This window comes from Syngnathus typhle, unplaced genomic scaffold (assembly GCF_033458585.1).
Source record: "Syngnathus typhle isolate RoL2023-S1 ecotype Sweden unplaced genomic scaffold, RoL_Styp_1.0 HiC_scaffold_34, whole genome shotgun sequence".
In the NCBI taxonomy this organism is placed as follows: Eukaryota; Metazoa; Chordata; class Actinopteri; order Syngnathiformes; family Syngnathidae; genus Syngnathus; species Syngnathus typhle.
In genome coordinates this window covers 808,745-952,923 of record NW_026871940.1, presented here as the reverse complement: position 1 = coordinate 952,923, position 144,179 = coordinate 808,745, and the positions used below count along the sequence as shown (strand labels likewise).

The following is a 144,179-nucleotide window of genomic DNA, read 5'->3' as shown; positions in this document are numbered from 1 at the left end:
AATAACTGCTGCTCTTGCTGAGATGGCAGAGGATTCTTTGGAGAGCGTCATGCCCCTCCTTCACGTGATGCCGTCGGTAGATCGGGCAAATCACCTGGTTGTCGTCCATCATAACACCGAAGGGCTGTCTTGTCACGTGCAAGATATCGTGTCTCATCACGAACTGCTTTTCGCTGATGTTTTGTGCTTCACAGAGACACACCTCCAAGGATCAGTGGCCGATGGACGTGCTTGCTTGGAAGGCTACACGATGTTTTGCAGGAACCGAAGTGATTCTTACACAAACTGTCCTGACTTGGCTACAAAACGTGGTGGCGGCGTAGGTATTTGTGTCAAAAGTCACATCGCGGCCCAGGAAAAGAAATACGTTCAGGGTGTGACCGACATTGAATTTGTTGTGGTGATGTTGGGATCACCGGTGTTTGAGTCATGTTCCAGTTATTTATTTTCTTTCTGTGTGTTCGCAATTGTCATGGTGATTGTTCTGGTGTTTTTTTAACTCGGCTGTATGTATTTGTTTGTTCACGTTGATTTCTCCGACTGCCCGAAATTTTCCATATTCTCAGTTTATGTGTATATCTGTCATCTCAGGGACACGAAGAAAGAATCCGATCTGGCGAAAGCCCGTGCGGCTCTGGACTCAGAGGCCACAGAGCGTGAACGTCTGCAGGTGAAGTTGTCCAAGCTGAAGATTGATTTTGACGAGCTGGAAGCAAGGTGAGGCCCGCCCGGCCATTTTATCAAAAATATGCCAACAACAAAATGGATAGTGGATATTAGTGCTGACACAATTGCTTTGCTGCTGGGGCCACACCCCAAGGAAAATCCTCCTCGTGACTAATTGCAGCTCAATTGGACTTTCAGTTAACCATCCCATATGTGGGACTCACGATGGGATCACCGGTGTTTGAGTGATGTTCCAGTTATTTATTTTCTTTCTGTGTGTTCGCAATTGTCATGGTGATAATACTAGCCAACTTACATTGGCTCCCGGTCCATTTAAGATGTGACTTCAAGGTTCTTCTACTAACCTATAAATCGCTGCATGGCTTAGCGCCTTCATATCTCGTCGACCTAGTTGTTCCTTATGTTCCGTCTCGTAACCTTCGTTCGCAAAACGCTACCCTTTTAGCGACACCGAGGGCCAAGAAAATGTCTGCAGGCTCTAGAGCATTTTCTATTCGGGCTCCAGAGCTTTGGAATGCCCTACCAATGGATATTAGGACTGCTACCTCAGTAGAAACATTTAAGACACGTTTAAAGACACATTTCTATGACATGGCCTTTAACTAACCTGTAGTGGCCGATTCGGCTGGAGTTTGTTTTCTCTCCCTCTCCAGCCCCTCCCTCCCCCCTCCCCGGCCGGGGAGGTGGTTAGGTGGCACCCATGTTGACAGCGGCTTTCTGGATTCTCGTGGGCCAATTCAGGATGGGGGAACTGCAGCTCAACCTCCTCGAACACACTGCCAGGACAATTGAGGGCTCCTTCGGCAGCCCTCTGCTATGACATGGACATCCACTTTTTATTTAATTGATTTTCATGTTGTATCATTTGTGCCCTCTCTGCATCCATTTCAACCTGGTGATCCTGAAAGGGGGATCCTTCCATCTGTGGTCCCTTCTCAAGGTTTCTCATTTTCCCCTGGTAGGGGTTTTTAAGTTTTTCCTTGCCCTTTTGGGAGCTTAAGATCAGGGGATGCTTTGAGAATAATTGTCAATTTCTGTCTATGTGAAGCCCTTTGAGACTGCTTGTGATTTAGGGCTATACAAATAAACTTGACTTGACTTGATTGTTCTGGTGTTTTTTTAACTCGGCTGTATGTATTTGTTTGTTCACGCTGATTTCTCCGACTGCCCGAAATTTTCCATATTCTCAGTTTATGTGTATATCTGTCATCACAGGGACACGAAGAAAGAATCCAATCTGGCGAAAGCCCGTGCGGCTCTGGACTCAGAGGCCACAGAGCGTGAACGTCTGCAGGTGAAGTTGTCCAAGCTGAAGATTGATTTTGACGAGCTGGAAGCAAGGTGAGGCCCGCCCGGCCATTTTATCAAAAATATGCCAACAACAAAATGGATAGTGGATATTAGTGCTGACATAATTGCTTTGCTGCTGGGGCCACACCCCAAGGAAAATCCTCCTCGTGACTAATTGCAGCTCAATTGGACTTTCAGTTAACCATCCCATAGTCGCACATCAATATAAATAGCGCATTTGACTGCGTCGAGGGTTTAATACTGTTTTTGCTCAGGAAGTCGCATCACATTCAAATCCTTAAAGATGAGCTGGAGTTTGAAAATAAGCTGCATTCCGCGGTCGGTAATTACCATCACTATCGCTTATTTAATTAATGAAAATAAAGCTGAGTCATTCTCACGTCTCACGTAGGACTTGCGCATGGTCCAAAGCCAGCACGAGTCTCGCATGGTGGAGTTGGAAGCCGGCCAAAAAGTGAAAGATCTGGAGGAGGCTCTGTCTACAGAGAGGGAGCGGACCCAGAACAAGGAGGAGAGGTCTTTTTACAGCTTTAGAACATACCACAACGTTTGCTCTCATAGCAATTAATGTCTCCACGTTTGTCCCCAGGGTACGCCAAACCATGACGGCCAGCAAAAAGAGGAAACGTCCGAAGGACAGCGAGGGTTTGAGCTCGGGCGGATGCAATGTGCCTCGTCCTAAAATCGCCCAGCAGGTCACTGTGGATGAGCAGCAGGTCACTGTGGATGAGCAGCAGGTCACTCTGGATGAGGTGGACTCGTACGGCAAATATGTCAGACTCCGCAATACAGTTGATGAGGTCAGTGGATGTGTCACAGGGGAACATCTTACGAAATTTGCACATTTTCCAGTAACGACTAACCTGTTGAGATCAATTTCAACTATTAGGATCAGAATTTGGGGAACTGGCAGGTGAAGCTCCAGATTGGATCTTCTGCTCCCATCGTATTCAAGTTTGCCGCAGAATTCATCCTGAAGGCCCACGAGAGTGTCACGGTAATCAATCTTATCTGGAAGATCTCAGATACAAGGTGCTCAATATTTCAATGACCTTTACATGCATCAGATCTGGGCGGCTGACGCTGGCCGAAACCACAATCCTCCCTCTGATCTAGTCTGGGAGACACAGTCCAACTGGGGACCCGTAGGCCAGGTCCACTTTACCTTGATCAACGCCAACGGAGAGGTGACACATCTTTCAAGCGACAAGAAGCAATATTTCTCTTTTGACGTCCGTTTTTCTTCCAGGAAATAAGGATGAGCAAAGCCACTGGCGCACGTTTGGAAGATGATGATGGAAAGTCCACTTCCACCGTGGGATAGAGGAAATGGAATTTCGGTTTCTTGTGTGTCTTGACATATGAAGGGATTGACAATAAAGCAGACTTTGACTTTTGACATGGTCACATTATAAAAATATTGTATAACAATACAATTAAATGGGCTTTTTTTAAATAAAATCTGCTCCGACCTGTTGTGAAATTTAATTGAAATAATTGAAATAAAGTTGTTGTTCTTTAAAAATGATTGAATTCGTCTTTTTTCATTCTGTGTAATTACATTCTGCTGTATGCACCAAAAAAAAAAGAGTGTAATATCGGTTTCATCAGTATATAATTGAAACCGGAAGGTATTCGGAAATCCCTGCGGTCAGTAGAATATATAACGGCTGTGCAATGAGAAGTCAAGACATGTTCCACGAGAGCAGGCGGTCAAGGCAAGAGTAATCTCGACGCAACATGCCCAACATGTGTAAGTCAGTGATGAATGTTTCCTGAATTTTCTTCCTCTTTTGCCATTCATTCATGATTTTCTTCTGCTTGCGCATTAGACACGCAAATTCTCGCGGTGGGCTTGGTGGCTTTTCTAGTACTGCGAGCCAATGGCGCTCCGTTGACAGAAGCGACCACCGTCTTGCCATCAAGCGACACCTCAAGTGAGGAGGAAACGGCGCCCTCTGACCTGCTGACCTCTGCTCATGTTTGGGACTCGGTTCTGGGTACCGCTAAAGAACACCAGAAAGCTGTAAGTGGAAATTCAGAAAGCACCTTCATTGTCTTCTCCTGGCTGTAAAACATATCTGACTTGTGACTAATTTCAATATCAGTTTGATGATGAATTCCAAAACAATGTCAACTTTCATTTACTGGAGCACTACAAAGCACCTCAGTTTCCAGCAAACTGCCCCAGCTCCAACTTTAGCAAGGTAAGAACCAGAAATGGAAAACCACCAGAGGTGGGAGAAAATACAGACACTGACACTTTCCATAATTGTTTGCTAGCATCGGCTTGACTTTTATGCGTAGGTTGAATAGATATTTGTTTTTTAACTGACCTAAATATTCTTTTTTCCAGGAGGCTTGCCTGCACAGGCTGGCCCAAGGTCTGTCCAATACATAATTCTTCTCAAGCACGTGGAGAAGGAATATCCCGGCAGTAAAATTCTGTCTGAGGCCAAACACTACTCTGAACTCCTGCTCTACAATATCAAACAAAAGGTTGGCCAGCGTGACAATTTAGGGATAGGAAATGAATTTTGCTGTTACTATAATACCTATTTTGACATTGTGTTGCTTAATCTTGTCCGGCAGATGAAAAAACCAGAAGAGGTCACAGGCCTGAGTAGCAATGAGGAAGAGAGCCTATTGAGGTCACTGTACCACCCCGATGCTTTCCACAGAAAGATGACGGCGCACAACATCCTGCGGAAGCTCTACATCTTCATTGTTGACGGCGAGAGGGCGCTGAGGCGCAAAGAACTGCGAAGGGGAAAACATGCCAAGGTCTTCGCCATGTTTAGTTTATTGCGGTAGTCACGTCCGCCACTGAAGCCCGTCGGAAATGTTGGGCAAAACATGAAGTGAATTAAGTTGTTGGATCTGCACTGACGTGTCGTAACCCACTGACGGATTGATGATGTATTTGTTTTTGCATGACGCACTGAGTTTTTTAAATTTTTTATTCTGTAGATAACCTATTTATTGCTCATTCAAAAAAGCCATTGTGAATCTAAGACCTTATTTATTGCAAACAGTAGTATTAATTATTTAAAGAAGATATTTATTACATATTATTGTTTTTATACTTGAAGGCATGATAATTATATTTATTTTTTAAACGGAATGTATTTTTAAAACATGAATAAAACTATTTGTTTACTTGTGAATTGAACTGCTTGATTTATAACACTTTGGCAGGTGTCTTTTGAGAATTTCACTTATTAGATTGAACTACAGAAATCTCTTTTTCTGAGATTCAAAGACATCGTATATATATATATATATATATATATTTGCAAAACTGAAATATCGTAAGGCCACTTATGGGCTTTACTGTCAGACATTTATTGACAAAAACATGGAACAGACTTCAAGACAATGTCGTAACAATAACAAATAAATATCTCAGACCAAATTGACTTTCAGGTGGCCAACTCGTCGTGGTCTTCGGGTGGAGGTTGTTGATGCAGGTGCACGTCATCCTTCTTCAACCCCAAAGTAAACTGAAACGAAGCAAAAACAGCCAACGATACATATGTCATTGTTGTTTTTGACTTAATCTGCCATTTTTTTTAAGGTTCTCTTTCTACATATTTACCAAACACAAGCGATACATTAACTTCAATACAAAAAAAGGGCACTACCTCAAATACAACTTAGAAAACAGTTTGACTGAAATGGTAGTCATTCAATAAATAAATATACGCACATTTTCTTTTTCAAATTGCAGCCTTTGCGGTTTTGAAAATTGCAGTTGATCACATTGCAACGTCGACTTGAATTCTATTCATCTCTCAGTTTTAATGCACAGACAGACACACGAGAGAAAACGCTGACACAGAAGCAGTGGATGACGCAAATCCGTGTTGCCGCAAGCAGACCTGTTGCTGAGATTGTCTCATGTGTTGAGACGAGCGACACTAGACGGTGTTCAGGTGAACGTCACCACCAAGAATTTACCGATAACGACAGTGGAGTGGTTTTCACTACAGGTAAACAGCTGGCAAATGTGACAAAAATTCCAAAATCTCGTAGAGAAAAGTTCCTACGACAAATAAAAGCACAAGAAAAGTTAAAAGAAAAATTGGAAGTGAGACGTAAAAAACAGGAACTAAAGAGAATGATGAAAAACTCTAAAGAGAGGGAACAGTACAGTCAAATTGCAGAGGTAAGACAAAGGAAATTGGGTTATATTAGAACCCGTTATCAACAGGACAAGCGTTTTTGTGCCAAACAAAAGTCCTATTTTACACAACGTTGTCAGACGGATCATGAGTTTAAGAAGAAAAACCTTTCCCGTTTCTCACGTCGTTATAGGACAGATGAGTGTTTTACGATGAGACGACGCGCTTACATCACAGAACGTTACCGTGACGATGTTGGGTTTCGAAACAGGCAGCGCTCTTACATGACACGCCGTTATTTAAACAACCCTGAATTCCGATTAAAACATCAGGAAATCATGAGGCGCATAATGGCAAAAAAATCTGATTCACTGAAGACCAAAACAATGCGCAGAGTAAGTACGCTTTTGAAAAAATACTAAGTCATAAACCGACTATGTAGGGAGCGAAATGACTGTGTGCTCATGAAAGCTGTTGAGGTATTCAAAGCCCAAATTAAGAATGGCCCCACATTTGTCTGCACTGTTTGCCACAGAGCATTGTTTCCGAACCAAGTACGCGCTTGTCAACGTAGATTTTATAAGAAAAACAGACATGTTGTTGCAAGTTGTCTCACGGGACAATTTGTCCATATCTGTGATGATGAATGTCAGGCCTCGTGCAGCGTACCAGCTGAAAGAAAACTGGAGTGGATATGTCACACTTGCTATAGTCACCTCAAAGATGGTAAAATGCCTGCACTTGCTGTTGCGAACAATCTCACACTCTCTGATATTCCAAAGGAACTGTGTGGATTGAACATACTGGAGAGACACCTCATTTCCAAATGCATATCATTTGCCAAAATTGTACCTCTTCCCAAAGGTCAACAACGAGCCATTCGTGGAAATGTGGTGTGCGTGCCATCGGAAGTACAAGAGACGGTCAATGTCTTGCCCAGACTAAGAAGTAAGTCACAGATGTTGAGAGTGAAACTGAAGAGACGGCTTTGCTACAAAGGCCATCAGTTTTTTCAAACTGTCACTTGGTCTAAGCTAATGAGCGCTCTGATGAAACTGAAACAAGTCCATCCACAGTACAGAGACATAACCATTCGCGACGATGCGGACCTTTGCGACCCAACCCTCACTGACGATGAGAGCAGCTCCGATGAAGCGCAAATGAGCGACAGTGAGTACAATGAGGAAGCTCTGGAGGAGATGTACAGATTTGAAAGTGATGCTCTGTGTGGGATGAACAGTGACTCTCAACATGACAACAGTGGTAACAAACAGCAACAAGGAAATTCGGAAGACGGTGATCAACCAAATGGTGGAGTGATACTTGAATCATGTCTCCAACCCAATGATGTGGCAGAGGAAATTATGAGTTTTACAGAGGGCATTTATTGTGTTGCTCCTGCAGAAAGAAACAACCCAGTAAGTTTTTTCAAGACTCCCAAGCTTGAGGCCATGGCTTTTCCGGTGCAGTTTCCCACTGGTCAGAACACCCTCGATGAAGAGAGAGCAATAAAACTCACACCAAGCAAATATTTCAAAACCCGTCTGTGTTGCGTGGATGAACGCTTTGCTCGAGATACCAACTACTTGTTCTTTGCCCAGTTTGTGACTGAAATTTACCAGGCAACGTCGAGCATGACAATACAGCTGCGCAAAGGTAAGCCTTTTACCAGGGATGGTCGAAGGATAAACAATGCCATGCTTCAGGACAAACGTGAAGTTGAGAAACTGGTGCGCAGCAAAGATGCTGTCCGATTCATGACACCGCTGAGAGGTACGCCGGCCTATTGGGAGAAAACCACCAAAGATCTTTTTGCTATGATCCGGCAGCTGGGCACACCCACGTTCTTTTGCACATTTTCTGCTGCCGAAATGCGTTGGGAAGAGGTCATCACCGCCATCAAAGCGCAACAAGGTGAAGTAGTGAATTTCGCCCAACTTGACTGGGCTACCAAGTGTGAGATCCTACGCAGCAATCCTGTGACGACGATGCGCATGTTTGACAAGCGTGTGGAAGCTCTGTTCAGAGATTTGATCCTCTCTCCGGCGCAACCGATTGGTGAGGTCGTCGACTACTTTTACCGACTGGAGTTTCAACACAGAGGAAGTCCTCACATTCATTGCCTCATATGGGTTCGAGGTGCCCCTGTATTTGAGGAAGCCACGGATGGAGCCATCTGTCATTTTGTGTCTCGCTACATCTCGGCCGAGCTGCCGGACCCGCAGAAGGAACCGGAATTGTACAAAAAGGTCACAGAGGTTCAGATGCACAGCAAAAGTCACTCCAAATCGTGCGTCAAACACCAAGGTGCAAATTGCCGCTTTGGATTCCCCAAACAACCGTGCGATGAAACAATGATCGTCAGACCTGCGCCCGTCGACGACGACAATCGAGATCAACGCAATGACGATCGGTTGGCGTCGAATGCCAAGCTTGTTCCCGTGCTAAATCTGCTGAATGAGCCTGAAACGGCATCCCTGACTTTGCCTCAGCTACTGGCTAAATGTAAGCTCACCGGTGACGAGTACATGAACTGTTTGCGCATGACGGCCTCGTCGAGTTCTGTCGTGCTTAAGCGAGAACCGAAAGACTGCTGGGTCAACAACTACAACCGCCATTTGCTTCTTGCCTGGGATGGAAACCTGGACATCCAATACATCCTGAATGCCTACTCTTGCATCGCATACATCTGCAGCTACATCAGCAAGGCTGAACACGGTCTGAGCCAATACCTGAAATCGGTCATTGAAAACTCCCGCTGCGCGAATGTCAACGAGAGCGATGAAATGAAGCAAATTATGCAAGCGTACTCCAAGAAAAGAGAAGTGAGTGCTCAGGAATGCGTCGCACGTGCGTGCGGCTTGCATATGAAACAGTCCTCCCGCATGGTGGTATTTGTACAAACGAGTGACAATGCGCTGAAAATGAGTTATCCTCTCTCGCTCCTTGAGGGCAAAACGCAGGAATCTCATGAAGTGTGGATGACTGGCCTGCCGGAAAAATACAAATCCAGACCTCAAACAGAGGAATTTGAAGTCATGTGCTTGGCTGATTTTGCATCAATGTGCAGAATTGTTTATGGCAAACAAGCCAAAGGTAAGAATGTTTTGCCTCTGCTGAACGACATGGGCTTTGTCCAGAAAAGAACAGAAAAACATGCGGTCATCAAATACTGCAAATACTCTGAACAAAAGAATCCGGAGGAATATTACTGCTCCTTGCTCAAGCTGTACCTGCCTCATCGTGCTGATTGCCAATTAAAATCTGAACGCTGTCCTTCCTATCAGTTGTTTCATGATAACGCCTGTGTACAGTTACCGTATAACGACTCTGTGGAGCGCGTGTGCCAAATTGTCAGAAGGAACAGAGAAAGGTATGAGAAATACAGTCGAGACATTGACAACGCCATCCAAGAGGTGGAGGAGAGTGGGCTCGTCATAAACGAATGGTGCCACCTGGCTCCCGAGAGTGAGTTGCAAAGACTCGAATGCGTTGAGGAAATGAACGCGAGAGATGAACCGAACGACAACGTGGAGGAAAATGTCCCGGACTATAACGTCAGGTCCAAAACAACGCAAATGTCCATCGTGACAGAGGCTGCAGCCATCGATCCCGCAGTGTTACGCGACATGTATCGTAACCTGAACCAAAAGCAAGCGTCCGTCTTCTACAAGGTCAGAGATTGGTGCATAAAACGTGCGTGTAGCTCAAAGCCCATTGAGCAGTTCTTCTACCACATCAACGGTGGCGCCGGGACCGGCAAATCGCATCTGATCAAGTGTATCCACGCAGAGGCTACCAAAATACTGCAGAGACTACCACGACTGGCTGAGGAGGCCGACATTTCCAAGCAAACGGTTGTTCTCGCAGCTTTCACTGGCACGGCGGCGTTCAACATTTCCGGGGCAACGTTGCATTGTCTACTCAAACTGCCGAGAAGTCTCAAACCCCCGTACCACGGGCTGGGCAATAAACTGGACGAAGTCAGAGCCGAGCTGTCCATCGCCGAAATACTCATCATCAATGAGATTTCCATGGTGTCGAAAGACCTCTTTGCCTACGTGAATGCCAGGTTGAAACAAATCAAAGGAATTAATTTACCTTTCGGTGGCATGTCTGTTCTTGCTGTTGGAGATTTCTTTCAGCTCCCTCCCGTGAGACAGTCCAAACCTCTGTGCGTGTACGATCCTACGCGGCTGGACCACTGGCGTGACGACTTCAAAAAGATCACGCTCACCGCCATCATGAGGCAGAAAGACGATGTCGCCTTTGCCGAACTGCTGAACCGACTCCGCGTCAAAGAAAAGTCAGATGAACTGTGGGAAATGGACAGAGCTCTCCTTGCCACGAGGTACACTTCCCCAGAAATGTGTCCAAAGCATATCCTGCATGTTTTTGCCACCAATAAACAGGTGGATGGCCATAACTCTGCGATGCTGGAACTGTTTCATAAGGACATTGTGCAGATTGACGCGGATGACTACAAGAAAGACAAAGGAACTGGCAGAATGGCAAGGCAAGCTTCCCCTGTGCAAGGCGCTAAGAACGAGCTCCCGGACTCAATCAAAGTTGCCTTGGGTGCTCGTGTTATGATCACACGGAACGTTGATGTTCAATCAGGTCTGTGCAACGGGATGTTTGCAAAAGTTGTCAAATTGGTGAACTATCCAAATGAAGCCCGTGTCCAGAAACTTGGGTTGGAACTCGATCATGTGAGTAACACAGCGCGTGCTGCTAACCCCGTGTACATTGACAGACTGGAGGAGAAGCTGAACAAGGCTGGAGTGATGCGCCGACAGTTTCCCATCAAGCTTGCTTTTGCCTGCACGATCCACAAGGTACAAGGCATGACAACGTCACAGGCTGCAGTTTCGCTGAGAGGTGTTTTCGAACACGGCATGGGGTACGTAGCTCTGAGTAGAGTGACTTCGCTCAGTGGTCTGCATATTCTGCATATGGATGAGAGAAGGCTTCATGCAAATCCACAAATCACTGCTGCTCTTGCTGAGATGGCAGAGGATTCTTTGGAGAGCGTCATGCCCCTCCTTCACGTGATGCCGTCGGTAGATCGGGCAAATCACCTGGTTGTCGTCCATCATAACACCGAAGGGCTGTCTTGTCACGTGCAAGATATCGTGTCTCATCACGAACTGCTTTTCGCTGATGTTTTGTGCTTCACAGAGACACACCTCCAAGGATCAGTGGCCGATGGACGTGCTTGCTTGGAAGGCTACACGATGTTTTGCAGGAACCGAAGTGAGTCTTTCACAAACTGTCCTGACTTGGCTACAAAACGTGGTGGCGGCGTAGGTATTTGTGTCAAAAGTCACATCGCGGCCCAGGAAAAGAAATACGTTCAGGGTGTGACCGACATTGAATTTGTTGTGGTGATGTTGGGATCACCGGTGTTTGAGTGATGTTCCAGTTATTTATTTTCTTTCTGTGTGTTCGCAATTGTCATGGTGATTGTTCTGGTGTTTTTTAACTCGGCTGTATGTATTTGTTTGTTCACGCTGATTTCTCCGACTGCCCGAAATTTTCCATATTCTCAGTTTATGTGTATATCTGTCATCTCAGGGACACGAAGAAAGAATCCGATCTGGCGAAAGCCCGTGCGGCTCTGGACTCAGAGGCCACAGAGCGTGAACGTCTGCAGGTGAAGTTGTCCAAGCTGAAGATTGATTTTGACGAGCTGGAAGCAAGGTGAGGCCCGCCCGGCCATTTTATCAAAAATATGCCAACAACAAAATGGATAGTGGATATTAGTGCTGACACAATTGCTTTGCTGCTGGGGCCACACCCCAAGGAAAATCCTCCTCGTGACTAATTGCAGCTCAATTGGACTTTCAGTTAACCATCCCATATGTGGGACTCACGATGGGATCACCGGTGTTTGAGTGATGTTCCAGTTATTTATTTTCTTTCTGTGTGTTCGCATTTGTCATGGTGATAATACTAACCAACTTACATTGGCTCCCGGTCCATTTAAGATGTGACTTCAAGGTTCTTCTACTAACCTATAAATCGCTGCATGGCTTAGCGCCTTCATATCTCGTCGACCTAGTTGTTCCTTATGTTCCGTCTCGTAACCTTCGTTCGCAAAACGCTACCCTTTTAGCGACACCGAGGGCCAAGAAAATGTCTGCAGGCTCTAGAGCATTTTCTATTCGGGCTCCAGAGCTTTGGAATGCCCTACCAATGGATATTAGGACTGCTACCTCAGTAGAAACATTTAAGACACGTTTAAAGACACATTTCTATGACATGGCCTTTAACTAACCTGTAGTGGCCGATTCGGCTGGAGTTTGTTTTCTCTCCCTCTCCACCCCCTCCCTCCCCCCTCCCCGGGCGGGGAGGTGGTTAGGTGGCACCCATGCTGACAGCGGCTATCTGGATTCTCGTGGGCCAATTCAGGGTGGGGGAACTGCAGCTCAACCTCCTCGAAGACACTGCCAGGACAATTGAGGGCTCCTTCGGCAGCCCTCTGCTATGACATGGACATCCACTTTTTATTTAATTGATTTTCATGTTGTACCATTTGTGCCCTCTCTGCATCCATTTCAACCTGGTGATCCTGAAAGGGGGATCCTTCCATCTGTGGTCCCTTCTCAAGGTTTCTCATTTTCCCCTGGTAGGGGTTTTTAAGTTTTTCCTTGCCCTTTTGGGAGCTTAAGATCAGGGGATGCTTTGAGAATAATTGTCAATTTCTATGTGAAGCCCTTTGAGACTGCTTGTGATTTAGGGCTATACAAATAAACTTGACTTGACTTGATTGTTCTGGTGTTTTTTTAACTCGGCTGTATGTATTTGTTTGTTCACGCTGATTTCTCCGACTGCCCGAAATTTTCCATATTCTCAGTTTATGTGTATATCTGTCATCACAGGGACACGAAGAAAGAATCCAATCTGGCGAAAGCCCGTGCGGCTCTGGACTCAGAGGCCACAGAGCGTGAACGTCTGCAGGTGAAGTTGTCCAAGCTGAAGATTGATTTTGACGAGCTGGAAGCAAGGTGAGGCCCGCCCGGCCATTTTATCAAAAATATGCCAACAACAAAATGGATAGTGGATATTAGTGCTAACATAATTGCTTTGCTGCTGGGGCCACACCCCAAGGAAAATCCTCCTCGTGACTAATTGCAGCTCAATTGGACTTTCAGTTAACCATCCCATAGTCGCACATCAATATAAATAGCGCATTTGACTGCGTCGAGGGTTTAATACTGTTTTTGCTCAGGAAGTCGCATCACATTCAAATCCTTAAAGATGAGCTGGAGTTTGAAAAGAAGCTGCATTCCGCGGTCGGTAATTACCATCACTATCGCTTATTTAATTAATGAAAATAAAGCTGAGTCATTCTCACGTCTCACGTAGGACTTGCGCATGGTCCAAAGCAGTGCTTCTCAATTATTTTCTGTTACGCCCCCCCCCTAGCAAGAAGAAAACTATTCGCGCCCCCCCTCCCCACCGTGACTATCCTAACTTGTCTTGTAAGTCGTAAAATGTTGCACTGTCGCAAACGTGACAGAAGTAACAATGAGAGCGCCACTGCCCCCTGCTGTAGTAAACGCGCAATTACACTTTATTCTAGTACTGCCAAAAAAAAAGCCTGTTCCCCAGGGTCACACGCGCCCCCCCAGGAATAGCACCGCGCCCCCCTTGGGGGGCGCGCCCCACTATTTGAGAAGCACTGGTCCAAAGCCAGCACGAGTCTCGCATGGTGGAGTTGGAAGCCGGCCAAAAAGTGAAATATCTGGAGGAGGCTCTGTCTACAGAGAGGGAGCGGACCCAGAACAAGGAGGAGAGGTCTTTTTACAGCTTTAGAACATACCACAACGTTTGCTCTCATAGCAATTAATGTCTCCACGTTTGTCCCCAGGGTACGCCAAACCATGTCGGCCAGCAAAAAGAGGAAACGTCCGAAGGACAGCGAGGGTTTGAGCTCGGGCGGATGCAATGTGCCTCGTCCTAAAATCGCCCAGCAGGTCACTGTGGATGAGCAGCAGGTCACTGTGGATGAGCAGCAGGTCACTCTGGATGAGGTGGACTCGTACGGCAAATATGTCAGACTCCGCAATACAGTTGATGAGGTCAGTGGATGTGTCACAGGGGAACATCTTACGAAATTTGCACATTTTCCAGTAACGACTAACCTGTTGAGATCAATTTCAACTATTAGGATCAGAATTTGGGGAACTGGCAGGTGAAGCTCCAGATTGGATCTTCTGCTCCCATCGTATTCAAGTTTGCCGCAGAATTCATCCTGAAGGCCCACGAGAGTGTCACGGTAATCAATCTTATCTGGAAGATCTCAGATACAAGGTGCTCAATATTTCAATGACCTTTACATGCATCAGATCTGGGCGGCTGACGCTGGCCGAAACCACAATCCTCCCTCTGATCTAGTCTGGGAGACACAGTCCAACTGGGGACCCGTAGGCCAGGTCCACTTTACCTTGATCAACGCCAACGGAGAGGTGACACATCTTTCAAGCGACAAGAAGCAATATTTCTCTTTTGACGTCCGTTTTTCTTCTGGGAAATAAGGATGAGCAAAGCCACTGGCGCACGTTTGGAAGATGATGATGGAAATTCCACTTCCACCGTGGGATAGAGGAAATGGAATTTCGGTTTCTTGTGTGTCTTGACATACGAAGGGATTGACAATAAAGCAGACTTTGACTTTTGACATGGTCACATTATAAAAATATTGTACAACAATACAATTAAATGGGCTTTTTTTTAATAAAATCTGCTCCGACCTGTTGTGAAATTTAATTGAAATAATTGAAATAAAATTGTTGTTCTTCAAAAATGATTGAATTTGTCTTTTTTCATTCTGTGTAATTACAGTCTGCTGTATGCACCAAAAAAGAAAAGAGTGTAATATCGGTTTCATCAGTATATAATTGAAACCGGAAGGTATTCGGAAATCCCTGCGGTCAGTAGAATATATAACGGCTGTGCAATGAGAAGTCAAGACATGTTCCACGAGAGCAGGCGGTCAAGGCAAGAGTAATCTCGACGCAACATGCCCAACATGTGTAAGTCAGTGATGAATGTTTCCTGAATTTTCTTCCTCTTTTGCCATTCATTCATGATTTTCTTCTGCTTCCGCATTAGACACGCAAATTCTCGCGGTGGGCTTGGTGGCTTTTCTAGTACTGCGAGCCAATGGCGCTCCGTTGACAGAAGCGACCACCGTCTTGCCATCAAGCGACACCTCAAGTGAGGAGGAAACGGCGCCCTCTGACCTGCTGACCTCTGCTCATGTTTGGGACTCGGTTCTGGGTACCGCTAAAGAACACCAGAAAGCTGTAAGTGGAAATTCAGAAAGCACCTTCATTGTCTTCTCCTGGCTGTAAAACATATCTGACTTGTGACTAATTTCAATATCAGTTTGATGATGAATTCCAAAACAATGTCAACTTTCATTTACTGGAGCACTACAAAGCACCTCAGTTTCCAGCAAACTGCCCCAGCTCCAACTTTAGCAAGGTAGGAACCAGAAATGGAAAACCACCAGAGGTGGGAGAAAATACAGACACTGACACTTTCCATAATTGTTTGCTAGCATCGGCTTGACTTTTATGCGTAGGTTGAATAGATATTTGTTTTTTAACTGACCTAAATATTCTTTTTTCCAGGAGGCTTGCCTGCACAGGCTGGCCCAAGGTCTGTCCACTTACATAATTCTTCTCAAGCACGTGGAGAAGGAATATCCCGGCAGTAAAATTCTGTCTGAGGCCAAACACTACTCTGAACTCCTGCTCTACAATATCAAACAAAAGGTTGGCCAGTGTGACAATTTAGGGATAGGAAATGAATTTTGCTGTTACTATAATACCTATTTTGACATTGTGTTGCTTACTCTTGTCCGGCAGATGAAAAAACCAGAAGAGGTCACAGGCCTGAGTAGCAATGAGGAAGAGAGCCTATTGAGGTCACTGTACCACCCCGATGCTTTCCACAGAAAGATGACGGCGCACAACATCCTGCGGAAGCTCTACATCTTCATTGTTGACGGCGAGAGGGCGCTGAGGCGCAAAGAACGGCGAAGGGGAAAACATGCCAAGGTCTTCGCCATGTTTAGTTTATTGCGGTAGTCACGTCCGCCACTGAAGCCCGTCGGAAATGTTGGGCAAAACATGAAGTGAATTAAGTTGTTGGCTCTGCACTGACGTGTCGTAACCCACTGACGGATTGATGATGTATTTGTTTTTGCATGACGCACTGAGTTTTTTAAATTTTTTATTCTGTAGATAATCTATTTATTGCTCATTCAAAAAAGCCATTGTGAATCTAAGACCTTATTTATTGCAAACAGTCGTATGAATTATTTAAAGAAGATATTTATTACATATTGTTTTTATACTTGAAGGCATGATAATTATATTTATTTTTTAAACGGAATGTATTTTTAAAACATGAATAAAACTATTTGCTTACTTGTGAATTGAACTGCTTGATTTATAACACTTTGGCAGGTGTCTTTTGAGAATTTCACTTATTAGATTGAACTACAGAAATCTCTTTTTCTGAGATTCAAAGACATCGTATATATATATATATATATATATATATATATATATATATATATTTGCAAAACTGAAATATCGTAAGGCCACTTATGGGCTTTACTGTCAGACATTTATTGACAAAAACATGGAACAGACTTCAAGACAATGTCGTAACAATAACAAATAAATATCTCAGACCAAATTGACTTTCAGGTGGCCAACTCGTCGTGGTCTTCGGGTGGAGGTTGTTGATGCAGGTGCACGTCATCCTTCTTCAACCCCAAAGTAAACTGAAACGAAGCAAAAACAGCCAACGATACATATGTCATTGTTGTTTTTGACTTAATCTGCCATTTTTTTTAAGGTTCTCTTTCTACATATTTACCAAACACAAGCGATACATTAACTTCAATACAAAAAAAGGGCACTACCTCAAATACAACTTAGAAAACAGTTTGACTGAAATGGTAGTCATTCAATAAATAAATATACGCACATTTTCTTTTTCAAATTGCAGCCTTTGCGGTTTTGAAAATTGCAGTTGATCACATTGCAACGTCGACTTGAATTCTATTCATCTCTCAGTTTTAATGCACAGACAGACACACGAGAGAAAACGCTGACACAGAAGCAGTGGATGACGCAAATCAGTGTTGCCGCAAGCAGACCTGTTGCTGAGATTGTCTCATGTGTTGAGACGAGCGACACTAGACGGTGTTCAGGTGAACGTCACCACCAAGAATTTACCGATAACGACAGTGGAGTGGTTTTCACTACAGGTAAACAGCTGGCAAATGTGACAAAAATTCCAAAATCTCGTAGAGAAAAGTTCCTACGACAAATAAAAGCACAAGAAAAGTTAAAAGAAAAATTGGAAGTGAGACGTAAAAAACAGGAACTAAAGAGAATGATGAAAAACTCTAAAGAGAGGGAACAGTACAGTCAAATTGCAGAGGTAAGACAAAGGAAATTGGGTTATATTAGAACCCGTTATCAACAGGACAAGCGTTTTTGTGCCAAACAAAAGTCCTATTTTACACAACGTTGTCAGACGGATCATGAGTTTAAGAAGAAAAACCTTTCCCGTTTCTCACGTCGTTATAGGACAGATGAGTGTTTTACGATGAGACGACGCGCTTACATCACAGAACGTTACCGTGACGATGTTGGGTTTCGAAACAGGCAGCGCTCTTACATGACACGCCGTTATTTAAACAACCCTGAATTCCGATTAAAACATCAGGAAATCATGAGGCGCATAATGGCAAAAAAATGTGATTCACTGAAGACCAAAACAAGTAGTACGCTTTTGAAAAAATACTAAGTCATAAACCGACTATGTAGGGAGCGAAATGACTGTGTGCTCATGAAAGCTGTTGAGGTATTCAAAGCCCAAATTAAGAATGGCCCCACATTTGTCTGCACTGTTTGCCACAGAGCATTGTTTCCGAACCAAGTACGCGCTTGTCAACGTAGATTTTATAAGAAAAACAGACATGTTGTTGCAAGTTGTCTCACGGGACAATTTGTCCATATCTGTGATGATGAATGTCAGGCCTCGTGCAGCGTACCAGCTGAAAGAAAACTGGAGTGGATATGTCACACTTGCTTTAGTCACCTCAAAGATGGTAAAATGCCTGCACTTGCTGTTGCGAACAATCTCACACTCTCTGATATTCCAAAGGAACTGTGTGGATTGAACATACTGGAGAGACACCTCATTTCCAAATGCATATCATTTGCCAAAATTGTACCTCTTCCCAAAGGTCAACAACGAGCCATTCGTGGAAATGTGGTGTGCGTGCCATCGGAAGTACAAGAGACGGTCAATGTCTTGCCCAGACTAAGAAGTAAGTCACAGATGTTGAGAGTGAAACTGAAGAGACGGCTTTGCTACAAAGGCCATCAGTTTTTTCAAACTGTCACTTGGTCTAAGCTAATGAGCGCTCTGATGAAACTGAAACAAGTCCATCCACAGTACAGAGACATAACCATTCGCGACGATGCGGACCTTTGCGACCCAACCCTCACTGACGATGAGAGCAGCTCCGATGAAGCGCAAATGAGCGACAGTGAGTACAATGAGGAAGCTCTGGAGGAGATGTACAGATTTGAAAGTGATGCTCTGTGTGGGATGAACAGTGACTCTCAACATGACAACAGTGGTAACAAACAGCAACAAGAAAATTCGGAAGACGGTGATCAACCAAATGGTGGAGTGATACTTGAATCATGTCTCCAACCCAATGATGTGGCAGAGGAAATTATGAGTTTTACAGAGGGCATTTATTGTGTTGCTCCTGCAGAAAGAAACAACCCAGTAAGTTTTTTCAAGACTCCCAAGCTTGAGGCCATGGCTTTTCCGGTGCAGTTTCCCACTGGTCAGAACACCCTCGATGAAGAGAGAGCAATAAAACTCACACCAAGCAAATATTTCCAAACCCGTCTGTGTTGCGTGGATGAACGCTTTGCTCGAGATACCAACTACTTGTTCTTTGCCCAGTTTGTGACTGAAATTTACCAGGCAACGTCGAGCATGACAATACAGCTGCGCAAAGGTAAGACTTTTACCAGGGATGGTCGAAGGATAAACAATGCCATGCTTCAGGACAAACGTGAAGTTGAGAAACTGGTGCGCAGCAAAGATGCTGTCCGATCCATGACACCGCTGAGAGGTACGCCGGCCTATTGGGAGAAAACCACCAAAGATCTTTTTGCTATGATCCGGCAGCTGGGCACACCCACGTTCTTTTGCACATTTTCTGCTGCCGAAATGCGTTGGGAAGAGGTCATCACCGCCATCAAAGCGCAACAAGGTGAAGTAGTGAATTTCGCCCAACTTGACTGGGCTACCAAGTGTGAGATCCTACGCAGCAATCCTGTGACGACGATGCGCATGTTTGACAAGCGTGTGGAAGCTCTGTTCAGAGATTTGATCCTCTCTCCGGCGCAACCGATTGGTGAGGTCGTCGACTACTTTTACCGACTGGAGTTTCAACACAGAGGAAGTCCTCACATTCATTGCCTCATATGGGTTCGAGGTGCCCCTGTATTTGAGGAAGCCACGGATGGAGCCATCTGTCATTTTGTGTCTCGCTACATCTCGGCCGAGCTGCCGGACCCGCAGAAGGAACCGGAATTGTACAAAAAGGTCACAGAGGTTCAGATGCACAGCAAAAGTCACTCCAAATCGTGTGTCAAACACCAAGGTGCAAATTGCCGCTTTGGATTCCCCAAACAACCGTGCGATGAAACAATGATCGTCAGACCTGCGCCCGTCGACGACGACAATCGAGATCAACGCAATGACGATCGGTTGGCGTCGAATGCCAAGCTTGTTCCCGTGCTAAATCTGCTGAATGAGCCTGAAACGGCATCCCTGACTTTGCCTCAGCTACTGGCTAAATGTAAGCTCACCGGTGACGAGTACATGAACTGTTTGCGCATGACGGCCTCGTCGAGTTCTGTCGTGCTTAAGCGAGAACCGAAAGACTGCTGGGTCAACAACTACAACCGCCATTTGCTTCTTGCCTGGGATGGAAACCTGGACATCCAATACATCCTGAATGCCTACTCTTGCATCGCATACATCTGCAGCTACATCAGCAAGGCTGAACACGGTCTGAGCCAATACCTGAAATCGGTCATTGAAAACTCCCGCTGCGCAAATGTCAACGAGAGCGATGAAATGAAGCAAATTATGCAAGCGTACTCCAAGAAAAGAGAAGTGAGTGCTCAGGAATGCGTCGCACGTGCGTGCGGCTTGCATATGAAACAGTCCTCCCGCATGGTGGTGGTATTTGTACAAACGAGTGACAATGCGCTGAAAATGAGTTATCCTCTCTCGCTCCTTGAGGGCAAAACGCAGGAATCTCATGAAGTGTGGATGACTGGCCTGCCGGAAAAATACAAATCCAGACCTCAAACAGAGGAATTTGAAGTCATGTGCTTGGCTGATTTTGCATCAATGTGCAGAATTGTTTATGGCAAACAAGCCAAAGGTAAGAATGTTTTGCCTCTGCTGAACGACATGGGCTTTGTCCAGAAAAGAACAGAAAAACATGCGGTCATCAAATACTGCAAATACTCTGAACAAAAGAATCCGGAGGAATATTACTGCTCCTTGCTCAAGCTGTACCTGCCTCATCGTGCTGATTGCCAATTAAAATCTGAACGCTGTCCTTCCTATCAGTTGTTTCATGATAACGCCTGTGTACAGTTACCGTATAACGACTCTGTGGAGCGCGTGTGCCAAATTGTCAGAAGGAACAGAGAAAGGTATGAGAAATACAGTCGAGACATTGACAACGCCATCCAAGAGGTGGAGGAGAGTGGGCTCGTCATAAACGAATGGTGCCACCTGGCTCCCGAGAGTGAGTTGCAAAGACTCGAATGCGTTGAGGAAATGAACGCGAGAGATGAACCGAACGACAACGTGGAGGAAAATGTCCCGGACTATAACGTCAGGTCCAAAACAACGCAAATGTCCATCGTGACAGAGGCTGCAGCCATCGATCCCGCAGTGTTACGCGACATGTATCGTAACCTGAACCAAAAGCAAGCGTCCGTCTTCTACAAGGTCAGAGATTGGTGCATAAAACGTGCGTGTAGCTCAAAGCCCATTGAGCAGTTCTTCTACCACATCAACGGTGGCGCCGGGACCGGCAAATCGCATCTAATCAAGTGTATCCACGCAGAGGCTACCAAAATACTGCAGAGACTACCACGACTGGCTGAGGAGGCCGACATTTCCAAGCAAACGGTTGTTCTCGCAGCTTTCACTGGCACGGCGGCGTTCAACATTTCCGGGGCAACGTTGCATTGTCTACTCAAACTGCCGAGAAGTCTCAAACCCCCGTACCACGGGCTGGGCAATAAACTGGACGAAGTCAGAGCCGAGCTGTCCATCGCCGAAATACTCATCATCGATGAGATTTCCATGGTGTCGAAAGACCTCTTTGCCTACGTGAATGCCAGGTTGAAACAAATCAAAGGAATTAATTTACCTTTCGGTGGCATGTCTGTTCTTGCTGTTGGAGATTTCTTTCAGCTCCCTCCCGTGAGACAGTCCAAACCTCTGTGCGTGTACGATCCTACGCGGCTGGACCACTGGCGTGACGACTTCAAAAAGATCACGCTCACCGCCATCATGAGGCAGAAAGACGATGTCGCCTTTGCCGAACTGCTGAACCGACTCCGCGTCAAAGAAAAGTCAGATGAACTGTCGGAAATGGACAGAGCTCTCCTTGCCACGAGGTACACTTCCCCAGAAATGTGTCCAAAGCATATTCTGCATGTTTTTGCCACCAATAAACAGGTGGATGGCCATAACTCTGCGATGCTGGAACTGTTTCATAAGGACATTGTGCAGATTGACGCGGATGACTACAAGAAAGACAAAGGAACTGGCAGAATGGCAAGGCAAGCTTCCCCTGTGCAAGGCGCTAAGAATGAGCTCCCGGACTCAATCAAAGTTGCCTTGGGTGCTCGTGTTATGATCACACGGAACGTTGATGTTCAATCAGGTCTGTGCAACGGGATGTTTGCAAAAGTTGTCAAATTGGTGAACTATCCAAATGAAGCCCGTGTCCAGAAACTTGGGTTGGAACTCGATCATGTGAGTAACACAGCGCGTGCTGCTAACCCCGTGTACATTGACAGACTGGAGGAGAAGCTGAACAAGGCTGGAGTGACGCGCCGACAGTTTCCCATCAAGCTTGCTTTTGCCTGCACGATCCACAAGGTACAAGGCATGACAACGTCACAGGCTGCAGTTTCGCTGAAAGGTGTTTTCGAACACGGCATGGGGTACGTAGCTCTGAGTAGAGTGACTTCGCTCAGTGGTCTGCATATTCTGCATATGGATGAGAGAAGGCTTCATGCAAATCCACAAATCACTGCTGCTCTTGCTGAGATGGCAGAGGATTCTTTGACGAGCGTCATGCCCCTCCTTCACGTGATGCCGTCGGTAGATCGGGCAAATCACCTGGTTGTCGTCCATCATAACACCGAAGGGCTGTCTTGTCACATGCAAGATATCGTGTCTCATCACGAACTGCTTTTCGCTGATGTTTTGTGCTTCACAGAGACACACCTCCAAGGATCAGTGGCCGATGGACGTGCTTGCTTGGAAGGCTACACGATGTTTTGCAGGAACCGAAGTGATTCTTACACAAACTGTCCTGACTTGGCTACAAAACGTGGTGGCGGTGTAGGTATTTGTGTCAAAAGTCACATCGCGGCCCAGGAAAAGAAATACGTTCAGGGTGTGACCGACATTGAATTTGTTGTGGTGATGTTGGGATCACCGGTGTTTGAGTGATGTTCCAGTTATTTATTTTCTTTCTGTGTGTTCGCAATTGTCATGGTGATTGTTCTGGTGTTTTTTTAACTCGGCTGTATGTATTTGTTTGTTCACGCTGATTTCTCCGACTGCCAGAAATTTTCCATATTCTCAGTTTATGTGTATATCTGTCATCTCAGGGACACGAAGAAAGAATCCGATCTGGCGAAAGCCCGTGCGGCTCTGGACTCAGAGGCCACAGAGCGTGAACGTCTGCAGGTGAAGTTGTCCAAGCTGAAGATTGATTTTGACGAGCTGGAAGCAAGGTGAGGCCCGCCCGGCCATTTTATCAAAAATATGCCAACAACAAAATGGATAGTGGATATTAGTGCTGACACAATTGCTTTGCTGCTGGGGCCACACCCCAAGGAAAATCCTCCTCGTGACTAATTGCAGCTCAATTGGACTTTCAGTTAACCATCCCATATGTGGGACTCACGATGGGATCACCGGTGTTTGAGTGATGTTCCAGTTATTTATTTTCTTTCTGTGTGTTCGCAATTGTCATGGTGATAATACTAGCCAACTTACATTGGCTCCCGGTCCATTTAAGATGTGACTTCAAGGTTCTTCTACTAACCTATAAATCGCTGCATGGCTTAGCGCCTTCATATCTCGTCGACCTAGTTGTTCCTTATGTTCCGTCTCGTAACCTTCGTTCGCAAAACGCTACCCTTTTAGCGACACCGAGGGCCAAGAAAATGTCTGCAGGCTCTAGAGCATTTTCTATTCGGGCTCCAGAGCTTTGGAATGCCCTACCAATGGATATTAGGACTGCTACCTCAGTAGAAACATTTAAGACACGTTTAAAGACACATTTCTATGACATGGCCTTTAACTAACCTGTAGTGGCCGATTCGGCTGGAGTTTGTTTTCTCTCCCTCTCCACCCCCTCCCTCCCCCCTCCCCGGCCGGGGAGGTGGTTAGGTGGCACCCATGCTGACAGCGGCTATCTGGATTCTCGTGGGCCAATTCAGGATGGGGGAACTGCAGCTCAACCTCCTCGAAGACACTGCCAGGACAATTGAGGGCTCCTTCGGCAGCCCTCTGCTATGACATGGACATCCACTTTTTATTTAATTGATTTTCATGTTGTACCATTTGTGCCCTCTCTGCATCCATTTCAACCTGGTGATCCTGAAAGGGGGATCCTTCCATCTGTGGTCCCTTCTCAAGGTTTCTCATTTTCCCCTGGTAGGGGTTTTTAAGTTTTTCCTTGCCCTTTTGGGAGCTTAAGATCAGGGGATGCTTTGAGAATAATTGTCAATTCCTGTCTATGTGAAGCCCTTTGAGACTGCTTGTGATTTAGGGCTATACAAATAAACTTGACTTGACTTGATTGTTCTGGTGTTTTTTTAACTCGGCTGTATGTATTTGTTTGTTCACGCTGATTTCTCCGACTGCCCGAAATTTTCCATATTCTCAGTTTATGTGTATATCTGTCATCACAGGGACACGAAGAAAGAAACCAATCTGGTGAAAGCCCGTGCGGCTCTGGACTCAGAGGCCACAGAGCGTGAACGTCTGCAGGTGAAGTTGTCCAAGCTGAAGATTGATTTTGACGAGCTGGAAGCAAGGTGAGGCCCGCCCGGCCATTTTATCAAAAATATGCCAACAACAAAATGGATAGTGGATATTAGTGCTGACATAATTGCTTTGCTGCTGGGGCCACACCCCAAGGAAAATCCTCCTCGTGACTAATTGCAGCTCAATTGGACTTTCAGTTAACCATCCCATAGTCGCACATCAATATAAATAGCGCATTTGACTGCGTCGAGGGTTTAATACTGTTTTTGCTCAGGAAGTCGCATCACATTCAAATCCTTAAAGATGAGCTGGAGTTTGAAAAGAAGCTGCATTCCGCGGTCGGTAATTACCATCACTATCGCTTATTTAATTAATGAAAATAAAGCTGAGTCATTCTCACGTCTCACGTAGGACTTGCGCATGGTCCAAAGCCAGCACGAGTCTCGCATGGTGGAGTTGGGAGCCGGCCAAAAAGTGAAAGATCTGGAGGAGGCTCTGTCTACAGAGAGGGAGCGGACCCAGAACAAGGAGGAGAGGTCTTTTTACAGCTTTAGAACATACCACAACGTTTGCTCTCATAGCAATTAATGTCTCCACGTTTGTCCCCAGGGTACGCCAAACCATGTCGGCCAGCAAAAAGAGGAAACGTCCGAAGGACAGCGAGGGTTTGAGCTCGGGCGGATGCAATGTGCCTCGTCCTAAAATCGCCCAGCAGGTCACTGTGGATGAGCAGCAGGTCACTGTGGATGAGCAGCAGGTCACTCTGGATGAGGTGGACTCGTACGGCAAATATGTCAGACTCCGCAATACAGTTGATGAGGTCAGTGGATGTGTCACAGGGGAACATCTTACGAAATTTGCACATTTTCCAGTAACGACTAACCTGTTGAGATCAATTTCAACTATTAGGATCAGAATTTGGGGAACTGGCAGGTGAAGCTCCAGATTGGATCTTCTGCTCCCATCGTATTCAAGTTTGCTGCAGAATTCATCCGTTTGCTTACATAATCTTCCTGGGGGGCGTTTTCCAACTCCATTTGCTCCTGATACTCATCCAGCTGCTGGTGCATCCGCTCCCACATGTCGGCCATTTCTCGGTCTTTCTCCCTGAGGAGGCTACGCATGGTGTCCCCTCTTTGGAGACAGAGCCTCGTCCAGATCTTTCACTTTTGCATCACGGGCTGCAAGCTAGTGTCAACACAGACTTTTTAAACTTTTGCAGCTGAGACAGATTCTAAGGTCCAAATGATAAATGGTTACCTCTTTTTGAAGGTAGAGTTTAATTTGAAGTTCATGCTGGCTTTGCATCTTCATCAAGGCTTCGGGCAGTTTACTTTCATAATCTTCCTGGGGGGCGTTTTCAAACTCCACCATGCGAGACTCGTGCCGGCGTTTGACCTTGCGCAACTCCTACGTGAGACGTGAGAATGACTCAGCTTTATTCTCATGAATTAAAAATAAGCGATAGTGATGATAATCGTGTAATAAACTGGGAATATGGAAAATGGATGGACGCAGTCAAATGTGCTATTTATGTTGATATGCGACTATGGCAGACATGGGCAAACTACGGCCCGCGGGCCACATCCGGCCCACGGGGCCGTTTAATCCGGCCCGCCAAACCTGAATAAAGTGTATTATAAATGTTTGGGGGGGTCATTTTCCCTACAATTACTATGTTTCCCCAGTAGATGGGAAAGCGCCCGCCCGCCCGCGCATTTACTCCCGGGAGCCGTCAGAAAGCTCGGTGCACACTCACAAGTACATGTGCGTACTCAGTAGTACGTAGTCATTTCATCTATCAGTGCCGAATTTTGAGTGTAGGCTGTGACGTCAATATTCTCGTAATTCGCGTGCTGAGTTTTCAGATACAGTTTTACGCTAAAGCCACCCACAAACCTTCCCCTGGAATCCTTCTATTAAAATGAGTCGCCCAAGAAAAAGCAAGGTGGACACAGTGCCGAGTGTTTAAAAGAGAGTGGCCAATTTGGCTCGACGTACGCGACGTGACGTTCAGCCACATGAACGTCAACAAAGCCAGTCACAGATCTAGGTTAATGGACCGACACCTCGGCTCTATCCTAAGAATTACCACAACAAATTTTACTCCAGACTATGATGCAACCCAATTCGGCCCGCAAGTCAAAAAGTTTGCCCGCCCCTGGACTATGGGATGGTTAACTGGAAGTCCAATGTTGAGCTGCAATTAGTCACGAGGAGGATTTTCCTTGGGGCGTGGCCCCAGCAGCAAAGCAATTATGTCAGCACTAATATCCAGCATCCATTTTGTTGTTGGCGTATTTTTGATAAAATGGCCGGGCCTCACCTTGCTTTCAGCTCCTTGATTTCCTCCCTCAGCTTGCTCACCTCCAGCTCCAGACGTGCACGCTCTTTGGCCTCAGAGTCCAGAGTCGCACGGGCATCCGCCAGCTCCGTCTCGAAAACGGCCTTCAGGCCCGTCAGCTGCCGGGACACCTCTGTTTTGGATTCAGTGATGCGCAAAAGCAAGCCGGCGTTCCCCACTTCCCGGGAACGGGCGTTGTCGACGTAAATGCCCAGAAGGTCGTTGAGCTTGCGGAGATCTTCCACCTCCTGGGAGAGGGCGTTGTTTGCACCTTGAGGAATGTTTTCTGGGGTCGCCGTCTCGAGCTTGCTTCTGCTGATCCAGGAAAGACTCAGTGTCATGCATTACACCAATGCCTGATTGCACTTATCAAAGAAACTGCATAGAGGTTTCTTCAAAGTCAAACAAAGGTTCCTTTGTAAATACACATAAAAAAAAAACAACTCACTCTTTGCAATGGTTCAAAGAAACTATGCAACGGATGGATCCTAAGGGCGGCTCGGTGGGGCACTGGGTAGCACGTCCGCCTCACAGTTAGGTGGGTGCTGGTTCGATTCCACCTCTGGCCCTACCTGTGTGGAGTTTCCTCCCTCAGCTTGCTCACCTCCAGCTGCAGACGGTCGTTTAGTAGGGGTGTAACGATACATCGATACACATCGATTAATCCATATAATGCTCTACGATTTATTGGCATCGATGCTAAAGGTAAACATCGATTTATATCGCCGTGTTTGACCTCGGACATTAGACGCGACTTTATTTTGAAATCCAGTTCATTGTTGCTTGCTTCCTCTTTCCGGGAGCAGAGAGCACAGGGCTCGAAGCTTATTTTTTGCCCAAGTTGCCCTCGGGCAAGTTGGAGAAAATTTTACTTGCCCGAAACAAAATTTTACTTGCCCGAATTTTTTTGGAGTGGATTTTTACTTGCCCGACACATTTTTGCAATAAAAAAGACAACACTATAAGTTTTGCCTTCATATGCCTTCGTATCCGCCAACCGGAAACAAGCTCTGCTGGTGCGCAGGCGCAGAAGAGCCAGGGACGGGTGAGAGAGCATGCATTTAATTACGAAGCGCTTTGCCGTTATCAATGTATTGCAGACTTACACGAGAAACTAACCGCTCCCTAGAAAACAAAATGTCGGACCAGAAGCGGCAGAAGTTGCGAGAAATTATGCACAAAATCGTCTTTTTACAGCTTGAAAACATGGTATTATGGCAGGGCAAGTTCGGGCAAGTGAGGAAAAAATTCTACTTGCCCGTCTGCCATCGCTACTTGCCCCGGGCAATCGGGCAATCGTTAGTTTCGAGCCCTGGAGCAGTGCGCGGCGTTGCTGCACGTGAAAGGGGAGTCGACAACTAGTACGCGGCTCCTGGGCTGGTGCTATGGCTAGTGTCCAAAAAGACGAGGAAATTGGCTCCCCTTTAGGCTTCAAGTCATTCGTTTGGAAGCACTTTGGATTCCAAAGAAAAGATGGCTCAACGAACAAGACACGTGCAGTTTGTAAATCCTGCCATGCGGTGATCAAATATTCAGGGAGCACAAATCTCGCCGCACATTTAAAGAAAAAACACGACATCAAAGTTCAGTGTTAAAGTAAGCAATTTGTATACTACAATACTCTTGAAATTTCCTAAATAAAGAGTTTGCAGTACCTTGTTGATTTTGCGTATGAATTGTTATAAATCAGGATATTGTTCTATAGTTTTTATTAAAAAAAAATGTATACATCGATCGTAGAGGACTATATCGCGATATATCGTGAATGAATCGCAGCAGGCTTTAAGATATCGGCAAATATCGTATCGTAGTTCTTTATATCGATATTATATCGTATCGTGACAAAACCTGCGATTTACACCCCTATCGTCGAGGTTGCTGAGATCTTTCTTCTCCACCAATTTGTGCTTTTCAGCAATAACAACCTGCTTTGGCGATCTCCTCTGCCACGATAAAATTCGCTTTCACAGCAGCTTCACTTTGTGATTTTGAACGGGTGAAAAACGTCTGCTGGAATATCAGCTTCTTCTTTACCTTTTCTTTAACTCTTCTACCTTCTGTCATTCTGCTCTGCATTCAGGTCTTTCAGGTTATCCAGATGTTTTGTTTCATAGTGCCGTCTTAGATTAAAATCTTTCAATACAGCCACATTAGCGCCACACATGAGACAAACGGGCTTACCGGCAATGTCAGTAAACATATACTCAACCTTTTTAAAGGCTTTGTTTTCAGAATCAACTTTTCTCTTCGGCATCATGAGGGGCTAGCTTCGCAATAACTTGCAGCAACAAGCACTTGTCCTGATTGCCGCGGAAAAACGCTCAGCAAGGCAGCGAAAGCACTGCATTATGGGATCTGTAGTTTATTGTGTTATCATCGCTTCATATCGTCGGGCCATTAGTAACAATAATATAAAATGATCTCGCGGGCCTTGAGTTTGACACACATATGGTTTAGACTCTTTGCAAACGCTTTTCTTTATATCTTTAAGCTGTTTGACACTTTTACTTGCTTTCTATCAGAGTTGTTTTACTCCTGCTTCGGCAATGTTTCATTTCTACACCCAAGCGATCATTGAATTCATTTTTGTCCTATTTTTCGAATTTAGCAACTGTGTAACATTGCGGCTACTGCAAGACGTCAAAACGAAGGTATTAAGGTCATTTCAAGAAGACGTACCAGTTCGAACTTAAGACTCAAACTCAACGTTTGGGTTTAGTTAGCTTTTATCATGTGTTCAGGTTTTACATTTTAAGTTACATTTGTTTTATTTTACTTAATTTTATTGCACTATAGTGCAGTGCGGCACTGTACTTTATTTTTATCTTAACATGTAGTTTGCTTGTGTGACCACACGGCGGCGCCTCTCACCCGCGACAAGCTCTGATCAACTTTATTTGATGCTAGTTTCGAGCTTTACGTTATTCTTTGGAGAATAATTGAGCGGGTTAATGTCTGAAAGACAAAAACAGTTCATATTTTCTATTATTCTGTCTGCAGTTGGAACATTGCAGCACTTGACATGTTGGAGTTCAATGCCCCTCATCGGCGATTTAAATCCACTTGTGAAAAAATAAAAAATGTTGCCATTCTTTTTAATCTGCAAAAAAAAAAAAAAAAAAAAGAACAATTCCAATAATGTTATTGATCATATATTGCCTGATTTGAACCTTGTCTCCTGAATATTACCGTTTTTTTCCGTGTATAGTGCGCAAAATTTAACGAATTTATTGTCCTAAAATCTGGGGTGCGCATTATACATGGGTACAAAAACTTTTGATTTTTTTTTTTTTAATTTTTTTTTTTTTTTTTTTTTTTAGAAAACAAAACCAACAACAGGACTGACCGACAAAGTCGTGGAACAAAAAGACAGGGTGACATTACCAAAGACAGGAACAGAAAGCAAACAGACATCATGACAGTAACACATGCAATGATCCGACGGTGAGCGAGGGGCAGACAGGACTTAAATACAAAACACGTTACATCGATTGAGGTGACACAGGAAGAGAGGGGCGACGCGAACAGAAACTATGGCAACCTAGACACATAGCAAAACTGGGGACGAGACGTGACAAATGTCCCTCGAAATGAAACTTGAAATCACCAAGTTTTGGTTTCCAAGGGTGTTTTTATTCCTCTTCAACGTCTCTCCCATACAGAGCCGCCTTTTTCACGTCCGCACGCCTCTTTCCCGTGTGCGCACGGAGCGCGGTGGTGCGTTTATGGGCAGTCGGAGAAATCAACGCCAACAAAAAAGATTACATCCAGCCTAGTTAAGACCATACCAAAGACTATAAAAATGGGACCCATTGCCTCCCTGCGTGTGTGACGATCATTGGGACTTAAAAAAAAATAAATAAAATAAATAAATCAAAGAAAAATTCATAAAAATTGGGTGCATATTATACATGGGTACAGGCTTTTTTTCAGCATCAGCATGCCATTTTTAGGGTGCGTATTATACATGGGGGCGCACTATACACGGAAAAAAACGGTAATTCAGGAGGCAAGGTTGAAATCTTCTTTGCGAGTTGCATACTTTGGATCCGAATCTGACGTGGGGCCGTGGTACTAGTGGTGCGCGGGGCGTGGAATCACGAAAGGGCTGAACTGGAAGGCTTGGAACCGCCTCCCAAAGAAAAAGGATGCAACTTGCAACTATTTGAACCTTTTTTTTCCCCATTGAATCCTTTCAATGTGTTAGGCTACGGATTTTAGTTATTGATCTGACTCCAAATTGCGATCAACACTTAACACAAGAGTTGTTATGTCCAAATCCACACAATGTCGCACCTAACAATTTTGCGAGTTCGTTCGGTCAAAGAGAAGACCAGTAGATCAATTAGGCCGAATTGACCAATTGTGTAATCCTGACAAAGCAAGCTAATACAGGCGCCTGGGTCTCGGGTCCTTAACAGAAAAAACTTGTGTGCCTTCTGTGACCATCAAAAGACAACACATTCTTCTGGGTTGCCCAGTTTTAAAGAAACATAATATGAATATTCAAGCATGCAAAATATTGTGTGGTGATTGGTCGATGGTTGATGGCCAGCTCCTCCTCGTTTGGGTTTTCCCCTGCTCAGCACAGGTGTCTGGACCACGACGAGTTGTTATTCGCGTTCCCCGTCGGCCTTGAGATGTCCTCCCTGTCTGGACATCCTGTTCCACAATACTTTGAAGAAAACAAATTCATGTAGTCTGCACATCCCTTTCCACTTATTAATCGACCACACTACTACTAGAAATTATATTGATATGACTCTTTGTTTGATCATCTGCCCTCTGGGAAGAGGTACAGGAGCCTGCGCTCCCGCACCACCAGACTCACCAACAGCTAGATAATCTTTGGGAACAACCGGATGTTATTCTGCCGGTCAGTATCACTGCGCATGCGCTAGCAAACTCGATCGCAAAGAAATGTTTCGGATTTGTGTAGGGTACATTGTGACAGCAAACGAGCAGGTGATCGAGCAAGTGTCTGATACAACAGCATTGTGTTCGTATGGAGCGTGTTTGAAGTGAACACCAGAGAAGAAAGCGTATCTGTAATGGCGGCCTCCGGATCATATCCGGATTAAAAAAAATATATATATTTATTTGTACCCATGTATAATGCGCACCCCAGATTTTAGGACAATAAATTAGTTAGATTTTGCGCATTATACATGGAAAAAAAACGGTACTTGTATTTCTTCTGCAGACAAGAGGAAGCCCAGCGCATTGATGAGGAGCTCTTCAGTGAGTACGGCTTCAGTGTGGACCAGCTGATGGAGCTCGCAGGGCTCAGTTGTGGTACCACCATCACAAGAGTGAACCACACTGTCCTTCCAGAATGATCATAATGTGAATCTAAGCATCTTCTGCTATTCCTCCCCCGGTTGGGGAGCGTCGGAAGCGGTGTGCGAGGAGGCTGAAGCCAACTCAGCTCGCCCGGCCGTGCCTTCCATTCTTCTGGCGAATATTCGATCGCTGGACAACAACATGGTTGACATTCGCCTGCTGAGATCTACGAACCGGACAGTGCGTAACTGCTGTGTGCTCGTGTTCACTGGGACTTGGTTGACCGTCAACATTCCGGACTCTGCTGTACATCTGGAGCGGCTAGCGGGCGGACCGGGCCATTGTACGAGGGGGAACATCGCGAGAAGGTGGAATGCGCGTCTACATCCGTGACGAATGGTGCCGGGACTCTGTAGTGGGATGCAAGCACTGCTCGCCACTGGCGGAGTTTGTGATCTCCAGGCTGTTGGGGTCCTGAACTCCTTCCCCTTCTGAGTGGCGTCCTGTTAGAGTTAGGGTTAGGGTGCGAAAGGGACTCCAGTCGGATCCGGGTCTGCTGGAGCTCCTCGTGTGCCGTGCAGCTGAAATTGATCTCAACAGGTTAGTCGTTACTGGAAAATGTGTAAATTTTGTAAGATGTGCGATGTTCCACTGTGACACATCCACTGACCTCATCTCCTTTATTGCTGAGTCGGACATATTTGCCGTCCTGCCCCACCTCATCCACGGTGACCTGCCCGCTAGCAGAGGCCTGCTGGGTGATGGGAGTACGAGTCACAGCGCTTCCGGCGAAGCTCGAAGCCTCGCTGTCCGTGTCGTTGGGACGCTTCCTCTTCCCGCTGGGCGACGTGGTCGAGCGTACCGTGCGGACAAACGTGGAGACATTAATTGCTATGAGAGGAAAAGTTGTGGTATGTTTGTAAGCCACACACACCTCTCCTCCTCGCTGTCAAGCACCTACCTGTAGGCAATTATCTCCATATCCAGCGCTAGCTTGACATCCATTAGCTCCTGATACTCATCCAGCTCCTGTAGGCACTTATCTCCAGATCCAACGCTAGCTTGAAATCCATTAGCTCCTGATACTTATCCAGCTTCTGCTCTAACCGCTCCCTCATGTCGACCATTTCTCGGTCTTTCTCCCCGAAGAGGTCTATCTTTGGAGACAGAGCCTCCTCCAGATCTTTCACTTTTGCATCACGGGCTGCAAGCTGGTGTCAACACAGACTTTTTAAACTTTTGCAGCTGAGATAGAGTCTAAGGCAGGGGTGGGCAAACTTTTTGGCTCGCGGGCCACATTGGGTTCTAAAATTTGACTGGGGGGCCGGGCCAGGAGCATTTGGATGGAGTGTTTGGGCCGGATATACTAAAGCATTACATGTAGTGTATGCAAACCTCATAGCACAGTAAGAACACTACAACCCAATTTATTAACTATCTTTCAAATATTAAAATAGCCCTTATCAGTTAATAAGTTTGTCTCAAGCAATATGCAAGACATAGCGTTTACATACTATTTTGCATGATACTGGGAGGAGAAAATGTAAATAGATTAAAATAGCATACGCACTGTGATTTATCAAGATTGCATCTGTTTTTAATAAGTTTCAATCGAAGGTGCAAAGTTAAATAAATCAACATTTATTATCACTTTCAACATTCAAAACATATTATTACACAACGATATACTCAAGCTCAATAAAATCTACTTGTGTTAAACTCCGCAAAATCAAACTCTGCAAACTCGTTTTTCATAACACAGCAGAAAAACTCACCAATTTCAGTGGGAACAGTGCTGTTGGTCTCCATTTTTTGCCAGTGCATCAAAGTCTGGAGTTAGTTTTGTTGTGGCAATTCTCAGGACAGATCTGAGGTGTTGGTCTGTTAACTTGGATCTGTGATGAGCTTTGTTGATTTTCATGACGCTAAACGTCTGCTCACACACGTAGGTCGAGCCAAACAACACCAGCATCTTCTGTGCAGTCTTTCGAAGGTTTGGAAACATGGTCTCGTTAAGTGAAGCATAAAAGTCATCCAGTTTAAGAGACTTGAACTTCTCCTTTGAGACGGAGTCAGACCGAAGATCGATCAGTTCCAATTGCAGCTCCTGCGGTGCTGATTCGGGGTCTTGTGACAGGGGACAGGACACCAGTTGAAGTGACTTGTCAATTTTTTCAAAATCACAGAACCGACGGCAAAATTCTCTGTGCAGGTCGTCCAGTGATTTGCAGTATTTCTTCGCATTGCGGGCGGCCTCTTTCTGCACGGCTAGTGTGGGGAAATGTGCGAAAGATTTGTTTGACATTTGCCTGGAGAATAACCCCAGCTTGGATTTGAAGGCTCTCACATTTGTGTACATGTCGTGCACAAACTGATCTTTCCCCTGTAGCTTCACGTTCAGCTCATTCATGTGTGAAAATATGTCCACAGCAAATGCAAAGTCACAAAGCCAGTTTGTGTCGCTCAGCTCGGGGAATTCGTCGGGTTTTCCCATTAACAACAAAAATGAGTGAATCTCCTCTTTGAGCTCCCAGATTCGTTGAAACACTTTCCCCAAACTTAACCAGCGGACGCGAGAGTGGTAAAGTAGGTCCTGGTGATCCGCATCAGTTTCTTCCAGGAACGTAATGAACTGACGATGATTAAGTCCCCTTGCTCGTATAAAGTTAACAAGTTTTACAACTGGATCCACGACGTGATTAAGCTGCAATACAGACTTACACAGAGACTCCTGATGAATGATGCAGTGAAGAAAAATAACATCCTGGTCAGGGTTTTCTTCTTTCACTTTATCCTGGATTCTTTTCAGCAGCCCGACGTTTTTTCCAGTTAAATTTGGCGATCCATCCGTAGTGACATTAGCAAGTTTACTCCAAGGTAGCTTCATTCTCTCGATGACAGCTGACACCTGTTCATATAAGTCCTCTCCTCGCGTTTTCCCTTTCAGTGATTCCATGCTCAAAAGCTCCTCCGTTATCTCAAAACTGTCGTTAATCCCTCGTATAAAAATTAGGAGCTGAGCAGTGTCTTTTATGTCGTTACTATCATCCAGTGCTAGTGAATATAACTTAAAGGACTCTGCCTTTTTGTTTAACTCGCTCACTATATCTGCGTCAATCAGTTCCACGCGGCGAGTCACTGTCCTGCGTGCTAAACTGATTTTTTCAAACTTGGCTTTGCTTTCCGGACACAAGAGACCTGCTGTCTCTACCATGCACTCTTTCAAAAACTCGCCTTCGGAGAAAGGCTTGCTAGCCTTTGCTAATTTGAATGCCAGCAAATAACTAGCCTTGGTACTTGACTCTTGAATTGTAGTTTTCCTGTGAAAAAAGTTCTGTTGACTATGTAAATTAGCTGCCAACCTTTGAGCAGTAGCCGCCCGTTCTTGTGTTGACTGCTTGCTAGCATAGTTTGTATGCTTCGTGGCAAAGTGACGGCTGATATTGTACTCTTTGAAAACCGCAACAGCTTCTCGGCATATCAGACATACAGCCGTTGATCGGACTTCGGTGAAGAAGTATTTTGTTGTCCACTCCTTATTAAAAACTCGGCATTCACTGTCCACTTTCCTTCTCTTTGGTCCACTCATTTTCACAGAAGGGCTCAAATGGTGACATGAAACGAAGTGAAAATTAAAGTGAAATAAAGAGAAACACGCGACACTCCAACAACGGTCAATGTGTTTTAAGTGCGCCATCTTTTGGGGAACGTGGGTATTGCAGGGAAAGGGGAAAATTAAGGAGGTTTTTACTATAATTTGGACAAGTTCGGCGGGCCGGATTAAAAAGCCCAACGGGCCGTATGTGGCCCGCGGGCCGTAGTTTGCCCACCCCTGGTCTAAGGTCAAAATGATAAATGGTTACCTCTTTTTGAATGTAGAGTTTAATTTGAAGTTCATGCCGGCTTCCCATCTTCATCAAGGCGTCGGGCAGTTTGCTTTCATAATCTTCCTGGGGGGCGTTTTCCAACTCCATTAGCTCCTGATACTCATCCAGCTGCTGGTGCATCCGCTCCCGCATGTCGGCCATTTCTCGGTCTTTCTCCCCGAGGGGGCTACACATGGTGTCCCCTCTTTGGAGACAGAGCCTCCTCCAGATCCTTCAATTTTGCATCACGGGCTGCAAGCTAGTGTCAACACAGACTTTTTAAGCTTTTGCAGCTGAGACAGATTCTGAGGTCCAAATGATAAATGGTTCCCTCTTTTTGAATGTAGAGTTTAATTTGAAGTTCATGCTGGCTTCGCATCTTCATCAAGGCGTCGGGCAGTTTGCTTTCATAAACTTCCTGGGGGGCGTTTTCCAACTCAATTAGCTCCTGATACTCATCCAGCTGCTGGTGCATCCGCTCCCGCATGTCGGCCATTTCTCGGTCTTTCTCCCCGAGGAGGCTACGCATGGTGTTCCCTCTTTGGAGACAGACCCTCCTCCAGATCTTTCACTTTTGCATCACGGGCTGCAAGCTAGTGTCAACACAGACTTTTTAGACTTTTGCAGATGAGACAGATTCTAAGGTCCAAATGATAAATGGTTACCTCTTTTTGAATGTAGAGTTTAATTTGAAGTTCATGCTGGCTTTGCATCTTCATCAAGGCGTCGGGCAGTTTGCTTTCATAATCGTCCTGGGGGGCGTTTTCTAACTCCATGAGCTCCTGATACTCATCCAGCTGCTGGTGCATCCACTCCCGCATGTCGGCCATTTCTCGGTCTTTCTCCCCGAGGAGGCTACACATGGTGTCCCCTCTTTGGAGACAGAGCCTCCTCCAGATCTTTCACTTTTGCATCACGGGCTGCAACTTAGTGTCAACACAGACTTTTTAGACTTTTGCAGCTGAGACAGATTCTATGGTCCAAATGATAAATGGTTATCTCTTTTTGAAGGTAGAGTTTAATTTGAAGTTCATGCTGGCTTCGCATCTTCATCAAGGCGTCGGGCAGTTTGCTTTCATAATCTTCCTGGGGGGCGTTTTCCAACTCCATTAGGTCCTGATACTAATCCAGCTGCTGGTGCATCGGCTCCCGCATGTCGGCCATTTCTCGGTCTTTCTCCCCGAGGAGGCTACGCATGGTGTCCCCTCTTTGGAGACAGAGCCTCCTCCAGATCTTTCACTTTTGCATCACGGGCTGCAAGCTAGTGTCAACAGACTTTTTAAACTTTTGCAGCTGAGACAGATTCTAAGGTCCAAATGATAAATGGTTATCTCTTTTTGAAGGTAGAGTTTAATTTGAAGTTCATGCTGGCTTCTCATCTTCATCAAGGCGTCGGGCAGTTTGCTTTCATAATCTTCCTGGAGGGCGTTTTCCAACTCCATTAGCTCCTGATACTCATCCAGCTGCTGGTTCATCCGCTCCCGCATGTCGGCCATTTCTCGGTCTTTCTCCCCGAGGAGGCTACGCATGGTGTCCCCTCTTTGGAGACAGAGCCTCGTCCAGATCTTTCACTTTTGCATCACGGGCTGCAAGCTAGTGTCAACACAGACTTTTTAAACTTTTGCAGCTGAGACAGATTCTAAGGTCCAAATGATAAATGGTTACCTCTTTTTGAAGGTAGAGTTTAATTTGAAGTTCATGCTGGCTTTGCATCTTCATCAAGGCTTCGGGCAGTTTACTTTCATAATCTTCCTGGGGGGCGTTTTCAAACTCCACCATGCGAGACTCGTGCCGGCGTTTGACCTTGCGCAACTCCTACGTGAGACGTGAGAATGACTCAGCTTTATTCTCATGAATTAAAAATAAGCGATAGTGATGATAATCGTGTAATAAACTGGGAATATGGAAAATGGATGGACGCAGTCAAATGTGCTATTTATGTTGATATGCGACTATGGCAGACATGGGCAAACTACGGCCCGCGGGCCACATCCGGCCCACGGGGCCGTTTAATCCGGCCCGCCAAACCTGAATAAAGTGTATTATAAATGTTTGGGGGGGTCATTTTCCCTACAATTACTGTTTCCCCAGTAGATGGGAAAGCGCCCGCCCGCCCGCGCATTTACTCCCGGGAGCCGTCAGAAAGCTCGGTGCACACTCACAAGTGCATGTGCGTACTCAGTAGTACGTAGTCATTTCATCTATCAGTGCCGAATTTTGAGTGTAGGCTGTGACGTCAATATTCTCGTAATTCGCGTGCTGAGTTTTCAGATACAGTTTTACGCTAAAGCCACCCACAAACCTTCCCCTGGAATCCTTCTATTAAAATGAGTCGCCCAAGAAAAAGCAAGGTGGACACAGTGCCGAGTGTTTAAAAGAGAGTGGCCAATTTGGCTCGACGTACGCGACGTGACGTTCAGCCACATGAACGTCAACAAAGCCAGTCACAGATCTAGGTTAACGGACCGACACCTCGGCTCTATCCTAAGAATTACCACAACAAATTTTACTCCAGACTATGATGCACTGGCAAAAAAGGGAAACCAACAATACTATTGATTTCTTTATTTAGATGTATTCTTTCACTGATTCTTCAAGATGATGTATTTGGTCAGAATGTTTGCCGTTGGATGTGATGTTGCCTCATTAGATAAACATATTTCATAAATCTGACCTGCAGGCGCTGAAGTGATGGAAAATGTTATACATCATAACAATGTCGTATTTAATAAGAATCACTGATAGTAGTTTTTTGGTGAAATATTTTTTTAATGCTGTTAATAAATGCATTTGTTTTCAAAAAATCCATGCTAAAAGTAAAAAGCTTTTATGCAATGACCTTTACATGTCATTTACATGACCTTTACACACAAACACTACATCCATCTGCTCCTGGTTCGGCCCCCCGGTCAAAATTTAGAACCCAATTCGGCCCGCAAGTCAAAAAGTTTGCCCGCCCCTGGACTATGGGATGGTTAACTGGAAGTCCAATGTTGAGCTGCAATTAGTCACGAGGAGGATTTTCCTTGGGGCGTGGCCCCAGCAGCAAAGCAATTATGTCAGCACTAATATCCAGCATCCATTTTGTTGTTGGCGTATTTTTGATAAAATGGCCGGGCCTCACCTTGCTTTCAGCTCCTTGATTTCCTCCCTCAGCTTGCTCACCTCCAGCTCCAGACGTGCACGCTCTTTGGCCTCAGAGTCCAGAGTCGCACGGGCATCCGCCAGCTCCGTCTCGAAAACGGCCTTCAGGCCCGTCAGCTGCCGGGACACCTCTGTTTTGGATTCAGTGATGCGCAAAAGCAAGCCGGCGTTCCCCACTTCCCGGGAACGGGCGTTGTCGACGTAAATGCCCAGAAGGTCGTTGAGCTTGCGGAGATCTTCCACCTCCTGGGAGAGGGCGTTGTTTGCACCTTGAGGAATGTTTTCTGGGGTCGCCGTCTCGAGCTTGCTTCTGCTGATCCAGGAAAGACTCAGTGTCATGCATTACACCAATGCCTGATTGCACTTATCAAAGAAACTGCATAGAGGTTTCTTCAAAGTCAAACAAAGGTTCCTTTGTAAATACACATAAAAAAAAAACAACTCACTCTTTGCAATGGTTCAAAGAAACTATGCAACGGATGGATCCTAAGGGCGGCTCGGTGGGGCACTGGGTAGCACGTCCGCCTCACAGTTAGGTGGGTGCTGGTTCGATTCCACCTCTGGCCCTACCTGTGTGGAGTTTCCTCCCTCAGCTTGCTCACCTCCAGCTGCAGACGGTCGTTTAGTAGGGGTGTAACGATACATCGATACACATCGATTAATCCATATAATGCTCTACGATTTATTGGCATCGATGCTAAAGGTAAACATCGATTTATATCGCCGTGTTTGACCTCGGACATTAGACGCGACTTTATTTTGAAATCCAGTTCATTGTTGCTTGCTTCCTCTTTCCGGGAGCAGAGAGCACAGGGCTCGAAGCTTATTTTTTGCCCAAGTTGCCCTCGGGCAAGTTGGAGAAAATTTTACTTGCCCGAAACAAAATTTTACTTGCCCGAATTTTTTTGGAGTGGATTTTTACTTGCCCGACACATTTTTGCAATAAAAAAGACAACACTATAAGTTTTGCCTTCATATGCCTTCGTATCCGCCAACCGGAAACAAGCTCTGCTGGTGCGCAGGCGCAGAAGAGCCAGGGACGGGTGAGAGAGCATGCATTTAATTACGAAGCGCTTTGCCGTTATCAATGTATTGCAGACTTACACGAGAAACTAACCGCTCCCTAGAAAACAAAATGTCGGACCAGAAGCGGCAGAAGTTGCGAGAAATTATGCACAAAATCATCTTTTTACAGCTTGAAAACATGGTATTATGGCAGGGCAAGTTCGGGCAAGTGAGGAAAAAATTCTACTTGCCCGTCTGCCATCGCTACTTGCCCCGGGCAATCGGGCAATCGTTAGTTTCGAGCCCTGGAGCAGTGCGCGGCGTTGCTGCACGTGAAAGGGGAGTCGACAACTAGTACGCGGCTCCTGGGCTGGTGCTATGGCTAGTGTCCAAAAAGACGAGGAAATTGGCTCCCCTTTAGGCTTCAAGTCATTCGTTTGGAAGCACTTTGGATTCCAAAGAAAAGATGGCTCAACGAACAAGACACGTGCAGTTTGTAAATCCTGCCATGCGGTGATCAAATATTCAGGGAGCACAAATCTCGCCGCACATTTAAAGAAAAAACACGACATCAAAGTTCAGTGTTAAAGTAAGCAATTTGTATACTACAATACTCTTGTAATTTCCTAAATAAAGAGTTTGCAGTACCTTGTTGATTTTGCGTATGAATTGTTATAAATCAGGATATTGTTCTATAGTTTTTATTTAAAAAAATGTATACATCGATCGTAGAGGACTATATCGCGATATATCGTGAATGAATCGCAGCAGGCTTTAAGATATTGGCAAATATCGTATCGTAGTTCTTTATATCGATATTATATCGTATCGTGACAAAACCCGCGATTTACACCCCTATCGTCGAGGTTGCTGAGATCTTTCTTCTCCACCAATTTGTGCTTTTCAGCAATAACAACCTGCTTTGGCGATCTCCTCTGCCACGATAAAATTCGCTTTCACAGCAGCTTCACTTTGTGATTTTGAACGGGTGAAAAACGTCTGCTGGAATATCAGCTTCTTCTTTACCTTTTCTTTAACTCTTCTACCTTCTGTCATTCTGCTCTGCATTCAGGTCTTTCAGGTTATCCAGATGTTTTGTTTCATAGTGCCGTCTTAGATTAAAATCTTTCAATACAGCCACATTAGCGCCACACATGAGACAAACGGGCTTACCGGCAATGTCAGTAAACATATACTCAACCTTTTTAAAGGCTTTGTTTTCAGAATCAACTTTTCTCTTCGGCATCATGAGGGGCTAGCTCCGCAATAACTTGCAGCAACAAGCACTTGTCCTGATTGCCGCGGAAAAACGCTCAGCAAGGCAGCGAAAGCACTGCATTATGGGATCTGTAGTTTATTGTGTTATCATCGCTTCATATCGTCGGGCCATTAGTAACAATAATATAAAATGATCTCGCGGGCCTTGAGTTTGACACACATATGGTTTAGACTCTTTGCAAACGCTTTTCTTTATATCTTTAAGCTGTTTGACACTTTTACTTGCTTTCTATCAGAGTTGTTTTACTCCTGCTTCGGCAATGTTTCATTTCTACACCCAAGCGATCATTGAATTCATTTTTGTCCTATTTTTCGAATTTAGCAACTGTTTAACATTGCGGCTACAGCAAGACGTCAAAACAAAGGTATTAAGGTCATTTCAAGAAGACGTACCAGTTCGAACTTAAGACTCAATCTCAACGTTTGGGTTTAGTTAGCTTTTATCATGTGTTCAGGCTTTACATTTTAAGTTACATTTGTTTTATTTTACTTAATTTTATTGCACTATAGTGCAGTGCGGCACTGTACTTTATTTTTATCTTAACATGTAGTTTGCTTATGTGACCACACGGCGGCGCCTCTCACCCGCGACAAGCTCTGATCAACTTTATTTGATGCTAGTTTCGAGCTTTACGTTATTCTTTGGAGAATAATTGAGCGGGTTAATGTCTGAAAGACAAAAACAGTTCATATTTTCTATTATTCTGTCTGCAGTTGGAACATTGCAGCACTTGACATGTTGGAGTTCAATGCCCCTCATTGGCCATTTAAATCCACTTGTGAAAAAATAAAAAATGTTGCCATTCTTTTTAATCTGCAAAAAAAAAAAAAGAACAATTCCAATAATGTTATTGATCATATATTGCCTGATTTGAACCTTGTCTCCTGAATATTACCGTTTTTTTCCGTGTATAGTGCGCAAAATTTAACGAATTTATTGTCCTAAAATCTGGGGTGCGCATTATACATGGGTACAAAAAATTTTTGATTTTTTTTTTTTAATTTTTTTTTTTTTTTTTAGAAAACCAAACCAACAACAGGACTGACCGACAAAGTCGTGGAACAAAAAGACAGGGTGACATTACCAAAGACAGGAACAGAAAGCAAACAGACATCATGACAGTAACACATGCAATGATCCGACGGTGAGCGAGGGGCAGACAGGACTTAAATACAAAACACGTTACATCGATTGAGGTGACACAGGAAGAGAGGGGCGACGCGAACAGAAACTATGGCAACCTAGACACATAGCAAAACTGGGGACGAGACGTGACAAATGTCCCTCGAAATGAAACTTGAAATCACCAAGTTTTGGTTTCCAAGGGTGTTTTTATTCCTCTTCAACGTCTCTCCCATACAGAGCCGCCTTTTTCACGTCCGCACGCCTCTTTCCCGTGCGCGCACGGAGCGCGGTGGTGCGTTTATGGGCAGTCGGAGAAATCAACGCCAACAAAAAAGATTACATCCAGCCTAGTTAAGACCATACCAAAGACTATAAAAATGGGACCCATTGCCTCCCTGCGTGTGTGACGATCATTGGGACTTAAAAAAAAAAAGAAATCATAAAAAAAATTCATAAAAATTGGGTGCGTATTATACATGGGTACAGGCTTTTTTTCAGCATCAGCATGCCATTTTTAGGGTGCGTATTATACATGGGGGCGCACTATACACGGAAAAAAACGGTAATTCAGGAGGCAAGGTTGAAATCTTCTTTGCGAGTTGCATACTTTGGATCCGAATCTGACGTGGGGCCGTGGTACTAGTACTAATATTACTAATATTACTGCTCCTTGCTCAAGCTGTACCTGCCTCATCGTGCTGATTGCCAATTAAAATCTGAACGCTGTCCTTCCTATCAGTTGTTTCATGATAACGCCTGTGTACAGTTACCGTATAACGACTCTGTGGAGCGCGTGTGCCAAATTGTCAGAAGGAACAGAGAAAGGTATGAGAAATACAGTCGAGACATTGACAACGCCATCCAAGAGGTGGAGGAGAGTGGGCTCGTCATAAACGAATGGTGCCACCTGGCTCCCGAGAGTGAGTTGCAAAGACTCGAATGCGTTGAGGAAATGAACGCGAGAGATGAACCGAACGACAACGTGGAGGAAAATGTCCCGGACTATAACGTCAGGTCCAAAACAACGCAAATGTCCATCGTGACAGAGGCTGCAGCCATCGATCCCGCAGTGTTACGCGACATGTATCGTAACCTGAACCAAAAGCAAGCGTCCGTCTTCTACAAGGTCAGAGATTGGTGCATAAAACGTGTGTGTAGCTCAAAGCCCATTGAGCAGTTCTTCTACCACATCAACGGTGGCGCCGGGACCGGCAAATCGCATCTGATCAAGTGTATCCACGCAGAGGCTACCAAAATACTGCAGAGACTACCACGACTGGCTGAGGAGGCCGACATTTCCAAGCAAACGGTTGTTCTCGCAGCTTTCACTGGCACGGCGGTGTTCAACATTTCCGGGGCAACGTTGCATTGTCTACTCAAACTGCCGAGAAGTCTCAAACCCCCGTACCACGGGCTGGGCAATAAACTGGACGAAGTCAGAGCCGAGCTGTCCATCGCCGAAATACTCATCATCAATGAGATTTCCATGGTGTCGAAAGACCTCTTTGCCTACGTGAATGCCAGGTTGAAACAAATCAAAGGAATTAATTTACCTTTCGGTGGCATGTCTGTTCTTGCTATTGGAGATTTCTTTCAGCTCCCTCCCGTGAGACAGTCCAAACCTCTGTGCGTGTACGATCCTACGCGGCTGGACCACTGGCGTGACGACTTCAAAAAGATCACGCTCACCGCCATCATGAGGCAGAAAGACGATGTCGCCTTTGCCGAACTGCTGAACCGACTCCGCGTCAAAGAAAAGTCAGATGAACTGTCGGAAATGGACAGAGCTCTCCTTGCCACGAGGTACACTTCCCCAGAAATGTGTCCAAAGCATATTCTGCATGTTTTTGCCACCGATAAACAGGTGGATGGCCATAACTCTGCGATGCTGGAACTGTTTCATAAGGACATTGTGCAGATTGACGCGGATGACTACAAGAAAGACAAAGGAACTGGCAGAATGGCAAGGCAAGCTTCCCCTGTGCAAGGCGCTAAGAATGAGCTCCCGGACTCAATCAAAGTTGCCTTGGGTGCTCGTGTTATGATCACACGGAACGTTGATGTTCAATCAGGTCTGTGCAACGGGATGTTTGCAAAAGTTGTCAAATTGGTGAACTATCCAAATGAAGCCCGTGTCCAGAAACTTGGCTTGGAACTCGATCATGTGAGTAACACAGCGCGTGCTGCTAACCCCGTGTACATTGACAGACTGGAGGAGAAGCTGAACAAGGCTGGAGTGACGCGCCGACAGTTTCCCATCAAGCTTGCTTTTGCCTGCACGATCCACAAGGTACAAGGCATGACAACGTCACAGGCTGCAGTTTCGCTGAAAGGTGTTTTCGAACACGGCATGGGGTACGTAGCTCTGAGTAGAGTGACTTCGCTCAGTGGTCTGCATATTCTGCATATGGATGAGAGAAGGCTTCATGCAAATCCACAAATCACTGCTGCTCTTGCTGAGATGGCAGAGGATTCTTTGACGAGCGTCATGCCCCTCCTTCACGTGATGCCGTCGGTAGATCGGGCAAATCACCTGGTTGTCGTCCATCATAACACCGAAGGGCTGTCTTGTCACGTGCAAGATATCGTGTCTCATCACGAACTGCTTTTCGCTGATGTTTTGTGCTTCACAGAGACACACCTCCAAGGATCAGTGGCCGATGGACGTGCTTGCTTGGAAGGCTACACGATGTTTTGCAGGAACCGAAGTGATTCTTACACAAACTGTCCTGACTTGGCTACAAAACGTGGTGGCGGCGTAGGTATTTGTGTCAAAAGTCACATCGCGGCCCAGGAAAAGAAATACGTTCAGGGTGTGACCGACATTGAATTTGTTGTGGTGATGTTGGGATCACCGGTGTTTGAGTGATGTTCCAGTTATTTATTTTCTTTCTGTGTGTTCGCAATTGTCATGGTGATTGTTCTGGTGTTTTTTTAACTCGGCTGTATGTATTTGTTTGTTCACGCTGATTTCTCCGACTGCCCGAAATTTTCCATATTCTCAGTTTATGTGTATATCTGTCATCTCAGGGACACGAAGAAAGAATCCGATCTGGCGAAAGCCCGTGCGGCTCTGGACTCAGAGGCCACAGAGCGTGAACGTCTGCAGGTGAAGTTGTCCAAGCTGAAGATTGATTTTGACGAGCTATGCCAACAACAAAATGGATAGTGGATATTAGTGCTGACACAATTGCTTTGCTGCTGGGGCCACACCCCAAGGAAAATCCTCCTCGTGACTAATTGCAGCTCAATTGGACTTTCAGTTAACCATCCCATATGTGGGACTCACGATGGGATCACCGGTGTTTGAGTGATGTTCCAGTTATTTATTTTCTTTCTGTGTGTTCGCAATTGTCATGGTGATAATACTAGCCAACTTACATTGGCTCCCGGTCCATTTAAGATGTGACTTCAAGGTTCTTCTACTAACCTATAAATCGCTGCATGGCTTAGCGCCTTCATATCTCGTCGACCTAGTTGTTCCTTATGTTCCGTCTCGTAACCTTCGTTCGCAAAACGCTACCCTTTTAGCGACACCGAGGGCCAAGAAAATGTCTGCAGGCTCTAGAGCATTTTCTATTCGGGCTCCAGAGCTTTGGAATGCCCTACCAATGGATATTAGGACTGCTACCTCAGTAGAAACATTTAAGACACGTTTAAAGACACATTTCTATGACATGGCCTTTAACTAACCTGTAGTGGCCGATTCGGCTGGAGTTTGTTTTCTCTCCCTCTCCACCCCCTCCCTCCCCCCTCCCCGGCCGGGGAGGTGGTTAGGTGGCACCCATGCTGACAGCGGCTATCTGGATTCTCGTGGGCCAATTCAGGATGGGGGAACTGCAGCTCAACCTCCTCGAAGACACTGCCAGGACAATTGAGGGCTCCTTCGGCAGCCCTCTGCTATGACATGGACATCCACTTTTTATTTAATTGATTTTAAATTACATCGGTATGGCATCAGGGGGGAACCATTAGCTTGGATCAAGAGCTATTTAACAAAAAGGAAACAGTTTGTGAAGTTGGGTGACACTTGTTCAACGTGTTTGGACATTAGTTGTGGCGTCCCTCAGGGGTCAGTGTTGGGCCCTAAACTTTTTTTATTGTATATAAATGATATATGCAAGGTATCACATAATTTGAAGATGGTTTTGTTTGCAGATGATACAAATATTTTTTGTTCTGGTGGTGATTTACACACCTTAACAACACTAATAAATAATGAATTAAGCAAATTAAAGGTATGGTTGGACAGCAATAAATTATCCTTAAACCTAAGCAAAACAAGAGTAATACTTTTTGGTAATCACAGAACTAATTTGAAAATAGAGATAAAGCTGGATGGGGTTAATATTGAAAGAGTGAATGAGATTAAATTTTTAGGGGTGATGATAGATGATAAGATCAGTTGGAAATCTCAAGTTAAACATGTACAAACTAAAATCTCAAGGTGCATCGCAGTATTAAATAGAGCAAAACAGGTTCTGGATCATACAACACTTCGCATCCTTTATAATACATTAGTCCTTCCATATTTTATGTATTGTGTAGAAATCTGGGGTAATAATTATATAAACACAATATATCCACTTATTATTTTACAAAAAAAAGCAATACGGATCATTCATGGGGCAGGATACAGGGATCATACAAATTCATTATTCTTAGAGTCAAAACTCATCAAACTCAAAGATATAGTGGAATTCCGGACAGCACAAATACTTTTTAAAGCAAAAAATAATCTGTTGCCAACTAATATTCAGAATCTTTTCATTGGGAGGGAAGGGGGTTATAAATTAAGGGGGACATTTAATTACAGGATTAGGAAGGCACGTACAACAAAAAGAACATTCTGTATTTCAATATGTGGAGTTAAATTATGGAATACTTTGGAGGAAACGCTCAGGGAATGTTCAAACATCTATCAGTTTAAAAAAAGATATAAAGAAGAAATTATTTTTACAAGGTACAGGAATGAGGGTGTATGAGTACTAAGGGGTGCTTAGTAATTATTGATTTACGTTTCTTTGTTGGTTTTGTTTGTCTGTTTGTCTTGTTCAGGCTGTTTTTATTTTGTTTTTATTTGGTTTATTTCTACCATTCAGGTATTTTGTGTTGTATTTGAGGTATGTATGAATGTTAAGTGTCTGTGTGTGAAATATACGTACGTATTAATAGTGTGTTGGTACATGTTTAGTGTCTAGTGAGCAGCAGGTGGGGGATAATTTAGTAATTTAGTACTTTGTTGGGATAACTGAGGCAAAATGATTTATGGCTGGGTATTTAGGGATTATTAAATAGGGGGTGGGATTAAATAAGTTATACTTCTTCCCACTCCTTTTCAGACATGTGAATGTGACTTATGGTTCTTTTGCGGCTATATGTATATGTATGAATGTTGGTACGTCTGTATGTGGATATGCATGTATTTTGTCATGTCCTTTATTGTGTACAATAAGCTTATTCTTCTTTTTTCACATGTTTGAAATAAATAAACGAAACGAAAACGAAACGAAACGAAACGAATTTTCATGTTGTACCATTTGTGCCCTCTCTGCATCCATTTCAACCTGGTGATCCTGAAAGGGGGATCCTTCCATCTGTGGTCCCTTCTCAAGGTTTCTCATTTTCCCCTGGTAGGGGTTTTTAAGTTTTTCCTTGCCCTTTTGGGAGCTTAAGATCAGGGGATGCTTTGAGAATAATTGTCAATTCCTGTCTATGTGAAGCCCTTTGAGACTGCTTGTGATTTAGGGCTATACAAATAAACTTGACTTGACTTGATTGTTCTGGTGTTTTTTTAACTCGGCTGTATGTATTTGTTTGTTCACGCTGATTTCTCCGACTGCCCGAAATTTTCCATATTCTCAGTTTATGTGTATATCTGTCATCACAGGGACACGAAGAAAGAATCCAATCTGGCGAAAGCCCGTGCGGCTCTGGACTCAGAGGCCACAGAGCGTGAACGTCTGCAGGTGAAGTTGTCCAAGCTGAAGATTGATTTTGACGAGCTGGAAGCAAGGTGAGAACCGCCCGGCCATTTTATCAAAAATATGCCAACAACAAAATGGATAGTGGATATTAGTGCTGACATAATTGCTTTGCTGCTGGGGCCACACCCCAAGGAAAATCCTCCTCGTGACTAATTGCAGCTCAATTGGACTTTCAGTTAACCATCCCATAGTCGCACATCAATATAAATAGCGCATTTGACTGCGTCGAGGGTTTAATACTGTTTTTGCTCAGGAAGTCGCATCACATTCAAATCCTTAAAGATGAGCTGGAGTTTGAAAAGAAGCTGCATTCCGCGGTCGGTAATTACCATCACTATCGCTTATTTAATTAATGAAAATAAAGCTGAGTCATTCTCACGTCTCACGTAGGACTTGCGCATGGTCCAAAGCCAGCACGAGTCTCGCATGGTGGAGTTGGAAGCCGGCCAAAAAGTGAAAGATCTGGAGGAGGCTCTGTCTACAGAGAGGGAGCGGACCCAGAACAAGGAGGAGAGGTCTTTTTACAGCTTTAGAACATACCACAACGTTTGCTCTCATAGCAATTAATGTCTCCACGTTTGTCCCCAGGGTACGCCAAACCATGTCGGCCAGCAAAAAGAGGAAACGTCCGAAGGACAGCGAGGGTTTGAGCTCGGGCGGATGCAATGTGCCTCGTCCTAAAATCGCCCAGCAGGTCACTGTGGATGAGCAGCAGGTCACTGTGGATGAGCAGCAGGTCACTCTGGATGAGGTGGACTCGTACGGCAAATATGTCAGACTCCGCAATACAGTTGATGAAGTCAGTGGATGTGTCACAGGGGAACATCTTACGAAATTTGCACATTTTCCAGTAACGACTAACCTGTTGAGATCAATTTCAACTATTAGGATCAGAATTTGGGGAACGGGCAGGTGAAGCTCCAGATTGGATCTTCTGCTCCCATCGTATTCAAGTTTGCCGCAGAATTCATCCTGAAGGCCCACGAGAGTGTCACGGTAATCAATCTTATCTGGAAGATCTCAGATACAAGGTGCTCAATATTTCAATGACCTTTACATGCATCAGATCTGGGCGGCTGACGCTGGCCGAAACCACAATCCTCCCTCTGATCTAGTCTGGGAGACACAGTCCAACTGGGGACCCGTAGGCCAGGTCCACTTTACCTTGATCAACGCCAACGGAGAGGTGACACATCTTTCAAGCGACAAGAAGCAATATTTCTCTTTTGACGTCCGTTTTTCTTCCAGGAAATAAGGATGAGCAAAGCCACTGGCGCACGTTTGGAAGATGATGATGGAAATTCCACTTCCACCGTGGGATAGAGGAAATGGAATTTCGGTTTCTTGTGTGTCTTGACATATGAAGGGATTGACAATAAAGCAGACTTTGACTTTTGACATGGTCACATTATAAAAATATTGTATAACAATACAATTAAATGGGCTTTTTTTTAATAAAATCTGCTCCGACCTGTTGTGAAATTTAATTGAAATAATTGAAATAAAGTTGTTGTTCTTTAAAAATGATTAAATTCGTCTTTTTTCATTCTGTGTAATTGCATTCTGCTGTATGCACCAAAAAAAAAAGAGTGTAATATCGGTTTCATCAGTATATAATTGAAACCGGAAGGTATTCGGAAATCCCTGCGGTCAGTAGAATATATAACAGCTGTGCAATGAGAAGTCAAGACATGTTCCACGAGAGCAGGCGGTCAAGGCAAGAGTAATCTCGACGCAACATGCCCAACATGTGTAAGTCAGTGATGAATGTTTCCTGAATTTTCTTCCTCTTTTGCCATTCATTCATGATTTTCTTCTGCTTCCGCATTAGACACGCAAATTCTCGCGGTGGGCTTGGTGGCTTTTCTAGTACTGCGAGCCAATGGCGCTCCGTTGACAGAAGCGACCACCGTCTTGCCATCAAGCGACACCTCAAGTGAGGAGGAAACGGCGCCCTCTGACCTGCTGACCTCTGCTCATGTTTGGGACTCGGTTCTGGGTACCGCTAAAGAACACCAGAAAGCTGTAAGTGGAAATTCAGAAAGCACCTTCATTGTCTTCTCCTGGCTGTAAAACATATCTGACTTGTGACTAATTTCAATATCAGTTTGATGATGAATTCCAAAACAATGTCAACTTTCATTTACTGGAGCACTACAAAGCACCTCAGTTTCCAGCAAACTGCCCCAGCTCCAACTTTAGCAAGATAAGAACCAGAAATGGAAAACCACCAGAGGTGGGAGAAAATACAGACACTGACACTTTCCATAATTGTTTGCTAGCATCGGCTTGACTTTTATGCGTAGGTTGAATAGATATTTGTTTTTTAACTGACCTAAATATTCTTTTTTCCAGGAGGCTTGCCTGCACAGGCTGGCCCAAGGTCTGTCCACTTACATAATTCTTCTCAAGCACGTGGAGAAGGAATATCCCGGCAGTAAAATTCTGTCTGAGGCCAAACACTACTCTGAACTCCTGCTCTACAATATCAAACAAAAGGTTGGCCAGTGTGACAATTTAGGGATAGGAAATGAATTTTGCTGTTACTATAATACCTATTTTGACATTGTGTTGCTTACTCTTGTCCGGCAGATGAAAAAACCAGAAGAGGTCACAGGCCTGAGTAGCAATGAGGAAGAGAGCCTATTGAGGTCACTGTACCACCCCGATGTTTTCCACAGAAAGATGACGGCGCACAACATCCTGCGGAAGCTCTACATCTTCATTGTTGACGGCGAGAGGGCGCTGAGGCGCAAAGAACGGCGAAGGGGAAAACATGCCAAGGTCTTCGCCATGTTTAGTTTATTGCGGTAGTCACGTCCGCCACTGAAGCCCGTCGGAAAAGTTGGGCAAAACATGAAGTGAATTAAGTTGTTGGATCTGCACTGATGTGTCGTAACCCACTGATTGATGATGTATTTGTTTTTGCATGACGCACTGAGTTTTTTAATTTTTTTATTCTGTAGATAACCTATTTATTGCTCATTCAAAAAAGCCATTGTGAATCTAAGACCTTATTTATTGCAAACAGTCGTATGAATTATTTAAAGAAGATATTTATTACATATTATTGTTTTTATACTTGAAGGCATGATAATTATATTTATTTTTTAAACGGAATGTATTTTTAAAACATGAATAAAACTATTTGCTTACTTGTGAATTGAACTGCTTGATTTATAACACTTTGGCAGGTGTCTTTTGAGAATTTCACTTATTAGATTGAACTACAGAAATCTCTTTTTCTGAGATTCAAAGACATCGTATATATATATATATATATATATATTTGCAAAACTGAAATATCGTAAGGCCACTTATGGGCTTTACTGTCAGACATTTATTGACAAAAACATGGAACAGACTTCAAGACAATGTCGTAACAATAACAAATAAATATCTCAGACCAAATTGACTTTCAGGTGGCCAACTCGTCGTGGTCTTCGGGTGGAGGTTGTTGATGCAGGTGCACGTCATCCTTCTTCAACCCCAAAGTAAACTGAAACGAAGCAAAAACAGCCAACGATACATATGTCATTGTTGTTTTTGACTTAATCTGCCATTTTTTTTAAGGTTCTCTTTCTACATATTTACCAAACACAAGCGATACATTAACTTCAATACAAAAAAAGGGCACTACCTCAAATACAATTTAGGAAACAGTTTGACTGAAATGGTAGTCATTCAATAAATAAATATACGCACATTTTCTTTTTCAAATTGCAGCCTTTGCGGTTTTGAAAATTGCAGTTGATCACATTGCAACGTCGACTTGAATTCTATTCATCTCTCAGTTTTAATGCACAGACAGACACACGAGAGAAAACGCTGACACAGAAGCAGTGGATGACGCAAATCAGTGTTGCCGCAAGCAGACCTGTTGCTGAGATTGTCTCATGTGTTGAGACGAGCGACACTAGACGGTGTTCAGGTGAACGTCACCACCAAGAATTTACCAATAACGACAGTGGAGTGGTTTTCACTACAGGTAAACAGCTGGCAAATGTGACAAAAATTCCAAAATCTCATAGAGAAAAGTTCCTACGACAAATAAAAGCACAAGAAAAGTTAAAAGGAAAATTGGAAGTGAGACGTAAAAAACAGGAACTAAAGAGAATGATGAAAAACTCTAAAGAGAGGGAACAGTACAGTCAAATTGCAGAGGTAAGACAAAGGAAATTGGGTTATATTAGAACCCGTTATCAACAGGACAAGCGTTTTTGTGCCAAACAAAAGTCCTATTTTACACAACGTTGTCAGACGGATCATGAGTTTAAGAAGAAAAACCTTTCCCGTTTCTCACGTCGTTATAGGACAGATGAGTGTTTTACGATGAGACGACGCGCTTACATCACAGAACGTTACCGTGACGATGTTGGGTTTCGAAACAGGCAGCGCTCTTACATGACACGCCGTTATTTAAACAACCCTGAATTCCGATTAAAACATCAGGAAATCATGAGGCGCATAATGGCAAAAAAATGTGATTCACTGAAGACCAAAACAATGCGCAGAGTAAGTACGCTTTTGAAAAAATACTAAGTCATAAACCGACTATGTAGGGAGCGAAATGACTGTGTGCTCATGAAAGCTGTTGAGGTATTCAAAGCCCAAATTAAGAATGGCCCCACATTTGTCTGCACTGTTTGCCACAGAGCATTGTTTCCGAACCAAGTACGCGCTTGTCAACGTAGATTTTATAAGAAAAACAGACATGTTGTTGCAAGTTGTCTCACGGGACAATTTGTCCATATCTGTGATGATGAATGTCAGGCCTCGTGCAGCGTACCAGCTGAAAGAAAACTGGAGTGGATATGTCACACTTGCTATAGTCACCTCAAAGATGGTAAAATGCCTGCACTTGCTGTTGCGAACAATCTCACACTCTCTGATATTCCAAAGGAACTGTGTGGATTGAACATACTGGAGAGACACCTCATTTCCAAATGCATATCATTTGCCAAAATTGTACCTCTTCCCAAAGGTCAACAACGAGCCATTCGTGGAAATGTGGTGTGCGTGCCATCGGAAGTACAAGAGACGGTCAATGTCTTGCCCAGACTAAGAAGTAAGTCACAGATGTTGAGAGTGAAACTGAAGAGACGGCTTTGCTACAAAGGCCATCAGTTTTTTCAAACTGTCACTTGGTCTAAGCTAATGAGCGCTCTGATGAAACTGAAACAAGTCCATCCACAGTACAGAGACATAACCATTCGCGACGATGCGGACCTTTGCGACCCAACCCTCACTGACGATGAGAGCAGCTCCGATGAAGCGCAAATGAGCGACAGTGAGTACAATGAGGAAGCTCTGGAGGAGATGTACAGATTTGAAAGTGATGCTCTGTGTGGGATGAACAGTGACTCTCAACATGACAACAGTGGTAACAAACAGCAACAAGAAAATTCGGAAGACGGTGATCAACCAAATGGTGGAGTGATACTTGAATCATGTCTCCAACCCAATGATGTGGCAGAGGAAATTATGAGTTTTACAGAGGGCATTTATTGTGTTGCTCCTGCAGAAAGAAACAACCCAGTAAGTTTTTTCAAGACTCCCAAGCTTGAGGCCATGGCTTTTCCGGTGCAGTTTCCCACTGGTCAGAACACCCTCGATGAAGAGAGAGCAATAAAACTCACACCAAGCAAATATTTCCAAACCCGTCTGTGTTGCGTGGATGAACGCTTTGCTCGAGATACCAACTACTTGTTCTTTGCCCAGTTTGTGACTGAAATTTACCAGGCAACGTCGAGCATGACAATACAGCTGCGCAAAGGTAAGCCTTTTACCAGGGATGGTCGAAGGATAAACAATGCCATGCTTCAGGACAAACGTGAAGTTGAGAAACTGGTGCGCAGCAAAGATGCTGTCCGATCCATGACACCGCTGAGAGGTACGCCGGCCTATTGGGAGAAAACCACCAAAGATCTTTTTGCTATGATCCGGCAGCTGGGCACACCCACGTTCTTTTGCACATTTTCTGCTGCCGAAATGCGTTGGGAAGAGGTCATCACCGCCATCAAAGCGCAACAAGGTGAAGTAGTGAATTTCGCCCAACTTGACTGGGCTACCAAGTGTGAGATCCTACGCAGCAATCCTGTGACGACGATGCGCATGTTTGACAAGCGTGTGGAAGCTCTGTTCAGAGATTTGATCCTCTCTCCGGCGCAACCGATTGGTGAGGTCGTCGACTACTTTTACCGACTGGAGTTTCAACACAGAGGAAGTCCTCACATTCATTGCCTCATATGGGTTCGAGGTGCCCCTGTATTTGAGGAAGCCACGGATGGAGCCATCTGTCATTTTGTGTCTCGCTACATCTCGGCCGAGCTGCCGGACCCGCAGAAGGAGCCGGAATTGTACAAAAAGGTCACAGAGGTTCAGATGCACAGCAAAAGTCACTCCAAATCGTGCGTCAAACACCAAGGTGCAAATTGCCGCTTTGGATTCCCCAAACAACCGTGCGATGAAACAATGATCGTCAGACCTGCGCCCGTCGACGACGACAATCGAGATAAACGCAATGACGATCGGTTGGCGTCGAATGCCAAGCTTGTTCCCGTGCTAAATCTGCTGAATGAGCCTGAAACGGCATCCCTGACTTTGCCTCAGCTACTGGCTAAATGTAAGCTCACCGGTGACGAGTACATGAACTGTTTGCGCATGACGGCCTCGTCGAGTTCTGTCGTGCTTAAGCGAGAACCGAAAGACTGCTGGGTCAACAACTACAACCGCCATTTGCTTCTTGCCTGGGATGGAAACCTGGACATCCAATACATCCTGAATGCCTACTCTTGCATCGCATACATCTGCAGCTACATCAGCAAGGCTGAACACGGTCTGAGCCAATACCTGAAATCGGTCATTGAAAACTCCCGCTGCGCAAATGTCAACGAGAGCGATGAAATGAAGCAAATTATGCAAGCGTACTCCAAGAAAAGAGAAGTGAGTGCTCAGGAATGCGTCGCACGTGCGTGCGGCTTGCATATGAAACAGTCCTCCCGCATGGTGGTGGTATTTGTACAAACGAGTGACAATGCGCTGAAAATGAGTTATCCTCTCTCGCTCCTTGAGGGCAAAACGCAGGAATCTCATGAAGTGTGGATGACTGGCCTGCCGGAAAAATACAAATCCAGACCTCAAACAGAGGAATTTGAAGTCATGTGCTTGGCTGATTTTGCATCAATGTGCAGAATTGTTTATGGCAAACAAGCCAAAGGTAAGAATGTTTTGCCTCTGCTGAACGACATGGGCTTTGTCCAGAAAAGAACAGAAAAACATGCGGTCATCAAATACTGCAAATACTCTGAACAAAAGAATCCGGAGGAATATTACTGCTCCTTGCTCAAGCTGTACCTGCCTCATCGTGCTGATTGCCAATTAAAATCTGAACGCTGTCCTTCCTATCAGTTGTTTCATGATAACGCCTGTGTACAGTTACCGTATAACGACTCTGTGGAGCGCGTGTGCCAAATTGTCAGAAGGAACAGAGAAAGGTATGAGAAATACAGTCGAGACATTGACAACGCCATCCAAGAGGTGGAGGAGAGTGGGCTCGTCATAAACGAATGGTGCCACCTGGCTCCCGAGAGTGAGTTGCAAAGACTCGAATGCGTTGAGGAAATGAACGCGAGAGATGAACCGAACGACAACGTGGAGGAAAATGTCCCGGACTATAACGTCAGGTCCAAAACAACGCAAATGTCCATCGTGACAGAGGCTGCAGCCATCGATCCCGCAGTGTTACGCGACATGTATCGTAACCTGAACCAAAAGCAAGCGTCCGTCTTCTACAAGGTCAGAGATTGGTGCATAAAACGTGCGTGTAGCTCAAAGCCCATTGAGCAGTTCTTCTACCACATCAACGGTGGCGCCGGGACCGGCAAATCGCATCTAATCAAGTGTATCCACGCAGAGGCTACCAAAATACTGCAGAGACTACCACGACTGGCTGAGGAGGCCGACATTTCCAAGCAAACGGTTGTTCTCGCAGCTTTCACTGGCACGGCGGCGTTCAACATTTCCGGGGCAACGTTGCATTGTCTACTCAAACTGCCGAGAAGTCTCAAACCCCCGTACCACGGGCTGGGCAATAAACTGGACGAAGTCAGAGCCGAGCTGTCCATCGCCGAAATACTCATCATCGATGAGATTTCCATGGTGTCGAAAGACCTCTTTGCCTACGTGAATGCCAGGTTGAAACAAATCAAAGGAATTAATTTACCTTTCGGTGGCATGTCTGTTCTTGCTGTTGGAGATTTCTTTCAGCTCCCTCCCGTGAGACAGTCCAAACCTCTGTGCGTGTACGATCCTACGCGGCTGGACCACTGGCGTGACGACTTCAAAAAGATCACGCTCACCGCCATCATGAGGCAGAAAGACGATGTCGCCTTTGCCGAACTGCTGAACCGACTCCGCGTCAAAGAAAAGTCAGATGAACTGTCGGAAATGGACAGAGCTCTCCTTGCCACGAGGTACACTTCCCCAGAAATGTGTCCAAAGCATATTCTGCATGTTTTTGCCACCAATAAACAGGTGGATGGCCATAACTCTGCGATGCTGGAACTGTTTCATAAGGACATTGTGCAGATTGACGCGGATGACTACAAGAAAGACAAAGGAACTGGCAGAATGGCAAGGCAAGCTTCCCCTGTGCAAGGCGCTAAGAATGAGCTCCCGGACTCAATCAAAGTTGCCTTGGGTGCTCGTGTTATGATCACACGGAACGTTGATGTTCAATCAGGTCTGTGCAACGGGATGTTTGCAAAAGTTGTCAAATTGGTGAACTATCCAAATGAAGCCCGTGTCCAGAAACTTGGGTTGGAACTCGATCATGTGAGTAACACAGCGCGTGCTGCTAACCCCGTGTACATTGACAGACTGGAGGAGAAGCTGAACAAGGCTGGAGTGACGCGCCGACAGTTTCCCATCAAGCTTGCTTTTGCCTGCACGATCCACAAGGTACAAGGCATGACAACGTCACAGGCTGCAGTTTCGATGAAAGGTGTTTTCGAACACGGCATGGGGTACGTAGCTCTGAGTAGAGTGACTTCGCTCAGTGGTCTGCATATTCTGCATATGGATGAGAGAAGGCTTCATGCAAATCCACAAATCACTGCTGCTCTTGCTGAGATGGCAGAGGATTCTTTGACGAGCGTCATGCCCCTCCTTCACGTGATGCCGTCGGTAGATCGGGCAAATCACCTGGTTGTCGTCCATCATAACACCGAAGGGCTGTCTTGTCACATGCAAGATATCGTGTCTCATCACGAACTGCTTTTCGCTGATGTTTTGTGCTTCACAGAGACACACCTCCAAGGATCAGTGGCCGATGGACGTGCTTGCTTGGAAGGCTACACGATGTTTTGCAGGAACCGAAGTGATTCTTACACAAACTGTCCTGACTTGGCTACAAAACGTGGTGGCGGTGTAGGTATTTGTGTCAAAAGTCACATCGCGGCCCAGGAAAAGAAATACGTTCAGGGTGTGACCGACATTGAATTTGTTGTGGTGATGTTGGGATCACCGGTGTTTGAGTGATGTTCCAGTTATTTATTTTCTTTCTGTGTGTTCGCAATTGTCATGGTGATTGTTCTGGTGTTTTTTTAACTCGGCTGTATGTATTTGTTTGTTCACGCTGATTTCTCCGACTGCCCGAAATTTTCCATATTCTCAGTTTATGTGTATATCTGTCATCTCAGGGACACGAAGAAAGAATCCGATCTGGCGAAAGCCCGTGCGGCTCTGGACTCAGAGGCCACAGAGCGTGAACGTCTGCAGGTGAAGTTGTCCAAGCTGAAGATTGATTTTGACGAGCTGGAAGCAAGGTGAGGCCCGCCCGGCCATTTTATCAAAAATATGCCAACAACAAAATGGATAGTGGATATTAGTGCTGACACAATTGCTTTGCTGCTGGGGCCACACCCCAAGGAAAATCCTCCTCGTGACTAATTGCAGCTCAATTGGACTTTCAGTTAACCATCCCATATGTGGGACTCACGATGGGATCACCGGTGTTTGAGTGATGTTCCAGTTATTTATTTTCTTTCTGTGTGTTCGCAATTGTCATGGTGATAATACTAGCCAACTTACATTGGCTCCCGGTCCATTTAAGATGTGACTTCAAGGTTCTTCTACTAACCTATAAATCGCTGCATGGCTTAGCGCCTTCATATCTCGTCGACCTAGTTGTTCCTTATGTTCCGTCTCGTAACCTTCGTTCGCAAAACGCTACCCTTTTAGCGACACCGAGGGCCAAGAAAATGTCTGCAGGCTTTAGAGCATTTTCTATTCGGGCTCCAGAGCTTTGGAATGCCCTACCAATGGATATTAGGACTGCTACCTCAGTAGAAACATTTAAGACACGTTTAAAGACACATTTCTATGACATGGCCTTTAACTAACCTGTAGTGGCCGATTCGGCTGGAGTTTGTTTTCTCTCCCTCTCCCTCTCCACCCCCTCCCTCCCCCCTCCCCGGCCGGGGAGGTGGTTAGGTGGCACCCATGCTGACAGCGGCTATCTGGATTCTCGTGGGCCAATTCAGGATGGGGGAACTGCAGCTCAACCTCCTCGAAGACACTGCCAGGACAATTGAGGGCTCCTTCGGCAGCCCTCTGCTATGACATGGACATCCACTTTTTATTTAATTGATTTTCATGTTGTACCATTTGTGCCCTCTCTGCATCCATTTCAACCTGGTGATCCTGAAAGGGGGATCCTTCCATCTGTGGTCCCTTCTCAAGGTTTCTCATTTTCCCCTGGTAGGGGTTTTTAAGTTTTTCCTTGCCCTTTTGGGAGCTTAAGATCAGGGGATGCTTTGAGAATAATTGTCAATTCCTGTCTATGTGAAGCCCTTTGAGACTGCTTGTGATTTAGGGCTATACAAATAAACTTGACTTGACTTGATTGTTCTGGTGTTTTTTTAACTCGGCTGTATGTATTTGTTTGTTCACGCTGATTTCTCCGACTGCCCGAAATTTTCCATATTCTCAGTTTATGTGTATATCTGTCATCACAGGGACACGAAGAAAGAAACCAATCTGGCGAAAGCCCGTGCGGCTCTGGACTCAGAGGCCACAGAGCGTGAACGTCTGCAGGTGAAGTTGTCCAAGCTGAAGATTGATTTTGACGAGCTGGAAGCAAGGTGAGGCCCGCCCGGCCATTTTATCAAAAATATGCCAACAACAAAATGGATAGTGGATATTAGTGCTGACATAATTGCTTTGCTGCTGGGGCCACACCCCAAGGAAAATCCTCCTCGTGACTAATTGCAGCTCAATTGGACTTTCAGTTAACCATCCCATAGTCGCACATCAATATAAATAGCGCATTTGACTGCGTCGAGGGTTTAATACTGTTTTTGCTCAGGAAGTCGCATCACATTCAAATCCTTAAAGATGAGCTGGAGTTTGAAAAGAAGCTGCATTCCGCGGTCGGTAATTACCATCACTATCGCTTATTTAATTAATGAAAATAAAGCTGAGTCATTCTCACGTCTCACGTAGGACTTGCGCATGGTCCAAAGCCAGCACGAGTCTCGCATGGTGGAGTTGGGAGCCGGCCAAAAAGTGAAAGATCTGGAGGAGGCTCTGTCTACAGAGAGGGAGCGGACCCAGAACAAGGAGGAGAGGTCTTTTTACAGCTTTAGAACATACCACAACGTTTGCTCTCATAGCAATTAATGTCTCCACGTTTGTCCCCAGGGTACGCCAAACCATGTCGGCCAGCAAAAAGAGGAAACGTCCGAAGGACAGCGAGGGTTTGAGCTCGGGCGGATGCAATGTGCCTCGTCCTAAAATCGCCCAGCAGGTCACTGTGGATGAGCAGCAGGTCACTGTGGATGAGCAGCAGGTCACTCTGGATGAGGTGGACTCGTACGGCAAATATGTCAGACTCCGCAACACAGTTGATGAGGTCAGTGGATGTGTCACAGGGGAACATCTTACGAAATTTGCACATTTTCCAGTAACGACTAACCTGTTGAGATCAATTTCAACTATTAGGATCAGAATTTGGGGAACTGGCAGGTGAAGCTCCAGATTGGATCTTCTGCTCCATTCGTATTCAAGTTTGCTGCAGAATTCATCCGTTTGCTTACATAATCTTCCTGGGGGGCGTTTTCCAACTCCATTAGCTCCTGATACTCATCCAGCTGCTGGTGCATCCGCTCCCACATGTCGGCCATTTCTCGGTCTTTCTCCCTGAGGAGGCTACGCATGGTGTCCCCTCTTTGGAGACAGAGCCTCGTCCAGATCTTTCACTTTTGCATCACGGGCTGCAAGCTAGTGTCAACACAGACTTTTTAAACTTTTGCAGCTGAGACAGATTCTAAGGTCCAAATGATAAATGGTTACCTCTTTTTGAAGGTAGAGTTTAAATTGAAGTTCATGCTGGCTTTGCATCTTCATCAAGGCTTCGGGCAGTTTACTTTCATAATCTTCCTGGGGGGCGTTTTCAAACTCCACCATGCGAGACTCGTGCCGGCGTTTGACCTTGCGCAACTCCTACGTGAGACGTGAGAATGACTCAGCTTTATTCTCATGAATTAAAAATAAGCGATAGTGATGATAATCGTGTAATAAACTGGGAATATGGAAAATGGATGGACGCAGTCAAATGTGCTATTTATGTTGATACGCGACTATGGCAGACATGGGCAAACTACGGCCCGTGGGCCACATCCGGCCCACGGGGCCGTTTAATCCGGCCCGCCAAACCTGAATAAAGTGTATTATAAATGTTTGGGAAGGTCATTTTCCCTACAATTACTATGTTTCCCCAGTAGATGGGAAAGCGCCCGCCCGCCCGCGCATTTACTCCCGGGAGCCGTCAGAAAGCTCGGTGCACACTCACAAGTACATGTGCGTACTCAGTAGTACGTAGTCATTTCATCTATCAGTGCCGAATTTTGAGTGTAGGCTGTGACGTCAATATTCTCGTAATTCGCGTGCTGAGTTTTCAGATACAGTTTTACGCTAAAGCCACCCACAAACCTTCCCCTGGAATCCTTCTATTAAAATGAGTCGCCCAAGAAAAAGCAAGGTGGACACAGTGCCGAGTGTTTAAAAGAGAGTGGCCAATTTGGCTCGACGTACGCGACGTGACGTTCAGCCACATGAACGTCAACAAAGCCAGTCACAGATCTAGGTTAATGGACCGACACCTCGGCTCTATCCTAAGAATTACCACAACAAATTTTACTCCAGACTATGATGCAACCCAATTCGGCCCGCAAGTCAAAAAGTTTGCCCGCCCCTGGACTATGGGATGGTTAACTGGAAGTCCAATGTTGAGCTGCAATTAGTCACGAGGAGGATTTTCCTTGGGGTGTGGCCCCAGCAGCAAAGCAATTATGTCAGCACTAATATCCAGCATCCATTTTGTTGTTGGCATATTTTTGATAAAATGGCCGGGCCTCACCTTGCTTTCAGCTCCTTGATTTCCTCCCTCAGCTTGCTCACCTCCAGCTCCAGACGTGCACGCTCTTTGGCCTCAGAGTCCAGAGTCGCACGGGCATCCGCCAGCTCCGTCTCGAAAACGGCCTTCAGGCCCGTCAGCTGCCGGGACACCTCTGTTTCGGATTCAGTGATGCGCAAAAGCAAGCCGGCATTCCCCACTTCCCGGGAACGGGCGTTGTCGACGTAAATGCCCAGAAGGTCGTTGAGCTTGCGGAGATCTTCCACCTCCTGGGAGAGGGCGTTGTTTGCACCTTGAGGAATGTTTTCTGGGGTCGCCGTCTCGAGCTTGCTTCTGCTGATCCAGGAAAGACTCAGTGTCATGCATTACACCAATGCCTGATTGCACTTATCAAAGAAACTGCATAGAGGTTTCTTCAAAGTCAAACAAAGGTTCCTTTGTAAATACACATAAAAAAAAAACAACTCACTCTTTGCAATGGTTCAAAGAAACTATGCAACGGATGGATCCTAAGGGCGGCTCGGTGGGGCACTGGGTAGCACGTCCGCCTCACAGTTAGGTGGGTGCTGGTTCGATTCCACCTCTGGCCCTACCTGTGTGGAGTTTCCTCCCTCAGCTTGCTCACCTCCAGCTGCAGACGGTCGTTGAGTCATCATCATCATCATCGGCGGTCACTCGGAACGAGTATGACGGTCTTCTTTTCAGGGTCGTCTACTTGTGGGTCCGCAGGTGGGCGTAGAGGCCGATCCGGGATCCACATATTTTTGTGCAGTGTGGGCAGGGGAAAGTGGTGGTGGGTTGTGGTCGTGCTGGAGCCAGTTTTTGTCTTTCCTTTCGGAGTTGTCGTTTGGTTTCTGCGACACGGCGGAGTTCCTTTTCGTGATGTGCTGCACCTTCTTGCACCGCTGCCCTCCAGCAGTTCCTGTTCAAGGCGATGCGCTCCCAGTCCCGAGATGTTATTTGGAATTTCTTGAGATTGGTCTTGAGGTTGTCCTTAAAACGTTTCTTTTGCCCGCCCGGGGCTCGCGGACCTCTCTCCAGCTGGGAGTATAACATCTGTTTGGGGAGGCGGGTGTCAGCCATGCGGATGAGATGTCCTGTCCATCGGAGTTGGTGCTGCATTATTAAGGTGGTGATGCTCGGTATCCTGGCTTCCTCCAGAACGCTGATGTTTGTGCGTCTGTCCTCCCATTTGATCCGGAGTATTTTCCTCAAGGTTCTCTGGTGGTGTTGTTCAAGAGCTCTTAGGTGCCTGCTGTAGGTTGTCCATGACTCTGCCCCGTAAAGTAAGGTGGGGAGAAACACAGCTTTGTAAACCAGGAGCTTGGTGTCAACCCGGAGGTCTCGGTCTTCGAAGACTCTTTTCCGGAGTCTGGCATACGCTCCACTGGCACAGCTCAGGCGATGGTTGACCTCGGAGTCAATGTCCGCTTTGGAGGAGAGAAAACAGCCGAGGTAGGGGAAATGGTGAACATAATCAAGTGCAGTGTTGTCCACATTTATGATGGGCGGAGTAGATGGCTGGTTGGGTGGGGGTTGATGTAGCACCTGGGTCTTCTTGATGTTCACGGTCAGACCCAGGGCTCTGTATGCCTTAGCAAAGGAGTTCAGGATGCCCTGGAGGTCTTCTGCAGAGTGTGCTGCTATGACATTATCGTCTGCATACTGGAGCTCCACGACCGTGGTGGTTCTGATCTTGGTTTTGGCTTTGAACCTGTTAAGGTTGAAGAGCCTGCCATCAGTCCTGTACCATATTGGGATTCCGTGTGGTAGTTCTTTGTTGATGAGGTGGAGTATGGCGGCAATGAAGACAGAGAACAGGGTGGGTGCAATAATGCATCCCTGTTTGACCCCTGTCTCTACAGTGAAAGGCTCAGTCAAGGAGCTGTTATTGAGCACTGTGGCTGTCATTCCGTCATGTAATAAACGCAGTATTCTGACGTATTTGTCCGGGCAACCATACCTCAGAAGGATGCTCCATAGGGCCTGGCGATCCACCATGTCAAAGGCTTTTGTAAGGTCTATGAAAGCCATGAACAAAGGCTGTTTATGCTCACGGCATTTCTCCTGGAGTTGGCGTGCTGTAAAAATCATGTCTGCAGTGCCTCTAGATGGGCGAAAACCGCACTGCGATTCTGGGAGAATTTCCTCAGACAGTGGCAGTAGGCGATTGGCAAGAACACGAGCAAGTACTTTGCCAACTGTTGAAAGGAGCGAGATGCCCCTATAGTTTCCGCAATCCGCTTTGTCCCCTTTCTTGAAAATGGTCACTATCAGAGCATCCCTGTGCTCCGAGGGGAGTACTTCTTTTTCCCAGACCTTCAGAAAGAGGGAATGGAGGTGGCGCTGGAGCTCTAGTCCACCTTCCTTTAGGACCTCAGCTGGGATCCCATCTGGCCCAGAGGCCTTGTTGTTCTTCAGGCTCCTGATGGCATCTTGGACCTCTACTAAAGTGGGAGGTTCACCCATGTCTTCCCTGATGGGACTCTGAGGGATGTGACTGAGGAAATCTGACTGAGTTGTGCTGTCACGGTTGAGGAGTTCCTGAAAGTGCTCTCTCCACCGGTTGTTTATGGACTCATTGTCCTTCAACAGCTCCTGCCCGTCTTTAGAGCGTAGGGGGTTTTGGCCGCGATGGCTTGGGCCGTAGACAGCCTTAGTAGCGCTGAAAAAGCCTCTGGTGTCACCAGAGTCTGCCAAACTCTGGATTTCCAGTGCCCTTTCTGTCCACCAGGAGTTTTTAATCTGTCTCACCCGGCTCTGGACGTCAGCCTTGGCTTTGGAGTGGGCCTGTCTCTTTGCTGTGCAGGTGATGTCATTTTGCCAGACACGAAAGGTTTCCCTTTTCTTGGAGATGAGCTGTTCTATCTCTGTGTCGTTCTCATCAAACCAGTCCTGATGCTTTCTGGCCTTGTACCCGAGAGTGGCACGGCAGGTGTCGAGGATGGAAGACTTGAGCAGGCTCCAGTGTTTTTCGATGTCCTCAGGGTATTCCTGAATGAGGCTTTCTCCAAGAGAGGCCTGAAACAGCTGCAGGGTGGCAGTGTTGTTCAGGGCCTCGAGGTTTAGTCTCTGCCGGCTCAGCTTCTTTTGGAGTCTCCTCTTCCTCTTGAGTCTGATGGACATCGTGGATCGTATCAGGCGGTGATCTGTCCAGCAGGCCTCTGAATCCATCATGGCTTTTGTGATGGTCACGTCGCGCTGATCCCTGGCTCTGACAATGACATAGTCAATAAGATGCCATTGTTTAGAGCGAGGGTGTCTCCATGAACCCTTGAGTTTGTTCTTCTGGCGAAAGATGGTATTCGTGATGGTAAGGTCATATTGAGCACATTTGCTAAGAAGCAAAACCCCGTTGGAGTTGATGTTTCCAATGCCTTCCTTTCCAATGGTGCCCTTCCAGAGGTGGTGGTCCCGGCCCACTCTGGCATTGAAATCTCCCAGTATAATAATCTTGTCCTCTTTGGGGATTTTTGACAATACATCATCCAGACAGGCATAGAAGGCCTCTTTTTTGTCCTCATCGGAAGCAAGGGTAGGTGCATAAGCACTAAGAACTGTTGCCGTCTGGTTGTTGACCAGCACCAGACGGAGGGTCATCAGGCGCTCACTGATTCCCACAGGGAGTTCAGAGAGCTGACTGATCAGTTGGTTCTTGATGGCAAAACCAACCCCATGGATCCTAGGCTCATCTGTGGCCTTTCCTTTCCAAAAGAAAGTGTATCCACCCTTTTCCTCCTTCAGATGACCTTCCTCTGCCCGCCGGGTTTCTGAAAGAGCAGCTATGTCAATCCGGCATCTTCTCAGTTCCCTGGCAATGATGGCGGTTCTCCTCTCCGGCCTATCACTAGTTACACTGTCCATTAGTGTGCGCACATTCCATGCTCCAAAATTCATGTTTTTGTGGTTTCGACCGCATATTGGTGATCCCTCTGAACGCGGTAATCCAGTCGGGAGGTTTGAGGCAGGCTATGTTTAGGGCACCTTTTCTAGCCCCTTCCCCATCAGGGGTGAGCAGAGTGGATCCTAAAAAGGGCTGCTCAGTCGTGGATGCAGCTACCGAAGAGCTCTATCTGCCTCGGTCCAGGAGCCCAACGATCATCTAACATCCACCGCCTGATGTGCCAGCTTGTGACTAGGGGCTTCCAGACTTCACAATCCTGCCCCCGTTGCCACTTACTGGTCGCCACAGGACTTTAATCCGGGATGTAAGGTGGATTCCCTGAAAAAGACGCCTGTGCGTGACTTTGTTTAAAGTGGGGAGACTGGTGCACAGACAGTCACCACACTGTCCTTGACAGATCGGGGTCAGAGTCCAGTGGCAAGGAGACCAAGACGACTGGTGACCCTTTTCTGCTGCAGCCTTCATCCGCCTTCCCAGCCGTTGTGACGCCACCCCTCAGGTCAGCCATCATCCTCCGCCTGGTCCACCGTTGAGGTCTTCACTATTTACCCATAGCTGGAGCTGTTTACCCACAGCCGGGACAGTGGTTGATGGGCAGTAGGGCGTGTCCACACACCGGTGGGCCTACATGCCACATCTCTGGGGCCCACTGCTGCTCCGAGATCCTGCACAACTTAGCCTGGGACCGCAAGGTGCCAGTTACCGTGTGTGGCCACGAGGAGGCGTGTGCAAGTCTTGGCAATGGAGAGGCTGTGTACCGGCTGAGGAGACTTACACACTCGGCTCCTCTTTTCACCCCCGGAAACAGAGGGCTAGCCGGTGGTGGTAGCTGAAAGCAGAAAAGTGGCAAGCAGAGGCAGCATGCAGCATGCACAAACTACAGGCACTACTACTCCAACACTACTGCACTGACGCATCACACGCCCTGTGCGCTGATGGAACACACACACCGTTGAGTAGGGGTGTAACGATACATCGATACACATCGATTAATCCATATAATGCTCTACGATTTATTGGCATCGATGCTAAAGGTAAACATCGATTTATATCGCCGTGTTTGACCTCGGACATTAGACGCGACTTTATTTTGAAATCCAGTTCATTGTTGCTTGCTTCCTCTTTCCGGGAGCAGGGAGCACAGGGCTCGAAGCTTATTTTTTGCCCAAGTTGCCCTCGGGCAAGTTGGAGAAAATTTTACTTGCCCGAAACAAAATTTTACTTGCCCGAATTTTTTTGGAGTGGATTTTTACTTGCCCGACACATTTTTGCAATAAAAAAGACAACACTATAAGTTTTGCCTTCATATGCCTTCGTATCCGCCAACCGGAAACAAGCTCTGCTGGTGCGCAGGCGCAGAAGAGCCAGGGACGGGTGAGAGAGCATGCATTTAATTACGAAGCGCTTTGCCGTTATCAATGTATTGCAGACTTACACGAGAAACTAACCGCTCCCTAGAAAACAAAATGTCGGACCAGAAGCGGCAGAAGTTGCGAGAAATTATGCACAAAATCGTCTTTTTACAGCTTGAAAACATGGTATTATGGCAGGGCAAGTTCGGGCAAGTGAGGAAAAAATTCTACTTGCCCGTCTGCCATCGCTACTTGCCCCGGGCAATCGGGCAATCGTTAGTTTCGAGCCCTGCACGAAGAAAGAATCCGATCTGGCGAAAGCCCGTGCGGCTCTGGACTCAGAGGCCACAGAGCGTGAACGTCTGCAGGTGAAGTTGTCCAAGCTGAAGATTGATTTTGACGAGCTGGAAGCAAGGTGAGGCCCGCCCGGCCATTTTATCAAAAATATGCCAACAACAAAATGGATAGTGGATATTAGTGCTGACACAATTGCTTTGCTGCTGGGGCCACACCCCAAGGAAAATCCTCCTCGTGACTAATTGCAGCTCAATTGGACTTTCAGTTAACCATCCCATATGTGGGACTCACGATGGGATCACCGGTGTTTGAGTGATGTTCCAGTTATTTATTTTCTTTCGCAATTGTCATGGTGATGATACTAGCCAACTTACATTGGCTCCCGGTCCATTTAAGATGTGACTTCAAGGTTCTTCTACTAACCTATAAATCGCTGCATGGCTTAGCGCCTTCATATCTCGTCGACCTAGTTGTTCCTTATGTTCCGTCTCGTAACCTTCGTTCGCAAAACGCTACCCTTTTAGCGACACCGAGGGCCAAGAAAATGTCTGCAGGCTCTAGAGCATTTTCTATTCGGGCTCCAGAGCTTTGGAATGCCCTACCAATGGATATTAGGACTGCTACCTCAGTAGAAACATTTAAGACACGTTTAAAGACACATTTCTATGACATGGCCTTTAACTAACCTGTAGTGGCCGATTCGGCTGGAGTTTGTTTTCTCTCCCTCTCCACCCCCTCCCTCCCCCCTCCCCGGCCGGGGAGGTGGTTAGGTGGCACCCATGCTGACAGCGGCTATCTGGATTCTCGTGGGCCAATTCAAGTTTGCCGCAGAATTCATCCTGAAGGCCCACGAGAGTGTCACGGTAATCAATCTTATCTGGAAGATCTCAGATACATGGTGCTCAATATTTCAATGACCTTTACATGCATCAGATCTGGGCGGCTGACGCTGGCCGAAACCACAATCCTCCCTCTGATCTAGTCTGGGAGACACAGTCCAACTGGGGACCCGTAGGCCAGGTCCACTTTACCTTGATCAACGCCAACGGAGAGGTGACACATCTTTCAAGCGACAAGAAGCAATATTTCTCTTTTGACGTCCGTTTTTCTTCCAGGAAATAAGGATGAGCAAAGCCACTGGCGCACGTTTGGAAGATGATGATGGAAATTCCACTTCCACCGTGGGATAGAGGAAATGGAATTTCGGTTTCTTGTGTGTCTTGACATATGAAGGGATTGACAATAAAGCAGACTTTGACTTTTGACATGGTCACATTATAAAAATATTGTATAACAATACAATTAAATGGGCTTTTTTTAATAAAATCTGCTCCGACCTGTTGTGAAATTTAATTGAAATAATTGAAATAAAGTTGTTGTTCTTTAAAAATGATTAAATTCGTCTTTTTTCATTCTGTGTAATTGCATTCTGCTGTATGCACCAAAACAATGTCAACTTTCATTTACTGGAGCACTACAAAGCACCTCAGTTTCCAGCAAACTGCCCCAGCTCCAACTTTAGCAAGGTAAGAACCAGAAATGGAAAACCACCAGAGGTGGGAGAAAATACAGACACTGACACTTTCCATAATTGTTTGCTAGCATCGGCTTGACTTTTATGCGTAGGTTGAATAGATATTTGTTTTTTAACTGACCTAAATATTCTTTTTTCCAGGAGGCTTGCCTGCACAGGCTGGCCCAAGGTCTGTCCACTTACATAATTCTTCTCAAGCACGTGGAGAAGGAATATCCCGGCAGTAAAATTCTGTCTGAGGCCAAACACTACTCTGAACTCCTGCTCTACAATATCAAGCAAAAGGTTGGCCAGTGTGACAATTTAGGGATAGGAAATGAATTTTGCTGTTACTATAATACCTATTTTGACATTGTGTTGCTTACTCTTGTCCGGCAGATGAAAAAAACAGAAGAGGTCACAGGCCTGAGTAGCAATGAGGAAGAGAGCCTATTGAGGTCACTGTACCACCCCGATGCTTTCCACAGAAAGATGACGGCGCACAACATCCTGCGGAAGCTCTACATCTTCATTGTTGACGGCAAGAGGGCGCTGAGGCGCAAAGAACGGCGAAGGGGAAAACATGCCAAGGTCTTCGCCATGTTTAGTTTATTGCGGTAGTCACGTCCGCCACTGAAGCCCGTCGGAAATGTTGGGCAAAACATGAAGTGAATTAAGTTGTTGGATCTGCACTGACGTGTCGTAACCCACTGACGGATTGATGATGTATTTGTTTTTGCATGACGCACTGAGTTTTTTAAATTTTTTATTCTGTAGATAACCTATTTATTGCTCATTCAAAAAAGCCATTGTGAATCTAAGACCTTATTTATTGCAAACAGTCGTATTAATTATTTAAAGAAGATATTTATTACATATTATTGTTTTTATACTTGAAGGCATGATAATTATATTTATTTTTTAAACGGAATGTATTTTTAAAACATGAATAAAACTATTTGTTTACTTGTGAATTGAACTGCTTGATTTATAACACTTTGGCAGGTGTCTTTTGAGAATTTCACTTATTAGATTGAACTACAGAAATCTCTTTTTCTGAGATTCAAAGACATCGTATATATATATATATATATATATTTGCAAAACTGAAATATCGTAAGGCCACTTATGGGCTTTACTGTCAGACATTTATTGACAAAAACATGGAACAGACTTCAAGACAATGTCGTAACAATAACAAATAAATATCTCAGACCAAATTGACTTTCAGGTGGCCAACTCGTCGTGGTCTTCGGGTGGAGGTTGTTGATGCAGGTGCACGTCATCCTTCTTCAACCCCAAAGTAAACTGAAACGAAGCAAAAACAGCCAACGATACATATGTCATTGTTGTTTTTGACTTAATCTGCCATTTTTTTTAAGGTTCTCTTTCTACATATTTACCAAACACAAGCGATACATTAACTTCAATACAAAAAAAGGGCACTACCTCAAATACAACTTAGAAAACAGTTTGACTGAAATGGTAGTCATTCAATAAATAAATATACGCACATTTTCTTTTTCAAATTGCAGCCTTTGCGGTTTTGAAAATTGCAGTTGATCACATTGCAACGTCGACTTGAATTCTATTCATCTCTCAGTTTTAATGCACAGACAGACACACGAGAGAAAACGCTGACACAGAAGCAGTGGATGACGCAAATCCGTGTTGCCGCAAGCAGACCTGTTGCTGAGATTGTCTCATGTGTTGAGACGAGCGACACTAGACGGTGTTCAGGTGAACGTCACCACCAAGAATTTACCGATAACGACAGTGGAGTGGTTTTCACTACAGGTAAACAGCTGGCAAATGTGACAAAAATTCCAAAATCTCGTAGAGAAAAGTTCCTACGACAAATAAAAGCACAAGAAAAGTTAAAAGAAAAATTGGAAGTGAGACGTAAAAAACAGGAACTAAAGAGAATGATGAAAAACTCTAAAGAGAGGGAACAGTACAGTCAAATTGCAGAGGTAAGACAAAGGAAATTGGGTTATATTAGAACCCGTTATCAACAGGACAAGCGTTTTTGTGCCAAACAAAAGTCCTATTTTACACAACGTTGTCAGACGGATCATGAGTTTAAGAAGAAAAACCTTTCCCGTTTCTCACGTCGTTATAGGACAGATGAGTGTTTTACGATGAGACGACGCGCTTACATCACAGAACGTTACCGTGACGATGTTGGGTTTCGAAACAGGCAGCGCTCTTACATGACACGCCGTTATTTAAACAACCCTGAATTCCGATTAAAACATCAGGAAATCATGAGGCGCATAATGGCAAAAAAATCTGATTCACTGAAGACCAAAACAATGCGCAGAGTAAGTACGCTTTTGAAAAAATACTAAGTCATAAACCGACTATGTAGGGAGCGAAATGACTGTGTGCTCATGAAAGCTGTTGAGGTATTCAAAGCCCAAATTAAGAATGGCCCCACATTTGTCTGCACTGTTTGCCACAGAGCATTGTTTCCGAACCAAGTACGCGCTTGTCAACGTAGATTTTATAAGAAAAACAGACATGTTGTTGCAAGTTGTCTCACGGGACAATTTGTCCATATCTGTGATGATGAATGTCAGGCCTCGTGCAGCGTACCAGCTGAAAGAAAACTGGAGTGGATATGTCACACTTGCTATAGTCACCTCAAAGATGGTAAAATGCCTGCACTTGCTGTTGCGAACAATCTCACACTCTCTGATATTCCAAAGGAACTGTGTGGATTGAACATACTGGAGAGACACCTCATTTCCAAATGCATATCATTTGCCAAAATTGTACCTCTTCCCAAAGGTCAACAACGAGCCATTCGTGGAAATGTGGTGTGCGTGCCATCGGAAGTACAAGAGACGGTCAATGTCTTGCCCAGACTAAGAAGTAAGTCACAGATGTTGAGAGTGAAACTGAAGAGACGGCTTTGCTACAAAGGCCATCAGTTTTTTCAAACTGTCACTTGGTCTAAGCTAATGAGCGCTCTGATGAAACTGAAACAAGTCCATCCACAGTACAGAGACATAACCATTCGCGACGATGCGGACCTTTGCGACCCAACCCTCACTGACGATGAGAGCAGCTCCGATGAAGCGCAAATGAGCGACAGTGAGTACAATGAGGAAGCTCTGGAGGAGATGTACAGATTTGAAAGTGATGCTCTGTGTGGGATGAACAGTGACTCTCAACATGACAACAGTGGTAACAAACAGCAACAAGAAAATTCGGAAGACGGTGATCAACCAAATGGTGGAGTGATACTTGAATCATGTCTCCAACCCAATGATGTGGCAGAGGAGATTATGAGTTTTACAGAGGGCATTTATTGTTGTTCTGCCCCGAAACTTGTCAGTTTGACTGTATTATATTGGTTTATATTGCGTTCGACAGATAGACTTTTATTTTGAAGGCGATGTCTAGCAGGAAGTCGGCCGTCGGCCATTTTCGTCGTAATCACAACAAGCCGTGTGCAGCTAGTGCTAGTTAAGTGTTCATCCATGGTCATCCTTGTTTCTGTTTGTGCCTTCGACATCATCGTCTGTAAGTTTCCATTTATACTTTAAAGCTCTATCATATTTTCGTATTATTTATGAGGAGTCTTTATTGTAAGTATGAATGTTTATGTCGTATTTTTTCCGTATCGCTTTTCAGTTTTACTCCATGTTTTGGGAGAACACTGCAATAAAAAGGAGCTTTGGAAGCTATACCCTGACTCAGTGTCTACCTTAGCAGGAGTTAGGCTTACTGCTGAATTGGTGTTAGAAACACACACAAGGAGAGCAGGAAAGTAAAAAGACGATACGCAGCTGGCAACACAATACACAGCAGCAGACTACATGAACATGGACAACGATCAGAAGAAAAATACTACAATAAAAGGCTTCAAGTCATCTCAAAGTGGATCGTCGGTCAGTCGTAAAAGCTCTAGCTCAACCAAATCATCAGTCAGCGCTGCTGCTGCAAAGGCAAGAGCCAAAGCAGAGGCTGCTCGTGCACGTGCAGCATTTGCAGAGCGTGAAATCAGTATCAAGGTGAACAAAGCAAGACTAGAAGCCAGCCTCGATGCCTTGCAGTTGGAAAGAGAAGCTGCAGCTGCTAATGCCCAGGCAGAAGCTTTAGAGGCAGCAGCGGAGATTGAGGAAGAGGAGCTCCGTAGCAAAAGGAGCTTCCCTGTCGTGGAGCAAGACACACAAGAACGCGTAAGCGAATATGTTCGTGACCAAACTACACGTTTTGACAAGCTCCCTGAACCTGTAGTCTTCTCAGAGACCGCAGAGCGATCTATTGAGCCTCACCTTAACGCGCCAACACCATATGTTCACAAAGAAGAAGAATATATTATGAAAGATTCTTGGCCAGCCCCACCTCAACTTCAACAGAGACCAACATCACTTCAGAGTTCTCAGGCAATACATGAATCCAAATCATCAGTCCAACCGCACACCCAAGAGAATTTCCAAGTCAAAAGAGAGAAAGACACTTACAACACCAATCCCACATCCAAGCTAACTTTCCCAAAGTACTCTGACACATCTCACATGTACCGAACCAGTCCAGAGTCTTCAGTTATGTTGGACATGGCAAAGTACCTGGCACGCAAAGAACTTGTTTGCACGGGCCTATCAAACTTCGATGATCGTCCTGAATCGTACAGAGCATGGAAGTCCTCCTTCTTCAACACGATCAAAGATTTGGATCTGACAGCTAGTGAACAGTTGGATCTGCTTTCAAAATGGCTTGGAAAAGAATCATCTGAACACGTGAGACGTCTGAGAGCAGTTAACATTGGCAACCCAAATGCAGCTCTACGAACAGCTTGGGAAAGACTTGATGAATGTTTTGGCGCTCCAGAAGTCATTGAAAATGCGCTTTTCGCAAAGCTCGACAACTTTCCTAGAATCTCGAATAAGGACAGCCAAAAATTAAGGGAACTTGGAGACCTGTTAAAAGAGTTATTGTCAGCAAAAGAAGATGGATACCTGTCAGGCTTGGCATTCTTGGACACTGCTCGTGGCATAAAACCAATCGTGGAAAAATTGCCATTCAACCTGCAAGAGAGATGGCTTTCTCAGGGATCAATGTACAAGCAAGATCACAAGGTCAGTTACCCGCCTTTTTCTTACTTCACCTCTTTTATCTGCTACCAAGCTAAAACAAGGAATGATCCCAGCTTTACCCTTTCTGGAAACAACCTAACATTTGAAAGAGCAATGCCGAAACATAAAGCTCCTAGAACAGTGGTTTCAGTGCACAAGACAAAAGTTTCTACTGATGTTACACAAGATGAAACAGCTTCCGAAGAGGACGTGTCGAAGCAATGTCCAATCCATAAAAGGCCTCACCCTTTAAAGAAATGTCGGGGCTTCAGGCTAAAAACTCTTGCAGACAGAAAAGCATACTTAAAGGAACAAGGCATTTGTTTCAAATGTTGCTCATCATCCTCCCACCCAGCTCGTGATTGCAAAGCACGCCTGAAATGTGACGAGTGTGACAGTGAAAATCATATAACGGCTCTTCACCCTGGTCCACCACCATGGGCAGCTAGAGTCTCAAATTCCCCGAAGAACGATGGCGGGGAGTCAGAGTTGGAGGAAACCACGAGAACTCCAGTCGTAAGTTCTCTGTGCACCAAAGTGTGCGGGGATCATCTCAAAGCAAAGTCGTGCTCAAAGATCTGCCTCGTTAAAGTATATCCAGACAATCAACCAGAGAAAGCCAAAAAAATGTATGCCATGCTCGATGACCAGAGCAACAGATCTCTAGCTCGGTCACAGTTTTTTGACATCTTCAAAATCGAGACAGACGCATACCCTTACACCCTCAAAACATGTGCTGGCTTAGCCACAGTCTCTGGCAGGAAAGCAACCGGCTACCATATCGAAGCAGTTAATGGTGGCGTTAACTTGTCGCTGCCAGAACTCACAGAATGTGACGATTTACCAGACAATCGTGACGAAATACCAACTCCAGAGGCTGCTCTCCACCACCCCCATCTAAAAAGTATTGCCAGCGAAATCCCAGCCTTGGACGACAATGCCCAGATCCTTCTTCTGCTGGGTAGGGACATTCTTCGCATTCATAAAGTGAGGCAGCAGATTAATGGTCCTGGAGATACTCCTTTTGCGCAAAGACTTGATCTTGGATGGGTGCTGGTGGGTGACGTGTGTTTGGGAAAAGTCCACAAGCCTATCATTCACAGCTACAAAACAAATGTACTAGAAGATGGAAGACCTTCGCTGTTCAGGCCATGCACGAGCCACATCAATCTCAAGCAAGCGACCAGTCCCAGTTTCGTCAATGGTCTTTCTCACAGTTCACCAGATGACTCGCTTGGCCTTACAGTTTTTGCAAGGACTGACAATGACGACAAGCGAGCCTTCTCCATCGAAGATGAACAGTTCATCAAAATAATGAATGATCAAGTTTTCCAAGATGAGTGTAACAGCTGGGTGGCACCTCTCCCTTTCAAGACACCCAGACCTCCCTTATCAAACAACCGAGAGCAAGCTATGACCCGCCTTTCATCTCTGAAACGCACTCTGGAACGGAAGCCAAAGATGAAAGAACAGTTTGTCACCTTTATGCAAAACATCTTTGACAACAACCATGCTGAACCAGCCCCTCCGCTACAAAAGGGAAGAGAATGTTGGTACTTACCAATGTTCGGAGTCTACCATCCCAGAAAACCTGGACAAATCAGAGTTGTGTTTGATTCTAGTGCACAATCCAATGGCCTCTCACTCAACAATGTCCTGCTCACCGGGCCAGACCTGAATAACAGTCTCATTGGAGTTCTCATTCGCTTCAGGAGGGAGAAAATAGCTGTTATGGCAGACATCGAACAGATGTTCCATTGTTTTGTCGTAAGAGAGGACCACCGAGATTACTTGCGCTTCCTCTGGTTCCGAGAGAACGACCCCAGCAAAGACATTGTCGAATACCGGATGAGGGTACATGTATTTGGCAATAGCCCTTCCCCAGCCGTGGCCACCTACTGTCTCAGAAGAGCAGCCCAGCAGGGAGAACAGCAATACGGGTCAGACACCAGACACTTTGTGGAGCGAGATTTTTATGTCGACGATGGCCTGGTCTCAACACCCACCGAAGAGGAAGCAATTGCTCTGCTGCAAAAGACTCAAGCTTCTCTGTCGGAGTCAAACCTGAGACTCCACAAGATCACGTCTAACAGTGTTAGAGTCCTGACAGCATTTCCAGCAGGGGACCATGCTAAAGACATTAAAGATCTCTATCTCGGAACAGAAACGGCGCCCACCCAAAGAAGTCTTGGTTTGAGCTGGGAAATCAAAATAGACACTTTCACCTTCCAAGTGTCAGTCAATGACAAGCCATTCACACGTCGTGGGATTCTTTCTACAATAAACAGTCTTTTCGACCCGCTTGGCTTTGTTGCTCCTGTGACCATTCAAGGAAAGTCACTATTGAGAGAGCTTACTCTTGAAGGAACTGAATGGGACGTTCTTCTTCCCCAAGAAAAACTTAAAGTGTGGGAAACATGGAGAGATTCTCTTCAGGAATTGCAACATCTTCACATTCCTCGTGCTTATACCACCACTTCTCCTTCCAAGGCAAAGCAAAAGGAGATCTGCATCTTCTCTGATGCCTCTACAAAGGCTATTGGTGCTGTCGCATACCTCAGAACAACTAACGAGGATGGCCAGATCCACGTGGGCTTCATCTTAGGAAAAGCCAAACTTTCTCCTCCCAGCGAACCCACCATTCCCAGACTGGAACTTTGTGCGGCAGTGCTAGCTGTAGAAATGGCTGAACTCATCGTTCAAGAGATTGATCTTCCACTTGACGCAGTCACCTTTTATTGTGACAGTAAAGTGGTGCTGGGATATATACATAATCAGTCAAAACGTTTCTATGTGTATGTCCACAACAGAGTTCAAAGGATCCGGCAATCCACAGACCCAAAGCAATGGCGGTACGTGCCTACGGAACACAACCCAGCTGACCATGCCTCCAGATCGGTTCAAGCTTCCATCCTCACACAAACCAACTGGTTCACAGGTCCAGCCTTTCTATACAAACCACAAGCAGCCACTGAGCATCAACAGTCATTTGAAATCATCGATCCAGACTCAGATGTGGAGATCCGACCACAAGTAACAAGTTGCGTGACGGGCCAAAGAGACAAGCGCTTCGATCCAAAGAGATTTGAAAGATTCTCATCTTGGAAGTCCTTGCAAAGAGCAACTCTTCTCCATGTAACTCGTTCTTTTAAGTCAACAGACCAGGATGTCACTGTATGTTCTGGATGGCACCAGTGTTCAAAGCCTCACAGTGTCGATGAGTTGTCAAAATCATCTGAAGTCATCCTTCGTGCTGTACAAAGAGCCTGCTTTTCTGAAGAATACGACTCCCTCTCCAAGGGGCAAGACGTTAACAAGAAAAGTTCATTGTCAAAACTAAATCCTGTTATAGCCCCAGATGGCTTGTTGAGGATTGGAGGGAGACTGAAGCTGGCAGATCTCAGCGACCCTGAAAAACATCCAATCATTCTGCCAGGTAAACATCATGTGTCCACATTGCTCATAAGACATCATCACGAACGAGTTGAACACCAAGGCCGAAGTTTCACAGAGGGCGCTGTACGAGCCGCTGGCATTTGGTTGATTGGTGGTAAGAGACGCATAAGCAGTATTTTACATGGATGTGTCACCTGTCTTAAACTTCGTGGAAGAAGAGAGAGGCAGAAAATGTCGGACCTTCCCCAAGAACGGTTGAGCACTTCACCTCCCTTTACATACACTGGTGTGGATGTCTTCGGTCCCTGGTTTGTGACAGCAAGGCGCACAAGAGGAGGCTTAGCTCAAAGTAAACGATGGGCTGTTCTGTTCACATGCTTGAGTACCCGCGCCGTCCATATAGAGGTGATTGAGTCCATGGATACTTCCTCCTTCATCAACTCCCTGAGAAGGTTCTTTGCAATCCGTGGCCCTTCTCAACAGCTACACTCAGACCGTAGAACCAACTTCATTGGTGCTTGTAAAGAGCTGGAGTTTGAGAAGGTTCTGAAGGAATCAGAGGTCCAAACATACACTAACAGTCAAGGTTGTTCATGGCATTTCAATCCACCTCATTCCTCACACATGGGTGGTGCGTGGGAACGCATGATCGGAGTCGCAAGGAGGATTTTGGATTCAATGCTGATGCGTACTCACTCCTCAAGTTTGACCCATGGAGTCCTGTGCACTTTTATGGCAGAGGCGACAGCCATTATCAACTCTAGACCGCTTGTTTCTATTTCATCTGATCCAGATGCTCCTCAGATACTCACACCGGCAATGCTCCTTACTAACAAACAAAGTATTCTACCTCCATCTGGGAAGTTCACCGACAAAGACTTGTTCAAGCAGCAGTGGCGCGAGGTACAAAGGTTGGCTGATCAATTCTGGAGTCGCTGGAAGCGCGAATACCTGCACACTCTGCAAGTTCGACACAAATGGCAGGAATCGAGACCTAACATTGAAGATGGGGACGTCGTTATGTTGAAGGACAGTAAAACGTGTCGTAACGACTGGCCCATGGCCCTTGTGACTAAGACCTTTCCTGGACGTGATGGAAGAGTTCGCAAGGTCGAGATGAGAGTTGTTAAAGATGGATCCATGAAGAAGTTCTTTAGACCAGTTACAGAGATTGTTCTGCTTCTGAAAAGGCAGGACTGAAACATTTAACTGTAGGATGTTCTAGTTCGATGTGTGGCATCTCGTCAGATACCAGGCGGGGAGTGTTCTGCCACGAAACTTGTCAGTTTGACTGTATTATATTGGTTTATATTGCGTTCGACAGATAGACTTTTATTTTGAAGGCGATGTCTAGCAGGAAGTCGGCCGTCGGCCATTTTCGTCGTAATCACAACAAGTCGTGTGCAGCTAGTGCTAGTTAAGTGTTCATCCATGGTCATCCTTGTTTCTGTTTGTGCCTTCGACATCATCGTCTGTAAGTTTCCATTTATACTTTAAAGCTCTATCATATTTTCGGATTATTTATGAGGAGTCTTTATTGTAAGTATGAATGTTTATGTCGTATTTTTTCCGTATCGCTTTTCAGTTTTACTCCATGTTTTGGGAGAACACTGCAATAAAAAGGAGCTTTGGAAGCTATACCCTGACTCAGTGTCTACCTTAGCAGGAGTTAGGCTTACTGCTGAATTGGTGTTAGAAACACACACAAGGAGAGCAGGAAAATTGTGTTGCTCCTGCAGAAAGAAACAACCCAGTAAGTTTTTTCAAGACTCCCAAGCTTGAGGCCATGGCTTTTCCGGTGCAGTTTCCCACTGGTCAGAACACCCTCGATGAAGAGAGAGCAATAAAACTCACACCAAGCAAATATTTCCAAACCCGTCTGTGTTGCGTGGATGAACGCTTTGCTCGAGATACCAACTACTTGTTCTTTGCCCAGTTTGTGACTGAAATTTACCAGGCAACGTCGAGCATGACAATACAGCTGCGCAAAGGTAAGCCTTTTACCAGGGATGGTCGAAGGATAAACAATGCCATGCTTCAGGACAAACGTGAAGTTGAGAAACTGGTGCGCAGCAAAGATGCTGTCCGATCCATGACACCGCTGAGAGGTACGCCGGCCTATTGGGAGAAAACCACCAAAGATCTTTTTGCTATGATCCGGCAGCTGGGCACACCCACGTTCTTTTGCACATTTTCTGCTGCCGAAATGCGTTGGGAAGAGGTCATCACCGCCATCAAAGCGCAACAAGGTGAAGTAGTGAATTTCGCCCAACTTGACTGGGCTACCAAGTGTGAGATCCTACGCAGCAATCCTGTGACGACGATGCGCATGTTTGACAAGCGTGTGGAAGCTCTGTTCAGAGATTTGATCCTCTCTCCGGCGCAACCGATTGGTGAGGTCGTCGACTACTTTTACCGACTGGAGTTTCAACACAGAGGAAGTCCTCACATTCATTGCCTCATATGGGTTCGAGGTGCCCCTGTATTTGAGGAAGCCACGGATGGAGCCATCTGTCATTTTGTGTCTCGCTACATCTCGGCCGAGCTGCCGGACCCGCAGAAGGAACCGGAATTGTACAAAAAGGTCACAGAGGTTCAGATGCACAGCAAAAGTCACTCCAAATCGTGCGTCAAACACCAAGGTGCAAATTCCCGCTTTGGATTCCCCAAACAACCGTGCGATGAAACAATGATCGTCAGACCTGCGCCCGTCGACGACGACAATCGAGATCAACGCAATGACGATCGGTTGGCGTCGAATGCCAAGCTTGTTCCCGTGCTAAATCTGCTGAATGAGCCTGAAACGGCATCCCTGACTTTGCCTCAGCTACTGGCTAAACGTAAGCTCACCGGTGACGAGTACATGAACTGTTTGCGCATGACGGCCTCGTCGAGTTCTGTCGTGCTTAAGCGAGAACCGAAAGACTGCTGGGTCAACAACTACAACCGCCATTTGCTTCTTGCCTGGGATGGAAACCTGGACATCCAATACATCCTGAATGCCTACTCTTGCATCGCATACATCTGCAGCTACATCAGCAAGGCTGAACACGGTCTGAGCCAATACCTGAAATCGGTCATTGAAAACTCCCGCTGCGCGAATGTCAACGAGAGCGATGAAATGAAGCAAATTATGCAAGCGTACTCCAAGAAAAGAGAAGTGAGTGCTCAGGAATGCGTCGCACGTGCGTGCGGCTTGCATATGAAACAGTCCTCCCGCATGGTGGTATTTGTACAAACGAGTGACAATGCGCTGAAAATGAGTTATCCTCTCTCGCTCCTTGAGGGCAAAACGCAGGAATCTCATGAAGTGTGGATGACTGGCCTGCCGGAAAAATACAAATCCAGACCTCAAACAGAGGAATTTGAAGTCATGTGCTTGGCTGATTTTGCATCAATGTGCAGAATTGTTTATGGCAAACAAGCCAAAGGTAAGAATGTTTTGCCTCTGCTGAACGACATGGGCTTTGTCCAGAAAAGAACAGAAAAACATGCGGTCATCAAATACTGCAAATACTCTGAACAAAAGAATCCGGAGGATTATTACTGCTCCTTGCTCAAGCTGTACCTGCCTCATCGTGCTGATTGCCAATTAAAATCTGAACGCTGTCCTTCCTATCAGTTGTTTCATGATAACGCCTGTGTACAGTTACCGTATAACGACTCTGTGGAGCGCGTGTGCCAAATTGTCAGAAGGAACAGAGAAAGGTATGAGAAATACAGTCGAGACATTGACAACGCCATCCAAGAGGTGGAGGAGAGTGGGCTCGTCATAAACGAATGGTGCCACCTGGCTCCCGAGAGTGAGTTGCAAAGACTCGAATGCGTTGAGGAAATGAACGCGAGAGATGAACCGAACGACAACGTGGAGGAAAATGTCCCGGACTATAACGTCAGGTCCAAAACAACGCAAATGTCCATCGTGACAGAGGCTGCAGCCATCGATCCCGCAGTGTTACGCGACATGTATCGTAACCTGAACCAAAAGCAAGCGTCCGTCTTCTACAAGGTCAGAGATTGGTGCATAAAACGTGTGTGTAGCTCAAAGCCCATTGAGCAGTTCTTCTACCACATCAACGGTGGCGCCGGGACCGGCAAATCGCTCTGATCAAGTGTATCCACGCAGAGGCTACCAAAATACTGCAGAGACTACCACGACTGGCTGAGGAGGCCGACATTTCCAAGCAAACGGTTGTTCTCGCAGCTTTCACTGGCACGGCGGCGTTCAACATTTCCGGGGCAACGTTGCATTGTCTACTCAAACTGCCGAGAAGTCTCAAACCCCCGTACCACGGGCTGGGCAATAAACTGGACGAAGTCAGAGCCGAGCTGTCCATCGCCGAAATACTCATCATCGATGAGATTTCCATGGTGTCGAAAGACCTCTTTGCCTACGTGAATGCCAGGTTGAAACAAATCAAAGGAATTAATTTACCTTTCGGTGGCATGTCTGTTCTTGCTGTTGGAGATTTCTTTCAGCTCCCTCCCGTGAGACAGTCCAAACCTCTGTGCGTGTACGATCCTACGCGGCTGGACCACTGGCGTGACGACTTCAAAAAGATCACGCTCACCGCCATCATGAGGCAGAAAGACGATGTCGCCTTTGCCGAACTGCTGAACCGACTCCGCGTCAAAGAAAAGTCAGATGAACTGTCGGAAATGGACAGAGCTCTCCTTGCCACGAGGTACACTTCCCCAGAAATGTGTCCAAAGCATATTCTGCATGTTTTTGCCACCAATAAACAGGTGGATGGCCATAACTCTGCGATGCTGGAACTGTTTCATAAGGACATTGTGCAGATTGACGCGGATGACTACAAGAAAGACAAAGGAACTGGCAGAATGGCAAGGCAAGCTTCCCCTGTGCAAGGCGCTAAGAATGAGCTCCCGGACTCAATCAAAGTTGCCTTGGGTGCTCGTGTTATGATCACACGGAACGTTGATGTTCAATCAGGTCTGTGCAACGGGATGTTTGCAAAAGTTGTCAAATTGGTGAACTATCCAAATGAAGCCCGTGTCCAGAAACTTGGCTTGGAACTCGATCATGTGAGTAACACAGCGCGTGCTGCTAACCCCGTGTACATTGACAGACTGGAGGAGAAGCTGAACAAGGCTGGAGTGACGCGCCGACAGTTTCCCATCAAGCTTGCTTTTGCCTGCACGATCCACAAGGTACAAGGCATGACAACGTCACAGGCTGCAGTTTCGCTGAAAGGTGTTTTCGAACACGGCATGGGGTACGTAGCTCTGAGTAGAGTGACTTCGCTCAGTGGTCTGCATATTCTGCAAATGGATGAGAGAAGGCTTCATGCAAATCCACAAATCACTGCTGCTCTTGCTGAGATGGCAGAAGATTCTTTGGAGAGCGTCATGCCCCTCCTTCACGTGATGCCGTCGGTAGATCGGGCAAATCACCTGGTTGTCGTCCATCATAACACCGAAGGGCTGTCTTGTCACGTGCAAGATATCGTGTCTCATCACGAACTGCTTTTCGCTGATGTTTTGTGCTTCACAGAGACACACCTCCAAGGATCAGTGGCCGATGGACGTGCTTGCTTGGAAGGCTACACGATGTTTTGCAGGAACCGAAGTGATTCTTACACAAACTGTCCTGACTTGGCTACAAAACGTGGTGGCGGCGTAGGTATTTGTGTCAAAAGTCACATCGCGGCCCAGGAAAAGAAATACGTTCAGGGTGTGACCGACATTGAATTTGTTGTGGTGATGTTGGGATCACCGGTGTTTGAGTGATGTTCCAGTTATTTATTTTCTTTCTGTGTGTTCGCAATTGTCATGGTGATTGTTCTGGTGTTTTTTAACTCGGCTGTATGTATTTGTTTGTTCACGCTGATTTCTCCGACTGCCCGAAATTTTCCATATTCTCAGTTTATGTGTATATCTGTCATCTCAGGGACACGAAGAAAGAATCCGATCTGGCGAAAGCCCGTGCGGCTCTGGACTCAGAGGCCACAGAGCGTGAACGTCTGCAGGTGAAGTTGTCCAAGCTGAAGATTGATTTTGACGAGCTGGAAGCAAGGTGAGGCCCGCCCGGCCATTTTATCAAAAATATGCCAACAACAAAATGGATAGTGGATATTAGTGCTGACACAATTGCTTTGCTGCTGGGGCCACACCCCAAGGAAAATCCTCCTCGTGACTAATTGCAGCTCAATTGGACTTTCAGTTAACCATCCCATATGTGGGACTCACGATGGGATCACCGGTGTTTGAGTGATGTTCCAGTTATTTATTTTCTTTCTGTGTGTTCGCATTTGTCATGGTGATAATACTAGCCAACTTACATTGGCTCCCGGTCCATTTAAGATGTGACTTCAAGGTTCTTCTACTAACCTATAAATCGCTGCATGGCTTAGCGCCTTCATATCTCGTCGACCTAGTTGTTCCTTATGTTCCGTCTCGTAACCTTCGTTCGCAAAACGCTACCCTTTTAGCGACACCGAGGGCCAAGAAAATGTCTGCAGGCTCTAGAGCATTTTCTATTCGGGCTCCAGAGCTTTGGAATGCCCTACCAATGGATATTAGGACTGCTACCTCAGTAGAAACATTTAAGACACGTTTAAAGACACATTTCTATGACATGGCCTTTAACTAACCTGTAGTGGCCGATTCGGCTGGAGTTTGTTTTCTCTCCCTCTCCACCCCCTCCCTCCCCCCTCCCCGGCCGGGGAGGTGGTTAGGTGGCACCCATGCTGACAGCGGCTATCTGGATTCTCGTGGGCCAATTCAGGGTGGGGGAACTGCAGCTCAACCTCCTCGAAGACACTGCCAGGACAATTGAGGGCTCCTTCGGCAGCCCTCTGCTATGACATGGACATCCACTTTTTATTTAATTGATTTTCATGTTGTACCATTTGTGCCCTCTCTGCATCCATTTCAACCTGGTGATCCTGAAAGGGGGATCCTTCCATCTGTGGTCCCTTCTCAAGGTTTCTCATTTTCCCCTGGTAGGGGTTTTTAAGTTTTTCCTTGCCCTTTTGGGAGCTTAAGATCAGGGGATGCTTTGAGAATAATTGTCAATTTCTGTCTATGTGAAGCCCTTTGAGACTGCTTGTGATTTAGGGCTATACAAATAAACTTGACTTGACTTGATTGTTCTGGTGTTTTTTTAACTCGGCTGTATGTATTTGTTTGTTCACGCTGATTTCTCCGACTGCCCGAAATTTTCCATATTCTCAGTTTATGTGTATATCTGTCATCACAGGGACACGAAGAAAGAATCCAATCTGGCGAAAGCCCGTGCGGCTCTGGACTCAGAGGCCACAGAGCGTGAACGTCTGCAGGTGAAGTTGTCCAAGCTGAAGATTGATTTTGACGAGCTGGAAGCAAGGTGAGGCCCGCCCGGCCATTTTATCAAAAATATGCCAACAACAAAATGGATAGTGGATATTAGTGCTGACATAATTGCTTTGCTGCTGGGGCCACACCCCAAGGAAAATCCTCCTCGTGACTAATTGCAGCTCAATTGGACTTTCAGTTAACCATCCCATAGTCGCACATCAATATAAATAGCGCATTTGACTGCGTCGAGGGTTTAATACTGTTTTTGCTCAGGAAGTCGCATCACATTCAAACCCTTAAAGATGAGCTGGAGTTTGAAAAGAAGCTGCATTCCGCGGTCGGTAATTACCATCACTATCGCTTATTTAATTAATGAAAATAAAGCTGAGTCATTCTCACGTCTCACGTAGGACTTGCGCATGGTCCAAAGCCAGCACGAGTCTCGCATGGTGGAGTTGGAAGCCGGCCAAAAAGTGAAAGATCTGGAGGAGGCTCTGTCTACAGAGAGGGAGCGGACCCAGAACAAGGAGGAGAGGTCTTTTTACAGCTTTAGAACATACCACAACGTTTGCTCTCATAGCAATTAATGTCTCCACGTTTGTCCCCAGGGTACGCCAAACCATGTCGGCCAGCAAAAAGAGGAAACGTCCGAAGGACAGCGAGGGTTTGAGCTCGGGCGGATGCAATGTGCCTCGTCCTAAAATCGCCCAGCAGGTCACTGTGGATGAGCAGCAGGTCACTGTGGATGAGCAGCAGGTCACTCTGGATGAGGTGGACTCGTACGGCAAATATGTCAGACTCCGCAATACAGTTGATGAGGTCAGTGGATGTGTCACAGGGGAACATCTTACGAAATTTGCACATTTTCCAGTAACGACTAACCTGTTGAGATCAATTTCAACTATTAGGATCAGAATTTGGGGAACTGGCAGGTGAAGCTCCAGATTGGATCTTCTGCTCCCATCGTATTCAAGTTTGCCGCAGAATTCATCCTGAAGGCCCACGAGAGTGTCACGGTAATCAATCTTATCTGGAAGATCTCAGATACAAGGTGCTCAATATTTCAATGACCTTTACATGCATCAGATCTGGGCGGCTGACGCTGGCCGAAACCACAATCCTCCCTCTGATCTAGTCTGGGAGACACAGTCCAACTGGGGACCCGTAGGCCAGGTCCACTTTACCTTGATCAACGCCAACGGAGAGGTGACACATCTTTCAAGCGACAAGAAGCAATATTTCTCTTTTGACGTCCGTTTTTCTTCTGGGAAATAAGGATGAGCAAAGCCACTGGCGCACGTTTGGAAGATGATGATGGAAATTCCACTTCCACCGTGGGATAGAGGAAATGGAATTTCGGTTTCTTGTGTGTCTTGACATATGAAGGGATTGACAATAAAGCAGACTTTGACTTTTGACATGGTCACATTATAAAAATATTGTATAACAATACAATTAAATGGGCTTTTTTTTAATAAAATCTGCTCCGACCTGTTGTGAAATTTAATTGAAATAATTGAAATAAAATTGTTGTTCTTCAAAAATGATTGAATTTGTCTTTTTTCATTCTGTGTAATTACAGTCTGCTGTATGCACCAAAAAAGAAAAGAGTGTAATATCGGTTTCATCAGTATATAATTGAAACCGGAAGGTATTCGGAAATCCCTGCGGTCAGTAGAATATATAACGGCTGTGCAATGAGAAGTCAAGACATGTTCCACGAGAGCAGGCGGTCAAGGCAAGAGTAATCTCGACGCAACATGCCCAACATGTGTAAGTCAGTGATGAATGTTTCCTGAATTTTCTTCCTCTTTTGCCATTCATTCATGATTTTCTTCTGCTTCCGCATTAGACACGCAAATTCTTGCGGTGGGCTTGGTGGCTTTTCTAGTACTGCGAGCCAATGGCGCTCCGTTGACAGAAGCGACCACCGTCTTGCCATCAAGCGACACCTCAAGTGAGGAGGAAACGGCGCCCTCTGACCTGCTGACCTCTGCTCATGTTTGGGACTCGGTTCTGGGTACCGCTAAAGAACACCAGAAAGCTGTAAGTGGAAATTCAGAAAGCACCTTCATTGTCTTCTCCTGGCTGTAAAACATATCTGACTTGTGACTAATTTCAATATCAGTTTGATGATGAATTCCAAAACAATGTCAACTTTCATTTACTGGAGCACTACAAAGCACCTCAGTTTCCAGCAAACTGCCCCAGCTCCAACTTTAGCAAGGTAGGAACCAGAAATGGAAAACCACCAGAGGTGGGAGAAAATACAGACACTGACACTTTCCATAATTGTTTGCTAGCATCGGCTTGACTTTTATGCGTAGGTTGAATAGATATTTGTTTTTTAACTGACCTAAATATTCTTTTTTCCAGGAGGCTTGCCTGCACAGGCTGGCCCAAGGTCTGTCAACTTACATAATTCTTCTCAAGCACGTGGAGAAGGAATATCCCGGCAGTAAAATTCTGTCTGAGGCCAAACACTACTCTGAACTCCTGCTCTACAATATCAAACAAAAGGTTGGCCAGTGTGACAATTTAGGGATAGGAAATGAATTTTGCTGTTACTATAATACCTATTTTGACATTGTGTTGCTCACTCTTGTCCGGCAGATGAAAAAACCAGAAGAGGTCACAGGCCTGAGTAGCAATGAGGAAGAGAGCCTATTGAGGTCACTGTACCACCCCGATGCTTTCCACAGAAAGATGACAGCGCACAACATCCTGCGGAAGCTCTACATCTTCATTGTTGACGGCGAGAGGGCGCTGAGGCGCAAAGAACGGCGAAGGGGAAAACATGCCAAGGTCTTCGCCATGTTTAGTTTATTGCGGTAGTCACGTCCGCCACTGAAGCCCGTCGGAAATGTTGGGCAAAACATGAAGTGAATTAAGTTGTTGGCTCTGCACTGACGTGTCGTAACCCACTGACGGATTGATGATGTATTTGTTTTTGCATGACGCACTGAGTTTTTTAATTTTTTTATTCTGTAGATAATCTATTTATTGCTCATTCAAAAAAGCCATTGTGAATCTAAGACCTTATTTATTGCAAACAGTCGTATGAATTATTTAAAGAAGATATTTATTACATATTATTGTTTTTATACTTGAAGGCATGATAATTATATTTATTTTTTAAACGGAATGTATTTTTAAAACATGAATAAAACTATTTGCTTACTTGTGAATTGAACTGCTTGATTTATAACACTTTGGCAGGTGTCTTTTGAGAATTTCACTTATTAGATTGAACTACAGAAATCTCTTTTTCTGAGATTCAAAGACATCGTATATATATATATATATATATATTTGCAAAACTGAAATATCGTAAGGCCACTTATGGGCTTTACTGTCAGACATTTATTGACAAAAACATGGAACAGACTTCAAGACAATGTCGTAACAATAACAAATAAATATCTCAGACCAAATTGACTTTCAGGTGGCCAACTCGTCGTGGTCTTCGGGTGGAGGTTGTTGATGCAGGTGCACGTCATCCTTCTTCAACCCCAAAGTAAACTGAAACGAAGCAAAAACAGCCAACGATACATATGTCATTGTTGTTTTTGACTTAATCTGCCATTTTTTTTAAGGTTCTCTTTCTACATATTTACCAAACACAAGCGATACATTAACTTCAATACAAAAAAAGGGCACTACCTCAAATACAACTTAGAAAACAGTTTGACTGAAATGGTAGTCATTCAATAAATAAATATACGCACATTTTCTTTTTCAAATTGCAGCCTTTGCGGTTTTGAAAATTGCAGTTGATCACATTGCAACGTTGACTTGAATTCTATTCATCTCTCAGTTTTAATGCACAGACAGACACACGAGAGAAAACGCTGACACAGAAGCAGTGGATGACGCAAATCAGTGTTGCCGCAAGCAGACCTGTTGCTGAGATTGTCTCATGTGTTGAGACGAGCGACACTAGACGGTGTTCAGGTGAACGTCACCACCAAGAATTTACCGATAACGACAGTGGAGTGGTTTTCACTACAGGTAAACAGCTGGCAAATGTGACAAAAATTCCAAAATCTCGTAGAGAAAAGTTCCTACGACAAATAAAAGCACAAGAAAAGTTAAAAGAAAAATTGGAAGTGAGACGTAAAAAACAGGAACTAAAGAGAATGATGAAAAACTCTAAAGAGAGGGAACAGTACAGTCAAATTGCAGAGGTAAGACAAAGGAAATTGGGTTATATTAGAACCCGTTATCAACAGGACAAGCGTTTTTGTGCCAAACAAAGGTCCTATTTTACACAACGTTGTCAGACGGATCATGAGTTTAAGAAGAAAAACCTTTCCCGTTTCTCACGTCGTTATAGGACAGATGAGTGTTTTACGATGAGACGACGCGCTTACATCACAGAACGTTACCGTGACGATGTTGGGTTTCGAAACAGGCAGCGCTCTTACATGACACGCCGTTATTTAAACAACCCTGAATTCCGATTAAAACATCAGGAAATCATGAGGCGCATAATGGCAAAAAAATGTGATTCACTGAAGACCAAAACAATGCGCAGAGTAAGTACGCTTTTGAAAAAATACTAAGTCATAAACCGACTATGTAGGGAGCGAAATGACTGTGTGCTCATGAAAGCTGTTGAGGTATTCAAAGCCCAAATTAAGAATGGCCCCACATTTGTCTGCACTGTTTGCCACAGAGCATTGTTTCCGAACCAAGTACGCGCTTGTCAACGTAGATTTTATAAGAAAAACAGACATGTTGTTGCAAGTTGTCTCACGGGACAATTTGTCCATATCTGTGATGATGAATGTCAGGCCTCGTGCAGCGTACCAGCTGAAAGAAAACTGGAGTGGATATGTCACACTTGCTATAGTCACCTCAAAGATGGTAAAATGCCTGCACTTGCTGTTGCGAACAATCTCACACTCTCTGATATTCCAAAGGAACTGTGTGGATTGAACATACTGGAGAGACACCTCATTTCCAAATGCATATCATTTGCCAAAATTGTACCTCTTCCCAAAGGTCAACAACGAGCCATTCGTGGAAATGTGGTGTGCGTGCCATCGGAAGTACAAGAGACGGTCAATGTCTTGCCCAGACTAAGAAGTAAGTCACAGATGTTGAGAGTGAAACTGAAGAGACGGCTTTGCTACAAAGGCCATCAGTTTTTTCAAACTGTCACTTGGTCTAAGCTAATGAGCGCTCTGATGAAACTGAAACAAGTCCATCCACAGTACAGAGACATAACCATTCGCGACGATGCGGACCTTTGCGACCCAACCCTCACTGACGATGAGAGCAGCTCCGATGAAGCGCAAATGAGCGACAGTGAGTACAATGAGGAAGCTCTGGAGGAGATGTACAGATTTGAAAGTGATGCTCTGTGTGGGATGAACAGTGACTCTCAACATGACAACAGTGGTAACAAACAGCAACAAGAAAATTCGGAAGACGGTGATCAACCAAATGGTGGAGTGATACTTGAATCATGTCTCCAACCCAATGATGTGGCAGAGGAAATTATGAGTTTTACAGAGGGCATTTATTGTGTTGCTCCTGCAGAAAGAAACAACCCAGTAAGTTTTTTCAAGACTCCCAAGCTTGAGGCCATGGCTTTTCCGGTGCAGTTTCCCACTGGTCAGAACACCCTCGATGAAGAGAGAGCAATAAAACTCACACCAAGCAAATATTTCCAAACCCGTCTGTGTTGCGTGGATGAACGCTTTGCTCGAGATACCAACTACTTGTTCTTTGCCCAGTTTGTGACTGAAATTTACCAGGCAACGTCGAGCATGACAATACAGCTGCGCAAAGGTAAGCCTTTTACCAGGGATGGTCGAAGGATAAACAATGCCATGCTTCAGGACAAACGTGAAGTTGAGAAACTGGTGCGCAGCAAAGATGCTGTCCGATCCATGACACCGCTGAGAGGTACGCCGGCCTATTGGGAGAAAACCACCAAAGATCTTTTTGCTATGATCCGGCAGCTGGGCACACCCACGTTCTTTTGCACATTTTCTGCTGCCGAAATGCGTTGGGAAGAGGTCATCACCGCCATCAAAGCGCAACAAGGTGAAGTAGTGAATTTCGCCCAACTTGACTGGGCTACCAAGTGTGAGATCCTACGCAGCAATCCTGTGACGACGATGCGCATGTTTGACAAGCGTGTGGAAGCTCTGTTCAGAGATTTGATCCTCTCTCCGGCGCAACCGATTGGTGAGGTCGTCGACTACTTTTACCGACTGGAGTTTCAACACAGAGGAAGTCCTCACATTCATTGCCTCATATGGGTTCGAGGTGCCCCTGTATTTGAGGAAGCCACGGATGGAGCCATCTGTCATTTTGTGTCTCGCTACATCTCGGCCGAGCTGCCGGACCCGCAGAAGGAGCCGGAATTGTACAAAAAGGTCACAGAGGTTCAGATGCACAGCAAAAGTCACTCCAAATCGTGCGTCAAACACCAAGGTGCAAATTGCCGCTTTGGATTCCCCAAACAACCGTGCGATGAAACAATGATCGTCAGACCTGCGCCCGTCGACGACGACAATCGAGATAAACGCAATGACGATCGGTTGGCGTCGAATGCCAAGCTTGTTCCCGTGCTAAATCTGCTGAATGAGCCTGAAACGGCATCCCTGACTTTGCCTCAGCTACTGGCTAAATGTAAGCTCACCGGTGACGAGTACATGAACTGTTTGCGCATGACGGCCTCGTCGAGTTCTGTCGTGCTTAAGCGAGAACCGAAAGACTGCTGGGTCAACAACTACAACCGCCATTTGCTTCTTGCCTGGGATGGAAACCTGGACATCCAATACATCCTGAATGCCTACTCTTGCATCGCATACATCTGCAGCTACATCAGCAAGGCTGAACACGGTCTGAGCCAATACCTGAAATCGGTCATTGAAAACTCCCGCTGCGCAAATGTCAACGAGAGCGATGAAATGAAGCAAATTATGCAAGCGTACTCCAAGAAAAGAGAAGTGAGTGCTCAGGAATGCGTCGCACGTGCGTGCGGCTTGCATATGAAACAGTCCTCCCGCATGGTGGTGGTATTTGTACAAACGAGTGACAATGCGCTGAAAATGAGTTATCCTCTCTCGCTCCTTGAGGGCAAAACGCAGGAATCTCATGAAGTGTGGATGACTGGCCTGCCGGAAAAATACAAATCCAGACCTCAAACAGAGGAATTTGAAGTCATGTGCTTGGCTGATTTTGCATCAATGTGCAGAATTGTTTATGGCAAACAAGCCAAAGGTAAGAATGTTTTGCCTCTGCTGAACGACATGGGCTTTGTCCAGAAAAGAACAGAAAAACATGCGGTCATCAAATACTGCAAATACTCTGAACAAAAGAATCCGGAGGAATATTACTGCTCCTTGCTCAAGCTGTACCTGCCTCATCGTGCTGATTGCCAATTAAAATCTGAACGCTGTCCTTCCTATCAGTTGTTTCATGATAACGCCTGTGTACAGTTACCGTATAACGACTCTGTGGAGCGCGTGTGCCAAATTGTCCGAAGGAACAGAGAAAGGTATGAGAAATACAGTCGAGACATTGACAACGCCATCCAAGAGGTGGAGGAGAGTGGGCTCGTCATAAACGAATGGTGCCACCTGGCTCCCGAGAGTGAGTTGCAAAGACTCGAATGCGTTGAGGAAATGAACGCGAGAGATGAACCGAACGACAACGTGGAGGAAAATGTCCCGGACTATAACGTCAGGTCCAAAACAACGCAAATGTCCATCGTGACAGAGGCTGCAGCCATCGATCCCGCAGTGTTACGCGACATGTATCGTAACCTGAACCAAAAGCAAGCGTCCGTCTTCTACAAGGTCAGAGATTGGTGCATAAAACGTGTGTGTAGCTCAAAGCCCATTGAGCAGTTCTTCTACCACATCAACGGTGGCGCCGGGACCGGCAAATCGCATCTGATCAAGTGTATCCACGCAGAGGCTACCAAAATACTGCAGAGACTACCACGACTGGCTGAGGAGGCCGACATTTCCAAGCAAACGGTTGTTCTCGCAGCTTTCACTGGCACGGCGGCGTTCAACATTTCCGGGGCAACGTTGCATTGTCTACTCAAACTGCCGAGAAGTCTCAAACCCCCGTACCACGGGCTGGGCAATAAACTGGACGAAGTCAGAGCCGAGCTGTCCATCGCCGAAATACTCATCATCGATGAGATTTCCATGGTGTCGAAAGACCTCTTTGCCTACGTGAATGCCAGGTTGAAACAAATCAAAGGAATTAATTTACCTTTCGGTGGCATGTCTGTTCTTGCTGTTGGAGATTTCTTTCAGCTCCCTCCCGTGAGACAGTCCAAACCTCTGTGCGTGTACGATCCTACGCGGCTGGACCACTGGCGTGACGACTTCAAAAAGATCACGCTCACCGCCATCATGAGGCAGAAAGACGATGTCGCCTTTGCCGAACTGCTGAACCGACTCCGCGTCAAAGAAAAGTCAGATGAACTGTCGGAAATGGACAGAGCTCTCCTTGCCACGAGGTACACTTCCCCAGAAATGTGTCCAAAGCATATTATGCATGTTTTTGCCACCAATAAACAGGTGGATGGCCATAACTCTGCGATGCTGGAACTGTTTCATAAGGACATTGTGCAGATTGACGCGGATGACTACAAGAAAGACAAAGGAACTGGCAGAATGGCAAGGCAAGCTTCCCCTGTGCAAGGCGCTAAGAATGAGCTCCCGGACTCAATCAAAGTTGCCTTGGGTGCTCGTGTTATGATCACACGGAACGTTGATGTTCAATCAGGTCTGTGCAACGGGATGTTTGCAAAAGTTGTCAAATTGGTGAACTATCCAAATGAAGCCTGTTAGGGTTTGCAGAATATCTTCATCGTATGATTATGTTGGAATATAACCTGTAATAATTTAATCTAGACAAAATTAGTTTACCAAAGTGCTAAGATCATTTCAACTTATTGACTAGCTGCAGAGGAAGCAATCAAAGTTGCTTTGTTTACAGAACGTCGTAAAAGGTCCCCTGCTATGCTTTGATCAGCAGGGGACCCCTCTTCACCCAACCTGTGTGTTCCCAAACCCCCACTTTCAACCCCACTTTGTTTCTCTCAATAAATAAGCGCCTGACGAGGCCTGAGTCAGATTTCATTCGACTATCGCTGAGAGCACAGCGACGAGTGAACTCTCCGCCTGCAGGTGTCTAAAACGACTAACTTGTCTCCAGTGTGGTCCTTGCAAAATAAGTTAGAGTAAACACCACCCTAACATTTTTGGTGCCGAAACCCGGGACCCTCATACCCGCCATCTGGCTGACGGAGGAGGACGTGCCTTCCATTCTTCTGGCGAATGTTCGATCGCTGGACAACAAAATGGATTACATTCGCCTGCTGCAATCTACAAACCGGACAGTGCGGGACTGCTGTGTGCTCGTGTTCACTGAGACTTGGTTGACTGTCAACATTCCGGACTCTGCCGTACATCTGGAGCGGCTAGCGTGCTATCGGGCGGACCGGGCCATTGTACAAGGGGGGAAATCTCGTGGAGGTGGAATATGCGTCTACATCCGTGACGAATGGTGCCGGGACTCTGTGGTGGTATGCAAGCACTGCTCGCCACTGGCGGAGTTCGTGATCATTAAGTGCCGTCCTTTTTACCTGCCAAGGGAATTTACCGCGATTCTGCTAGTCGCGGTTTACATCCCGCCTTCCAACATCGAAGGCGACAGGGTCGCGGCTCTTAGTGAACTGTACCAGGCTGTCAGTGAACAAGAGACAGCGCACCCTGACGGTTTCACCATCTTCGCTGGGGATTTTAATCATGCTAACCTGAAGTCTGTTTTTCCGAGGCTTCACCAGCATGTTAATTTTCCTACGCGTGGCGACAGCTTCCTGGACCGGGTCTACTCTTCGCATAAAGGAGCTTTCAAAGCCGCCCCCCTCCCCCATCTTGGACTTTCTGACCATATCACTGTTATGCTTTTGCCCGCATACAGACAAATGGTGAGAGCGTCCAGGCCGGTTCGCAAGCAGGTACGGGTGTGGCCTGAGGGTGCCTCTGATGCACTGCGTGACTGCTTTGGCTGTACTGACTGGAACATGTTTAGGAGGGCTGCCGCTTGCGACGATCGGACAGACATTGAGGAGTATACTGACTCTGTTTCCTCCTACATCAGGAAGTGTATTGATGATGTGACTCTCTCAAAATCCATCGTCACTCGGGCTAATCGGAAGCCATGGCTGACAGGGGCTGTCTTCAGGCTTCTGAGGGCCAGGGACAAAGCCTTTAGAGCAGGGGATGAGGCTGGCTTGAGGACTGCGAGGGCCGTCCTGTCCCGGGGCATCAAAGAAGCAAAGAGGGCGTTCTCGTGCAAAATTACCGCCCACTTCAAGGACAGCAGGGACGCACGGAGCCTTTGGCAGGGCATTCAGACCATCACGGATTACAAGCCCGCGCCGCAGAGCTGTGAAGGCGACGTCCGTCTGCTCAATGACCTCAACCGCTTCTTTGCTCGCTTCGACGCTCAGAACAGCACTTGCCCGCTGAAGGCCACTCCCCCTTCACACGAGCTGCCCCTGTGCCTCTCCGCCGACAGCGTGAGGAGGGCGCTTGCCGCCATCAACATCCGTAAGGCGGCGGGCCCTGACAACATCCCGGGTCGGGCGCTGAAGGACTGCGCTGGTGAGCTGACGGATGTCTTCACGGACATCTTTAACACTTCCCTGCAGCAGGCCATCGTCCCGTCGTGTTTCAAAGCTGCCACCATCGTACCTGTGCCGAAGAAACCCGCTCCGTCCTGCTTCAATGACTACCGCCCCGTGGCACTTACGCCCATCATCATGAAGTGCTTTGAGCGGCTTGTCATGGAGCACATCCGATCCGTTCTCCCGCCCACCATTGACCCCTTCCAGTTTGCGTACCGAGCCAAGCGGTCTTCGGAGGATGCCATCTGCTCTGCCCTCCACTCGGCCTTCACCCACCTGGAGAGGAGGGACTCGTATGTGAGATTGCTGTTTGTGGACTTCAGTTCTGCCTTCAACACCATTGTGCCACAACGCCTCATCAGCAAACTTGACGCGCTGGGCCTCAGTACCTACCTCTGCAACTGGCTACTGGACTTCCTCTGTCAGAGGCCACAGGTAGTACGTGTTGGCGACAAAATCTCCGCCAGCATCACGCTGAGCACGGGGGCCCCCCAAGGCTGCGTGCTCAGTCCGCTGCTCTTCACCCTCCTGACGCATGACTGCACTGCAACCTACAGCGACAACCGTATCGTGAAGTTTGCTGACGACACGACTCTGGTGGGTCTCATCACCAAGGGAGACGAGACTCAATACAGGCTGGAGGTTGACCTTCTGACCACGTGGTGCAGGGACAACAACCTCCTGCTGAACGTCGACAAGACCAAGGAGATTGTTGTGGACTTCCGGAAGGGTCACACCCAACACCTGCCGCTGACCATCGACGGTGCTGTGGTGGAGCGAGTGAGCAGCGCCAAGTTCCTGGGGGTGCACATCAGTGAGGATCTCTCCTGGTCCACCAACACCGCATCACTGGCAAAGAAAGCCCAGCGCCGCCTGTACTTCCTGCGGAAACTTAGGCGAGCGAGCGCTCCTCCGGCCGTCATGACTGCATTTTACCGCGGCACCATTGAGAGCGTCCTCTCCAGCTGTATTGCTGTTTGGGGTGGCGGCTGCACTGACTACAACTTGAAGGCCCTGCAGCGCATAGTGAACACTGCTGGTAAGATTGCTGGTGCTTCGCTCCCCTCCTTGAAGGACATTTACACCTCCCATCTCACCCGCAAGGCGACCACGATTGTGAGTGATGCGAGTCACCCCGCTCACTCTTTGTTCGAGCTTCTGCCCTCTGGGAAGAGGTACAGAAGCCTGCGCTCCCGCACCTCCAGACTCTCAAACAGCTTCATACTCCAGGCTGTTAGGATCCTGAACTCGCTCCCCCGTTCTGCGTAGCGTCCTGTACTTTTACTGTCTGAACTGTCTGAATGCACACTGGCTCTTATTATTTATTATTTGTTATTACTCTTATTTATTGTTTGTGCCTTTTTGTTTATGATGTTTTTTACTTTTGCGCTATGCTTGCTGGCTCCGTTATTTATTGTGTTATCTGTTTATTTATTATTTATTCATCACTCTTACTATTGATTGTTAGAATTTTTGCCTTCTTGTTTTTATATTGTGTCGCGTACATGTATGTCTATCGTGTTATGTGTCTCGTCACCGTGGGATAGAGAAAAACGTAATTTCGGTCTCTTTGTGTGTTGTGACATGTGGAGAGATTGACAATAAAGCTGACTTTGACTTTGACTTTGCATTGTCGACAAGCCAGCGTCCTTTATGGGGACCTGGAAAAGAAAGTCCTGGGAAGAGAATTTCTTCGCTGGGCCAGCATCTTAGGTCTGCCTTCGTCTGTCAGAGGTGGTTTGACGGGGTCCCACATTGCAGCGGACCAAGGGAGACAAGTAAGTCATAGAAAAAAGCGCAGATACGGCTTTGGTTTGTCCGAGCTATGAGATACGGCTTTGGTGTTTCCAAGCTATGAGATACGGCTTTGGTGTTTCCAAGCTATGAGATACGGCTTTGGTGTTTCCAAGCTATGAAACAGCTGGGTTTCAAGTCCCAGTGGAAGGAACGGGCTAAGAAAAAGAACAGAACTTCTTTTTCTTAAGTGAAGAAGGGCGTGGATTCTTTTTTTTTGTCCGTTGTTCCAGGCTGTTTGCATGAATGTTGTGTGGTTGAGTGTGCGACTGGTAGGATAAATTGACAGCAGAGAGAATTTGGTGAGGGGTCAATTTAAACCTGCATTGAGGATCCTCAAAGAAAAGGAAAAAAAAAAGGAAATAAAAAAATTGTATAAACCAAAAATACCAAATTAAGATGGGAAATAAGAACGGTAGATCTCTAGCTCTTGAAGAAGATGAGAAGTTCATGGCGAGTAAATGTCTTAATTGTATGCAATACATGCCGAAGTGGAGGAAAAAGTATGGTGTAGAAGGAAAGAGAGAGAGTTGAATTGTGCTAGAATGTGGTTGAAACCTGCGCAAGAGAGAAGAGAACAAACTCAAGAGACAAAAAAATGGAAAGATAAAAAGTGATGAGACCACCATTCAATTAAGGTTTGGAAAAGAATTCTGGGTGCACAGTGGCATCCCATTTGATGATGATAATGATCTAAATGAAGATGCAACAATCTTCTTCCGAAGCTCCCAAAAGGGCAGAGGAGGAGTAAGAGACCAACAAGGCCGCAGGCCGCCATTCAATTCAAACTCCAGCTCAAATTTGGACTGTTGGAACTGTGGGAAACGGGGCCACTTGGCGAGAGCGTGTCGTCGTGCAAAACAATACCAATCAAAGGGTGGAGGAAGAGGCAGAGGAAAAGCCAAATTTTCAACATGTCAAGCTTCCCCCCCCCTTGTTTGACCGCTCATGCTAATACACAGACATTGTATGCTACATTTAATAGAAATTATTGATTGGTTGTGTTGTAAGATTATACGATCTTCTATATGCAAGCTGAATCTGAGAGATTGAGTTCTTTAAATTTCAAAACAAAGAAAAAACTTAATTTAATTAATTTGCCAGCCGTTTTTATTGTATTGAGTTTTTTTGGGATTAGTGGATTGTTCTTTCAGGAACCTTGAATTGAAAATGGTATGTGAATGTTGTGTGGAGTGCTTGGATGAATTGGGACCAATGTGATGGAAAGACTCCTTTTTGGAGACTGTGTGTAAGATGCAAATGAGCATTGATGACTGAATGCCCGACTGAAGGGAAAATACAGGTTGAATGATTGAAGTTGTTGGAGACTGCTATGGGCAAGTAGTTGAGCGACTTTGAAGGAAGAATTATTTTGAGTAAGTTAGATGCTAGGAAGGGAAATAAAAAACCCGAGCAAATACAAACGAAAGAAAAATAAAGGTTGCTTTTGACGAGTTGCAAAGAACAGACGAAGAACAGTCCTTGACCCGGCATTTGCGTTTGCCGGTCGTTGATGTGGTTCCCAGACCTGTGTCTTGTGGTTTGTCATTTGTAACGTTTGGCTGTTGTGATCCTCCCAAACAGACATAAGTGATTTGTGCTTTTGTTGTATGTTGTAATTGGTTAGTGGGAGGACTGCTGGAGCTTGCTCCTTCGGTGTCTCACCTGTGCCTTCCTATCTTCCATTGTCTCCACTTAGACTGGACTGTGGAGGGGGGAGTGTGGTATTGTGGTGTGAGAAGCGTGTAGGAGCCGGCTCCTGTGGTGATTGATATTGTAATTTGATTGTGGGGGAGACTGATGTAGGTGTGGGGCTCTGGACTCTGCGGGTAGCTGTTTGCTGGGTTGGCGCGAGTGGGGGTCGGCGGCATTGATTGTCCCAGTACTGGCCAGGCTGGGATAAATCAGTATGAAAATGCCGCCCCCCCCCCCCTCTTGCTTCCCTTGCTGTGGCTGCGCGCGGAGTGGGGTCGTACCCACTCCAGGGGTGTGCTGAGTGCGTGGTGGCAAGTGATATTGAAGCAGGGTGATGCCTAGGGAAGGTGTGACAATAGTTGCACGAAGGATAAAAGGCACTGAGGAAAGAAAAAAAAGAAAAAGAAAAAGTATAACCAACACGTCAAAATAGAGGATGACGTCTGCGCAGCGTTGTTTGTTGGTATTGTTTGTGAGCTGTGTCTCTGCTGTTTTTGTGTTGTCTGTGTGTTGTGTTATGTGTCAAAAGAATGAAATTCCCTAATATAGGTGCACTAAAGAATTTATTTATCTGTAGTCTATCTGATTTGCACCGCAAAACAAAACCGATTTTGTTAAGATAGGAAGGAAAAATAAAAAAATAAAAAGCGAGCAATTTGTTTATGGGCAGTAACTGGTCCACGCTCCTTTAGTGCCTAGCCTTGATTAGACAAAATTTGAGAGATCGAAAGAACTTGCTTTCTGGAATTAGATGATGTACAATTATGAAATACCGACATTTCAAAGCTAAATTTAAAATTTGAGAATAAGAGAGCGATTGAGTTTGTTAAAGTTATGGAACTACAACAGTTAACTATTATATTATTTTACCAGCAGTTATTTTTTTTATTTTGTTTATTTTTTTTTATTCGATTGGTGGATTGGGTTGTCACGTTGAGAAAGGAAAGGAAACGATACAAATGGGCAGCTGTATTGAGCCATGGTGTTGTCACGTGCCGTTGACACCTGGCTCAACAGGGGGGATGGAAGGGCAGTTCAGTCAGCTTTATACAACATATGAAGTTGATTCATATTCAAAACGTTTATAAATTTTTTTTGTAGAGCTTGTTTAACATGTGCTTAACACGATCCACAGGGTTATAATGCCTGGTCATAATAGATGCATTCTAAAAATGGATTGAATTGGCTTCAAAATAAACACTGAAGGCCTTAACAGTGGCAAAAACGTTATGTAAAGAAATAATAGTTTGTCAACAACTGCTGTAGATGTTAAAGAATGGAATCAATATCTCAAAAATGAATGTGGATAGTTTGTTTACTGATTGTGGAAATGTGCGACAGAGTGTTCTATATAATATCCGTTGAATGGAAGAAAAAGAAAAGAAACCATTGCTTTTAGAGAATGTAGTCAACCAAAATTGTATATGTACCGACATGCCAAGATCTGGGAAAAAGCTGGAAAAGAAAAAAAAAAAAAAGAAAAAAAAAAAACAATGTCTTTAAATTTGAGAGGCGACGATGATCTGACTGACATTGATGCAATTAGAGTCCCCAGAGGAGTTCCTGATTAATAAGAATTAATTGACCAAATTGAAGCGGGATGGGAGTCCTCCATTTGCTGCTGGTGGACGATGAACAAGAACGTTGACAGGATAAATTACATCCATTGCAACATGCAGAAATTGGGCAAACGGACACAAGCGGGACTTGAGGCAGTGCACGAAAAGCTAGCCACGCTTTCCCTAATGTCAATCCAGAACCGCAATGCTCTTGTTATGTTGTTGTCTGGGGAAGGAAGGGTCTGCGCAATGTTCAGGGAACAATGCTGCACCTTTCATCCGGAATGACATCGCCCCTGATGGAAGCCTGACGAAGATGATTGCAAACTTGCAAGCCCTCAACACGAGGATGAAAGAGCACAACAAGTGGATGACTGCTTTTGGGAAGTATAAAGCTCTTGTGTCCTCAATTACTGCTATACTCACCTTGTGTGGATGTTGTTGTATTCCATGTCTCCGTGCTCTGTTTAATCATCTTATCACTACAGCAATCTCGCCCATGGACGACGAGATGGCCCGGGGATGCCTAATGTCTGAACAGCAACATGTTGATGATAACGATGATGATGATGCAATTTTTGCACTTGAGTTTGCAGACTTTTTCTCAGATCTGTGTGTTTCCGAATAATGATGTCGCAACATTTATCCTCTCTGGTGGAAATATTTGTGCGCATACTTGTGATCCGACAACTGAAAATCAAGAGAAGTGGTTGTTTTTGGTAATGTAGAAATTTAGCAAATGTGTGATAAACAGGAGGGAAATGTTGGAATAATTTAAGTGAAGCCTTGGCCTGCCAGACCTGTAGGCCTTGTCTTTACGAGTTTATGGCTTTCCTTTTATCTACGTTCTTCCTCTTTAGTGACAGGGATGTCTTTTGATCCCTGTCAGCCATATATAAAGTCTAGCAAAGGTCTAGTTGCATTGTTCCACAGGAAAGCGGCAATAGAAGTTATCTGATCTCATTCGCGGCCAACAACTGGAGAAGAACAGATGGACAGACTCTGCGGGGGTCACGGGCCGACAATGAAGTGCTAGTTCACACCACACTACATTCCTTAGCTAATCAACGTTGCTACAGACACAATCTTCCCTCCCTTTGGTGTAGCAACGCCTCTGTAACCAGGGCAACCAAAACAGTGATGAGAGGAGCAGAACATCTCAAATGACTAATGCAAAGGTTGCAGAAAAGGTGCTGTTTTTTGCTGTTTTCCGGACGTGCTGCTGTCCTTTCGGTGGCGGATCCAGGTCCAGATCACCCCAACGTTCCCAAGAAGGAGGGGGACGGAGCCTGCGTCGACTGGACCCTATAAATTGGTGGAGCGCATCTCAAATGCCGTCCGGCTGGCCGGCAAAGGAGGATCGTGGTATCATCTGTCCCAGTGCGCCCCAGTGAAGGGTTCCTGCAAGGAACCAGACCAGCCATCGACAGTCCCCGCCCCAGTTCATACAGAGGCAAAATAATCCTCTTCCCCCTTGGTGGCCAGGTAGTCCACCCTGAGCCACTGAAGACAACGACCACGCAGCAGACATTCCCGAGTTCTCCCCGGACGGAGCAGATCTGCGAAGGGGGTGAGAATCGTGCTCACCCTCCACCAGTGGGCGTGCCAAGCCCCCAACGGCTGAACAATCACGAGCAATTTTTATCTTGATTGATAACAGTCTGGTCGCCTAAGGCAGAGGGACCGTGTAACTCTTTTCCTGCACATAATCTGGCCGCAGGTTTTTTGAGTTGCACATACTTTGGACTGGAGTATTGTGGGAAAACCTCACCTTCACTGGAAGTTATTGCTTTCATTGTATTTTCTTACTTGCGTTTGATTGATCGAGGTTGACATAATCATATGATAAAACAGGAGGGATATGTTAGGGTTTGCAGAATATCTTCATCGTATGATTATGTTGGAATATAACCTGTAATAATTTAACTAGTTTGTCCTGTCTAGACAAAATTAGTTTACCAAAGTGCTAAGATCATTTCAACTTATTGACTAGCTGCAGAGGAAGCAATCAAAGTTGCTTTGTTTACAGAACGTCGTAAAAGGTCCCCTGCTATGCTTTGATCAGCAGGGGACCCCTCTTCACCCAACCTGTGTGTTCCCAAACCCCCACTTTCAACCCCACTTTGTTTCTCTCAATAAATAAGCGCCTGACGAGGCCTGAGTCAGATTTCATTCGACTATCGCTGAGAGCACAGCGACGAGTGAACTCTCCGCCTGCAGGTGTCTAAAACGACTAACTTGTCTCCAGTGTGGTCCTTGCAAAATAAGTTAGAGTGAACACCACCCTAACAAAGCCCGTGTCCAGAAACTTGGGTTGGAACTCGATCATGTGAGTAACACAGCGCGTGCTGCTAACCCCGTGTACATTGACAGACTGGAGGAGAAGCTGAACAAGGCTGGAGTGACGCGCCGACAGTTTCCCATCAAGCTTGCTTTTGCCTGCACGATCCACAAGGTACAAGGCATGACAACGTCACAGGCTGCAGTTTCGCTGAAAGGTGTTTTCGAACACGGCATGGGGTACGTAGCTCTGAGTAGAGTGACTTCGCTCAGTGGTCTGCATATTCTGCATATGGATGAGAGAAGGCTTCATGCAAATCCACAAATCACTGCTGCTCTTGCTGAGATGGCAGAGGATTCTTTGGAGAGCGTCATGCCCCTCCTTCACGTGATGCCGTCGGTAGATCGGGCAAATCACCTGGTTGTCGTCCATCATAACACCGAAGGGCTGTCTTGTCACGTGCAAGATATCGTGTCTCATCACGAACTGCTTTTCGCTGATGTTTTGTGCTTCACAGAGACACACCTCCAAGGATCAGTGGCCGATGGACGTGCTTGCTTGGAAGGCTACACGATGTTTTGCAGGAACCGAAGTTATTCTTACACAAACTGTCCTGACTTGGCTACAAAACGTGGTGGCGGCGTAGGTATTTGTGTCAAAAGTCACATCGCGGCCCAGGAAAAGAAATACGTTCAGGGTGTGACCGACATTGAATTTGTTGTGGTGATGTTGGGATCACCGGTGTTTGAGTGATGTTCCAGTTATTTATTTTCTTTCTGTGTGTTCGCAATTGTCATGGTGATTGTTCTGGTGTTTTTTTAACTCGGCTGTATGTATTTGTTTGTTCACGCTGATTTCTCCGACTGCCCGAAATTTTCCATATTCTCAGTTTATGTGTATATCTGTCATCTCAGGGACACGAAGAAAGAATCCGATCTGGCGAAAGCCCGTGCGGCTCTGGACTCAGAGGCCACAGAGCGTGAACGTCTGCAGGTGAAGTTGTCCAAGCTGAAGATTGATTTTGACGAGCTGGAAGCAAGGTGAGGCCCGCCCGGCCATTTTATCAAAAATATGCCAACAACAAAATGGATCGTGGATATTAGTGCTGACACAATTGCTTTGCTGCTGGGGCCACACCCCAAGGAAAATCCTCCTCGTGACTAATTGCAGCTCAATTGGACTTTCAGTTAACCATCCCATAGTCGCACATCAATATAAATAGCGCATTTGACTGCGTCGAGGGTTTAATACTGTTTTTGCTCAGGAAGTCGCATCACATTCAAATCCTTAAAGATGAGCTGGAGTTTGAAAAGAAGCTGCATTCCGCGGTCGGTAATTACCATCACTATCGCTTATTTAATTAATGAAAATAAAGCTGAGTCATTCTCACGTCTCACGTAGGACTTGCGCATGGTCCAAAGCCAGCACGAGTCTCGCATGGTGGAGTTGGAAGCCGGCCAAAAAGTGAAAGATCTGGAGGAGGCTCTGTCTACAGAGAGGGAGCGGACCCAGAACAAGGAGGAGAGGTCTTTTTACAGCTTTAGAACATACCACAACGTTTCCTCTCATTGCAATTAATGTCTCCACGTTTGTCCCCAGGGTACGCCAAACCATGTCGGCCAGCAAAAAGAGGAAACGTCCGAAGGACAGCGAGGGTTTGAGCTCGGGCGGATGCAATGTGCCTCGTCCTAAAATCGCCCAGCAGGTCACTGTGGATGAGCAGCAGGTCACTGTGGATGAGCAGCAGGTCACTCTGGATGAGGTGGACTCGTACGGCAAATATGTCAGACTCCGCAATACAGTTGATGAGGTCAGTGGATGTGTCACAGGGGAACATCTTACGAAAATTGCACATTTTCCAGTAACGACTAACCTGTTGAGATCAATTTCAACTATTAGGATCAGAATTTGGGGAACTGGCAGGTGAAGCTCCAGATTGGATCTTCTGCTCCCATCGTATTCAAGTTTGCCGCAGAATTCATCCTGAAGGCCCACGAGAGTGTCACGGTAATCAATCTTATCTGGAAGATCTCAGATACAAGGTGCTCAATATTTCAATGACCTTTACATGCATCAGATCTGGGCGGCTGACGCTGGCCGAAACCACAATCCTCCCTCTGATCTAGTCTGGGAGACACAGTCCAACTGGGGACCCGTAGGCCAGGTCCACTTTACCTTGATCAACGCCAACGGAGAGGTGACACATCTTTCAAGCGACAAGAAGCAATATTTCTCTTTTGACGTCCGTTTTTCTTCCAGGAAATAAGGATGAGCAAAGCCACTGGCGCACGTTTGGAAGATGATGATGGAAATTCCACTTCCACCGTGGGATAGAGGAAATGGAATTTCGGTTTCTTGTGTGTCTTGACATATGAAGGGATTGACAATAAAGCAGACTTTGACTTTTGACATGGTCACATTATAAAAATATTGTATAACAATACAATTAAATGGGCTTTTTTTTAATAAAATCTGCTCCGACCTGTTGTGAAATTTAATTGAAATAATTGAAATAAAGTTGTTGTTCTTTAAAAATGATTAAATTCGTCTTTTTTCATTCTGTGTAATTGCATTCTGCTGTATGCACCAAAAAAAAAGAGTGTAATATCGGTTTCATCAGTATATAATTGAAACCGGAAGGTATTCGGAAATCCCTGCGGTCAGTAGAATATATAACGGCTGTGCAATGAGAAGTCAAGACATGTTCCACGAGAGCAGGCGGTCAAGGCAAGAGTAATCTCGACGCAACATGCCCAACATGTGTAAGTCAGTGATGAATGTTTCCTGAATTTTCTTCCTCTTTTGCCATTCATTCATGATTTTCTTCTGCTTCCGCATTAGACACGCAAATTCTCGCGGTGGGCTTGGTGGCTTTTCTAGTACTGCGAGCCAATGGCGCTCCGTTGACAGAAGCGACCACCGTCTTGCCATCAAGCGACACCTCAAGTGAGGAGGAAACGGCGCCCTCTGACCTGCTGACCTCTGCTCATGTTTGGGACTCGGTTCTGGGTACCGCTAAAGAACACCAGAAAGCTGTAAGTGGAAATTCAGAAAGCACCTTCATTGTCTTCTCCTGGCTGTAAAACATATCTGACTTGTGACTAATTTCAATATCAGTTTGATGATGAATTCCAAAACAATGTCAACTTTCATTTACTGGAGCACTACAAAGCACCTCAGTTTCCAGCAAACTGCCCCAGCTCCAACTTTAGCAAGGTAAGAACCAGAAATGGAAAACCACCAGAGGTGGGAGAAAATACAGACACTGACACTTTCCATAATTGTTTGCTAGCATCGGCTTGACTTTTATGCGTAGGTTGAATAGATATTTGTTTTTTAACTGACCTAAATATTCTTTTTTCCAGGAGGCTTGCCTGCACAGGCTGGCCCAAGGTCTGTCCACTTACATAATTCTTCTCAAGCACGTGGAGAAGGAATATCCCGGCAGTAAAATTCTGTCTGAGGCCAAACACTACTCTGAACTCCTGCTCTACAATATCAAACAAAAGGTTGGCCAGTGTGACAATCTAGGGATAGGAAATGAATTTTGCTGTTACTATAATACCTATTTTGACATTGTGTTGCTTACTCTTGTCCGGCAGATGAAAAAACCAGAAGAGGTCACAGGCCTGAGTAGCAATGAGGAAGAGAGCCTATTGAGGTCACTGTACCACCCCGATGCTTTCCACAGAAAGATGACGGCGGACAACATCCTGCGGAAGCTCTACATCTTCATTGTTGACGGCGAGAGGGCGCTGAGGCGCAAAGAACGGCGAAGGGGAAAACATGCCAAGGTCTTCGCCATGTTTAGTTTATTGCGGTAGTCACGTCCGCCACTGAAGCCCGTCGGAAATGTTGGGCAAAACATGAAGTGAATTAAGTTGTTGGATCTGCACTGACGTGTCGTAACCCACTGACGGATTGATGATGTATTTGTTTTTGCATGACGCACTGAGTTTTTTAATTTTTTTATTCTGTAGATAACCTATTTATTGCTCATTCAAAAAAGCCATTGTGAATCTAAGACCTTATTTATTGCAAACAGTCGTATGAATTATTTAAAGAAGATATTTATTACATATTATTGTTTTTATACTTGGAGGCATGATAATTATATTTATTTTTTAACGGAATGTATTTTTAAAACATGAATAAAACTATTTGCTTACTTGTGAATTTAACTACTTGATTTATAACACTTTGGCAGGTGTCTTTTGAGAATTTCACTTATTAGATTGAACTACAGAAATCTCTTTTTCTGAGATTCAAAGACATCGTATATATATATATATATATATATTTGCAAAACTGAAATATCGTAAGGCCACTTATGGGCTTTACTGTCAGACATTTATTGACAAAAACATGGAACAGACTTCAAGACAATGTCGTAACAATAACAAATAAATATCTCAGACCAAATTGACTTTCGGGTGGCCAACTCGTCGTGGTCTTCGGGTGGAGGTTGTTGATGCAGGTGCACGTCATCCTTCTTCAACCCCAAAGTAAACTGAAACGAAGCAAAAACAGCCAACGATACATATGTCATTGTTGTTTTTGACTTAATCTGCCATTTTTTTAAGGTTCTCTTTCTACATATTTACCAAACACAAGCGATACATTAACTTCAATACAAAAAAAGGGCACTACCTCAAATACAACTTAGAAAACAGTTTGACTGAAATGGTAGTCATTCAATAAATAAATATACGCACATTTTCTTTTTCAAATTGCAGCCTTTGCGGTTTTGAAAATTGCAGTTGATCACATTGCAACGTCGACTTGAATTCTATTCATCTCTCAGTTTTAATGCACAGACAGACACACGAGAGAAAACGCTGACACAGAAGCAGTGGATGACGCAAATCAGTGTTGCCGCAAGCAGACCTGTTGCTGAGATTGTCTCATGTGTTGAGACGAGCGACACTAGACGGTGTTCAGGTGAACGTCACCACCAAGAATTTACCGATAACGACAGTGGAGTGGTTTTCACTACAGGTAAACAGCTGGCAAATGTGACAAAAATTCCAAAATCTCGTAGAGAAAAGTTCCTACGACAAATAAAAGCACAAGAAAAGTTAAAAGAAAAATTGGAAGTGAGACGTAAAAAACAGGAACTAAAGAGAATGATGAAAAACTCTAAAGAGAGGGAACAGTACAGTCAAATTGCAGAGGTAAGACAAAGGAAATTGGGTTATATTAGAACCCGTTATCAACAGGACAAGCGTTTTTGTGCCAAACAAAAGTCCTATTTTACGCAACGTTGTCAGACGGATCATGAGTTTAAGAAGAAAAACCTTTCCCGTTTCTCACGTCGTTATAGGACAGATGAGTGTTTTACGATGAGACGACGCGCTTACATCACAGAACGTTACCGTGACGATGTTGGGTTTCGAAACAGGCAGCGCTCTTACATGACACGCCGTTATTTAAACAACCCTGAATTCCGATTAAAACATCAGGAAATCATGAGGCACATAATGGCAAAAAAATCTGAGTCACTGAAGACCAAAACAATGCGCAGAGTAAGTACGCTTTTGAAAAAATACTAAGTCATAAACCGACTATGTAGGGAGCGAAATGACTGTGTGCTCATGAAAGCTGTTGAGGTATTCAAAGCCCAAATTAAGAATGGCCCCACATTTGTCTGCACTGTTTGCCACAGAGCATTGTTTCCGAACCAAGTACGCGCTTGTCAACGTAGATTTTATAAGAAAAACAGACATGTTGTTGCAAGTTGTCTCACGGGACAATTTGTCCATATCTGTGATGATGAATGTCAGGCCTCGTGCAGCGTACCAGCTGAAAGAAAACTGGAGTGGATATGTCACACTTGCTATAGTCACCTCAAAGATGGTAAAATGCCTGCACTTGCTGTTGCGAACAATCTCACACTCTCTGATATTCCAAAGGAACTGTGTGGATTGAACATACTGGAGAGACACCTCATTTCCAAATGCATATCATTTGCCAAAATTGTACCTCTTCCCAAAGGTCAACAACGAGCCATTCGTGGAAATGTGGTGTGCGTGCCATCGGAAGTACAAGAGACGGTCAATGTCTTGCCCAGACTAAGAAGTAAGTCACAGATGTTGAGAGTGAAACTGAAGAGACGGCTTTGCTACAAAGGCCATCAGTTTTTTCAAACTGTCACTTGGTCTAAGCTAATGAGCGCTCTGATGAAACTGAAACAAGTCCATCCACAGTACAGAGACATAACCATTCGCGACGATGCGGACCTTTGCGACCCAACCCTCACTGACGATGAGAGCAGCTCCGATGAAGCGCAAATGAGCGACAGTGAGTACAATGAGGAAGCTCTGGAGGAGATGTACAGATTTGAAAGTGATGCTCTGTGTGGGATGAACTGTGACTCTCAACATGACAACAGTGGTAACAAACAGCAACAAGAAAATTCGGAAGACGGTGATTAACCAAATGGTGGAGTGATACTTGAATCATGTCTCCAACCCAATGATGTGGCAGAGGAAATTATGAGTTTTACAGAGGGCATTTATTGTGTTGCTCCTGCAGAAAGAAACAACCCAGTAAGTTTTTTCAAGACTCCCAAGCTTGAGGCCATGGCTTTTCCGGTGCAGTTTCCCACTGGTCAGAACACCCTCGATGAAGAGAGAGCAATAAAACTCACACCAAGCAAATATTTCAAAACCCGTCTGTGTTGCGTGGATGAACGCTTTGCTCGAGATACCAACTACTTGTTCTTTGCCCAGTTTGTGACTGAAATTTACCAGGCAACGTCGAGCATGACAATACAGCTGCGCAAAGGTAAGCCTTTTACCAGGGATGGTCGAAGGATAAACAATGCCATGCTTCAGGACAAACGTGAAGTTGAGAAACTGGTGCGCAGCAAAGATGCTGTCCGATTCATGACACCGCTGAGAGGTACGCTATTGGGAGAAAACCACCAAAGATCTTTTTGCTATGATCCGGCAGCTGGGCACACCCACGTTCTTTTGCACATTTTCTGCAATGATCGTCAGACCTGCGCCCGTCGACGACGACAATCGAGATCAACGCAATGACGATCGGTTGGCGTCGAATGCCAAGCTTGTTCCCGTGCTAAATCTGCTGAATGAGCCTGAAACGGCATCCCTGACTTTGCCTCAGCTACTGGCTAAACGTAAGCTCACCGGTGACGAGTACATGAACTGTTTGCGCATGACGGCCTCGTCGAGTTCTGTCGTGCTTAAGCGAGAACCGAAAGACTGCTGGGTCAACAACTACAACCGCCATTTGCTTCTTGCCTTTGATGGAAACCTGGACATCCAATACATCCTGAATGCCTACTCTTGCATCGCATACATCTGCAGCTACATCAGCAAGGCTGAACACGGTCTGAGCCAATACCTGAAATCGGTCATTGAAAACTCCCGCTGCGCGAATGTCAACGAGAGCGATGAAATGAAGCAAATTATGCAAGCGTACTGCAAGAAAAGAGAAGTGAGTGCTCAGGAATGCGTCGCACGTGCGTGCGGCTTGCATATGAAACAGTCCTCCCGCATGGTGGTATTTGTACAAACGAGTGACAATGCGCTGAAAATGAGTTATCCTCTCTCGCTCCTTGAGGGCAAAACGCAGGAATCTCATGAAGTGTGGATGACTGGCCTGCCGGAAAAATACAAATCCAGACCTCAAACAGAGGAATTTGAAGTCATGTGCTTGGCTGATTTTGCATCAATGTGCAGAATTGTTTATGGCAAACAAGCCAAAGGTAAGAATGTTTTGCCTCTGCTGAACGACATGGGCTTTGTCCAGAAAAGAACAGAAAAACATGCGGTCATCAAATACTGCAAATACTCTGAACAAAAGAATCCGGAGGAATATTACTGCTCCTTGCTCAAGCTGTACCTGCCTCATCGTGCTGATTGCCAATTAAAATCTGAACGCTGTCCTTCCTATCAGTTGTTTCATGATAACGCCTGTGTACAGTTACCGTATAACGACTCTGTGGAGCGCGTGTGCCAAATTGTCAGAAGGAACAGAGAAAGGTATGAGAAATACAGTCGAGACATTGACAACGCCATCCAAGAGGTGGAGGAGAGTGGGCTCGTCATAAACGAATGGTGCCACCTGGCTCCCGAGAGTGAGTTGCAAAGACTCGAATGCGTTGAGGAAATGAACGCGAGAGATGAACCGAACGACAACGTGGAGGAAAATGTCCCGGACTATAACGTCAGGTCCAAAACAACGCAAATGTCCATCGTGACAGAGGCTGCAGCCATCGATCCCGCAGTGTTACGCGACATGTATCGTAACCTGAACCAAAAGCAAGCGTCCGTCTTCTACAAGGTCAGAGATTGGTGCATAAAACGTTTTTGTAGCTCAAAGCCCATTGAGCAGTTCTTCTACCACATCAACGGTGGCGCCGGGACCGGCAAATCGCATCTGATCAAGTGTATCCACGCAGAGGCTACCAAAATACTGCAGAGACTACCACGACTGGCTGAGGAGGCCGACATTTCCAAGCAAACGGTTGTTCTCGCAGCTTTCACTGGCACGGCGGCGTTCAACATTTCCGGGGCAACGTTGCATTGTCTACTCAAACTGCCGAGAAGTCTCAAACCCCCGTACCACGGGCTGGGCAATAAACTGGACGAAGTCAGAGCCGAGCTGTCCATCGCCGAAATACTCATCATCGATGAGATTTCCATGGTGTCGAAAGACCTCTTTGCCTACGTGAATGCCAGGTTGAAACAAATCAAAGGAATTAATTTACCTTTCGGTGGCATGTCTGTTCTTGCTGTTGGAGATTCCTTTCAGCTCCCTCCCGTGAGACAGTCCAAACCTCTGTGCGTGTACGATCCTACGCGGCTGGACCACTGGCGTGACGACTTCAAAAAGATCACGCTCACCGCCATCATGAGGCAGAAAGACGATGTCGCCTTTGCCGAACTGCTGAACCGACTCCGCGTCAAAGAAAAGTCAGATGAACTGTCGGAAATGGACAGAGCTCTCCTTGCCACGAGGTACACTCCCCCAGAAATGTGTCCAAAGCATATTCTGCATGTTTTTGCCACCAATAAACAGGTGGATGGCCATAACTCTGCGATGCTGGAACTGTTTCATAAGGACATTGTGCAGATTGACGCGGATGACTACAAGAAAGACAAAGGAACTGGCAGAATGGCAAGGCAAGCTTCCCCTGTGCAAGGCGCTAAGAATGAGCTCCCGGACTCAATCAAAGTTGCCTTGGGTGCTCGTGTTATGATCACACGGAACGTTGATGTTCAATCAGGTCTGTGCAACGGGATGTTTGCAAAAGTTGTCAAATTGGTGAACTATCCAAATGAAGCCCGTGTCCAGAAACTTGGCTTGGAACTCGATCATGTGAGTAACACAGCGCGTGCTGCTAACCCCGTGTACATTGACAGACTGGAGGAGAAGCTGAACAAGGCTGGAGTGACGCGCCGACAGTTTCCCATCAAGCTTGCTTTTGCCTGCACGATCCACAAGGTACAAGGCATGACAACGTCACAGGCTGCAGTTTCGCTGAAAGGTGTTTTCGAACACGGCATGGGGTACGTAGCTCTGAGTAGAGTGACTTCGCTCAGTGGTCTGCATATTCTGCATATGGATGAGAGAAGGCTTCATGCAAATCCACAAATCACTGCTGCTCTTGCTGAGATGGCAGAGGATTCTTTGGAGAGCGTCATGCCCCTCCTTCACATGATGCCGTCGGTAGATCGGGCAAATCACCTGGTTGTCGTCCATCATAACACCGAAGGGCTGTCTTGTCACGTGCAAGATATCGTGTCTCATCACGAACTGCTTTTCGCTGATGTTTTGTGCTTCACAGAGACACACCTCCAAGGATCAGTGGCCGATGGACGTGCTTGCTTGGAAGGCTACACGATGTTTTGCAGGAACCGAAGTGATTCTTACACAAACTGTCCTGACTTGGCTACAAAACGTGGTGGCGGCGTAGGTATTTGTGTCAAAAGTCACATCGCGGCCCAGGAAAAGAAATACGTTCAGGGTGTGACCGACATTGAATTTGTTGTGGTGATGTTGGGATCACCGGTGTTTGAGTCATGTTCCAGTTATTTATTTTCTTTCTGTGTGTTCGCAATTGTCATGGTGATTGTTCTGGTGTTTTTTTAACTCGGCTGTATGTATTTGTTTGTTCACGCTGATTTCTCCGACTGCCCGAAATTTTCCATATTCTCAGTTTATGTGTATATCTGTCATCACAGGGACACGAAGAAAGAATCCAATCTGGCGAAAGCCCGTGCGGCTCTGGACTCAGAGGCCACAGAGCGTGAACGTCTGCAGGTGAAGTTGTCCAAGCTGAAGATTGATTTTGACGAGCTGGAAGCAAGGTGAGGCCCGCCCGGCCATTTTATCAAAAATATGCCAACAACAAAATGGATAGTGGATATTAGTGCTGACATAATTGCTTTGCTGCTGGGGCCACACCCCAAGGAAAATCCTCCTCGTGACTAATTGCAGCTCAATTGGACTTTCAGTTAACCATCCCATAGTCGCACATCAATATAAATAGCGCATTTGACTGCGTCGAGGGTTTAATACTGTTTTTGCTCAGGAAGTCGCATCACATTCAAATCCTTAAAGATGAGCTGGAGTTTGAAAAGAAGCTGCATTCCGCGGTCGGTAATTACCATCACTATCGCTTATTTAATTAATGAAAATAAAGCTGAGTCATTCTCACGTCTCACGTAGGACTTGCGCATGGTCCAAAGCCAGCACGAGTCTCGCATGGTGGAGTTGGGAGCCGGCCAAAAAGTGAAAGATCTGGAGGAGGCTCTGTCTACAGAGAGGGAGCGGACCCAGAACAAGGAGGAGAGGTCTTTTTACAGCTTTAGAACATACCACAACGTTTGCTCTCATAGCAATTAATGTCTCCACGTTTGTCCCCAGGGTACGCCAAACCATGTCGGCCAGCAAAAAGAGGAAACGTCCGAAGGACAGCGAGGGTTTGAGCTCGGGCGGATGCAATGTGCCTCGTCCTAAAATCGCCCAGCAGGTCACTGTGGATGAGCAGCAGGTCACTGTGGATGAGCAGCAGGTCACTCTGGATGAGGTGGACTCGTACGGCAAATATGTCAGACTCCGCAACACAGTTGATGAGGTCAGTGGATGTGTCACAGGGGAACATCTTACGAAATTTGCACATTTTCCAGTAACGACTAACCTGTTGAGATCAATTTCAACTATTAGGATCAGAATTTGGGGAACTGGCAGGTGAAGCTCCAGATTGGATCTTCTGCTCCCATCGTATTCAAGTTTGCTGCAGAATTCATCCGTTTGCTTACATAATCTTCCTGGGGGGCGTTTTCCAACTCCATTAGCTCCTGATACTCATCCAGCTGCTGGTGCATCCGCTCCCACATGTCGGCCATTTCTCGGTCTTTCTCCCTGAGGAGGCTACGCATGGTGTCCCCTCTTTGGAGACAGAGCCTCGTCCAGATCTTTCACTTTTGCATCACGGGCTGCAAGCTAGTGTCAACACAGACTTTTTAAACTTTTGCAGCTGAGACAGATTCTAAGGTCCAAATGATAAATGGTTACCTCTTTTTGAAGGTAGAGTTTAAATTGAAGTTCATGCTGGCTTTGCATCTTCATCAAGGCTTCGGGCAGTTTACTTTCATAATCTTCCTGGGGGGCGTTTTCAAACTCCACCATGCGAGACTCGTGCCGGCGTTTGACCTTGCGCAACTCCTACGTGAGACGTGAGAATGACTCAGCTTTATTCTCATGAATTAAAAATAAGCGATAGTGATGATAATCGTGTAATAAACTGGGAATATGGAAAATGGATGGACGCAGTCAAATGTGCTATTTATGTCCGCCCCTCCTGCTGCAGAATTTAACTAGCTTGAAAGCTAGGGGGCTCCACATCCGCCCCTGCGGAATTTAACTGTTTCTATTTAGTAGAATTAATATTCCTACTCACGGTCTGCTGATTCTCTTCCTCGGAAGATCTCGTCAACCCTCCCGGTGTCCAGCCGGACTGATCGAGACAGTCCCGTCAAAGGGCTTTTGTTTTACCTCGGCCGAGGATTGTCACCTGCGTCGAAGAGCCCGCTGGAACCGTTCAAGGCGTGTCGAGATCCCGGACGAGCCCCCAATTTCTGTCAGGTTTATTTCAATGACTGAATAGCTATTAAGAGAAGAGCAACAGCAAACAAACCACAAGTGAGACAGAATATTAAGTCTTTTCTCGCGAGGAGTGCAGTACAGATAGCTTAATACAATCTCTACACACACTAAATATCTGTAGGCACTCCCGCTCTTTTTATTTGGATTTGCCCTACCCACAGTGTGAGACAAGCCCCTAAAGAAAGGAGGGGGAAAGCATGTGGGCTTTGCCTCGTAAGGAAAAATCACTAGGTGTTTACATACTAATAAAGACATCTGGGAAGAGGAGTTTGAGTGGACTGGATACAGAAGAGAAAACCTTTGACCTCAAGTAAAAACATAGCAAGGAAAGTTTTACGACATTGTGTAGGATGCAACAAACTAAGTTATTTATTACTGGTTATATACATTCCAACCTAATCCTACGATCAAGATAGTTAGGAAACCCTGACTTTAATGGTCACTTGGAGGTTCATCTGGGGTGCAAGACAGCAATGAGGCATGTTGTCTAACAAAGTGGTCTTTTGTTAGAAAGGAACTGTCCTTCCGTGGTACATCATAAAAACAGCAAGGCCAAACAGCAAGCATATAATGCAGTAATATTGCGGTAAGGCATTGATTAGAGAACGCATGATAACATATATATACATTTTTCTAACACCATATGTGGGACTCACGATGGGATCACCGGTGTTTGAGTGATGTTCCAGTTATTTATTTTCTTTCTGTGTGTTCGCAATTGCCATGGTGATAATACTAGCCAACTTACATTGGCTCCCGGTCCATTTAAGATGTGACTTCAAGGTTCTTCTACTAACCTATAAATCGCTGCATGGCTTAGCGCCTTCATATCTCGTCGACCTAGTTGTTCCTTATGTTCCGTCTCGTAACCTTCGTTCGCAAAACGCTACCCTTTTAGCGACACCGAGGGCCAAGAAAATGTCTGCAGGCTCTAGAGCATTTTCTATTCGGGCTCCAGAGCTTTGGAATGCCCTACCAATGGATATTAGGACTGCTACCTCAGTAGAAACATTTAAGACACGTTTAAAGACACATTTCTATGACATGGCCTTTGACTAACCTGTAGTGGCCGATTCGGCTGGAGTTTGTTTTCTCTCCCTCTCCACCCCCTCCCTCCCCCCTCCCCGGCCGGGGAGGTGGTTAGGTGGCACCCATGCTGACAGCGGCTATCTGGATTCTCGTGGGCCAATTCAAGTTTGCCGCAGAATTCATCCTGAAGGCCCACGAGAGTGTCACGGTAATCAAGCTTATCTGGAAGATCTCAGATACAAGGTGCTCAATATTTCAATGACCTTTACATGCATCAGATCTGGGCGGCTGACGCTGGCCGAAACCACAATTCTCCCTCTGATCTAGTCTGGGAGACACAGTCCAACTGGGGACCCGTAGGCCAGGTCCACTTTACCTTGATCAACGCCAACGGAGAGGTGACACATCTTTCAAGCGACAAGAAGCAATATTTCTATTTTGACGTCCGTTTTTCTTCCAGGAAATAAGGATGAGCAAAGCCACTGGCGCACGTTTGGAAGATGATGATGGAAATTCCACTTCCACCGTGGGATAGAGGAAATGGAATTTCGGTTTCTTGTGTGTCTTGACATATGAAGGGATTGACAATAAAGCAGACTTTGACTTTTGACATGGTCACATTAAAAAAATATTGTATACCAATACAATTAAATGGGCTTTTTTTAAATAAAATCTGCTCCGACCTGTTGTGAAATCTAATTGAAATAATTGAAATAAAGTTGTTGTTCTTTAAAAATGATTGAATTCGTCTTTTTTCATTCTGTGTAATTACATTCTGCTGTATGCACCAAAAAAAAAAGAGTGTAATATCGGTTTCATCAGTATATAATTGAAACCGTAAGGTATTCGGAAATCCCTGCGGTCAGTAGAATATATAACGGCTGTGCAATGAGAAGTCAAGACATGTTCCACGAGAGCAGGCGGTCAAGGCAAGAGTAATCTCAACGCAACATGCCCAACATGTGTAAGTCAGTGATGAATGTTTCCTGAATTTTCTTCCTCTTTTGCCATTCATTCATGATTTTCTTCTGCTTCCGCATTAGACACGCAAATTCTCGCGGTGGGCTTGGTGGCTTTTCTAGTACTGCGAGCCAATGGCGCTCCGTTGACAGAAGCGACCACCGTCTTGCCATCAAGCGACACCTCAAGTGAGGAGGAAACGGCGCCCTCTGACCTGCTGACCTCTGCTCATGTTTGGGACTCGGTTCTGGGTACCGCTAAAGAACACCAGAAAGCTGTAAGTGGAAATTCAGAAAGCACCTTCATTGTCTTCTCCTGGCTGTAAAACATATCTGACTTGTGACTAATTTCAATATCAGTTTGATGATGAATTCCAAAACAATGTCAACTTTCATTTACTGGAGCACTACAAAGCACCTCAGTTTCCAGCAAACTGCCCCAGCTCCAACTTTAGCAAGGTAAGAACCAGAAATGGAAAACCACCAGAGGTGGGAGAAAATACAGACACTGACACTTTCCATAATTGTTTGCTAGCATCGGCTTGACTTTTATGCGTAGGTTGAATAGATATTTGTTTTTTAACTGACCTAAATATTCTTTTTTCCAGGAGGCTTGCCTGCACAGGCTGGCCCAAGGTCTGTCCACTTACATAATTCTTCTCAAGCACGTGGAGAAGGAATATCCCGGCAGTAAAATTCTGTCTGAGGCCAAACACTACTCTGAACTCCTGCTCTACAATATCAAACAAAAGGTTGGCCAGTGTGACAATTTAGGGATAGGAAATGAATTTTGCTGTTACTATAATACCTATTTTGACATTGTGTTGCTTACTCTTGTCCGGCAGATGAAAAAACCAGAAGAGGTCACAGGCCTGAGTAGCAATGAGGAAGAGAGCCTATTGAGGTCACTGTACCACCCCGATGCTTTCCACAGAAAGATGACGGCGCACAACATCCTGCGGAAGCTCTACATCTTCATTGTTGACGGCGAGAGGGCGCTGAGGCGCAAAGAACGGCGAAGGGGAAAACATGCCAAGGTCTTCGCCATGTTTAGTTTATTGCGGTAGTCACGTCCGCCACTGAAGCCCGTCGGAAATGTTGGGCAAAACATGAAGTGAATTAAGTTGTTGGATCTGCACTGACGTGTCGTAACCCACTGACGGATTGATGATGTATTTGTTTTTGCAGGGCGCACTGAGTTTTTTAATTTTTTTATTCTGTAGATAACCTATTTATTGCTCATTCAAAAAAGCCATTGTGAATGTAAGACCTTATTTATTGCAAACAGTCGTATGAATTATTTAAAGAAGATATTTATTACATATTATTGTTTTTATACTTGAAGGCATGATAATTATATTTATTTTTTAAACGGAATGTATTTTTAAAACATGAATAAAACTATTTGCTTACTTGTGAATTGAACTACTTGATTTATAACACTTTGGCAGGTGTCTTTTGAGAATTTCACTTATTAGATTGAACTACAGAAATCTCTTTTTCTGAGATTCAAAGACATCGTATATATATATATATATATATATATTTGCAAAACTGAAATATCGTAAGGCCACTTATGGGCTTTACTGTCAGACATTTATTGACAAAAACATGGAACAGACTTCAAGACAATGTCGTAACAATAACAAATAAATATCTCAGACCAAATTGACTTTCGGGTGGCCAACTCGTCGTGGTCTTCGGGTGGAGGTTGTTGATGCAGGTGCACGTCATCCTTCTTCAACCCCAAAGTAAACTGAAACGAAGCAAAAACAGCCAACGATACATATGTCATTGTTGTTTTTGACTTAATCTGCCATTTGTTTTAAGGTTCTCTTTCTACATATTTACCAAACACAAGCGATACATTAACTTCAATACAAAAAAAGGGCACTACCTCAAATACAACTTAGAAAACAGTTTGACTGAAATGGTAGTCATTCAATAAATAAATATACGCACATTTTCTTTTTCAAATTGCAGCCTTTGCGGTTTTGAAAATTGCAGTTGATCACATTGCAACGTCGACTTGAATTCTATTCATCTCTCAGTTTTAATGCACAGACAGACACACGAGAGAAAACGCTGACACAGAAGCAGTGGATGACGCAAATCAGTGTTGCCGCAAGCAGACCTGTTGCTGAGATTGTCTCATGTGTTGAGACGAGCGACACTAGACGGTGTTCAGGTGAACGTCACCACCAAGAATTTACCGATAACGACAGTGGAGTGGTTTTCACTACAGGTAAACAGCTGGCAAATGTGACAAAAATTCCAAAATCTCGTAGAGAAAAGTTCCTACGACAAATAAAAGCACAAGAAAAGTTAAAAGAAAAATTGGAAGTGAGACGTAAAAAACAGGAACTAAAGAGAATGATGAAAAACTCTAAAGAGAGGGAACAGTACAGTCAAATTGCAGAGGTAAGACAAAGGAAATTGGGTTATATTAGAACCCGTTATCAACAGGACAAGCGTTTTTGTGCCAAACAAAAGTCCTATTTTACACAACGTTGTCAGACGGATCATGAGTTTAAGAAGAAAAACCTTTCCCGTTTCTCACGTCGTTATAGGACAGATGAGTGTTTTACGATGAGACGACGCGCTTACATCACAGAACGTTACCGTGACGATGTTGGGTTTCGAAACAGGCAGCGCTCTTACATGACACGCCGTTATTTAAACAACCCTGAATTCCGATTAAAACATCAGGAAATCATGAGGCGCATAATGGCAAAAAAATCTGATTCACTGAAGACCAAAACAATGCGCAGAGTAAGTACGCTTTTGAAAAAATACTAAGTCATAAACCGACTATGTAGGGAGCGAAATGACTGTGTGCTCATGAAAGCTGTTGAGGTATTCAAAGCCCAAATTAAGAATGGCCCCACATTTGTCTGCACTGTTTGCCACAGAGCATTGTTTCCGAACCAAGTACGCGCTTGTCAACGTAGATTTTATAAGAAAAACAGACATGTTGTTGCAAGTTGTCTCACGGGACAATTTGTCCATATCTGTGATGATGAATGTCAGGCCTCGTGCAGCGTACCAGCTGAAAGAAAACTGGAGTGGATATGTCACACTTGCTATAGTCACCTCAAAGATGGTAAAATGCCTGCACTTGCTGTTGCGAACAATCTCACACTCTCTGATATTCCAAAGGAACTGTGTGGATTGAACATACTGGAGAGACACCTCATTTCCAAATGCATATCATTTGCCAAAATTGTACCTCTTCCCAAAGGTCAACAACGAGCCATTCGTGGAAATGTGGTGTGCGTGCCATCGGAAGTACAAGAGACGGTCAATGTCTTGCCCAGACTAAGAAGTAAGTCACAGATGTTGAGAGTGAAACTGAAGAGACGGCTTTGCTACAAAGGCCATCAGTTTTTTCAAACTGTCACTTGGTCTAAGCTAATGAGCGCTCTGATGAAACTGAAACAAGTCCATCCACAGTACAGAGACATAACCATTCGCGACGATGCGGACCTTTGCGACCCAACCCTCACTGACGATGAGAGCAGCTCCGATGAAGCGCAAATGAGCGACAGTGAGTACAATGAGGAAGCTCTGGAGGAGATGTACAGATTTGAAAGTGATGCTCTGTGTGGGATGAACAGTGACTCTCAACATGACAACAGTGGTAACAAACAGCAACAAGAAAATTCGGAAGACGGTGATCAACCAAATGGTGGAGTGAAACTTGAATCATGTCTCCAACCCAATGATGTGGCAGAGGAAATTATGAGTTTTACAGAGGGCATTTATTGTGTTGCTCCTGCAGAAAGAAACAACCCAGTAAGTTTTTTCAAGACTCCCAAGCTTGAGGCCATGGCTTTTCCGGTGCAGTTTCCCACTGGTCAGAACACCCTCGATGAAGAGAGAGCAATAAAACTCACACCAAGCAAATATTTCAAAACCCGTCTGTGTTGCGTGGATGAACGCTTTGCTCGAGATACCAACTACTTGTTCTTTGCCCAGTTTGTGACTGAAATTTACCAGGCAACGTCGAGCATGACAATACAGCTGCGCAAAGGTAAGCCTTTTACCAGGGATGGTCGAAGGATAAACAATGCCATGCTTCAGGACAAACGTGAAGTTGAGAAACTGGTGCGCAGCAAAGATGCTGTCCGATTCATGACACCGCTGAGAGGTACGCCGGCCTATTGGGAGAAAACCACCAAAGATCTTTTTGCTATGATCCGGCAGCTGGGCACACCCACGTGCTTTTGCACATTTTCTGCTGCCGAAATGCGTTGGGAAGAGGTCATCACCGCCATCAAAGCGCAACAAGGTGAAGTAGTGAATTTCACCCAACTTGACTGGGCTACCAAGTGTGAGATCCTACGCAGCAATCCTGTGACGACGATGCGCATGTTTGACAAGCGTGTGGAAGCTCTGTTCAGAGATTTGATCCTCTCTCCGGCGCAACCGATTGGTGAGGTCGTCGACTACTTTTACCGACTGGAGTTTCAACACAGAGGAAGTCCTCACATTCATTGCCTCATATGGGTTCGAGGTGCCCCTGTATTTGAGGAAGCCACGGATGGAGCCATCTGTCATTTTGTGTCTCGCTACATCTCGGCCGAGCTGCCGGACCCGCAGAAGGAACCGGAATTGTACAAAAAGGTCACAGAGGTTCAGATGCACAGCAAAAGTCACTCCAAATCGTGCGTCAAACACCAAGGTGCAAATTGCCGCTTTGGATTCCCCAAACAACCGTGCGATGAAACAATGATCGTCAGACCTGCGCCCGTCGACGACGACAATCGAGATCAACGCAATGACGATCGGTTGGCGTCGAATGCCAAGCTTGTTCCCGTGCTAAATCTGCTGAATGAGCCTGAAACGGCATCCCTGACTTTGCCTCAGCTAGTGGCTAAACGTAAGCTCACCGGTGACGAGTACATGAACTGTTTGCGCATGACGGCCTCGTCGAGTTCTGTCGTGCTTAAGCGAGAACCGAAAGACTGCTGGGTCAACAACTACAACCGCCATTTGCTTCTTGCCTGGGATGGAAACCTGGACATCCAATACATCCTGAATGCCTACTCTTGCATCGCATACATCTGCAGCTACATCAGCAAGGCTGAACACGGTCTGAGCCAATACCTGAAATCGGTCATTGAAAACTCCCGCTGCGCAAATGTCAACGAGAGCGATGAAATGAAGCAAATTATGCAAGCGTACTCCAAGAAAAGAGAAGTGAGTGCTCAGGAATGCGTCGCACGTGCGTGCGGCTTGCATATGAAACAGTCCTCCCGCATGGTGGTGGTATTTGTACAAACGAGTGACAATGCGCTGAAAATGAGTTATCCTCTCTCGCTCCTTGAGGGCAAAACGCAGGAATCTCATGAAGTGTGGATGACTGGCCTGCCGGAAAAATACAAATCCAGACCTCAAACAGAGGAATTTGAAGTCATGTGCTTGGCTGATTTTGCATCAATGTGCAGAATTGTTTATGGCAAACAAGCCAAAGGTAAGAATGTTTTGCCTCTGCTGAACGACATGGGCTTTGTCCAGAAAAGAACAGAAAAACATGCGGTCATCAAATACTGCAAATACTCTGAACAAAAGAATCCGGAGGAATATTACTGCTCCTTGCTCAAGCTGTACCTGCCTCATCGTGCTGATTGCCAATTAAAATCTGAACGCTGTCCTTCCTATCAGTTGTTTCATGATAACGCCTGTGTACAGTTACCGTATAACGACTCTGTGGAGCGCGTGTGCCAAATTGTCAGAAGGAACAGAGAAAGGTATGAGAAATACAGTCGAGACATTGACAACGCCATCCAAGAGGTGGAGGAGAGTGGGCTCGTCATAAACGAATGGTGCCACCTGGCTCCCGAGAGTGAGTTGCAAAGACTCGAATGCGTTGAGGAAATGAACGCGAGAGATGAACCGAACGACAACGTGGAGGAAAATGTCCCGGACTATAACGTCAGGTCCAAAACAACGCAAATGTCCATCGTGACAGAGGCTGCAGCCATCGATCCCGCAGTGTTACGCGACATGTATCGTAACCTGAACCAAAAGCAAGCGTCCGTCTTCTACAAGGTCAGAGATTGGTGCATAAAACGTGTGTGTAGCTCAAAACCCATTGAGCAGTTCTTCTACCACATCAACGGTGGCGCCGGGACCGGCAAATCGCATCTGATCAAGTGTATCCACGCAGAGGCTACCAAAATACTGCAGAGACTACCACGACTGGCTGAGGAGGCCGACATTTCCAAGCAAACGGTTGTTCTCGCAGCTTTCACTGGCACGGCGGCGTTCAACATTTCCGGGGCAACGTTGCATTGTCTACTCAAACTGCCGAGAAGTCTCAAACCCCCGTACCACGGGCTGGGCAATAAACTGGACGAAGTCAGAGCCGAGCTGTCCATCGCCGAAATACTCATCATCGATGAGATTTCCATGGTGTCGAAAGACCTCTTTGCCTACGTGAATGCCAGGTTGAAACAAATCAAAGGAATTAATTTACCTTTCGGTGGCATGTCTGTTCTTGCTGTTGGAGATTTCTTTCAGCTCCCTCCCGTGAGACAGTCCAAACCTCTGTGCGTGTACGATCCTACGCGGCTGGACCACTGGCGTGACGACTTCAAAAAGATCACGCTCACCGCCATCATGAGGCAGAAAGACGATGTCGCCTTTGCCGAACTGCTGAACCGACTCCGCGTCAAAGAAAAGTCAGATGAACTGTCGGAAATGGACAGAGCTCTCCTTGCCACGAGGTACACTTCCCCAGAAATGTGTCCAAAGCATATTCTGCATGTTTTTGCCACCAATAAACAGGTGGATGGCCATAACTCTGCGATGCTGGAACTGTTTCATAAGGACATTGTGCAGATTGACGCGGATGACTACAAGAAAGACAAAGGAACTGGCAGAATGGCAAGGCAAGCTTCCCCTGTGCAAGGCGCTAAGAATGAGCTCCCGGACTCAATCAAAGTTGCCTTGGGTGCTCGTGTTATGATCACACGGAACGTTGATGTTCAATCAGGTCTGTGCAACGGGATGTTTGCAAAAGTTGTCAAATTGGTGAACTATCCAAATGAAGCCCGTGTCCAGAAACTTGGCTTGGAACTCGATCATGTGAGTAACACAGCGCGTGCTGCTAACCCCGTGTACATTGACAGACTGGAGGAGAAGCTGAACAAGGCTGGAGTGACGCGCCGACAGTTTCCCATCAAGCTTGCTTTTGCCTGCACGATCCACAAGGTACAAGGCATGACAACGTCACAGGCTGCAGTTTCGCTGAAAGGTGTTTTCGAACACGGCATGGGGTACGTAGCTCTGAGTAGAGTGACTTCGCTCAGTGGTCTGCATATTCTGCATATGGATGAGAGAAGGCTTCATGCAAATCCACAAATCACTGCTGCTCTTGCTGAGATGGCAGAGGATTCTTTGGAGAGCGTCATGCCCCTCCTTCACGTGATGCCGTCGGTAGATCGGGCAAATCACCTGGTTGTCGTCCATCATAACACCGAAGGGCTGTCTTGTCACGTGCAAGATATCGTGTCTCATCACGAACTGCTTTTCGCTGATGTTTTGTGCTTCACAGAGACACACCTCCAAGGATCAGTGGCCGATGGACGTGCTTGCTTGGAAGGCTACACGATGTTTTGCAGGAACCGAAGTGATTCTTACACAAACTGTCCTGACTTGGCTACAAAACGTGGTGGCGGCGTAGGTATTTGTGTCAAAAGTCACATCGCGGCCCAGGAAAAGAAATACGTTCAGGGTGTGACCGACATTGAATTTGTTGTGGTGATGTTGGGATCACCGGTGTTTGAGTGATGTTCCAGTTATTTATTTTCTTTCTGTGTGTTCGCAATTGTCATGGTGATTGTTCTGGTGTTTTTTTAACTCGGCTGTATGTATTTGTTTGTTCACGCTGATTTCTCCGACTGCCCGAAATTTTCCATATTCTCAGTTTATGTGTATATCTGTCATCTCAGGGACACGAAGAAAGAATCCGATCTGGCGAAAGCCCGTGCGGCTCTGGACTCAGAGGCCACAGAGCGTGAACGTCTGCAGGTGAAGTTGTCCAAGCTGAAGATTGATTTTGACGAGCTGGAAGCAAGGTGAGGCCCGCCCGGCCATTTTATCAAAAATATGCCAACAACAAAATGGATAGTGGATATTAGTGCTGACACAATTGCTTTGCTGCTGGGGCCACACCCCAAGGAAAATCCTCCTCGTGACTAATTGCAGCTCAATTGGACTTTCAGTTAACCATCCCATATGTGGGACTCACGATGGGATCACCGGTGTTTGAGTGATGTTCCAGTTATTTATTTTCTTTCTGTGTGTTCGCAATTGTCATGGTGATAATACTAGCCAACTTACATTGGCTCCCGGTCCATTTAAGATGTGACTTCAAGGTTCTTCTACTAACCTATAAATCGCTGCATGGCTTAGCGCCTTCATATCTCGTCGACCTAGTTGTTCCTTATGTTCCGTCTCGTAACCTTCGTTCGCAAAACGCTACCCTTTTAGCGACACCGAGGGCCAAGAAAATGTCTGCAGGCTCTAGAGCATTTTCTATTCGGGCTCCAGAGCTTTGGAATGCCCTACCAATGGATATTAGGACTGCTACCTCAGTAGAAACATTTAAGACACGTTTAAAGACACATTTCTATTACATGGCCTTTAACTAACCTGTAGTGGCCGATTCGGCTGGAGTTTGTTTTTTCTCCCTCTCCAGCCCCTCCCTCCCCCCTCCCCGGCCGGGGAGGTGGTTAGGTGGCACCCATGCTGACAGCGGCTATCTGGATTCTCGTGGGCCAATTCAGGATGGGGGAACTGCAGCTCAACCTCCTCGAAGACACTGCCAGGACAATTGAGGGCTCCTTCGGCAGCCCTCTGCTATGACATGGACATCCACTTTTTATTTAATTGATTTTCATGTTGTATCATTAGTGCCCTCTCTGCATCCATTTCAACCTGGTGATCCTGAAAGGGGGATCCTTCCATCTGTGGTCCCTTCTCAAGGTTTCTCATTTTCCCCTGGTAGGGGTTTTTAAGTTTTTCCTTGCCCTTTTGGGAGCTTAAGATCAGGGGATGCTTTGAGAATAATTGTCAATTTCTGTCTATGTGAAGCCCTTTGAGACTGCTTGTGATTTAGGGCTATACAAATAAACTTGACTTGATTGTTCTGGTGTTTTTTTAACTCGGCTGTATGTATTTGTTTGTTCACGCTGATTTCTCCGACTGCCCGAAATTTTCCATATTCTCAGTTTATGTGTATATCTGTCATCACAGGGACACGAAGAAAGAATCCAATCTGGTGAAAGCCCGTGCGGCTCTGGACTCAGAGGCCACAGAGCGTGAACGTCTGCAGGTGAAGTTGTCCAAGCTGAAGATTGATTTTGACGAGCTGGAAGCAAGGTGAGGCCCGCCCGGCCATTTTATCAAAAATATGCCAACAACAAAATGGATAGTGGATATTAGTGCTGACATAATTGCTTTGCTGCTGGGGCCACACCCCAAGGAAAATCCTCCTCGTGACTAATTGCAGCTCAATTGGACTTTCAGTTAACCATCCCATAGTCGCACATCAATATAAATAGCGCATTTGACTGCGTCGAGGGTTTAATACTGTTTTTGCTCAGGAAGTCGCATCACATTCAAATCCTTAAAGATGAGCTGGAGTTTGAAAAGAAGCTGCATTCCGCGGTCGGTAATTACCATCACTATCGCTTATTTAATTAATAAAAATAAAGCTGAGTCATTCTCACGTCTCACGTAGGACTTGCGCATGGTCCAAAGCCAGCACGAGTCTCGCATGGTGGAGTTGGAAGCCGGCCAAAAAGTGAAAGATCTGGAGGAGGCTCTGTCTACAGAGAGGGAGCAGACCCAGAACTAGGAGGAGAGGTCTTTTTACAGCTTTAGAACATACCACAACGTTTCCTCTCATAGCAAATAATGTCTCCACGTTTGTCCCGAGGGTACGCCAAACCATGTCGGCCAGCAAAAAGAGGAAACGTCCGAAGGACAGCGAGGGTTTGTGTTAGGGTTTGCAGAATATCTTCATCGTATGATTATGTTGGAATATAACCTGTAATAATTTAACTAGTTTGTCCTGTCTAGACAAAATTAGTTTACCAAAGTGCTAAGATCATTTCAACTTATTGACTAGCTGCAGAGGAAGCAATCAAAGTTGCTTTGTTTACAGAACGTCGTAAAAGGTCCCCTGCTATGCTTTGATCAGCAGGGACCGGCTGCTTCACCCCAACCTGTGTATTCCCAAACCCCCACTTGCAACCCCACTTTGTTTCTCTCAATAAATAAGCGCCTGACGAGGCCCGAGTCAGACTTCATTCGATCATCGCTGAGAGCACAGCGACGAGTGAACTCTCCGCCTGCAGGTGTCTAAAACGACTAACTTGTCTCCAGTGTGGTCCTTGCAAAATAAGTTAGAGTGAACACCACCCTAACAGTTTGAGCTCGGGCGGATGCAATGTGCCTCGTCCTAAAATCGCCCAGCAGGTCACTGTGGATGAGCAGCAGGTCACTGTGGATGAGCAGCAGGTCACTCTGGATGAGGTGGACTCGTACGGCAAATATGTCAGACTCCGCAATACAGTTTATGAGGTCAGTGGATGTGTCACAGGGGAACATCTTACGAAATTTGCACATTTTCCAGTAACGACTAACCTGTTGAGATCAATTTCAACTATTAGGATCAGAATTTGGGGAACTGGCAGGTGAAGCTCCAGATTGGATCTTCTGCTCCCATCGTATTCAAGTTTGCTGCAGAATTCATCCGTTTGCTTACATAATCTTCCTGGGGGGCGTTTTCCAACTCCATTTGCTCCTGATACTCATCCAGCTGCTGGTGCATCCGCTCCCACATGTCGGCCATTTCTCGGTCTTTCTCCCTGAGGAGGCTACGCATGGTGTCCCCTCTTTGGAGACAGAGCCTCGTCCAGATCTTTCACTTTTGCATCACGGGCTGCAAGATAGTGTCAACACAGACTTTTTAAACTTTTGCAGCTGAGACAGATTCTAAGGTCCAAATGATAAATGGTTACCTCTTTTTGAAGGTAGAGTTTAATTTGAAGATCATGCTGGCTTTGCATCTTCATCAAGGCTTCGGGCAGTTTACTTTCATAATCTTCCTGGGGGGCGTTTTCAAACTCCACCATGCGAGACTCGTGCCGGCGTTTGACCTTGCGCAACTCCTACGTGAGACGTGAGAATGACTCAGCTTTATTCTCATGAATTAAAAATAAGCGATAGTGATGATAATCGTGTAATAAACTGGGAATATGGAAAATGGATGGACGCAGTCAAATGTGCTATTTATGTTGATATGCGACTATGGCAGACATGGGCAAAATACGGCCCGCGGGCCACATCCGGCCCACGGGGCCGTTTAATCCGGCCCGCCAAACCTGAATAAAGTGTATTATAAATGTTTGGGGGGGTCATTTTCCCTACAATTACTATGTTTCCCCAGTAGATGGGAAAGCGCCCGCCCGCCCGCCCGCGCATTTACTCCCGGGAGCCGTCAGAAAGCTCGGTGCACACTCACAAGTACATGTGCGTACTCAGTAGTACGTAGTCATTTCATCTATCAGTGCCGAATTTTGAGTGTAGGCTGTGACGTCAATATTCTCGTAATTCGCGTGCTGAGTTTTCAGATACAGTTTTACGCTAAAGCCACCCACAAACCTTCCCCTGGAATCCTTCTATTAAAATGAGTCGCCCAAGAAAAAGCAAGGTGGACACAGTGCCGAGTGTTTAAAAGAGAGTGGCCAATTTGGCTCGACGTACGCGACGTGACGTTCAGCCACATGAACGTCAACAAAGCCAGTCACAGATCTAGGTTAATGGACCGACACCTCGGCTCTATCCTAAGAATTACCACAACAAATTTTACTCCAGACTATGATGCAACCCAATTCGGCCCGCAAGTCAAAAAGTTTGCCCGCCCCTGGACTATGGGATGGTTAACTGGAAGTCCAATGTTGAGCTGCAATTAGTCACAAGGAGGATTTTCCTTGGGGTGTGGCCCCAGCAGCAAAGCAATTATGTCAGCACTAATATCCAGCATCCATTTTGTTGTTGGCATATTTTTGATAAAATGGCCGGGCCTCACCTTGCTTTCAGCCCCTTGATTTCCTCCCTCAGCTTGCTCACCTCCAGCTCCAGACGTGCACGCTCTTTGGCCTCAGAGTCCAGAGTCGCACGGGCATCCGCCAGCTCCGTCTCGAAAACGGCCTTCAGGCCCGTCAGCTGCCGGGACACCTCTGTTTCGGATTCAGTGATGCGCAAAAGCAAGCCGGCGTTCCCCACTTCCCGGGAACGGGCGTTGTCGACGTAAATGCCCAGAAGGTCGTTGAGCTTGCGGAGATCTTCCACCTCCTGGGAGAGGGCGTTGTTTGCACCTTGAGGAATGTTTTCTGGGGTCGCCGTCTCGAGCTTGCTTCTGCTGATCCAGGAAAGACTCAGTGTCATGCATTACACCAATGCCTGATTGCACTTATCAAAGAAACTGCATAGAGGTTTCTTCAAAGTCAAACAAAGGTTCCTTTGTAAATACACATAAAAAAAAACAACTCACTCTTTGCAATGGTTCAAAGAAACTATGCAACGGATGGATCCTAAGGGCGGCTCGGTGGGGCACTGGGTAGCACGTCCGCCTCACAGTTAGGTGGGTGCTGGTTCGATTCCACCTCTGGCCCTACCTGTGTGGAGTTTCCTCCCTCAGCTTGCTCACCTCCAGCTGCAGACGGTCGTTGAGTAGGGGTGTAACGATACATCGATACACATCGATTAATCCATATAATGCTCTACGATTTATTGGCATCGATGCTAAAGGTAAACATCGATTTATATCGCCGTGTTTGACCTCGGACATTAGACGCGACTTTATTTTGAAATCCAGTTCATTGTTGCTTGCTTCCTCTTTCCAGGAGCAGGGAGCACAGGGCTCGAAGCTTATTTTTTGCCCAAGTTGCCCTCGGGCAAGTTGGAGAAAATTTTACTTGCCCGAAACAAAATTTTACTTGCCCGAATTTTTTTGGAGTGGATTTTTACTTGCCCGACACATTTTTGCAATAAAAAAGACAACACTATAAGTTTTGCCTTCATATGCCTTCGTATCCACCAACCGGAAACAAGCTCTGCTGGTGCGCAGGCGCAGAAGAGCCAGGGACGGGTGAGAGAGCATGCATTTAATTACGAAGCGCTTTGCCGTTATCAATGTATTGCAGACTTACACGAGAAACTAACCGCTCCCTAGAAAACAAAATGTCGGACCAGAAGCGGCAGAAGTTGCGAGAAATTATGCACAAAATCGTCTTTTTACAGCTTGAAAACATGGTATTATGGCAGGGCAAGTTCGGGCAAGTGAGGAAAAAATTCTACTTGCCCGTCTGCCATCGCTACTTGCCCCGGGCAATCGGGCAATCGTTAGTTTCGAGCCCTGGAGCAGTGCGCGGCGTTGCTGCACGTGAAAGGGGAGTCGACAACTAGTACGCGGCTCCTGGGCTGGTGCTATGGCTAGTGTCCAAAAAGACGAGGAAATTGGCTCCCCTTTAGGCTTCAAGTCATTCGTTTGGAAGCACTTTGGATTCCAAAGAAAAGATGGCTCAACGAACAAGACACGTGCAGTTTGTAAATCCTGCCATGCGGTGATCAAATATTCAGGGAGCACAAATCTCGCCGCACATTTAAAGAAAAAACACGACATCAAAGTTCAGTGTTAAAGTAAGCAATTTGTATACTACAATACTCTTGTAATTTCCTAAATAAAGAGTTTGCAGTACCTTGTTGATTTTGCGTATGAATTGTTATAAATCAGGATATTGTTCTATAGTTTTTATTAAAAAAAATGTATACATCGATCGTAGAGGACTATATCGCGATATATCGTGAATGAATCGCAGCAGGATTTAAGATATCGGCAAATATCGTATCGTAGTTCTTTATATCGATATTATATCGTATCGTGACAAAACCTGCGATTTACACCCCTATCGTCGAGGTTGCTGAGATCTTTCTTCTCCACCAATTTGTGCTTTTCAGCAATAACAACCTGCTTTGGCGATCTCCTCTGCCACGATAAAATTCGCTTTCACAGCAGCTTCACTTTGTGATTTTGAACGGGTGAAAAACGTCTGCTGGAATATCAGCTTCTTCTTTACCTTTTCTTTAACTCTTCTACCTTCTGTCATTCTGCTCTGCATTCAGGTCTTTCAGGTTATCCAGATGTTTTGTTTCATAGTGCCGTCTTAGATTAAAATCTTTCAATACAGCCACATTAGCGCCACACATGAGACAAACGGGCTTACCGGCAATGTCAGTAAACATATACTCAACCTTTTTAAAGGCTTTGTTTTCAGAATCAACTTTTCTCTTCGGCATCATGAGGGGCTAGCTTCGCAATAACTTGCAGCAACAAGCACTTGTCCTGATTGCCGCGGAAAAACGCTCAGCAAGGCAGCGAAAGCACTGCATTATGGGATCTGTAGTTTATTGTGTTATCATCGCTTCATATCGTCGGGCCATTAGTAACAATAATATAAAATGATCTCGCGGGCCTTGAGTTTGACACACATATGGTTTAGACTCTTTGCAAACGCTTTTCTTTATATCTTTAAGCTGTTTGACACTTTTACTTGCTTTCTATCAGAGTTGTTTTACTCCTGCTTCGGCAATGTTTCATTTCTACACCCAAGCGATCATTGAATTCATTTTTGTCCTATTTTTCGAATTTAGCAACTGTGTAACATTGCGGCTACTGCAAGACGTCAAAACGAAGGTATTAAGGTCATTTCAAGAAGACGTACCAGTTCGAACTTAAGACTCAAACTCAACGTTTGGGTTTAGTTAGCTTTTATCATGTGTTCAGGTTTTACATTTTAAGTTACATTTGTTTTATTTTACTTAATTTTATTGCACTATAGTGCAGTGCGGCACTGTACTTTATTTTTATCTTAACATGTAGTTTGCTTGTGTGACCACACGGCGGCGCCTCTCACCCGCGACAAGCTCTGATCAACTTTATTTGATGCTAGTTTCGAGCTTTACGTTATTCTTTGGAGAATAATTGAGCGGGTTAATGTCTGAAAGACAAAAACAGTTCATATTTTCTATTATTCTGTCTGCAGTTGGAACATTGCAGCACTTGACATGTTGGAGTTCAATGCCCCTCATCGGCCATTTAAATCCACTTGTGAAAAAATAAAAAATGTTGCCATTCTTTTTAATCTGCAAAAAAAAAAAAAAAAGAACAATTCCAATAATGTTATTGATCATATATTGCCTGATTTGAACCTTGTCTCCTGAATATTACCGTTTTTTTCCGTGTATAGTGCGCAAAATTTAACGAATTTATTGTCCTAAAATCTGGGGTGCGCATTATACATGGGTACAAAAAATTTTTGATTTTTTTTTTTATTAATTTTTTTTTTTTTTTTTTTTTTAGAAAACAAAACCAACAACAGGACTGACCGACAAAGTCGTGGAACAAAAAGACAGGGTGACATTACCAAAGACAGGAACAGAAAGCAAACAGACATCATGACAGTAACACATGCAATGATCCGACGGTGAGCGAGGGGCAGACAGGACTTAAATACAAAACACGTTACATCGATTGAGGTGACACAGGAAGAGAGGGGCGACGCGAACAGAAACTATGGCAACCTAGACACATAGCAAAACTGGGGACGAGACGTGACAAATGTCCCTCGAAATGAAACTTGAAATCACCAAGTTTTGGTTTCCAAGGGTGTTTTTATTCCTCTTCAACGTCTCTCCCATACAGAGCCGCCTTTTTCACGTCCGCACGCCTCTTTCCCGTGCGCGCACGGAGCGCGGTGGTGCGTTTATGGGCAGTCGGAGAAATCAACGCCAACAAAAAAGATTACATCCAGCCTAGTTAAGACCATACCAAAGACTATAAAAATGGGACCCATTGCCTCCCTGCGTGTGTGACGATCATTGGGACTTAAAAAAAAATAAATAAAATAAATAAATCATAAAGAAAAATTCATAAAAATTGGGTGCATATTATACATGGGTACAGGCTTTTTTTCAGCATCAGCATGCCATTTTTAGGGTGCGTATTATACATGGGGGCGCACTATACACGGAAAAAAACGGTAATTCAGGAGGCAAGGTTGAAATCTTCTTTGCGAGTTGCATACTTTGGATCCGAATCTGACGTGGGGCCGTGGTACTAGTGGTGCGCGGGGCGTGGAATCACGAAAGGGCTGAACTGGAAGGCTTGGAACCGCCTCCCAAAGAAAAAGGATGCAACTTGCAACTATTTGAACCTTTTTTTTCCCCATTGAATCCTTTCAATGTGTTAGGCTACGGATTTTAGTTATTGATCTGACTCCAAATTGCGATCAACACTTAACACAAGAGTTGTTATGTCCAAATCCACACAATGTCGCACCTAACAATTTTGCGAGTTCGTTCGGTCAAAGAGAAGACCAGTAGATCAATTAGGCCGAATTGACCAATTGTGTAATCCTGACAAAGCAAGCTAATACAGGCGCCTGGGTCTCGGGTCCTTAACAGAAAAAACTTGTGTGCCTTCTGTGACCATCAAAAGACAACACATTCTTCTGGGTTGCCCAGTTTTAAAGAAACATAATATGAATATTCAAGCATGCAAAATATTGTGTGGTGATTGGTCGATGGTTGATGGCCAGCTCCTCCTCGTTTGGGTTTTCCCCTGCTCAGCACAGGTGTCTGGACCACGACGAGTTGTTATTCGCGTTCGCCGTCGGCCTTGAGATGTCCTCCCTGTCTGGACATCCTGTTCCACAATACTTTGAAGAAAACAAATTCATGTAGTCTGCACATCCCTTTCCACTTATTAATCGACCACACTACTACTAGAAATTATATTGATATGACTCTTTGTTTGATCATCTGCCCTCTGGGAAGAGGTACAGGAGCCTGCGCTCCCGCACCACCAGACTCACCAACAGCTAGATAATCTTTGGGAACAACCGGATGTTATTCTGCCGGTCAGTATCACTGCGCATGCGCTAGCAAACTCGATCGCAAAGAAATGTTTCGGATTTGTGTAGGGTACATTGTGACAGCAAACGAGCAGGTGATCGAGCAAGTGTCTGATACAACAGCATTGTGTTCGTATGGAGCGTGTTTGAAGTGAACACCAGAGAAGAAAGCGTATCTGTAATGGCGGCCTCCGGATCATATCCGGATTAAAAAATATATATATATTTATTTGTACCCATGTATAATGCGCACCCCAGATTTTAGGACAATAAATTAGTTAAATTTTGCGCATTATACATGGAAAAAAAACGGTACTTGTATTTCTTCTGCAGACAAGAGGAAGCCCAGCGCATTGATGAGGAGCTCTTCAGTGAGTACGGCTTCAGTGTGGACCAGCTGATGGAGCTCGCAGGGCTCAGTTGTGGTACCACCATCACAAGAGTGAACCACACTGTCCTTCCAGAATGATCATAATGTGAATCTAAGCATCTTCTGCTATTCCTCCCCCGGTTGGGGAGCGTCGGAAGCGGTGTGCGAGGAGGCTGAAGCCAACTCAGCTCGCCCGGCCGTGCCTTCCATTCTTCTGGCGAATATTCGATCGCTGGACAACAACATGGTTGACATTCGCCTGCTGAGATCTACGAACCGGACAGTGCGTAACTGCTGTGTGCTCGTGTTCACTGGGACTTGGTTGACCGTCAACATTCCGGACTCTGCTGTACATCTGGAGCGGCTAGCGGGCGGACCGGGCCATTGTACGAGGGGGAACATCGCGAGAAGGTGGAATGCGCGTCTACATCCGTGACGAATGGTGCCGGGACTCTGTAGTGGGATGCAAGCACTGCTCGCCACTGGCGGAGTTTGTGATCTCCAGGCTGTTGGGGTCCTGAACTCCTTCCCCTTCTGAGTGGCGTCCTGTTAGAGTTAGGGTTAGGGTGCGAAAGGGACTCCAGTCGGATCCGGGTCTGCTGGAGCTCCTCGTGTGCCGTGCAGCTGAAATTGATCTCAACAAGTTAGTCGTTACTGGAAAATGTGTACATTTTGTAAGATGTGCGATGTTCCACTGTGACACATCCACTGACCTCATCTCCTTTATTGCTGAGTCGGACATATTTGCCGTCCTGCCCCACCTCATCCACGGTGACCTGCCCGCTAGCAGAGGCCTGCTGGGTGATGGGAGTACGAGTCACAGCGCTTCCGGCGAAGCTCGAAGCCTCGCTGTCCGTGTCGTTGGGACGCTTCCTCTTCCCGCTGGCCGACGTGGTCGAGCGTACCGTGCGGACAAACGTGGAGACATTAATTGCTATGAGAGGAAAAGTTGTGGTATGTTTGTAAGCCACACACACCTCTCCTCCTCGCTGTCAAGCACCTACCTGTAGGCAATTATCTCCATATCCAGCGCTAGCTTGACATCCATTAGCTCCTGATACTCATCCAGCTCATGTAGGCACTTATCTCCAGATCCAACGCTAGCTTGAAATCCATTAGCTCCTGATACTTATCCAGCTTCTGCTCTAACCGCTCCCTCATGTCGACCATTTCTCGGTCTTTCTCCCCGAAGAGGTCTATCTTTGGAGACAGAGCCTCCTCCAGATCTTTCACTTTTGCATCACGGGCTGCAAGCTGGTGTCAACACAGACTTTTTAAACTTTTGCAGCTGAGACAGAGTCTAAGGTCAAAATGATAAATGGTTACCTCTTTTTGAATGTAGAGTTTAATTTGAAGTTCATGCCGGCTTCCCATCTTCATCAAGGCGTCGGGCAGTTTGCTTTCATAATCTTCCTGGGGGGCGTTTTCCAACTCCATTAGCTCCTGATACTCATCCAGCTGCTGGTGCATCCGCTCCCGCATGTCGGCCATTTCTCGGTCTTTCTCCCCGAGGGGGCTACACATGGTGTCCCCTCTTTGGAGACAGAGCCTCCTCCAGATCCTTCAATTTTGCATCACGGGCTGCAAGCTAGTGTCAACACAGACTTTTTAAGCTTTTGCAGCTGAGACAGATTCTGAGGTCCAAATGATAAATGGTTCCCTCTTTTTGAATGTAGAGTTTAATTTGAAGTTCATGCTGGCTTCGCATCTTCATCAAGGCGTCGGGCAGTTTGCTTTCATAAACTTCCTGGGGGGCGTTTTCCAACTCAATTAGCTCCTGATACTCATCCAGCTGCTGGTGCATCCGCTCCCGCATGTCGGCCATTTCTCGGTCTTTCTCCCCGAGGAGGCTACGCATGGTGTTCCCTCTTTGGAGACAGACCCTCCTCCAGATCTTTCACTTTTGCATCACGGGCTGCAAGCTAGTGTCAACACAGACTTTTTAGACTTTTGCAGCTGAGACAGATCCTAAGGTCCAAATGATAAATGGTTATCTCTTTTTGAATGTAGAGTTTAATTTGAAGTTCATGCTGGCTTCGCAACTTCATCAAGGCGTCGGGCAGTTTGCGTTCATAATCTTCCTGGGGGGCGTTTTCCAACTCCATTAGCTCCTGATACTCCTCCAGCTGCTGGTGCATCCGCTCCCGCATGTCGGCCATTTCTCGGTCTTTCTCCCCGAGGATGCTACACATGGTGTCCCCTCTTTGGAGACAGAGCCTCCTCCAGATCTTTCACTTTTGCATCACGGGCTGCAAGCTAGTGTCAACACAGACTTTTTAGACTTTTGCAGCTGAGACAGATTCTAAGGTCCAAATGATAAATGGTTATCTCTTTTTGAAGGTAGAGTTTAATTTGAAGTTCATGCTGGCTTCGCATCTTCATCAAGGCGTCGGGCAGTTTGCTTACATAATCTGCCTGGAGGGCGTTTTCCAACTCCATTAGCTCCTGATACTCATCCAGCTGCTGGTTCATCCGCTCCCGCATGTCGGCCATTTCTCGGTCTTTCTCCCCGAGGAGGCTACGCATGGTGTACCCTCTTTGGAGACAGAGCCTCCTCCGGATCTTTCACTTTTGCATCACGGGCTGCAAGCTAGTGTCAACACAGATTTTTAGACTTTTGCAGCTGAGACAGATTCTAAGGTCCAAATGATAAATGGTTACCTCTTTTTGAATGTAGAGTTTAATTGGAAGTTCATGCTGGCTTCGCATCTTCGTCAAGGCGTCGGGCAGTTTGCTTTCATAATTGTACTAGAGGGCGTTTTCCAACTCCATTAGCTCCTGATACTCATCCAGCTGCTGGTGCATCCGCTCCCGCATGTCGGCCATTTCTCGGTGTTTCTCCCCGAGGAGGCTACACATGGTGTCCCCTCTTTGGAGACAGAGCCTCCTCCAGATCTTTCACTTTTGCATCACGGGCTGCAAGCTAGTGTCAACACAGACTTTTTAGACTTTTGCAGATGAGACAGATTCTAAGGTCCAAATGATAAATGGTTACCTCTTTTTGAATGTAGAGTTTAATTTGAAGTTCATGCTGGCTTTGCATCTTCATCAAGGCGTCGGGCAGTTTGCTTTCATAATCGTCCTGGGGGGCGTTTTCTAACTCCATTAGCTCCTGATACTCATCCAGCTGCTGGTGCATCCGCTCCCGCATGTCGGCCATTTCTCGGTCTTTCTCCCCGAGGAGGCTACGCATGGTGTCCCCTCTTTGGAGACAGAGCCTCCTCCAGATCTTTCACTTTTGCATCACGGGCTGCAAGCTAGTGTCAACACAGACTTTTTAGACTTTTGCAGATGAGACAGATTCTAAGGTCCAAATGATAAATGGTTACCTCTTTTTGAATGTAGAGTTTAATTTGAAGTTCATGCTGGCTTTGCATCTTCATCAAGGCGTCGGGCAGTTTGCTTTCATAATCGTCCTGGGGGGCGTTTTCTAACTCCATGAGCTCCTGATACTCATCCAGCTGCTGGTGCATCCACTCCCGCATGTCGGCCATTTCTCGGTCTTTCTCCCCGAGGAGGCTACACATGGTGTCCCCTCTTTGGAGACAGAGCCTCCTCCAGATCTTTCACTTTTGCATCACGGGCTGCAAGCTAGTGTCAACACAGACTTTTTAGACTTTTGCAGCTGAGACAGATTCTATGGTCCAAATGATAAATGGTTATCTCTTTTTGAAGGTAGAGTTTAATTTGAAGTTCATGCTGGCTTCGCATCTTCATCAAGGCGTCGGGCAGTTTGCTTTCATAATCTTCCTGGGGGGCGTTTTCCAACTCCATTAGGTCCTGATACTCATCCAGCTGCTGGTGCATCCGCTCCCGCATGTCGGCCATTTCTCGGTCTTTCTCCCCGAGGAGGCTACGCATGGTGTCCCCTCTTTGGAGACAGAGCCTCCTCCAGATCTTTCACTTTTGCATCACGGGCTGCAAGCTAGTGTCAACAGACTTTTTAAACTTTTGCAGCTGAGACAGATTCTAAGGTCCAAATGATAAATGGTTATCTCTTTTTGAAGGTAGAGTTTAATTTGAAGTTCATGCTGGCTTCTCATCTTCATCAAGGCGTCGGGCAGTTTGCTTTCATAATCTTCCTGGAGGGCGTTTTCCAACTCCATTAGCTCCTGATACTCATCCAGCTGCTGGTGCATCCGCTCCCGCATGTCGGCCATTTCTCGGTCTTTCTCCCCGAGGAGGCTACGCATGGTGTCCCCTCTTTGGAGACAGAGCCTCGTCCAGATCTTTCACTTTTGCATCACGGGCTGCAAGCTAGTGTCAACACAGACTTTTTAAACTTTTGCAGCTGAGACAGATTCTAAGGTCCAAATGATAAATGGTTACCTCTTTTTGAAGGTAGAGTTTAATTTGAAGTTCATGCTGGCTTTGCATCTTCATCAAGGCTTCGGGCAGTTTACTTTCATAATCTTCCTGGGGGGCGTTTTCAAACTCCACCATGCGAGACTCGTGCCGGCGTTTGACCTTGCGCAACTCCTACGTGAGACGTGAGAATGACTCAGCTTTATTCTCATGAATTAAAAATAAGCGATAGTGATGATAATCGTGTAATAAACTGGGAATATGGAAAATGGATGGACGCAGTCAAATGTGCTATTTATGTTGATATGCGACTATGGCAGACATGGGCAAACTACGGCCCGCGGGCCACATCCGGCCCACGGGGCCGTTTAGTCCGGCCCGCCAAACCTGAATAAAGTGTATTATAAATGTTTGGGGGGGTCATTTTCCCTACAATTACTATGTTTCCCCAGTAGATGGGAAAGCGCCCGCCCGCCCGCGCATTTACTCCCGGGAGCCGTCAGAAAGCTCGGTGCACACTCACAAGTACATGTGCGTACTCAGTAGTACGTAGTCATTTCATCTATCAGTGCCGAATTTTGAGTGTAGGCTGTGACGTCAATATTCTCGTAATTCGCGTGCTGAGTTTTCAGATACAGTTTTACGCTAAAGCCACCCACAAACCTTCCCCTGGAATCCTTCTATTAAAATGAGTCGCCCAAGAAAAAGCAAGGTGGACACAGTGCCGAGTGTTTAAAAGAGAGTGGCCAATTTGGCTCGACGTACGCGACGTGACGTTCAGCCACATGAACGTCAACAAAGCCAGTCACAGATCTAGGTTAACGGACCGACACCTCGGCTCTATCCTAAGAATTACCACAACACATTTTACTCCAGACTATGATGCACTGGCAAAAAAGGGAAACCAACAATACTATTGATTTCTTTATTTAGATGTATTCTTTCACTGATTCTTCAAGATGATGTATTTGGTCAGAATGTTTGCCGTTGGATGTGATGTTGCCTCATTAGATAAACATATTTCATAAATCTGACCTGCAGGCGCTGAAGTGATGGAAAATGTTATACATCATAACAATGTCGTATTTAATAAGAATCACTGATAGTAGTTTTTTGGTGAAATATTTTTTTAATGCTGTTAATAAATGCATTTGTTTTCAAAAAATCCATGCTAAAAGTAAAAAGCTTTTATGCAATGACCTTTACATGTCATTTATATGACCTTTACACACAAACACTACATCCATCTGCTCCTGGTTCGGCTAGTCAAAAAGTTTGCCCGCCCCTGGACTATGGGATGGTTAACTGGAAGTCCAATGTTGAGCTGCAATTAGTCACGAGGAGGATTTTCCTTGGGGCGTGGCCCCAGCAGCAAAGCAATTATGTCAGCACTAATATCCAGCATCCATTTTGTTGTTGGCATATTTTTGATAAAATGGCCGGGCCTCACCTTGCTTTCAGCTCCTTGATTTCCTCCCTCAGCTTGCTCACCTCCAGCTCCAGACGTGCACGCTCTTTGGCCTCAGAGTCCAGAGTCGCACGGGCATCCGCCAGCTCCGTCTCGAAAACGGCCTTCAGGCCCGTCAGCTGCCGGGACACCTCTGTTTCGGATTCAGTGATGCGCAAAAGCAAGCCGGCGTTCCCCACTTCCCGGGAACGGGCGTTGTCGACGTAAATGCCCAGAAGGTCGTTGAGCTTGCGGAGATCTTCCACCTCCTGGGAGAGGGCGTTGTTTGCACCTTGAGGAATGTTTTCTGGGGTCGCCGTCTCGAGCTTGCTTCTGCTGATCCAGGAAAGACTCAGTGTCATGCATTACACCAATGCCTGATTGCACTTATCAAAGAAACTGCATAGAGGTTTCTTCAAAGTCAAATAAAGGTTCCTTTGTAAATACACATAAAAAAAAACAACTCACTCTTTGCAATGGTTCAAAGAAACTATGCAACGGATGGATCCTAAGGGCGGCTCGGTGGGGCACTGGGTAGCACGTCCGCCTCACAGTTAGGTGGGTGCTGGTTCGATTCCACCTCTGGCCCTACCTGTGTGGAGTTTCCTCCCTCAGCTTGCTCACCTCCAGCTGCAGACGGTCGTTGAGTAGGGGTGTAACGATACATCGATACACATCGATTAATCCATATAATGCTCTACGATTTATTGGCATCGATGCTAAAGGTAAACATCGATTTATATCGCCGTGTTTGACCTCGGACATTAGACGCGACTTTATTTTGAAATCCAGTTCATTGTTGCTTGCTTCCTCTTTCCGGGAGCAGGGAGCACAGGGCTCGAAGCCTATTTTTTGCCCAAGTTGCCCTCGGGCAAGTTGGAGAAAATTTTACTTGCCCGAAACAAAATTTTACTTGCCCGAATTTTTTTGGAGTGGATTTTTACTTGCCCGACACATTTTTGCAATAAAAAAGACAACACTATAAGTTTTGCCTTCATATGCCTTCGTATCCGCCAACCGGAAACAAGCTCTGCTGGTGCGCAGGCGCAGAAGAGCCAGGGACGGGTGAGAGAGCATGCATTTAATTACGAAGCGCTTTGCCGTTATCAATGTATTGCAGACTTACACGAGAAACTAACCGCTCCCTAGAAAACAAAATGTCGGACCAGAAGCGGCAGAAGTTGCGAGAAATTATGCACAAAATCGTCTTTTTACAGCTTGAAAACATGGTATTATGGCAGGGCAAGTTCGGGCAAGTGAGGAAAAAATTCTACTTGCCCGTCTGCCATCGCTACTTGCCCCGGGCAATCGGGCAATCGTTAGTTTCGAGCCCTGCACGAAGAAAGAATCCGATCTGGCGAAAGCCCGTGCGGCTCTGGACTCAGAGGCCACAGAGCGTGAACGTCTGCAGGTGAAGTTGTCCAAGCTGAAGATTGATTTTGACGAGCTGGAAGCAAGGTGAGGCCCGCCCGGCCATTTTATCAAAAACATGCCAACAACAAAATGGATAGTGGATATTAGTGCTGACACAATTGCTTTGCTGCTGGGGCCACACCCCAAGGAAAATCCTCCTCGTGACTAATTGCAGCTCAATTGGACTTTCAGTTAACCATCCCATATGTGGGACTCACGATGGGATCACCGGTGTTTGAGTGATGTTCCAGTTATTTATTTTCTTTCTGTGTGTTCGCAATTGTCATGGTGATAATACTAGCCAACTTACATTGGCTCCCGGTCCATTTAAGATGTGACTTCAAGGTTCTTCTACTAACCTATAAATCGCTGCATGGCTTAGCGCCTTCATATCTCGTCGACCTAGTTGTTCCTTATGTTCCGTCTCGTAACCTTCGTTCGCAAAACGCTACCATTTTAGCGACACCGAGGGCCAAGAAAATGTCTGCAGGCTCTAGAGCATTTTCTATTCGGGCTCCAGAGCTTTGGAATGCCCTACCAATGGATATTAGGACTGCTACCTCAGTAGAAACCTTTAAGACACGTTTAAAGACACATTTCTATGACATGGCCTTTAACTAACCTGTAGTGGCCGATTCGGCTGGAGTTTGTTTTCTCTCCCTCTCCACCCCCTCCCTCCCCCCTCCCCGGCCGGGGAGGTGGTGAGGTGGCACCCATGCTGACAGCGGCTATCTGGATTCTCGTGGGCCAATTCAGGATGGGGGAACTGCAGCTCAACCTCCTCGAAGACACTGCCAGGACAATTGAGGGCTCCTTCGGCAGCCCTCTGCTATGACATGGACATCCACTTTTTATTTAATTGATTTTCATGTTAGTTGTACTAGGTTCATCTTGTTTTTTCTTTTTCAATTACTTCTCTGGTTCTTCTATATCAAACAAATTTGTTTTAGGTTCATTTACATGTCAGGTAAATGAACCTAAAACAAATTTGTTTGATATAGAAGAACCAGAGAAGTGATTTTCATGTTGTATCATTTGTGCCCTCTCTGCATCCATTTCAACCTGGTGATCCTGAAAGGGGGATCCTTCCATCTGTGGTCCCTTCTCAAGGTTTCTCATTTTCCCCTGGTAGGGGTTTTTAAGTTTTTCCTTGCCCTTTTGGGAGCTTAAGATCAGGGGATGCTTTGAGAATAATTGTCAATTTCTGTCTATGTGAAGCCCTTTGAGACTGCTTGTGATTTAGGGCTATACAAATAAACTTGACTTGACTTGATTGTTCTGGTGTTTTTTTAACTCGGCTGTATGTATTTGTTTGTTCACGCTGATTTCTCCGACTGCCCGAAATTTTCCATATTCTCAGTTTATGTGTATATCTGTCATCACAGGGACACGAAGAAAGAATCCAATCTGGCGAAAGCCCGTGCGGCTCTGGACTCAGAGGCCACAGAGCGTGAACGTCTGCAGGTGAAGTTGTCCAAGCTGAAGATTGATTTTGACGAGCTGGAAGCAAGGTGAGGCCCGCCCGGCCATTTTATCAAAAATATGCCAACAACAAAATGGATAGTGGATATTAGTGCTGACATAATTGCTTTGCTGCTGGGGCCACACCCCAAGGAAAATCCTCCTCGTGACTAATTGCAGCTCAATTGGACTTTCAGTTAACCATCCCATAGTCGCACATCAATATAAATAGCGCATTTGACTGCGTCGAGGGTTTAATACTGTTTTTGCTCAGGAAGTCGCATCACATTCAAATCCTTAAAGATGAGCTGGAGTTTGAAAAGAAGCTGCATTCCGCGGTCGGTAATTACCATCACTATCGCTTATTTAATTAATGAAAATAAAGCTGAGTCATTCTCACGTCTCACGTAGGACTTGCGCATGGTCCAAAGCCAGCACGAGTCTCGCATGGTGGAGTTGGAAGCCGGCCAAAAAGTGAAAGATCTGGAGGAGGCTCTGTCTACAGAGAGGGAGCGGACCCAGAACAAGGAGGAGAGGTCTTTTTACAGCTTTAGAACATACCACAACGTTTGCTCTCATAGCAATTAATGTCTCCACGTTTGTCCCCAGGGTACGCCAAACCATGACGGCCAGCAAAAAGAGGAAACGTCCGAAGGACAGCGAGGGTTTGAGCTCGGGCGGATGCAATGTGCCTCGTCCTAAAATCGCCCAGCAGGTCACTGTGGATGAGCAGCAGGTCACTGTGGATGAGCAGCAGGTCACTCTGGATGAGGTGGACTCGTACGGCAAATATGTCAGACTCCGCAATACAGTTGATGAGGTCAGTGGATGTGTCACAGGGGAACATCTTACGAAATTTGCACATTTTCCAGTAACGACTAACCTGTTGAGATCAATTTCAACTATTAGGATCAGAATTTGGGGAACTGGCAGGTGAAGCTCCAGATTGGATCTTCTGCTCCCATCGTATTCAAGTTTGCCGCAGAATTCATCCTGAAGGCCCACGAGAGTGTCACGGTAATCAATCTTATCTGGAAGATCTCAGATACAAGGTGCTCAATATTTCAATGACCTTTACATGCATCAGATCTGGGCGGCTGACGCTGGCCGAAACCACAATCCTCCCTCTGATCTAGTCTGGGAGACACAGTCCAACTGGGGACCCGTAGGCCAGGTCCACTTTACCTTGATCAACGCCAACGGAGAGGTGACACATCTTTCAAGCGACAAGAAGCAATATTTCTCTTTTGAC

At 45.7% G+C, this 144,179-nt stretch overlaps 1 protein-coding gene across 1 annotated transcript; it reads left to right on the top strand.

Moving 5' to 3' along the window:
- The first annotated feature begins 72,365 nt into the window (after nt 1-72,365).
- On the top strand, nt 72,366-126,808 carry LOC133147181 (uncharacterized). Its single transcript, XM_061271228.1, has 4 exons — nt 72,366-72,556; nt 72,668-78,982; nt 81,977-83,143; nt 126,786-126,808. Exons 2-4 carry the CDS (start codon nt 78,940-78,942, stop codon nt 126,806-126,808), a joined length of 1,233 nt encoding a protein of 410 aa, XP_061127212.1. The 5' UTR covers nt 72,366-72,556; nt 72,668-78,939.
- Nucleotides 126,809-144,179: the final 17,371 nt, after the last annotated feature.

Coding starts and splice junctions, on each gene's coding strand:
- LOC133147181 (XM_061271228.1), top strand. CDS start 78,940: ATGGTCATCCTTGTTTCTGTTTGTGCCTTCGACATCATCGTCT. Junction 78,983..81,976: donor TGCCTTCGACATCATCGTCT/GTAAGTTTCCAT, acceptor TTGCTGTTGGAG/ATTTCTTTCAGCTCCCTCCC. Junction 83,144..126,785: donor CTTGGCTACAAAACGTGGTG/GCGGCGTAGGTA, acceptor CTCTGTCTACAG/AGAGGGAGCAGACCCAGAAC.